We start from the raw sequence: 144179 nt of genomic DNA, 5'->3' as shown, positions 1-144179 counted from the left end.
TTTAACCCTATATGTTTTCACCCCTTTCACTTCTTCTCTCAACATCTTTCATAATCGATCCACCATTTCCCCTACCGCAGCAGTAGATAATGTTTCTTTACGATGCTCAAATTTTCAGGGGAGTTCTCTAACTTTTCCTACTATTTTATCGTTTTAGTTGAGCATCTATTTTTTGTCATTGAGGGCAATGTCAAGTTTAGGTGTGGGAGTTTGATTTGATTGCGAGAAGTTTGACTTGACTGTGGGATTTTTGAATTTTTTTATTGTATTTGATTTTTAGTGTTTTGATTTAATTTTTCAGCATTTTGGGTTAAAAAAAATAGTGACGTTGTTAGTTCCAAGCACCTAGTTCATTTGTTATCTCTTTCTTCTGAATCCTGATTGCCTCCAATGCGAAAAAAATGATTATGTTTTCTTTGCGTGAAATTTTTTTTGCATTCTCACGTTTGCATTATGAATAAGTTGCTCTTGATGATAGTTAGAGAGGACAAGTGTGTGGGATTTAACACAATTGCTATATTTTTTTCTTTGGTGAGCTTTGAGCCTATGAGCAATCATGATATCAGGCTCCATTTTCTTTGATTGTGTGTTGTCATTGTATTGTTAATTTTTCTAGAACTTGCATTGTTATACATGCCTTTGTCAACACTTTGTGGTGGATTAGGTGCATAGACAAAATGATAAGGGCATTAGGTTCAAACCATTTTCTTTCGCATCATCTGAGCCGTTCTTTAAGCCTACCCTGATTCATAGACCCCTAGTGAACCAAGTTTGAGCCTCAGCCTTTTTCTTTGAATAAAAATAACCACATTACAAGCCGTGATAAATCATTTTTGTTGGTTATCCCCCTTTTTGAACCTTGAATTGGAGAATCATATAAACTTTTCACAAATAGCAACACTCAATCCAAAATAGTGTGAATTGTTGGGATTTAGTCAATCTCGAATCCTTATAGTCACCGTCTACAAAAAAAAAAAAAACAAAAAACAAAAAAACAAAAAAAAAAGAAAGAGAGAAGAGAAGTAGACGAAGTGAGAAAGAAAAAAAGAGCCGAAAAAACAAAAAAAACATGCTCTTGATTGTTATAATGAGATATAAGAGTTTTTGGATATATTTTTATTTTTATGAGAAAAGTTTGATACGGTTTCTCCAATTCCATAGCTCATTGTTTTCTTTTATCCTACCTTACCCCTAGCCACGTTACAACCCATTTATAGCCCTTTTTGTTTGTGTATTTTAATTCATTCATTTAGTGGAAGGATGCGATATATTTGCAAGCCTATGGTAAAAATTTTCAATGCATTTGACATGAGAATTTGTTGATATATATCCTAGACACTAATGAGCGGAATGAGCGAATCTTGTGAGGAGTTGTTAAATCACAAGCATTTTAATTTCTACACATTTTGATTGCAGTGATTGTTCATGATGTTATTTTGGGATATGCTAAGAAATTAAAATGTCTTGTTGCATGAAAAATGTTTTGGATAAGTAGAGAAAGCGGAAGGAGGACGAAAAATTGAGATAATGAGTTGATCTATTTTATGCTTGAGGACAAGCATCGTTTAGGTATGGGAGATTTTGATAGACTCGTAATAGTTAGTTTTTTTATTTTCATATTTCCCATTACTCCAACCTCCGATATGTTTAATTGATACATTTTTGTGTAATTTTATTATAGGAGGAACTTTTACGGTCTTGGAGCAAATTTGAGTTAACAATGTAATGTTTATCACATTTGAAGTTTCCAAGATAGATTTTTGAAAGAGAATGGCCGAACCAGAAGAGGTCCTGGAACAAGGCGTGGCCACGCCTTGTGATTATGTTTCAGCTGCCTAAAATTGCAATAAGTGAAAAATCTGATTTTGTGAAGATTATGCAAGATTTGAAAGAATTAATTATGGTGTCTGGTTTAGTGGAAATTCTTGGAGGGAAACTCTAGATAAGATATTATCTATTATTTTATATTTTAAGATTTATGGTTAATTAAGAAATTAGTGGGCTTTTTAGCTTAATTTTAGACCCAACTTACCATCACGTGAAGAAGGAGGAGGCTGCACAATTTTACAACATAACTCACAACCTTCCACCAACATCTCACGTGAAGCACAAGAAAAAAGTGGCTTGAGGATTTTCTCTCCAATTTCCTAGTCTGGTTTAAGGGTTGTTTTTTACTGTTTAAATTATCACTGTGAGGTATTCGTTCTTAGATTTAATATTCTTGTTATTTCAAGTATTTGTCGATTTATGATTTAATTATATGAATATTGTATATCGATTATTCTGACAATTTAATTCGATATAGGATTTTTTACTGGTAACCATGAATTCAGTGATCCGTAATTGTCATGAATTATTGGTACACAAGTAGCATAGCTTAGATGTGTTGTGCTATCATAATATATTTAATCTAAATAAATAACAAATCCGGATTTATCAATTGCAGCTATCTCGGTTGTTAGATTCAGGATTAACTTTTTTCGCGATCTAAAAGCTATCGTTAATTAATATGGAACGCCATCGTGCCCAGTTGGTTATTGATAAGTTTTGACGGGATGCTAGGTTCGATCAATTAATTTAGAAAAACACAAGAATTTTAACGGCTATCCCTATAATTCTAAGGTTAATTGTTTGGAACAACTTGAATAAATTATTTGTTTTCCAATGAACTGTGATATAATTAAATAGTAGAACTCCCTTGAATCAGATCTTTCTCGTATTAAAATCTTCACTTTATTCTAGTTGACTAATTGTCATTTAAATTTATTGTTTTCCTTTCGTGGATAAATTTAGTTTAGTATTTTATTTAATTCATATACATAAACTCCTCCTTTTAATTGCACTTTGCTCGGAAGAAATCATCCCCCATTCCCTGTGGATTCGACCTTGCTCACCATTACACTAATTTTATTTAGAGAGTAGGAATTTAAGTTTGGTGGCAAAACGACAGCACATCACAATAATTGCTATTGAATGTTTCTACTTTCCTAGTCACTTTTAATCTATTATTACATATAGACTGCATATTATTATAACATTGTATCAATATATAAAAGTATCGACGTACTAATAAAAAAATTGATCAATGTTGACATTTATTTGCAATTTATGATAACAAAATTTTTGACAATAAATAATCTTTTATCGACTCTTATAACACATATTTTAATATTTTATATTACTCATATGCATAATGTGCACAGTTAAATTATTAATGTCCTTTTAGTATTATCTCCAGATAATAATATCTTTAATTTTCTTATTTGTTTGTATATCTTCACAGGATAATTTGTGTATCCTTATTTAGAAAAAAACTCAATGCATAAGTTTAAATAGTAAATATAACTTTATAGTATAACACATTTAATTTGAAAACAAAATTCATTGTACGAAAAACGACACTTCATCCTCCCTTTCTATTTTATGTGTAACCCAAATGAGTTAATATTTTTTCAAATTCTATTTATTCACATTGATTTTTCATAATAAACACAAACTAAAAATAATGAAAAATTGGATTAATAATTGTTTTAAATATGACATAAAAATATTAGGTGAAAAAATTTCTTGTCCTTCTTGTTGCAAAACTACAGTTGTAAATGCATGTAGATGCACTATTTCATTGTGACGCTTTTAACTTGATTTAAATATATCTTCTCACTCGAGGATAAATTTGTTATTTCTTATTTTGAAGATTGACAAATCCAGTATTTCATTTAAATGTTTTTGCAAATAATACTTACATGAGTTATACTGTGTATTTCTTCAATTTGAAAAGAATAAATTGTCATTCAATTTACAAAAATATCTGAAAACTGAATAATTCTTCCAAAATTTAAATCGAGCAACATGTAAGGGGCCAATTCAAAACTAAAAGTTTATGCAACTTGTCTCTTCTAGTTTTACAATCAGATAATGTAAGACCGAGCAATTGTCACTTTATCAAAAGTTATCGCTGGTGATAACGATACAAGACAAATATTTTAAACCATACAACATCTCAAGCGTCATGTTTCAATCATTTTGCCCAGCACAGAAAATTATTGTACCCAATAATCTTTCTCCTAATAATTGCACTTATTGCAATATATTAGAATCAAACCCGTGACCTTGGCTCTGATACCAATTGTAGGACATATTGTTTTACCAAAAGCTATAGATGTCGGTAACGTTGGAACTCAAATCTTTTGAATAGTACAACAACTCAAGTGTGACATTTCAATTGTTTTACCCACCAGAAACAATTATTGTACCCAACAAATAAGTTTATGCAAATGATCTTTCACTTTATCATACAAATTTATAAGACATTTTATTAGAGTATATACTTGATATTTCATATAATTAGTAGAGAAAAAATTCATTTTCGTCTATTTGATAATTATTATTTTAGAGAAAAAGAGCTAAAAACTATTTAATAAGAGTGGTTATCCACAGTTCCTTGCCGTTAAAGCAATAAAAACGGTTTATAGCAGGGGTTATTAAAAACCATCACTAAACTAATTTAATAATTAGAGTGGTTTTCAGGTCAATCTTAAAAGTTCAAGCAATAAAAGTTGTTTATAACAATGGTTAACAAAAACGGTTGTTAAAATTATTTAATAAGAGTGGTTTTTATAGCAATCTTAAAAGTTGAAGCAATAAAATCAATTTTAAATCAATTTTTAGAAGCGGTTATTATAAAGTGGGATTTGGATCCTCTACTGTGTTGAAAACACAGCACTAAGTGATGTGCACTTTTACATGAGATGATCACATGATCATCTCGTTTAATCTGATAATTTTTTAAATTTATCTCATATGATATGATGTCCATAAGATGATCACGTAATCATCCCGTGTAAAAAATGCACAGCACCAAATGTTGTGTTTTTACCACCATAGTAGAGGATCCAAATCCTATAAAGTGTTGCTAAAAATACTCGGTAGGAGTGCTGATACAACTATAGATAAATAGTAAAATAATAGAAACGGTTCAATGTCAGCTGCTTCTATTACTTTGCTTTTAGGAGCATTTAGTGCAACAACTTCTGAAAAAACTCTTCTAAAAAACTAAATTTTTTGTAGTGAATTATACCAAGTGAGATACTTATATGTATGAGTTTCATTCAGTTTAACTCATTATAATATTTTTATTAACTCCCTTTGTCATTCATTTTTCACTCCACTAATTTTACAGTGTGACAAATTAACTAGTGTGGCTCATTCAAACAATAGCTTTTGATTTTTTTACTAAATAGTAGCTTTCATTCCCACCAATTTCAATATTTAGAAGCCGAGATTAGTAATTTATAGGTAATAGAAAATTATTTAGTTTTATTTTATGTCTTTTTTTTAATTGTGTAATTTTTTATGTCCTACCTAATCATGTTTTAGAGTTTTTATTGAATCTTCATAAACATTATTAGAAGTCTTGCACACATACAATATACATATAAAATTAATATATTTTAAAAAATTAATATTGAAGTGTCAAATAAATGTATTGAATCATTATTTAAAAACTTTTAGAAAAAAAAATATATATCATGATTCAGATTTAAATATTCACATACTAATAAAAAATTGTGATGAGTATCTTAAGAAACGAATAATGTTAATCCAAAAGGATTAAATATGATTATTGGAAATGAATTTGTCTTATTTAATTAGAAAATTTTAAACATATGTGCTTAATTAATTAGAAAGTTTTCAATATAGTATGTTAATAATTTTTTTTCCGTATGAGTTAGTTCTCGAGTCTTTATGAGCATTTTTTTGAATTTTTTTCTTGTATTTGTTCTACTAATGGTGTTTTATAAGTTAAAATACTAAATGAAACAAATTATCAAGTTAAAAACTAATCAAAAAATTTAAGAACATGTGGTTTCTCAATTAATTTGACTGACATGTTCTTTAATTTTCTGATTTAACAGATTTTAAATCCACAATCGTTGGATTTGACAAGAATTTTTGTAGAATAAAACACAATTAAAATAATTATTTGATTGTATTTGTGATGAAATTTTGTATGTTTCATATATATTTGATTTATTTCATTTATAAAGTTGAAATTTATATATTATAATATAAAATTTGTTATACATTTTAACATCAATAAATTAACTAAAAATTTATTTATTTATATTGTATCTCCCACTACCACATAATCCTGGTTTTGCCCCTGACTTTTTGTATTTATTTGATTGAATTTATTATTTTTCATTTTCCAAAATCCATAACACATCAAACATGAAAGTGATCATACTAATTTAAAGGATGATAATACTTACATATCGCAGTAAACGTGTTCATCCCTCACGATACTAAAATAAATAACTTAAAAAGAATATGTTGACGAACATATTGTCAAGAATAAAAAAATAATTCAATTGTCAACGTTGACACTCTATTTTCAATGATTACCAAAATATCTCAACAACACACAATTTGTTAACAAAATAGTAACGTAAAATTTTAAAATCAAGAGATATTCTCCATTTCATACGAGGAATTCACGATTGAAAATCGATACTATCAGATATGTATAGATTTCCATTAGACAAATTTTTAAATTTATATTCAATTTATTTATTTAATTAATTACCCATTAACTCATTGATAAAGGTCTATATAACATATTGGAAGAAATTGTTGTATAGCTCCATTCCATAGATCGGCTGTAAAATTAATTTTAATTATTTTGTCACTTAATTATATTTATAAATTAATAATCATTTTGCTGCTTAAATATCTGTACATGTAAGACAAGCTTAAATATCTGCTCAGCTGCGGGTTCAACTCCGTTCTCTGAGGTTGGTTGACTTGATGTATCAGTAACCTTCTTCTTTATGGATGATGGAGTTTTTATCACTTTGACCTTCATCTACTTTATATATTCACATTAAGCTCGAGACTAGGCTAGGCTAAAGTCCGCCCTAACCCCGAGTGAAATTACGCCCCTGAGAGAGAAGGATGGCAGTTCATCATGTTGTTGTTGTGTGATGAATTAAACAACTTCATTCACATTTGCCAGAGATTTCTCTAAATGGTGGACATGCAACTGCTTCAGATTGTTGAGGAGGAGGATTCATCAAGGATTCAGGGGGTGCACTGCCTGAAGTCTCAACACTTGGGATCAGTGGAGCTGCATCGGCATGTTTTTAAATTAAAGAGGAGGGGTGTAGAGATGGTTCTTGAACTGGTTGTGAGACTAGTGAGCCTGACTGCTCAGCTGCGGCTTCAACTCGGCCGATGGAGTTTGTATGACCAACTCATGCTCATCTTCCCACACTTTGACCTTCATCTACTTGTATCAATTTCAAAATGAGGATTTAAATGTATATTTAAACCGAAAAATACGAGTAAAGTTTTTTTAGATTTTATTTGTGGTCTATAGCAAAATTTGCAAGGTATTTAATTTACAACACACCTTCAATAGGCTCGCGCTTTATCCAAGTAAGGTTCACTAGGCAATTCACATGTTTAAAGTGAGGTAAAATATTGCGTAAATAAAAAATATTTAGAAAAGATATCATATAAAAAATTAGTTATTAATTAAATCCCTCAACTGGAATTAGACTGCATTTAAATCAGAGAGAAAAAAAATTTCAACATATTGCACTGTTTTAGTGTAAAATTGACTTCAAAACAGCTACAAATTCATGGCGAAAATGAATATTTTCTATTATTTTGTTTTCAATAGTTATTTAATTCCAAAAATTATTAATTAAAATACCAATATATATAAGAAACTCTTACACTTCAATAGCTACAAAATTAATTTAAATAAATAATTAATTAAAACTCGATTAAATTTATTAAAATAACTAGTTCATATTTATAATTAATTCATACAATAATTTTTCCCCCGTTAAGTAACAAATACTTATTTTATTTCAATTAATAATAAATATAAAAATAAAAAATATTGATGATTTAATTTAACCATAAATATATTTACTACTCAATTAACAAAAGAAAATATAAAAAAGAAAAACCAAAATAAAAATGCCACGCCGTTTCTGATGCTATTCTACGTCAGTTCATTCTTCCTCGGACACATGTCCAAACAATGTATGTATCGCAGTTAAGCCATATTTCTTAGAGTCACACTGTTTTACAAAACCAGATTTGAAGAACGAGGATAGCAAGCAATTAGGGCTCTGACTGCTGTTATTCTACGATAGTTTGCCAGGTAAAAGTTTGAAAAACCTTCGCTTTATGTGTTGATTTTGTTTTTGTTTTTGTTTCTTTTATATATCTTTAAGTTCTTTTGTTATGAATTATTTGTTGAATTTTATCCGCTTTATGCCTTTCTTAGTTTTTGGAAGAAATTGATATCTTTATTCAACGATGCTCTAGGATCAGAATACAGAAATGGGCGTGTTGGTTGCCTCTTTTTGAGAAGAAATATGTTTATAAATTTTTATGAGTAATTTTGCTAAAAAAGCGTATTTGTCCAGGATGATGGATTGTGCAGCCGTGCGTGTACCATTTTTTTTTTTTGGATTCTTGGGCCTGTGCATGTTGGGATTTTGATCTCTTTTCCGTGTTATTTTGATTGGTAACTGAGTTCTAGATTTTCTATTATATCTAGGTTGGCTGTTAAAATAATGGAAGGAAGCATTCAGATTGATAGCAATGGAGATAAGAAACCTAGAGTGGATGCTGCGGACAAACACGGCGGCCAAGATTTTATTAGTAATATGCCGGAAAGTATTATTAGTCAAATTCTGTCCCTCCTGCCCACGAAGGATGCTCTACGAACTTGTGTTTTGTCCAAGGATTGGGAGTACAAGTGGACTGGAATTTACAATATATACATCAATGACGTGGACCGTTTTTCACTTAGATCGACTAGGAAGACAAGTGTTGTTAACTGTGTGGATAGAATTTTCATTCTTTCTCGGAATTCGAATATAAGGAGATTTTGCCTTTTGTGCCACCAGAAGTACGACACGCGTCGCATGATAACATGGATATCTGCTGCATTGATGAGGAACGTGGAAGAATTGGAAATAGTTAGTAAGTATGAAGGTGTTGTTGTACCCCGTTGCCTTTTCTATTGCACCAGATTGACAATCCTTAAGCTACAAATGCCTTGCTCTTTCAGGCCAATCCAGAATTGGTTTTCCAACCTCAAAGTTCTTTATCTTGCTCAAGTTGAAATTCTAAACGAACATGCTCCCAATACTAACCAACTAGTGTTCAATTTTCCGGTCTTGGAAACGTTTAAACTAGAGAGGTGTAGATGGTTGAAAGTGACTTTTGTAGAAATCCATGCTCCATCCCTGACTAATTTCTATGTGCAAAAAAACTCGGATCTTCCTGAAATAGATAGTTTCCAGATCAAGATTTCCAGAGCCAAGCTTGGGAAGTTTGAATTTCATGGCAGTTCTCTAGATAAGTTTGATCTAAGTGCATCTTCCGTCTTTTGTGCTTCAATTGATTTTCAAGGATATTATCAGGATCTTCAAAGAATTAGAAAAAATGGATTGAATGGTCAACTCATATTGCAAAAATGCTCAGGCTTAAATCATCTGCAACTATCAGGTGATATGGTGGAGGTCAGTTTGCCTAATCTTGCTACACTCATTATATTACATGAATAACAGATTTTTATTCGTAAAATTGTGTCTCTCACCCAATAAATGCAAAACCAATTGATATCGTGCCTATATCCTGCTTTCAATGCTCTTTGGCATTTGATGTTAAAAAGGTAGAATCAATACTTGAGAATTTTGAGACTTCAAGGTTGGTTGCATTTGGACTTGAGAGAAACATTTCCTGAGTTAATGAAAAACCAAGTTGGCTTACTATTGCTGAGATTATTATAACTGTGTAACAAACACACACACATATATGGTTGTCCGATGGTCTAAATATGTTTTCAATTTTCAAAGAATGGGACAGTTACGTTGGAGAATTTGAGGTTTATATTGTCTCAGTTACTTTAATATTTGTAACCTCATGTGGCAGCTAGCTCTGTTTTTTGGTTAATAAATGGAATCTGAAATTTAATGAAACTTTATATCCTCATCCACAATTATATTTCTTCGTCTGTGACAGGCAATCGTCCTATCAAAACAGGGGTCTGCACTCCCTAAATTGAATATGGTGAAACATCTAGAAATTTTTACATCATGCAGCAGCGAAGCTTTTCTGGAGTTTCTTCATTCAACGCCATCTCTTGAACGCATCAGGTTAAATGTGGTAAGCTTGTCAATGTCTTCCTGCTATCCACCTTGCCTTTGTCGTTCCCTTTATTTAAGTGCAAATGAAATTAGAACTTTCAGTGAAAATGATTGAATATGAGGCTCCTCCATGTTCTCAGTTCATTCATTTTTTTACCTGATAAAACTCTTGTTTAAGTTTATCATGCTTCCTTTGCAGTGGTTGTGGAACGATTACGATTGCAATTTAGTCGAGCTGATTCCTTCTTGTATTTTGTCACATCTTAAAGAAGTTCAGTTTAATGGGTTCAAGGGAGAGCAACGACATGTTCATATGGCGGATTTTTTTTTTTTTGAGAAACGCCGGAGGGCTGAAGAAAATGTCGGGGCTCTTGAGAAAGAAATCTGAAGAGAATCAAAGCTGAAAAGAATTTTTGGACTAGAATGAAGGTGGCAATTGGGAATTGTGATTTTATGGTTGCTTCTTCGAAAAAAAATATGGCAAAAATGCCAGAGTTTGAACGTTACTTTGGGTCTTGAAAGAAAATTCATTCAACTTTATTCATTTCAATTTCTCGATATCATTGTTTGTTACATCCGTTTTTCCTTTGTTATAAACAGCTAATCAAAGTTTTTTTTTTTTAATATATAAAAATTGTCGGAACATTCATTTAAGTTACACGATCAACATGAAGTCGTGCTTTGGTGTTAAGATAAACAAAAGAGTAAAATGAAAATCTGTCAATTAATGCAAAGATCTGGAACCGAGACCACATAGTTCAAGAACAGTGAAATATGGATTTGAAAATTTCACTATTCATAGATGAACACAATTCACAAACATTTAATCATTGTGAACACATAATGCAAATATGTGAAAAATATTTTTTTTCAAGGGGTTGTGGGACAATTATGATTATGATTTAATGGAACTAATACCTTCATGTATTGTGTCACATATTAATGAAGTTCGGTTTAACGTGTTCAAGAGGGAACAAAGGCATGTTCATATTGACTCTATAATGATAACCGCAAAACTTACCCTTTTCCAATACTAGAAATAATGCACGTCCATTGCACATGTGATGCATGTGGGAAACGTATGTTGGAGTAATTAAAATTCGAAACAAAATTAATTAAATCAACAAAAGATAATGACAATATTATTTTAAATTTTGACAATTCATGTTTATTATTCATATGAAACTAATTTGGATAAAAACAACTTTGTTTAATTTTTTTAAATAAAATTGGACAACTCAATTTTTTTCTCATATCTTTTTTTATCATATCTTTTTAATTTTTATTTATCATATTCTCTCAACAAGTGCATATATTTTATTATTGTATTCAATTATTACATTTTTTTGGACAATAAATGATCTGCAATTTTTTTTATTTACAATAATGTTAGTTGTTAGTCTCTTTTATGTAAAGTGACAATATGATAGGCTCGTAATAGTTAGTATTTTATTTTCATATTTCTCATTATTCCAACCTCCGATATGTTTAAATTGATACATTTTTGTGTAATTTTATTTTAGGAGGAACTTTTACGGTCTTGGAGCAAATTTGAGTTAACAATGTAATGTTTATCACATTTGAAGTTTCCAAGATAGATTTTTGAAAGAGAATGGCCGAACCAGAAGAGGTCCTGGAACAAGGCGTGGCCACGCCTTGTGATTATATTTCAGCTGCCTAAAATTGCAATAAGTGAAAAATCTGATTTTGTGAAGATTATGCAAGATTTGAAAGAATTAATTATGGTGTCTGGTTTAATGGAAATTCTTGGAGGGAAACTCTAGATAAGATATTATCTATTATTTTATATTTTAAGATTTATGGTTAATTAAGAAATTAGTGGGCTTTTTAGCTTAAATTTAGACCCAACTTACCATCACGTGAAGAAGGAGGAGGCTGCACAATTTTACAACATAACTCACAACCTTCCACCAACAACTCACGTGAAGCACAAGAAAAAAGTGGCTCGATGATTTTCTCTCCAATTTTCTAGTCTGGTTTAAGGGTTTGTTTTTTACTGTTTAATTTATCACTGTGAGGTATTTGTTCTTAGATTTAATATTCTTGTTATTGCAAGTATTTGTCGATTTATGATTTATTTATATGAAAGTTGTATGTTGGTTAATCTGACAATTTAATTCGATATATAATTTTCTACTGTTATCCATGAATTCAGTGATCCGTAATTGTCATGAATGATTGGTACAAAAAAAAAACAGAATTTACGTTCATTTTATTTAACCCTATATGTTTTCACCCCTTTCACTTCTTCTCTCAACATCTTTCATAATCGATCCACCATTTCCCCTACCGCAGCAGTAGATAATGTTTCTTTACGATGCTCAAATTTTCAGGGGAGTTCTCTAACTTTTCCTACTATTTTATCGTTTTAGTTGAGCATCTATTTTTTGTCATTGAGGGCAATGTCAAGTTTAGGTGTGGGAGTTTGATTTGATTGCGAGAAGTTTGACTTGACTGTGGGATTTTTGAATTTTTTTATTGTATTTGATTTTTAGTGTTTTGATTTAATTTTTCAGCATTTTGGGTTAAAAAAAATAGTGACGTTGTTAGTTCCAAGCACCTAGTTCATTTGTTATCTCTTTCTTCTGAATCCTGATTGCCTCCAATGCGAAAAAAATGATTATGTTTTCTTTGCGTGAAATTTTTTTTGCATTCTCACGTTTGCATTATGAATAAGTTGCTCTTGATGATAGTTAGAGAGGACAAGTGTGTGGGATTTAACACAATTGCTATATTTTTTTCTTTGGTGAGCTTTGAGCCTATGAGCAATCATGATATCAGGCTCCATTTTCTTTGATTGTGTGTTGTCATTGTATTGTTAATTTTTCTAGAACTTGCATTGTTATACATGCCTTTGTCAACACTTTGTGGTGGATTAGGTGCATAGACAAAATGATAAGGGCATTAGGTTCAAACCATTTTCTTTCGCATCATCTGAGCCGTTCTTTAAGCCTACCCTGATTCATAGACCCCTAGTGAACCAAGTTTGAGCCTCAGCCTTTTTCTTTGAATAAAAATAACCACATTACAAGCCGTGATAAATCATTTTTGTTGGTTATCCCCCTTTTTGAACCTTGAATTGGAGAATCATATAAACTTTTCACAAATAGCAACACTCAATCCAAAATAGTGTGAATTGTTGGGATTTAGTCAATCTCGAATCCTTATAGTCACCGTCTACAAAAAAAAAAAAACAAAAAACAAAAAAACAAAAAAAAAAGAAAGAGAGAAGAGAAGTAGACGAAGTGAGAAAGAAAAAAAGAGCCGAAAAAAACAAAAAAAAACATGCTCTTGATTGTTATAATGAGATATAAGAGTTTTTGGATATATTTTTATTTTTATGAGAAAAGTTTGATACGGTTTCTCCAATTCCATAGCTCATTGTTTTCTTTTATCCTACCTTACCCCTAGCCACGTTACAACCCATTTATAGCCCTTTTTGTTTGTGTATTTTAATTCATTCATTTAGTGGAAGGATGCGATATATTTGCAAGCCTATGGTAAAAATTTTCAATGCATTTGACATGAGAATTTGTTGATATATATCCTAGACACTAATGAGCGGAATGAGCGAATCTTGTGAGGAGTTGTTAAATCACAAGCATTTAATTTCTACACATTTTGATTGCAGTGATTGTTCATGATGTTATTTTGGGATATGCTAAGAAATTAAAATGTCTTGTTGCATGAAAAATGTTTTGGATAAGTAGAGAAAGCGGAAGGAGGACGAAAAATTGAGATAATGAGTTGATCTATTTTATGCTTGAGGACAAGCATCGTTTAGGTATGGGAGATTTTGATAGACTCGTAATAGTTAGTTTTTTTATTTTCATATTTCCCATTACTCCAACCTCCGATATGTTTAATTGATACATTTTTGTGTAATTTTATTATAGGAGGAACTTTTACGGTCTTGGAGCAAATTTGAGTTAACAATGTAATGTTTATCACATTTGAAGTTTCCAAGATAGATTTTTGAAAGAGAATGGCCGAACCAGAAGAGGTCCTGGAACAAGGCGTGGCCACGCCTTGTGATTATGTTTCAGCTGCCTAAAATTGCAATAAGTGAAAAATCTGATTTTGTGAAGATTATGCAAGATTTGAAAGAATTAATTATGGTGTCTGGTTTAGTGGAAATTCTTGGAGGGAAACTCTAGATAAGATATTATCTATTATTTTATATTTTAAGATTTATGGTTAATTAAGAAATTAGTGGGCTTTTTAGCTTAATTTTAGACCCAACTTACCATCACGTGAAGAAGGAGGAGGCTGCACAATTTTACAACATAACTCACAACCTTCCACCAACATCTCACGTGAAGCACAAGAAAAAAGTGGCTTGAGGATTTTCTCTCCAATTTCCTAGTCTGGTTTAAGGGTTGTTTTTTACTGTTTAAATTATCACTGTGAGGTATTCGTTCTTAGATTTAATATTCTTGTTATTTCAAGTATTTGTCGATTTATGATTTAATTATATGAATATTGTATATCGATTATTCTGACAATTTAATTCGATATAGGATTTTTTACTGGTAACCATGAATTCAGTGATCCGTAATTGTCATGAATTATTGGTACACAAGTAGCATAGCTTAGATGTGTTGTGCTATCATAATATATTTAATCTAAATAAATAACAAATCCGGATTTATCAATTGCAGCTATCTCGGTTGTTAGATTCAGGATTAACTTTTTTCGCGATCTAAAAGCTATCGTTAATTAATATGGAACGCCATCGTGCCCAGTTGGTTATTGATAAGTTTTGACGGGATGCTAGGTTCGATCAATTAATTTAGAAAAACACAAGAATTTTAACGGCTATCCCTATAATTCTAAGGTTAATTGTTTGGAACAACTTGAATAAATTATTTGTTTTCCAATGAACTGTGATATAATTAAATAGTAGAACTCCCTTGAATCAGATCTTTCTCGTATTAAAATCTTCACTTTATTCTAGTTGACTAATTGTCATTTAAATTTATTGTTTTCCTTTCGTGGATAAATTTAGTTTAGTATTTTATTTAATTCATATACATAAACTCCTCCTTTTAATTGCACTTTGCTCGGAAGAAATCATCCCCCATTCCCTGTGGATTCGACCTTGCTCACCATTACACTAATTTTATTTAGAGAGTAGGAATTTAAGTTTGGTGGCAAAACGACAGCACATCACAATAATTGCTATTGAATGTTTCTACTTTCCTAGTCACTTTTAATCTATTATTACATATAGACTGCATATTATTATAACATTGTATCAATATATAAAAGTATCGACGTACTAATAAAAAAATTGATCAATGTTGACATTTATTTGCAATTTATGATAACAAAATTTTTGACAATAAATAATCTTTTATCGACTCTTATAACACATATTTTAATATTTTATATTACTCATATGCATAATGTGCACAGTTAAATTATTAATGTCCTTTTAGTATTATCTCCAGATAATAATATCTTTAATTTTCTTATTTGTTTGTATATCTTCACAGGATAATTTGTGTATCCTTATTTAGAAAAAAACTCAATGCATAAGTTTAAATAGTAAATATAACTTTATAGTATAACACATTTAATTTGAAAACAAAATTCATTGTACGAAAAACGACACTTCATCCTCCCTTTCTATTTTATGTGTAACCCAAATGAGTTAATATTTTTTCAAATTCTATTTATTCACATTGATTTTTCATAATAAACACAAACTAAAAATAATGAAAAATTGGATTAATAATTGTTTTAAATATGACATAAAAATATTAGGTGAAAAAATTTCTTGTCCTTCTTGTTGCAAAACTACAGTTGTAAATGCATGTAGATGCACTATTTCATTGTGACGCTTTTAACTTGATTTAAATATATCTTCTCACTCGAGGATAAATTTGTTATTTCTTATTTTGAAGATTGACAAATCCAGTATTTCATTTAAATGTTTTTGCAAATAATACTTACATGAGTTATACTGTGTATTTCTTCAATTTGAAAAGAATAAATTGTCATTCAATTTACAAAAATATCTGAAAACTGAATAATTCTTCCAAAATTTAAATCGAGCAACATGTAAGGGGCCAATTCAAAACTAAAAGTTTATGCAACTTGTCTCTTCTAGTTTTACAATCAGATAATGTAAGACCGAGCAATTGTCACTTTATCAAAAGTTATCGCTGGTGATAACGATACAAGACAAATATTTTAAACCATACAACATCTCAAGCGTCATGTTTCAATCATTTTGCCCAGCACAGAAAATTATTGTACCCAATAATCTTTCTCCTAATAATTGCACTTATTGCAATATATTAGAATCAAACCCGTGACCTTGGCTCTGATACCAATTGTAGGACATATTGTTTTACCAAAAGCTATAGATGTCGGTAACGTTGGAACTCAAATCTTTTGAATAGTACAACAACTCAAGTGTGACATTTCAATTGTTTTACCCACCAGAAACAATTATTGTACCCAACAAATAAGTTTATGCAAATGATCTTTCACTTTATCATACAAATTTATAAGACATTTTATTAGAGTATATACTTGATATTTCATATAATTAGTAGAGAAAAAATTCATTTTCGTCTATTTGATAATTATTATTTTAGAGAAAAAGAGCTAAAAACTATTTAATAAGAGTGGTTATCCACAGTTCCTTGCCGTTAAAGCAATAAAAACGGTTTATAGCAGGGGTTATTAAAAACCATCACTAAACTAATTTAATAATTAGAGTGGTTTTCAGGTCAATCTTAAAAGTTCAAGCAATAAAAGTTGTTTATAACAATGGTTAACAAAAACGGTTGTTAAAATTATTTAATAAGAGTGGTTTTTATAGCAATCTTAAAAGTTGAAGCAATAAAATCAATTTTAAATCAATTTTTAGAAGCGGTTATTATAAAGTGGGATTTGGATCCTCTACTGTGTTGAAAACACAGCACTAAGTGATGTGCACTTTTACATGAGATGATCACATGATCATCTCGTTTAATCTGATAATTTTTTAAATTTATCTCATATGATATGATGTCCATAAGATGATCACGTAATCATCCCGTGTAAAAAATGCACAGCACCAAATGTTGTGTTTTTACCACCATAGTAGAGGATCCAAATCCTATAAAGTGTTGCTAAAAATACTCGGTAGGAGTGCTGATACAACTATAGATAAATAGTAAAATAATAGAAACGGTTCAATGTCAGCTGCTTCTATTACTTTGCTTTTAGGAGCATTTAGTGCAACAACTTCTGAAAAAACTCTTCTAAAAAACTAAATTTTTTGTAGTGAATTATACCAAGTGAGATACTTATATGTATGAGTTTCATTCAGTTTAACTCATTATAATATTTTTATTAACTCCCTTTGTCATTCATTTTTCACTCCACTAATTTTACAGTGTGACAAATTAACTAGTGTGGCTCATTCAAACAATAGCTTTTGATTTTTTTACTAAATAGTAGCTTTCATTCCCACCAATTTCAATATTTAGAAGCCGAGATTAGTAATTTATAGGTAATAGAAAATTATTTAGTTTTATTTTATGTCTTTTTTTTAATTGTGTAATTTTTTATGTCCTACCTAATCATGTTTTAGAGTTTTTATTGAATCTTCATAAACATTATTAGAAGTCTTGCACACATACAATATACATATAAAATTAATATATTTTAAAAAATTAATATTGAAGTGTCAAATAAATGTATTGAATCATTATTTAAAAACTTTTAGAAAAAAAAATATATATCATGATTCAGATTTAAATATTCACATACTAATAAAAAATTGTGATGAGTATCTTAAGAACGAATAATGTTAATCCAAAAGGATTAAATATGATTATTGGAAATGAATTTGTCTTATTTAATTAGAAAATTTTAAACATATGTGCTTAATTAATTAGAAAGTTTTCAATATAGTATGTTAATAATTTTTTTTCCGTATGAGTTAGTTCTCGAGTCTTTATGAGCATTTTTTTGAATTTTTTTCTTGTATTTGTTCTACTAATGGTGTTTTATAAGTTAAAATACTAAATGAAACAAATTATCAAGTTAAAAACTAATCAAAAAATTTAAGAACATGTGGTTTCTCAATTAATTTGACTGACATGTTCTTTAATTTTCTGATTTAACAGATTTTAAATCCACAATCGTTGGATTTGACAAGAATTTTTGTAGAATAAAACACAATTAAAATAATTATTTGATTGTATTTGTGATGAAATTTTGTATGTTTCATATATATTTGATTTATTTCATTTATAAAGTTGAAATTTATATATTATAATATAAAATTTGTTATACATTTTAACATCAATAAATTAACTAAAAATTTATTTATTTATATTGTATCTCCCACTACCACATAATCCTGGTTTTGCCCCTGACTTTTTGTATTTATTTGATTGAATTTATTATTTTTCATTTTCCAAAATCCATAACACATCAAACATGAAAGTGATCATACTAATTTAAAGGATGATAATACTTACATATCGCAGTAAACGTGTTCATCCCTCACGATACTAAAATAAATAACTTAAAAAGAATATGTTGACGAACATATTGTCAAGAATAAAAAAATAATTCAATTGTCAACGTTGACACTCTATTTTCAATGATTACCAAAATATCTCAACAACACACAATTTGTTAACAAAATAGTAACGTAAAATTTTAAAATCAAGAGATATTCTCCATTTCATACGAGGAATTCACGATTGAAAATCGATACTATCAGATATGTATAGATTTCCATTAGACAAATTTTTAAATTTATATTCAATTTATTTATTTAATTAATTACCCATTAACTCATTGATAAAGGTCTATATAACATATTGGAAGAAATTGTTGTATAGCTCCATTCCATAGATCGGCTGTAAAATTAATTTTAATTATTTTGTCACTTAATTATATTTATAAATTAATAATCATTTTGCTGCTTAAATATCTGTACATGTAAGACAAGCTTAAATATCTGCTCAGCTGCGGGTTCAACTCCGTTCTCTGAGGTTGGTTGACTTGATGTATCAGTAACCTTCTTCTTTATGGATGATGGAGTTTTTATCACTTTGACCTTCATCTACTTTATATATTCACATTAAGCTCGAGACTAGGCTAGGCTAAAGTCCGCCCTAACCCCGAGTGAAATTACGCCCCTGAGAGAGAAGGATGGCAGTTCATCATGTTGTTGTTGTGTGATGAATTAAACAACTTCATTCACATTTGCCAGAGATTTCTCTAAATGGTGGACATGCAACTGCTTCAGATTGTTGAGGAGGAGGATTCATCAAGGATTCAGGGGGTGCACTGCCTGAAGTCTCAACACTTGGGATCAGTGGAGCTGCATCGGCATGTTTTTAAATTAAAGAGGAGGGGTGTAGAGATGGTTCTTGAACTGGTTGTGAGACTAGTGAGCCTGACTGCTCAGCTGCGGCTTCAACTCGGCCGATGGAGTTTGTATGACCAACTCATGCTCATCTTCCCACACTTTGACCTTCATCTACTTGTATCAATTTCAAAATGAGGATTTAAATGTATATTTAAACCGAAAAATACGAGTAAAGTTTTTTTAGATTTTATTTGTGGTCTATAGCAAAATTTGCAAGGTATTTAATTTACAACACACCTTCAATAGGCTCGCGCTTTATCCAAGTAAGGTTCACTAGGCAATTCACATGTTTAAAGTGAGGTAAAATATTGCGTAAATAAAAAATATTTAGAAAAGATATCATATAAAAAATTAGTTATTAATTAAATCCCTCAACTGGAATTAGACTGCATTTAAATCAGAGAGAAAAAAAATTTCAACATATTGCACTGTTTTAGTGTAAAATTGACTTCAAAACAGCTACAAATTCATGGCGAAAATGAATATTTTCTATTATTTTGTTTTCAATAGTTATTTAATTCCAAAAATTATTAATTAAAATACCAATATATATAAGAAACTCTTACACTTCAATAGCTACAAAATTAATTTAAATAAATAATTAATTAAAACTCGATTAAATTTATTAAAATAACTAGTTCATATTTATAATTAATTCATACAATAATTTTTCCCCCGTTAAGTAACAAATACTTATTTTATTTCAATTAATAATAAATATAAAAATAAAAAATATTGATGATTTAATTTAACCATAAATATATTTACTACTCAATTAACAAAAGAAAATATAAAAAAGAAAAACCAAAATAAAAATGCCACGCCGTTTCTGATGCTATTCTACGTCAGTTCATTCTTCCTCGGACACATGTCCAAACAATGTATGTATCGCAGTTAAGCCATATTTCTTAGAGTCACACTGTTTTACAAAACCAGATTTGAAGAACGAGGATAGCAAGCAATTAGGGCTCTGACTGCTGTTATTCTACGATAGTTTGCCAGGTAAAAGTTTGAAAAACCTTCGCTTTATGTGTTGATTTTGTTTTTGTTTTTGTTTCTTTTATATATCTTTAAGTTCTTTTGTTATGAATTATTTGTTGAATTTTATCCGCTTTATGCCTTTCTTAGTTTTTGGAAGAAATTGATATCTTTATTCAACGATGCTCTAGGATCAGAATACAGAAATGGGCGTGTTGGTTGCCTCTTTTTGAGAAGAAATATGTTTATAAATTTTTATGAGTAATTTTGCTAAAAAAGCGTATTTGTCCAGGATGGATTGTGCAGCCGTGCGTGTACCATTTTTTTTTTTTGGATTCTTGGGCCTATGCATGTTGGGATTTTGATCTCTTTTCCGTGTTATTTTGATTGGTAACTGAGTTCTAGATTTTCTATTATATCTAGGTTGGCTGTTAAAATAATGGAAGGAAGCATTCAGATTGATAGCAATGGAGATAAGAAACCTAGAGTGGATGCTGCGGACAAACACGGCGGCCAAGATTTTATTAGTAATATGCCGGAAAGTATTATTAGTCAAATTCTGTCCCTCCTGCCCACGAAGGATGCTCTACGAACTTGTGTTTTGTCCAAGGATTGGGAGTACAAGTGGACTGGAATTTACAATATATACATCAATGACGTGGACCGTTTTTCACTTAGATCGACTAGGAAGACAAGTGTTGTTAACTGTGTGGATAGAATTTTCATTCTTTCTCGGAATTCGAATATAAGGAGATTTTGCCTTTTGTGCCACCAGAAGTACGACACGCGTCGCATGATAACATGGATATCTGCTGCATTGATGAGGAACGTGGAAGAATTGGAAATAGTTAGTAAGTATGAAGGTGTTGTTGTACCCCGTTGCCTTTTCTATTGCACCAGATTGACAATCCTTAAGCTACAAATGCCTTGCTCTTTCAGGCCAATCCAGAATTGGTTTTCCAACCTCAAAGTTCTTTATCTTGCTCAAGTTGAAATTCTAAACGAACATGCTCCCAATACTAACCAACTAGTGTTCAATTTTCCGGTCTTGGAAACGTTTAAACTAGAGAGGTGTAGATGGTTGAAAGTGACTTTTGTAGAAATCCATGCTCCATCCCTGACTAATTTCTATGTGCAAAAAAACTCGGATCTTCCTGAAATAGATAGTTTCCAGATCAAGATTTCCAGAGCCAAGCTTGGGAAGTTTGAATTTCATGGCAGTTCTCTAGATAAGTTTGATCTAAGTGCATCTTCCGTCTTTTGTGCTTCAATTGATTTTCAAGGATATTATCAGGATCTTCAAAGAATTAGAAAAAATGGATTGAATGGTCAACTCATATTGCAAAAATGCTCAGGCTTAAATCATCTGCAACTATCAGGTGATATGGTGGAGGTCAGTTTGCCTAATCTTGCTACACTCATTATATTACATGAATAACAGATTTTTATTCGTAAAATTGTGTCTCTCACCCAATAAATGCAAAACCAATTGATATCGTGCCTATATCCTGCTTTCAATGCTCTTTGGCATTTGATGTTAAAAAGGTAGAATCAATACTTGAGAATTTTGAGACTTCAAGGTTGGTTGCATTTGGACTTGAGAGAAACATTTCCTGAGTTAATGAAAAACCAAGTTGGCTTACTATTGCTGAGATTATTATAACTGTGTAACAAACACACACACATATATGGTTGTCCGATGGTCTAAATATGTTTTCAATTTTCAAAGAATGGGACAGTTACGTTGGAGAATTTGAGGTTTATATTGTCTCAGTTACTTTAATATTTGTAACCTCATGTGGCAGCTAGCTCTGTTTTTTGGTTAATAAATGGAATCTGAAATTTAATGAAACTTTATATCCTCATCCACAATTATATTTCTTCGTCTGTGACAGGCAATCGTCCTATCAAAACAGGGGTCTGCACTCCCTAAATTGAATATGGTGAAACATCTAGAAATTTTTACATCATGCAGCAGCGAAGCTTTTCTGGAGTTTCTTCATTCAACGCCATCTCTTGAACGCATCAGGTTAAATGTGGTAAGCTTGTCAATGTCTTCCTGCTATCCACCTTGCCTTTGTCGTTCCCTTTATTTAAGTGCAAATGAAATTAGAACTTTCAGTGAAAATGATTGAATATGAGGCTCCTCCATGTTCTCAGTTCATTCATTTTTTTACCTGATAAAACTCTTGTTTAAGTTTATCATGCTTCCTTTGCAGTGGTTGTGGAACGATTACGATTGCAATTTAGTCGAGCTGATTCCTTCTTGTATTTTGTCACATCTTAAAGAAGTTCAGTTTAATGGGTTCAAGGGAGAGCAACGACATGTTCATATGGCGGATTTTTTTTTTTTTTGAGAAACGCCGGAGGGCTGAAGAAAATGTCGGGGCTCTTGAGAAAGAAATCTGAAGAGAATCAAAGCTGAAAAGAATTTTTGGACTAGAATGAAGGTGGCAATTGGGAATTGTGATTTTATGGTTGCTTCTTCGAAAAAAAATATGGCAAAAATGCCAGAGTTTGAACGTTACTTTGGGTCTTGAAAGAAAATTCATTCAACTTTATTCATTTCAATTTCTCGATATCATTGTTTGTTACATCCGTTTTTCCTTTGTTATAAACAGCTAATCAAAGTTTTTTTTTTTTAATATATAAAAATTGTCGGAACATTCATTTAAGTTACACGATCAACATGAAGTCGTGCTTTGGTGTTAAGATAAACAAAAGAGTAAAATGAAAATCTGTCAATTAATGCAAAGATCTGGAACCGAGACCACATAGTTCAAGAACAGTGAAATATGGATTTGAAAATTTCACTATTCATAGATGAACACAATTCACAAACATTTAATCATTGTGAACACATAATGCAAATATGTGAAAAATATTTTTTTTCAAGGGGTTGTGGGACAATTATGATTATGATTTAATGGAACTAATACCTTCATGTATTGTGTCACATATTAATGAAGTTCGGTTTAACGTGTTCAAGAGGGAACAAAGGCATGTTCATATTGACTCTATAATGATAACCGCAAAACTTACCCTTTTCCAATACTAGAAATAATGCACGTCCATTGCACATGTGATGCATGTGGGAAACGTATGTTGGAGTAATTAAAATTCGAAACAAAATTAATTAAATCAACAAAAGATAATGACAATATTATTTTAAATTTTGACAATTCATGTTTATTATTCATATGAAACTAATTTGGATAAAAACAACTTTGTTTAATTTTTTTAAATAAAATTGGACAACTCAATTTTTTTCTCATATCTTTTTTTATCATATCTTTTTAATTTTTATTTATCATATTCTCTCAACAAGTGCATATATTTTATTATTGTATTCAATTATTACATTTTTTTGGACAATAAATGATCTGCAATTTTTTTTATTTACAATAATGTTAGTTGTTAGTCTCTTTTATGTAAAGTGACAATATGATAGGCTCGTAATAGTTAGTATTTTATTTTCATATTTCTCATTATTCCAACCTCCGATATGTTTAAATTGATACATTTTTGTGTAATTTTATTTTAGGAGGAACTTTTACGGTCTTGGAGCAAATTTGAGTTAACAATGTAATGTTTATCACATTTGAAGTTTCCAAGATAGATTTTTGAAAGAGAATGGCCGAACCAGAAGAGGTCCTGGAACAAGGCGTGGCCACGCCTTGTGATTATATTTCAGCTGCCTAAAATTGCAATAAGTGAAAAATCTGATTTTGTGAAGATTATGCAAGATTTGAAAGAATTAATTATGGTGTCTGGTTTAATGGAAATTCTTGGAGGGAAACTCTAGATAAGATATTATCTATTATTTTATATTTTAAGATTTATGGTTAATTAAGAAATTAGTGGGCTTTTTAGCTTAAATTTAGACCCAACTTACCATCACGTGAAGAAGGAGGAGGCTGCACAATTTTACAACATAACTCACAACCTTCCACCAACAACTCACGTGAAGCACAAGAAAAAAGTGGCTCGATGATTTTCTCTCCAATTTTCTAGTCTGGTTTAAGGGTTTGTTTTTTACTGTTTAATTTATCACTGTGAGGTATTTGTTCTTAGATTTAATATTCTTGTTATTGCAAGTATTTGTCGATTTATGATTTATTTATATGAAAGTTGTATGTTGGTTAATCTGACAATTTAATTCGATATATAATTTTCTACTGTTATCCATGAATTCAGTGATCCGTAATTGTCATGAATGATTGGTACAAAAAAAAAACAGAATTTACGTTCATTTTATTTAACCCTATATGTTTTCACCCCTTTCACTTCTTCTCTCAACATCTTTCATAATCGATCCACCATTTCCCCTACCGCAGCAGTAGATAATGTTTCTTTACGATGCTCAAATTTTCAGGGGAGTTCTCTAACTTTTCCTACTATTTTATCGTTTTAGTTGAGCATCTATTTTTTGTCATTGAGGGCAATGTCAAGTTTAGGTGTGGGAGTTTGATTTGATTGCGAGAAGTTTGACTTGACTGTGGGATTTTTGAATTTTTTATTGTATTTGATTTTTAGTGTTTTGATTTAATTTTTCAGCATTTTGGGTTAAAAAAAATAGTGACGTTGTTAGTTCCAAGCACCTAGTTCATTTGTTATCTCTTTCTTCTGAATCCTGATTGCCTCCAATGCGAAAAAAATGATTATGTTTTCTTTGCGTGAAATTTTTTTTGCATTCTCACGTTTGCATTATGAATAAGTTGCTCTTGATGATAGTTAGAGAGGACAAGTGTGTGGGATTTAACACAATTGCTATATTTTTTTCTTTGGTGAGCTTTGAGCCTATGAGCAATCATGATATCAGGCTCCATTTTCTTTGATTGTGTGTTGTCATTGTATTGTTAATTTTTCTAGAACTTGCATTGTTATACATGCCTTTGTCAACACTTTGTGGTGGATTAGGTGCATAGACAAAATGATAAGGGCATTAGGTTCAAACCATTTTCTTTCGCATCATCTGAGCCGTTCTTTAAGCCTACCCTGATTCATAGACCCCTAGTGAACCAAGTTTGAGCCTCAGCCTTTTTCTTTGAATAAAAATAACCACATTACAAGCCGTGATAAATCATTTTTGTTGGTTATCCCCCTTTTTGAACCTTGAATTGGAGAATCATATAAACTTTTCACAAATAGCAACACTCAATCCAAAATAGTGTGAATTGTTGGGATTTAGTCAATCTCGAATCCTTATAGTCACCGTCTACAAAAAAAAAAAAACAAAAAACAAAAAAACAAAAAAAAAAGAAAGAGAGAAGAGAAGTAGACGAAGTGAGAAAGAAAAAAAGAGCCGAAAAAACAAAAAAAAACATGCTCTTGATTGTTATAATGAGATATAAGAGTTTTTGGATATATTTTTATTTTTATGAGAAAAGTTTGATACGGTTTCTCCAATTCCATAGCTCATTGTTTTCTTTTATCCTACCTTACCCCTAGCCACGTTACAACCCATTTATAGCCCTTTTTGTTTGTGTATTTTAATTCATTCATTTAGTGGAAGGATGCGATATATTTGCAAGCCTATGGTAAAAATTTTCAATGCATTTGACATGAGAATTTGTTGATATATATCCTAGACACTAATGAGCGGAATGAGCGAATCTTGTGAGGAGTTGTTAAATCACAAGCATTTTAATTTCTACACATTTTGATTGCAGTGATTGTTCATGATGTTATTTTGGGATATGCTAAGAAATTAAAATGTCTTGTTGCATGAAAAATGTTTTGGATAAGTAGAGAAAGCGGAAGGAGGACGAAAAATTGAGATAATGAGTTGATCTATTTTATGCTTGAGGACAAGCATCGTTTAGGTATGGGAGATTTTGATAGACTCGTAATAGTTAGTTTTTTTATTTTCATATTTCCCATTACTCCAACCTCCGATATGTTTAATTGATACATTTTTGTGTAATTTTATTATAGGAGGAACTTTTACGGTCTTGGAGCAAATTTGAGTTAACAATGTAATGTTTATCACATTTGAAGTTTCCAAGATAGATTTTTGAAAGAGAATGGCCGAACCAGAAGAGGTCCTGGAACAAGGCGTGGCCACGCCTTGTGATTATGTTTCAGCTGCCTAAAATTGCAATAAGTGAAAAATCTGATTTTGTGAAGATTATGCAAGATTTGAAAGAATTAATTATGGTGTCTGGTTTAGTGGAAATTCTTGGAGGGAAACTCTAGATAAGATATTATCTATTATTTTATATTTTAAGATTTATGGTTAATTAAGAAATTAGTGGGCTTTTTAGCTTAATTTTAGACCCAACTTACCATCACGTGAAGAAGGAGGAGGCTGCACAATTTTACAACATAACTCACAACCTTCCACCAACATCTCACGTGAAGCACAAGAAAAAAGTGGCTTGAGGATTTTCTCTCCAATTTCCTAGTCTGGTTTAAGGGTTGTTTTTTACTGTTTAAATTATCACTGTGAGGTATTCGTTCTTAGATTTAATATTCTTGTTATTTCAAGTATTTGTCGATTTATGATTTAATTATATGAATATTGTATATCGATTATTCTGACAATTTAATTCGATATAGGATTTTTTACTGGTAACCATGAATTCAGTGATCCGTAATTGTCATGAATTATTGGTACACAAGTAGCATAGCTTAGATGTGTTGTGCTATCATAATATATTTAATCTAAATAAATAACAAATCCGGATTTATCAATTGCAGCTATCTCGGTTGTTAGATTCAGGATTAACTTTTTTCGCGATCTAAAAGCTATCGTTAATTAATATGGAACGCCATCGTGCCCAGTTGGTTATTGATAAGTTTTGACGGGATGCTAGGTTCGATCAATTAATTTAGAAAAACACAAGAATTTTAACGGCTATCCCTATAATTCTAAGGTTAATTGTTTGGAACAACTTGAATAAATTATTTGTTTTCCAATGAACTGTGATATAATTAAATAGTAGAACTCCCTTGAATCAGATCTTTCTCGTATTAAAATCTTCACTTTATTCTAGTTGACTAATTGTCATTTAAATTTATTGTTTTCCTTTCGTGGATAAATTTAGTTTAGTATTTTATTTAATTCATATACATAAACTCCTCCTTTTAATTGCACTTTGCTCGGAAGAAATCATCCCCCATTCCCTGTGGATTCGACCTTGCTCACCATTACACTAATTTTATTTAGAGAGTAGGAATTTAAGTTTGGTGGCAAAACGACAGCACATCACAATAATTGCTATTGAATGTTTCTACTTTCCTAGTCACTTTTAATCTATTATTACATATAGACTGCATATTATTATAACATTGTATCAATATATAAAAGTATCGACGTACTAATAAAAAAATTGATCAATGTTGACATTTATTTGCAATTTATGATAACAAAATTTTTGACAATAAATAATCTTTTATCGACTCTTATAACACATATTTTAATATTTTATATTACTCATATGCATAATGTGCACAGTTAAATTATTAATGTCCTTTTAGTATTATCTCCAGATAATAATATCTTTAATTTTCTTATTTGTTTGTATATCTTCACAGGATAATTTGTGTATCCTTATTTAGAAAAAAACTCAATGCATAAGTTTAAATAGTAAATATAACTTTATAGTATAACACATTTAATTTGAAAACAAAATTCATTGTACGAAAAACGACACTTCATCCTCCCTTTCTATTTTATGTGTAACCCAAATGAGTTAATATTTTTTCAAATTCTATTTATTCACATTGATTTTTCATAATAAACACAAACTAAAAATAATGAAAAATTGGATTAATAATTGTTTTAAATATGACATAAAAATATTAGGTGAAAAAATTTCTTGTCCTTCTTGTTGCAAAACTACAGTTGTAAATGCATGTAGATGCACTATTTCATTGTGACGCTTTTAACTTGATTTAAATATATCTTCTCACTCGAGGATAAATTTGTTATTTCTTATTTTGAAGATTGACAAATCCAGTATTTCATTTAAATGTTTTTGCAAATAATACTTACATGAGTTATACTGTGTATTTCTTCAATTTGAAAAGAATAAATTGTCATTCAATTTACAAAAATATCTGAAAACTGAATAATTCTTCCAAAATTTAAATCGAGCAACATGTAAGGGGCCAATTCAAAACTAAAAGTTTATGCAACTTGTCTCTTCTAGTTTTACAATCAGATAATGTAAGACCGAGCAATTGTCACTTTATCAAAAGTTATCGCTGGTGATAACGATACAAGACAAATATTTTAAACCATACAACATCTCAAGCGTCATGTTTCAATCATTTTGCCCAGCACAGAAAATTATTGTACCCAATAATCTTTCTCCTAATAATTGCACTTATTGCAATATATTAGAATCAAACCCGTGACCTTGGCTCTGATACCAATTGTAGGACATATTGTTTTACCAAAAGCTATAGATGTCGGTAACGTTGGAACTCAAATCTTTTGAATAGTACAACAACTCAAGTGTGACATTTCAATTGTTTTACCCACCAGAAACAATTATTGTACCCAACAAATAAGTTTATGCAAATGATCTTTCACTTTATCATACAAATTTATAAGACATTTTATTAGAGTATATACTTGATATTTCATATAATTAGTAGAGAAAAAATTCATTTTCGTCTATTTGATAATTATTATTTTAGAGAAAAAGAGCTAAAAACTATTTAATAAGAGTGGTTATCCACAGTTCCTTGCCGTTAAAGCAATAAAAACGGTTTATAGCAGGGGTTATTAAAAACCATCACTAAACTAATTTAATAATTAGAGTGGTTTTCAGGTCAATCTTAAAAGTTCAAGCAATAAAAGTTGTTTATAACAATGGTTAACAAAAACGGTTGTTAAAATTATTTAATAAGAGTGGTTTTTATAGCAATCTTAAAAGTTGAAGCAATAAAATCAATTTTAAATCAATTTTTAGAAGCGGTTATTATAAAGTGGGATTTGGATCCTCTACTGTGTTGAAAACACAGCACTAAGTGATGTGCACTTTTACATGAGATGATCACATGATCATCTCGTTTAATCTGATAATTTTTTAAATTTATCTCATATGATATGATGTCCATAAGATGATCACGTAATCATCCCGTGTAAAAAATGCACAGCACCAAATGTTGTGTTTTTACCACCATAGTAGAGGATCCAAATCCTATAAAGTGTTGCTAAAAATACTCGGTAGGAGTGCTGATACAACTATAGATAAATAGTAAAATAATAGAAACGGTTCAATGTCAGCTGCTTCTATTACTTTGCTTTTAGGAGCATTTAGTGCAACAACTTCTGAAAAAACTCTTCTAAAAAACTAAATTTTTTGTAGTGAATTATACCAAGTGAGATACTTATATGTATGAGTTTCATTCAGTTTAACTCATTATAATATTTTTATTAACTCCCTTTGTCATTCATTTTTCACTCCACTAATTTTACAGTGTGACAAATTAACTAGTGTGGCTCATTCAAACAATAGCTTTTGATTTTTTTACTAAATAGTAGCTTTCATTCCCACCAATTTCAATATTTAGAAGCCGAGATTAGTAATTTATAGGTAATAGAAAATTATTTAGTTTTATTTTATGTCTTTTTTTTAATTGTGTAATTTTTTATGTCCTACCTAATCATGTTTTAGAGTTTTTATTGAATCTTCATAAACATTATTAGAAGTCTTGCACACATACAATATACATATAAAATTAATATATTTTAAAAAATTAATATTGAAGTGTCAAATAAATGTATTGAATCATTATTTAAAAACTTTTAGAAAAAAAAATATATATCATGATTCAGATTTAAATATTCACATACTAATAAAAAATTGTGATGAGTATCTTAAGAAACGAATAATGTTAATCCAAAAGGATTAAATATGATTATTGGAAATGAATTTGTCTTATTTAATTAGAAAATTTTAAACATATGTGCTTAATTAATTAGAAAGTTTTCAATATAGTATGTTAATAATTTTTTTTCCGTATGAGTTAGTTCTCGAGTCTTTATGAGCATTTTTTTGAATTTTTTTCTTGTATTTGTTCTACTAATGGTGTTTTATAAGTTAAAATACTAAATGAAACAAATTATCAAGTTAAAAACTAATCAAAAAATTTAAGAACATGTGGTTTCTCAATTAATTTGACTGACATGTTCTTTAATTTTCTGATTTAACAGATTTTAAATCCACAATCGTTGGATTTGACAAGAATTTTTGTAGAATAAAACACAATTAAAATAATTATTTGATTGTATTTGTGATGAAATTTTGTATGTTTCATATATATTTGATTTATTTCATTTATAAAGTTGAAATTTATATATTATAATATAAAATTTGTTATACATTTTAACATCAATAAATTAACTAAAAATTTATTTATTTATATTGTATCTCCCACTACCACATAATCCTGGTTTTGCCCCTGACTTTTTGTATTTATTTGATTGAATTTATTATTTTTCATTTTCCAAAATCCATAACACATCAAACATGAAAGTGATCATACTAATTTAAAGGATGATAATACTTACATATCGCAGTAAACGTGTTCATCCCTCACGATACTAAAATAAATAACTTAAAAAGAATATGTTGACGAACATATTGTCAAGAATAAAAAAATAATTCAATTGTCAACGTTGACACTCTATTTTCAATGATTACCAAAATATCTCAACAACACACAATTTGTTAACAAAATAGTAACGTAAAATTTTAAAATCAAGAGATATTCTCCATTTCATACGAGGAATTCACGATTGAAAATCGATACTATCAGATATGTATAGATTTCCATTAGACAAATTTTTAAATTTATATTCAATTTATTTATTTAATTAATTACCCATTAACTCATTGATAAAGGTCTATATAACATATTGGAAGAAATTGTTGTATAGCTCCATTCCATAGATCGGCTGTAAAATTAATTTTAATTATTTTGTCACTTAATTATATTTATAAATTAATAATCATTTTGCTGCTTAAATATCTGTACATGTAAGACAAGCTTAAATATCTGCTCAGCTGCGGGTTCAACTCCGTTCTCTGAGGTTGGTTGACTTGATGTATCAGTAACCTTCTTCTTTATGGATGATGGAGTTTTTATCACTTTGACCTTCATCTACTTTATATATTCACATTAAGCTCGAGACTAGGCTAGGCTAAAGTCCACCCTAACCCCTAGTGAAATTACGCCCCTGAGAGAGAAGGATGGCAGTTCATCATGTTGTTGTTGTGTAATGAATTAAACAACTTCATTCACATTTGCCAGAGATTTCTCTAAATGGTGGACATGCAACTGCTTCAGATTGTTGAGGAGGAGGATTCATCAAGGATTCAGGGGGTGCACTGCCTGAAGTCTCAACACTTGGGATCAGTGGAGCTGCATCGGCATGTTATTAAATTAAAGAGGAGGGGTGTAGAGATGGTTCTTGAACTGGTTGTGAGACTAGTGAGCCTGACTGCTCAGCTGCGGCTTCAACTCGGCCGATGGAGTTTGTATGACCAACTCATGCTCATCTTCCCACACTTTGACCTTCATCTACTTGTATCAATTTCAAAATGAGGATTTAAATGTATATTTAAACCGAAAAATACGAGTAAAGTTTTTTTAGATTTTATTTGTGGTCTATAGCAAAATTTGCAAGGTATTTAATTTACAACACACCTTCAATAGGCTCGCGCTTTATCCAAGTAAGGTTCACTAGGCAATTCACATGTTTAAAGTGAGGTAAAATATTGCGTAAATAAAAAATATTTAGAAAAGATATCATATAAAATTTATATAAAAAATTAGTTATTAATTAAATCCCTCGACTGGAATTAGACTGCATTTAAAACAGAGAGAAAAAAAATTTCAACATATTGCACTGTTTTAGTGTAAAATTGACTTCAAAACAGCTACAAATTCATGGCGAAAATGAATATTTTCTATTATTTTGTTTTCAATAGTTATTTAATTCCAAAAATTATTAATTAAAATACCAATATATATAAGAAACTCTTACACTTCAATAGCTACAAAATTAATTTAAATAAATAATTAATTAAAACTCGATTAAATTTATTAAAATAACTAGTTCATATTTATAATTAATTCATACAATAATTTTTCCCCCGTTAAGTAACAAATACTTATTTTATTTCAATTAATAATAAATATAAAAATAAAAAATATTGATGATTTAATTTAACCATAAATATATTTACTACTCAATTAACAAAAGAAAATATAAAAAAGAAAAACCAAAATAAAAATGCCACGCCGTTTCTGATGCTATTCTACGTCAGTTCATTCTTCCTCGGACACATGTCCAAACAATGTATGTATCGCAGTTAAGCCATATTTCTTAGAGTCACACTGTTTTACAAAACCAGATTTGAAGAACGAGGATAGCAAGCAATTAGGGCTCTGACTGCTGTTATTCTACGATAGTTTGCCAGGTAAAAGTTTGAAAAACCTTCGCTTTATGTGTTGATTTTGTTTTTGTTTTTGTTTCTTTTATATATCTTTAAGTTCTTTTGTTATGAATTATTTGTTGAATTTTATCCGCTTTATGCCTTTCTTAGTTTTTGGAAGAAATTGATATCTTTATTCAACGATGCTCTAGGATCAGAATTCAGAAATGGGCGTGTTGGTTGCCTCTTTTTGAGAAGAAATATGTTTATAAATTTTTATGAGTAATTTTGCTAAAAAAGCGTATTTGTCCAGGATGGATTGTGCAGCCGTGCGTGTACCATTTTTTTTTTTTTGGATTCTTGGGCCTATGCATGTTGGGATTTTGATCTCTTTTCCGTGTTATTTTGATTGGTAACTGAGTTCTAGATTTTCTATTATATCTAGGTTGGCTGTTAAAATAATGGAAGGAAGCATTCAGATTGATAGCAATGGAGATAAGAAACCTAGAGTGGATGCTGCGGACAAACACGGCGGCCAAGATTTTATTAGTAATATGCCGGAAAGTATTATTAGTCAAATTCTGTCCCTCCTGCCCACGAAGGATGCTCTACGAACTTGTGTTTTGTCCAAGGATTGGGAGTACAAGTGGACTGGAATTTACAATATATACATCAATGACGTGGACCGTTTTTCACTTAGATCGACTAGGAAGACAAGTGTTGTTAACTGTGTGGATAGAATTTTCATTCTTTCTCGGAATTCGAATATAAGGAGATTTTGCCTTTTGTGCCACCAGAAGTACGACACGCGTCGCATGATAACATGGATATCTGCTGCATTGATGAGGAACGTGGAAGAATTGGAAATAGTTAGTAAGTATGAAGGTGTTGTTGTACCCCGTTGCCTTTTCTATTGCACCAGATTGACAATCCTTAAGCTACAAATGCCTTGCTCTTTCAGGCCAATCCAGAATTGGTTTTCCAACCTCAAAGTTCTTTATCTTGCTCAAGTTGAAATTCTAAACGAACATGCTCCCAATACTAACCAACTAGTGTTCAATTTTCCGGTCTTGGAAACGTTTAAACTAGAGAGGTGTAGATGGTTGAAAGTGACTTTTGTAGAAATCCATGCTCCATCCCTGACTAATTTCTATGTGCAAAAAAACTCGGATCTTCCTGAAATAGATAGTTTCCAGATCAAGATTTCCAGAGCCAAGCTTGGGAAGTTTGAATTTCATGGCAGTTCTCTAGATAAGTTTGATCTAAGTGCATCTTCCGTCTTTTGTGCTTCAATTGATTTTCAAGGATATTATCAGGATCTTCAAAGAATTAGAAAAAATGGATTGAATGGTCAACTCATATTGCAAAAATGCTCAGGCTTAAATCATCTGCAACTATCAGGTGATATGGTGGAGGTCAGTTTGCCTAATCTTGCTACACTCATTATATTACATGAATAACAGATTTTTATTCGTAAAATTGTGTCTCTCACCCAATAAATGCAAAACCAATTGATATCGTGCCTATATCCTGCTTTCAATGCTCTTTGGCATTTGATGTTAAAAAGGTAGAATCAATACTTGAGAATTTTGAGACTTCAAGGTTGGTTGCATTTGGACTTGAGAGAAACATTTCCTGAGTTAATGAAAAACCAAGTTGGCTTACTATTGCTGAGATTATTATAACTGTGTAACAAACACACACACATATATGGTTGTCCGATGGTCTAAATATGTTTTCAATTTTCAAAGAAAGGGACAGTTACGTTGGAGAATTTGAGGTTTATATTGTCTCAGTTACTTTAATATTTGTAACCTCATGTGGCAGCTAGCTCTGTTTTTTGGTTAATAAATGGAATCTGAAATTTAATGAAACTTTATATCCTCATCCACAATTATATTTCTTCGTCTGTGACAGGCAATCGTCCTATCAAAACAGGGGTCTGCACTCCCTAAATTGAATATGGTGAAACATCTAGAAATTTTTACATCATGCAGCAGCGAAGCTTTTCTGGAGTTTCTTCATTCAACGCCATCTCTTGAACGCATCAGGTTAAATGTGGTAAGCTTGTCAATGTCTTCCTGCTATCCACCTTGCCTTTGTCGTTCCCTTTATTTAAGTGCAAATGAAATTAGAACTTTCGGTGAAAATGATTATATATGAGGCTCCTCCATGTTCTCATGTTCATTCATTTTTTTTACCTGATAAGACTCTTGTTTAAGTTTATTATGCTTCCTTTGCAGTGGTTGTGGAACGATTACGATTACGATTTAGTTCGAGCTGATTCCTTCCTGTATTTTGTCACATCTTAAAGAAGTTCAGTTTAATGGGTTCAAGGGAGAGCAACGACATGTTCATATGGCAGATTTTTTGTTGAGAAACGCCGGAGGGCTGAAGAAAATGTTGGGGCTCTCCAGAAAGAAAATTGAAGAGAATCAAGCTGAAAATAATTTTTGGACTAGACTGAAGATGGCATTTGGGAATGGTGATGTCGAGGTTGCTTCTTCAAGAAAAAATATGGCAAATATGAGAGAGTTTGAACGTTACTTCAGGTCTTGAAAGAAAATTCATTCAACTTTATTCATTCCAATTTCTCGATATCATTGTTTGTTACATCCGTTTTTCCCTTGTTATAAACAACTAAACAAATTTTTATTTTTCTCTTTAATATATGACAATTGTCGGAACATTCATTTAAGTTACAGGATCGACATGAAGTCGGTCTTAGATGATACAAGATTAAATATCTCGCACACACACATGATCAACTTGATCCTGCAACAGATCGAGAGACGTAAAATATTGACAAATCCTCGACGTTTCTCGTTAATGCAGCAGATATCCATGCCATAATGTGATGTGCATCGCACCACCCCTGCTGACACGAAAGACGAAATCTTTTTAAGATTGAAGTCCGAGAAAAAAATGAAATCCTGTCCACAAAGTTAACAATGCTCGTTTTTCAATCGTCGATGTCTACATTGTGAATAGAAGTCCATTTGTCCTCCCAATCCTTGTACATAACACAAGTTCACAGAGCATCCTTTGTTGGTGGGAGGGACATAATTCGACTAATAATACTTTCAGACAAATCACTAATGAAGTCTTTGCTATTCTTATCTGTATCCGTCGTTCTTGGTTTTTTATTCCACTATTTCAACAGTAAATCTGAGATATATTAAAGAAAATGTAGAACTCAGCTATGCAAATCGTAGCATGAATCGCCCAAAGAATCTAATAAATTGGACAAGGAAGGCTGGTGGCACAACACATCTTCCACAAATTCACATTTTAAAGGAAAATTACTTATCAAAATTCGTGATCTTTTTTCTCTAATTAGAGATGCCCCAGTTCCTAACATGCCCATTTATGCAGCTCTGCTCCTAGAGCATGGTTGAACACAAATAGCAATTTCACCCCAAAAAAAAATGCAGAAAGTAAGAAAAAAGAAGGTAATTTTAATAGATAAAAGCAAAACAAAATATATGTGAAGACACCCTAAAATCACAAATAAAATTAATGGTTTTGTTGAAAAATGATGCATCTTTTAGAAAATTATATATGCGAGCAAATAATTAAAAACAAAACACAATAAAATTTTGACGTGGTTCGACAGTTTTCCTAAGTCGACATGAAAGAGAGCAGCAATATTTATACCATGGAGAAAGTTTACAAAAGAACTTTCACTCACTCTATATTTTTCTTATCCCAATTCTATAGAAAGAAACTCTCAATTTTTCTCAATACGCTTTCTCAATTGCTTATTTTGTTTCTCACTTGGGATGATCTTCAAGGCAAAGCATGAAGCCTATCTATATATATATATATATATATATATATATATATAAAAGTAGAGTTTTTGTCCAAAAATAGCAATTTTTCACCAAAAAGGAAAGACTTATCTTGAATATTGAATTATATGTACTGAAATAAATGATAATTTCAATTATTGTTTGCATTGATTATATCAATTCATTTAGTTCAAATTTGAATTTAATTCATTTTTATATTAGTTAAAATATCATTTATGTATTATAAATTTTTTATTATTTTTTATTCAAATTTAAATTAAACTCTATTGAAAACATAAACTACAATTAAATTTTTGCATTGATTATATCAATCAATTTAATTTATGATATGATTTGTGTTACTATGATATATTTAATTTTTATTACAAATCGTATAAATAAATTTTAAATTCAAATGATTGCAATGTTCAGCTTCACTCATATATATATATAAAAAAGCAGAGTTTTTGAAAAAATAGTAATTTTTCATCAAAATGTCATTTCTAAAAAAAGAAAGATATATCATGAATATTGACTACTGCAATAAATGATCACTTTAATTATTGTTTGCAATGATTATATCAATTCATTTAATTCAATTTTGAATTTGATTAATTTTTATATTAATTCAAATGTAATTTATGTATTATATGTTTTTATTTTTTACTCAAATTGAAACTAAACTCTATTGAAAACGTAAACTATATTAAATTTTTGCATTGATTATATCAATCAATTTAATTAAAACTGTATAAATAAATTTAAATACAAATGATTGAAATGTTCAGTATCACTCATGAGGTAGATCATTCAAAATACATTTTGCTATTCTAAGTAATTTTACTACCAAATTACTTACTAAAAAAAATAAAATATTTAATTAGTTTGACAAAGCAACAACTTTCTGCAAGGTTGCTTTCCAACTGATAGTACATCCACATAGTATGAACGCATTCCCAGTTTACAATCTCCTTCTATTAAGATCTCCGGAAAAATTTGAATCGAAAAATCCAACAATGCTTCCATTATTGTTCTTAGAATTCCAATAAGTTAAGTCGGCATAAAATTGTTCCTTTCAAGAAATGTATAATCCATTTCACTGTCTGCCAATGTCTTTTTCCAGGATTCGCTATGTACGTTCTTACAACACTGACAACTTGAGAAACATCCGATCTATTACATACCATGGGGCACATATCCTCTAGTGTGCAGAGGACAACAGCACTGCACACAGTGCCATCAAACGACGTAGTATTCTATTTTTTTTTTCAATTGGGCTTGAAAAAATATGGGCCCAAATTGCACTCATTTTTCTCTCCATTTCACTTTGTTTCCCTCTATTTCACATTGTTTCATTTGTCCCCTCCACAAATAGCCATCAAATTCCTCGATACATCTTGTAAGATTCTGCACTTGACACTACTGACAGGCTTCAAAATATTGTAAGAATTAGAAGGTTCTTTTTCTTCCAATGCAAATTCTGGTTTCGTCAAGGGTTAGTTTCCAATTTTTATTTTTGTTTGAGTTTCCAATTTTGTCTGAATGTTGTATCAGATTTTTAGGTCGAAGTAGTTAATGTAGGTTTTAAATTTTTTACGTTTTAATTTTGTGTTGTATCGGTTGCATTTGTTTTGGTAGTTCTTTTTTATGGATCATTTTACTGAGGAAAGGAATTATTGCGCCTAAAACTTGGATGATCTTGGATGTTTATGTTAATGGGAAAATTTGTGTTGCTTAACTTAATCTTTGTCAAAGTTACACGAATGTCATGTAACATTTGAAAAGAAAACCAGAGAAAGTGGAAGCAAGCAACATGAGTTGACCCGCACTAAATTTCTTCTAATTAACAGCTCTAGAATTTGTTGTTGAGTTCTAGTCCACTCGTGACTTGGTTGATCTTTTGATTATTCTCATGTAGTTATGGTTTTATTATGGTGCCCAAGAAATAATTTGAGGTGCTTTGTCCTCCTCCCTTTTTATCTCAAATTTTACAGATATTTTGTGATATGTGATATCACATTAAACTTCAAATCAGAAAATATTTTGTTTATATTCGAGTCTATAACTTTATCTGAAAGCAAGAAATGAAATTTTGTGCGTGTTCCGATTTATTTAGTAGTAGCTGTGAAGGGCATGGAACCTGCAAAGACACATTATCTTACTAAGCTGAAACTGATTTTGCAACCTTTTATGAATAATTAACTTAGAAAAACATGGAATGATCTTTATGTTCACTTTATTTATGTTTGAGCAGGTAGAGATTTGTGTCTTGCTGTGAGGTGGCAGCTTGGCAGTTTTATGCATTTTAATCATTATGCTAAAATATTATAAATACATGACACTACATTTTTGCATAGTTCTTATACATTCACGTTGTGGATTCAAGTTCTAATATTTAACTTACAACAAAATCAATTTTATATTTTTCAATTTATCAGTTTTGCTTAAGATGTTAAACATTATCTCGCACCATTTTTCATGCACATGTTAATTGGATTTGTTCGTGTCTGTAGAAGCGCTCAGCTCAACCAAGATTTGTTTTGTAATATTGTTCCTATATAAAGACAAAAATCTAATTGATCAGCAGAGTTTCTTGATGGGTTGTGGTTCAGATATTGAATTAAAGCCTAAGATTGGTATGGAATTTGAAGGCTTGGAAGTATTGGGTTGAATATGGCGGAGAAAACAAGATTTGGAGTTAGGAAGCATTATTTTAACAAGAACAAGAACACTGGCTTTGTAACTTCGTATAAATATGTTTGTTGCAAAGAAGGCGTTCGTAAACAAGACAAAAGAGATTCTTTGACACTCAATCCTCGGTTTGAGACTTGAACAAATTGTAAAGTAAGATTGGGAGTGACATTTGACGATGATAAGTATAAAATTACTAAATTTATCAAAGAGCATAATCACCCGCTTCATCTTCAAGAGACATTTCACATGTTGGCTTCCCAACGTAGTGTTACAGAAGTTTAGGCCTATGAGATTGATTTGACAGTCGATTTTGGGCTTAAATAGAAATCGACTTTTCAATTGATGAGTGGACGTGCAGGAGGAATGGATGGTCTCGGTTATACCATGTTGGATGCTAAAAACTATATTCGATCCAAAAGACAAAGAAATATGGTATATGGAGAAGTTGGTTGTCTGATGCGATATTTTCAACAACAATTATCTAAAAATCCATCATTTTACCATGCTAATCAGATGGACGTGGAAGAACAGATAACTAATGTTTTTTGGGCCGATGCAAGAATGCTAATTGACTATGAGTACTTTGGTGATGTTGTGTCACCAGATACCACGTATTGTACAAACCGTGCGCACCGACCACTTGCTATCTTCTAAGGTTTCAATCATCATAGAGGAGCGGTGATTTTTGGTTTAGCACTTTTGTATGATGAGACTGCAGCATCATTTAAATGGTTGTTTGAAACATTTTTAGAAGCACACAAGCAAAAAAGACCTCTCACTATCTTCACAGACCAAGATCAAGCTATGGCAAAGGCTTTGAAGGAGGTGATGCCTAAGATATTCCATGGATTGTGCACATGGCACTTAATGCAAAATGGCATCAAGCACTTGGGAAACTTGATGAAAGATGGTTCTCATTTCTTAACTGATTTTAAGAGGTGCATGTATGGTATTGATGATGAGACCAAGTTTGAGGAGGCATGGATTGTCCTACTAGCACAATATAATATTCATGAAAACACATGGCTACAATCCACTTACAATATAAAAAAGAAATGGGCAGCTTGTTACACGAAGAAGGCTTTTACGCTTGGTATGAGGAGCACACAACTTAGTGAGAACATTAATTCTGATATCAAGATTTGTATGAAGCCCGACTTAAACATAATGCAATTTTTTAAGCACTTCGAACAGGTCTTAAAGAACAAACAATACAATGAGCTAAGGTTTGAATTTGAGACACGCCAAAAATTACCAAGATTAAAGCTAGAGAGTTCTCCTATGTTGCGTTAACTTTCTGATATTTATACCCCCACGGCCTTTAATTTATTTCAAATGGAGTTTGTTTAGTTCGCAGCTGCTTACATAAAATATAAAAATGAAACCCATCCATTATTTGAATATGTTGTTGGTCTAATCGATAAGGATGGAGAATGGAGAGTGACATTTAATCCCAGCACCAAGATGATTTCATGTAGTTGCCGAAAATTTGAGTTGACTGGATTATTGTGTTGTCATGCTGTGAAAGTATATGATGTCACAGATGTCAAAATACTTCCAGAGCATTATATCTTGAATAGATGGACGAGAAAAGCTAGAAGTAGAGTGGTACATGATTATATGGGCAACGAATTCAAAGAAGATTCTAAATTAGAAAGTACGGAACGATATAGAAAACTTTGTATGATGCTCGTAAGGCTGGCGATCGAGGCATCCGTCCACCCTTCAACTTTTTCTCTAGTGCATAATTCGGTGTGTGATCTAACCAAGCAGGTCATGAAAATCCGTCTGACAGAAGTGAGCCAAGACAACGATGGTTGTGCCAGGACATCATCAATAGAACCTTCAATGGTACAAGCAAAAGGATTCAAGAAAAGAATTGGTGCGAAAAAGTCGAAACAATTGAAGAGTTGGGTAGAACTTCACTCAAAACGAAGAAAAACAAATCTGAAAGTCAAGGTAAATATATTTATTACTATTGACAGTTTATGGAAACCAAAATTGCCTAAATTAATTATTTTTTTTTTACAATCATTGTAGGACAATGGAAACCATGATGAATTTCCTATATCTTATTCAGTATCGTCGGTACCTCATGCATATGTTCAAGCAGCTGGGAGTCAATTCAATTTCACTGAATTATTGACGGTATGAACTTGAATGATATATAATTTTTTTGGTGTGTCAAAATTTTAAGCAAAAAAATTTCATTCTTATAAGGTGAAAATGTTTATTATGATATGTATTCTTGTTTAATGTAGGCACCACTTCACCATCCCCAATATTCTCTTAAAGCCATGGATTCCAATGGAGATATATCTAACACATATTCTTAAATTGTTGTCTTTCTTTTTAAAGGTATAATACCATTATTTTAATTTAATGCTCAAAATGAATTAATAATTTTCTTGTCTATAAACTATGCAAAGTTGTTTTATCAGAAATTCAGAATACTTTTTCATTTGTCAATCTAGTTGGTTTGCTTCAACCGTTTTTGTAGTTCTTTCCATTGTTGTGTAACTATCTTAAATAGTGTTTTGCTTAATGGGATCTCATTTAAGAAAATAGTAGATGATCATCATACTTTTTGTAGGTTTTATGTATTTCTCAAATAAATGACATCGTGATTTATGGTTAAGAATTTTATATGCTACTGAATAAAAATATTTTCCTTATACTTATTAAAATAATTTCACGAGGTTCATGAAAGTACATTTTCCAAATACAGCTCCTTATTGAAAATATTATCAGAACGACTCCTAATATCACACATTTATTGCTTGAATTTGATATTTAAAATTTTTTGGGTGTGTAAAAATTTTAAGTTAATAAGTATGAAATTTTTTTTAACAAGTACTAAACATTTTTTAAAGTCGGAGTAGAATTTTTTTCGTGATATGAAAAATTTGTTAACAAGTAAAAATATTATTACTAATATAATAATATCTAATTTTAAAATTGTGATGCCTATTTACTCTAATGACAATTTATTATCAAACAATAATTATTTAATTTAAATCTGCAGCGGAAAAAGTACGGACCTCATGGCCTAGAAAAATTTCGGCATGACCTCCTCGTAAGTAAGACATCTCGAAAACTCAAGCAGCAGTTTATATCAAAATATACTCCAACTAGAGTCATTAAAACCAAACCAAAGTTAAACAACTTATAGTCGCACTGGACAGGACTAAACAGAAATTAAAACTTACTAAATACTCACCAGATCATAAATATCACGGAGTCGACTTAGAACAGCAAAAACAACCAAATACCACTACAGATACACGGAGCATCTCCCCGGCAAATAAACTACAATACAAGACTGAAACAAACTCAAGACATACATATAGACTAACTGGGAGACTCCACTGAACAGAACCAGCAATCCAACCTCAATCCCGAGCTCCACTAGCGGAACCTCGGCCTGATGCTACAAAACGACTCGGGAGATCTACCATGGTCCCCAATAGCAACCACAGCAGCCCTCCCCCTAGAAAACAACTGAGGTTAGGATTCTGGTATGAAACAGTTCAACAATAACAAGAATAATCATAAATCACGCATAATCATATAATAAAATGTAATATGCAATGCATGAAGGGCTCAACGAAAAATCGGGATAACAGGAGCCAACAAACGGTACGATAACAACTGGAATAATGCTCGAGCAACAACACAGGGGAGCTACATCGTCATGCAGCTAAACCGTCCTGCCAAGTATGCGACTTATGCCAAGTTGTGCTGAATAACACCCCTGACTCGGCCTCCATACAGCTGATAAAATATAACGGATGGCACAACAGAACGAACAAGATGTCACAATCACAGCGCTCACCTCAAAAGGCTACAATAACCACGGGATTGTTCAATCACATATACGGTCTCATGTGTATAGGCCTATCAGCCACACTATGATCCCGAGATAAACAACAGTCAACAATGGACTAACAAAAATGATAGGGCTCAACATGAATGTCACAACAATATGCCCTATGCTAAATGCCAATAATATGCCACAATAATAACCATATATCACAACGAAGATATTTAACAAATTACAATAGTCAACAAATCATAAACACGATCAGTGCAACACAAAATGACAATTAAACATAATTTATGTTTTATCGTCGTATATTACCGAGCTGTAACATACCTACACCGACTGATAACGACAACAAGCTCAACTTTGATCTCCTCGGCCTAACAATGAGATAATATAACAAATCAAGTAAATTTCCAATTTAATAACAATATTTCCAAATTGCAGCTTGTACCTATGCTAAGTTTTAAGGTCAAAACTTAACCAAAACTTAACCAAAATATACTTATCATGCATGGTTGGAATCCTAACTCAAAAATCCCTATTTCATCAGAAGACGTCAACAAGAAATTCAATCATCTTGACATGGATAAACATCCACAACAAGAAATTTAGAAAAATGAATTCTGTTACAGTTTCAGATTCGGCACCTATGACTATAAAATTCACATCTAATTCATTTTTGCCCCAAATTAATATCCGACAATTGAAAATGAAAGACAACTCAAATATCTAAGTTTTTCTAGAAGAATCCATTTCCATAATCCTAATAGATAAATCCCAGAATTATCAAGAAGACGCTACTCCATACGCACTTCGCGGCAGAATTTTGTAATTGAGCAGTTTCGGAAAAATGAGCATAACTATCTCAATTCTTAATGGAATTTAACGAATCTTATATCATTACGAAGAAAACACATAGCTCTACAACTTTTGTTTGAATCATAAGTTCAGAATCCGACTGCATATATGCCATAATCCCGAATTACAGTAAGTTTATACACAGCACAATTGCAGAATTCGATTTTGGCACATTTTGGTAGAAAAATCATATCAAATCCGTTTTTAATCAAATTTCGATGATTTTAGTGGAAATAGAAATCTAAAAAACAGCGATACAAATTCTATTTGAACCACAAGTCGAGATTCTTAGTGCACAATACACATAAACTCGAAATTCAGAAGCACAAAAACTGAAACTCACCAACTACTGCACAGAAACAAGGCTCACGAAATGGAGCTTCGATCTGCTCGCGTCCTTGCTCAAAATTTGTGTTTTATGACTCAAAACGAAGCTATAGATGAAATTAAGACAACCCCTCAAACCAATCGAGATTTCGATGGCCGACGAAGGAGATATCGCGATTTTGCCGCGGTTGCTCCAAGGGTGACGGGAATGGGGTTGAGGGAAATGAGTTTTCTTCCTTCTCTCTCTTCTAGGTAAGTTGTGTGTGTCTATGTATATATACAAATATATTGTGTATTTGATTACTAAAATAGTAACTCAAACCCATTTATCCCGGTCTGTATTTATTTTTGCTCTCGTGTGTTATTTAAACTCCATATGTATTTTATATCGTTAAATTCTCCGATATTCTAAAATACATATTTTTAACACACTTCTTGAATTTATTTGGCATAAATAATTATTTTAATTTACAACTCAATAATTATTTTAATTATGTCAAATTACCAGATAATTAATTACAGAGCCTTACAAAATAATTAACTTAACTTAATAGAAATAAATTATATATATTATTTCTTATAACATAAATTTAATTATATTTTAATATATATATATAATTAAAAGTTTATACTTTAATTAAATTTTTCGTTTAGTTTAATTTTTTAAGTCAATTATTTATCATTGAATTATTTTTTGATTTTTTAATTTTAATAGTAATATAATTTAAGTCGTGTTTTTTGCAAGCTCAAGAAAAAAAAAAGTTAAAAACATTATAAAAGACAAAAAAAAAAAACAAATATAATAACACAACATAACACAGTACACAGTGTTGTTGTACTTTACACAGCAGAGGATCGGATCCCCAATACATGAGGTACCCAACTGCATTTTCACAAGGGACACGAGATATTAGCTCCACCTCTTCCTAGGTGTTGGATGACAATATTTCCGAGAGTTCAAAAAGATCTTCTAATGGAGTTGCCAGAGGATTCACATCTTGCATGCCAAAAGGTTCAAATACCTTTTCAATGTAATTATTTTGTGAAAGAATATGTGTGCATGCTTTTCTATCTCAATAGATCTTCATTCAAAAAATCTTCGTCGCAGCTCCCAAATCCTTCATCTCAAACTTTGTACTTAACTGTGCCTTCAATTTTTCAAATTCTGATATTTTTTTTGCAAGAAATCAATATATCATCAACATATAAGAGTAGATAGATTAATAGACCATCTTTGAGTTTCTTCATGTATACGCAATTGTCATACTTGCTCTTCGAGTAATAATTTGCATGGATAAAAGCGTCAAACCACTTGTATCATTTTCTAGGGAACTGTTTCAAGCCATACAAATATTTCTTCAACAGACAAACATTGTTTTTTTTTTTTGCCTGAAATCTCAAATCCTTCTGGTTTTTTCATGTATATTTCTCATTCAACACGCAGAAAAACTGTTTTGGCATCTAGTTTCTCAAGTTCCAAGTCAAAATGATAAACAATTGCAAGAATTTTACTGATTGAGTTGTGTTTTACCACTGGAGAGAATACTTAATTCATTCTAGTCAATCATTCAACTTCAAAGATTTTAGGAATTTATTTGATTATTTAAGTTATTTTGACAGATTATGAATTTATTCGTCTTGCAGAATATTTGTATCACTATAGGCTGAGGAATTTAAGTTGATCACTTATACCGTTATTGAGTTGTTATAGATATGTTACAGTTTGTTAACATATGACGATAACTAAAAAATTATGTTTTATGCATATTATGATATTTTACGAGTTATGTGATATTAAATGTCTCGTTATTTATATGTTCATTGTTTGACATATTATAAGGCATTTAGAATTAGGCATGACATTTATGACATACATCTTGAGCCTTGTTGTTCTTGTTAACCGTATATTGGTGTTCGTTGTATTCGGAACTTGTTATTTATCTTGAGATCATAGCGTGGCTCAGGGCCGATCCTAACAATATTTGGGCTTGAGTCTAACTTTTAAAAAGAGACCTCTGAATCATAATGTGTGTTCATATTTTTTTTAGTTCTATAGCAATTTTTCAAATTAAATCAATACGTTAAAGACAATATAAAAAATTAAATGAGTAAAAATATCAAACATGTCCAAAATAATCACTAAAAAACAACCCGCCTAACAGTTTTTGAGCTAAAAATTCTAATCAAGTCTGTATAATCAAGTTGTTCAGTAATTTCTTTCTCAATCGATAACATAGCCAATTCCATTCAATCTTTTTTGTGACATGGTTGATCGGAGAAAAGTTTTGATGAGCTTTAACTTTGAGAAACTTCGCTCTGCACTTGCTACTGTGACTGGGACAGTCAACAAGATTTTATAAGCAATATGAGCATTTGGGAAACACCGATCCATTTTCTTCAAGTAATTCACTACATCAATGGCCGATTTGCTTCTCTTGGTAATGAGCACCTCAAGAATGTCAACTCTGAAAATAGATCATCCCCATTAATATCAGAACAACCCTTATGAGTCAAAGAATTTTCAAGATTCTTGCAAGACCTCAAAAATGTTTCATCGTCTGCACTTTGTAACCTCTCTAGATTGAACAAAAAACCAAATGTTTCTTCATATTTTTGAAACTGTTCAAATCGAGCTTTCATAGAAGAACGAGCTTGATCGATTATAAAGAGAAAGTAGTTAATTCGAAAAGATTCTGCAGCTGACTGTATCACTTCTTCACTGTTACTTTCACCAAATTGTTTCTTTCTTCGAATAACACGTTTCTCTCGAACTACAGCTTCAATGCCCATCTCACATGCCATTTCTTTAGTTTCAACCATGGCCTTATCGTAACCATCTTCTCTAAATTCTTCAAGAAATAAAACAATTCCTTAGAAGTTTGATAGCAACATCAATATCCATATTTTCAGATTGAAGAAATTTGCTCACAGTGTTGATAGCATGCAACAACTTGTACCAAATTACCACACCAAGCAAGAATTCAAAATTCTCAAGTTCATATAACGCTAAAGACTCAGCTTCACTCTTCGTTTTTGGGATCTTCACTATCATTTGCCAAGTCATACAAAGCATCTCTTATTTGTGCAATTTGCTCCTTTATAGGTTTAACACTCTCAACATGACTTTCTCATCGTGTTTGTGACAATGGGTTAACTGTCAAACCCTTCACGTGATCTTTGAAAATCTTCCACCGCTTGGTAGAAGAGGAAAACAATGTATAGATCCGTTGTATTACTCCAAAAAATAACATAGCCATATCACACAAAGCTAAATTGACACTATGAAAACCACAAGGAGTATAAAAAGCTCTGGGATTCATTTCAAGTAACCTTTTTTGTACACCTTTATGCCTACCTTTCATATTAGATCCATTATCATATCCTTGACCTCTAATATCATCAATATCAAGCTCAAGATTGACTAAAACATTTTTAAGATGCATAAAAAGCCCAAGTCACGAAGTATCATCAACATCTAAAAATTGCACCCAATATTGTTCTACTTTTGTGAAACTTTTTAAATCATTTAAACATCGTATGACAATGGACATTTGCTCTTTGTGACTGATATCAGGAGTACAATCTAATATGATTGAAAAATATTTTGCTTGTCTTACCTTTGCAAATATTGTTTTTCTTACCTCGTTTGCCAACATCTGTATCAACTCATTTTGAATTCTGCAACCAAGATATGTAGTATAAGTCTCATGGTCTTTAATCCGTCGGAGGTGCTCTTTCATTACTGGATCAAACTCTGCAATCATTTCACATTTGTAGAAACAAACCATTGTTTTCAACATAAAGTTTTTCACAACTTCCTCGAAATGCTAAGTTATTTTTCGACAATCGTTGAACAACTGCGATTATCCTCTGTAACACTTGTTTACAATGCTCTCTTTTTTTATTAATTTGCACTTGTACTCCTGCATCAATCATTTTATTTGTCTTCAATCTTCTTTCCAATTCAAGCCAATTCGTCATACACTCCATATGCTCCTTATTCGCTTCATGATTTGCAAGACATCGACTCAAATTATGTCAATCATTGTATCCTTCATTAGCTAACTGACCATATCCAGTCTTGGTTACTTGCTTCTTGAATAACTTAAAGCAAAAACAAAAAATCTTGTTACAAAAAACTGAATATAATAGCCATCTTCTATCACTTTCCTCACCGTTTGGCAAAATTCTCTTATAATTTGACACATTGAAATGCCTGTTAGCGCTATCTTTAGGAAACACATTTATGAAATCTCTATTCGGACCTCTTTCTACTAAAAAGTTTCTAACTTTTTTATCAATGTTGTCCCACTTTGCCGGATCATCAGACCAAGTTTCCTGATTCAAGTTCTCATATTGAACAAACTCTTCATCTTTCTCATGATCATTGAATACATCCACATCGACAGACTCAAGGACTTTTTTAGTATCAATCTCATTCTCATCTAATTCGTTATCTTGTTCTCTGCTAATTGAATTATCAACCGTGTTTTCAACCTCTGGAACTATGTTTTTGTTTGAAACAAAGTACTTGTTGATATCTCCGGCTTGACTTTGAATCATTTCTTCAATAATTAGCTTTTTTTCTTTTTTGAGACACAAACGTGTACTTAGGAGGCATGATTAACCTAAGAATTCAAAAAAATAATTCAATGAACAATATGAGCAGGTCTATGTTTAAAGACAGTAGTGAATAGAAGTTTTTTTTTAAAGCTGCAGTTCCACTCTTTAAACCAGAAATTGTATGGGTATACTAGAAATACAAGGAAAAATACATTTTTTTATCAATCTTGTTCAAAGCACAGAATTCAAAAATAGAAAAGAAACAAAGAAAAAGCCACTCATACCATAGTCCATAAACATCCCATTTTCTTTTTCTCTTTCTTCAGACACATACAAATATTTGGGTGTGATTTCTCTTTTGTTTTGATTTATAATACCAATAGGATAAAGTAGTTAATTTTCGTACATTGGCAGCTTGATTAGCTTGACGTCGAAGAGTGAGATTAGGTATGAAGGCGTGCTGCACAACATCAACACAGAAGAATCCAGCATTGGTTTGCGAAATGGTGAGAAAATTACTTCTTATTGTTTATTTCTTTTCTTGTTTCTGTTTAAATTCTTGAGGCCTTGTCTCATATTTTGTCTTTTTTTGTCATTCTTTTGAAGAATTTTAGCAGTCTTCATTGTTTTACACTTGGTTTTGTTTATATATTTACTTTTCAATTATTAGGATTTGGATTATTCCTTCTCTTCTAGCTTTCGGTGTTTTTATCGGTACATTTAGGGATTTGGGGACTAACACCTTGAAATTTATGTGTCTGTAAATAATTTACAGAAGAAGAATGACGCGCAATGAAATTCAACTTGTAAAGAAATTCCATTTAAATCATAAAACTACAAACCTAAATCCAATATATCAATAGAAATCAAATTATTCAAGTAGCAATCTTCAGGGGGGAAAGCATTATAATACAAATTATTACCGTACATAACATTAATACACTTACAAGGGTGAGCAAGTGCAACCGATGCTAGAGTCGAAGATGGAGAAGACGAAAGATAGAAGAGTGGAGCGGTGAGAAGGAGAGCAATTTTACAGGCTTTTATTTGATATTTTATTGATTGTTTATATTTTAATATTTATAAATTTAACAGGCTTTTATTGATTCTTTTTATATATAACTAGGTATAGGGACCTCAAATTTTTGAGGTGTTTACCCAAGGTTTTATGCGATAAATGATAAATGTTGTTAGGTGTTTGTTCAATTTTGTATATAGTAAATGGTAAATTTTGTTTATAATTTAAAAACGATAAATATGTATTCATATTTGTATATATTTAATTGTATAAGCTTTTTTTAAAATGGGTGACAATTAAATAGACTTAAACTAAACTAAAAGTTTTTTTTTTTTTTTGGACTGTGAGTTTTTAAAGCAATAAACAAGTTTGATTTGTGTGTGTAAGAAAATTTATAAATGCTAAATATGGGGAGCAAAAATAATAGTATAACAGACACGAAATTAAAAGCATAGGAGTTTAGTTTATGTATATAAATTATAAATCAGTGTAAAATGATATATTAAATGTAGAAATATATATATTCGAAAATGTTTAAAAGGCATTATTTAATTTGGGTAAAGTTGTGTACGCATTTTTTAATGTTTAAAGGTTTGTTTAAGCTTGTTTAAAAAATTATGAAATTGACCAATCTAAATGCAGTTAAGTAATAAGAATGAACATGGAATTATTAGTTAAATATGCTGAGTAATATTGCTCTTTTCGTTGTTTTTTTTTTAGGGGAAAGGTGGCTGATAATAGATAAAAAAAATTTAATTTTTTATTATCTTGTGAATAGGAATTAAAAGCTAGAAATTGTTTTGTTTAAGGAGTAATGTTTTTTACTGTATTTATCTTAGATATTCTATCAATGGTGGTATTTTTAAGGTCTAATTAAAGAATATGTGATATTTTTGTCTAGCTTTTGGATAAGAATAAAAATATATATTTCATATGCAGTTTCAGGACGTTATTATTTTTGGAATATTAGCAATGAGTATGGTTTATACATCTATGCTATTTTCTTTTATATTTAAGTGTTTATTTTTTTTGAAATAATTTAAGGAGTATTTTGTTTGAATAATGGTATTTGTAGAAGTTAAAGTATAAAATATGTTTATCAAAATAAATATCACAGACAAAATTTATTTTAAAGGCTAGATGAAGTTAGGCTGTATGTGTCTATATATAAAAGATATGACTCAATATATTAATATAAAATAAGAAATGAGTGTGCTATATACATCTGTGTGAATAAATTATTTTTTAATCTTAAAAAATATTTACAGGGTTAGCAATAAGTAGATTTTACATACATATTCGATTTTTTAAAATTCATTTTAATACCTATTTTTTTCAAAAATAGAAGTTTTTAAGTTGGTTAGATAATGAAGTGTGTGAAAAAATTTGTGGGTACTTAAAGGATTTTTTATGTATTAATAAACCAAAAGTAGCATATTTTTAGTTTTTGTGAATATTGATATTTTTGGGAAAGCTAAGAAACAAGCTATACGATTACTGAATCTTGTTATCAAAATATTAATAAAATCTAAACATCATAATAGCATGTTAATTTACATAAATTCTATGTAATGTATTTAGGCAGCACATGCCTAGGAAAACACAAATAGCTTAGTGTAAACCTCATTTCGCAAACGATTTTGCATGTATGAAGTTATAAAAAATTCTAACCTTGCTGTTTCTATTTAATATACATGTCTACTATATATTGCTGTAGACGCCTACCGATATGCAATAAGAAGGTCCTATCATCATCTCTTACTTGCAACTTGTAACAATAGTACTCACGACACGATACTGTTGACCTTTGCCTCATTTTTTTCCCAAAACTACACAATGGAAAAAGTATTTCTAAGTATAAAACACCATAACAATCATATACTGGACTTAGAAATTTAAATGGAAAATACCTTGTGCCTCACTATCTATAAAAACTCCTGTGTCGGTTGCGTTTCCAATGCAATTGATTATTTGACCATCACAAATTGGCCTAGGCTGCATTTTTATTTGGTTTTTATCTAATCTTTTAATGTTTCAATGCCAACCAGATTCCCCATTCGGGAATATAAGAGGGTATTGCAAAGGGTCATAACAACCAAAGTAGAGCTTAATTATTTGAGGGCAATTGTTTTTTGGATACACTTGTATATGTTGGCCTGTGTATTGGTTTCCATTGTCAGATTCTAACCATATTCCGGCAACCTAAGATACAGTGGGTCGGTTAAAAACCCGTTGATCAGTATCGGGGTCAGCATCAGAGCAATCTTATAGTCGTTTAGATTATCAAGACTATTCAGGCTACGAAAAAATTTCCCATACGGATTTTTCGCTAAGATGCATATTAATTTTCTTGTAAGAGTTTCCTTAAATTTTGAACTAATACACACCCGATTAGACAATTCATGTTCAGTGTCCAAAAATATAGTTGTAAGTTTTTTGGATTTTCGTTTTCTGACGGTATTAATTGGCCTATGAAGTGGTAAAGCTGCCCTTGCACACGGAATGTATATTCCAGCATTTCTTCTAGCAAAAATTTCGTCGCAATGAACTCCCATTGAGGTGAAAGCAAACATGTTACTATAACTACGAACGCACATATTAAACTCCTTTACATCGTCATCATTGCCAGTATACAATTGCACCAAATCAGAAGGCATTTCTGAAGATAAAAGATTTATTTCACCCGAAGAAAAACAAAATGTCGGTGGCTCAGCATATATGCGCTTGGCACCACAATATTTACAATCTGGCACAGCCAGTAGCACATCTGGACCATTTGCTATACACAGTAATAGGTCGGCCATAGTATTTTCTACATCAACCTTATGCAAATCATGTGCTTCTTTTTTTTTTTCCATCGCCGAATTTTTTTCTAACCTACGATCATTTGGACAAACATATTTTCGTTTACGAGAGTTATTAGTCTTGTTTATATCTACTGAGGTTTTTTTTTTTTTGCCGCGTCATCATAGTTAATTCATAATATTAAGCAATTCAAAGTAGTCACATTTGATATTATTAGCCCACTGATATAAAAAAATGTAAAATAAAGTTGACTATGACAAGATAAAACCAAAAACAAATTGGGTTATAACTATGATTTAGCAACACAAAAGATAATAAATAAAAGCTTTCTACAACAAAACAATAATAACAAACATGAACAAAAAAACTAACATATATAGCAACAACGTAAGAGTGATAGAAGCTGAACTAATAACTCGGGAATAAAAGATCAAACATGTACGCAGTGCGAGTAGAAGAAATTGACATAGGTTTTATTTGGTTAAGCTTCTTAATGAAAACAAAGCTACTTCAATATAGCAAACTCAAATCGAACTACATATATCAACAAATAACAAATTAGTTAAGCTAAGCAATATAACAAGTCAGTAGTTGGCTAGCAAACAAAATAATTTATAACCAGAAATCATAAAACAAACTGAGCCTGGGTTTTTCAATTTTCCTAAAAGTACTGTATTTTTTCCTTCTAAAAACAAAAGGAGTTAACCTTTTTCTCTATAAGGAAAATAGAAATAAATAAAATATTTTAATGTTTTCGTTCGTCAAATATAATGAAATCGAATCTTGCAGATGAATAACAAATATACTAAAACCCTTTAACAAGCACAGCAGAAACTATAGTTCTTATATTAAATCAAAGCTATATGGTTTGGTTGCCAGAGCTAAGCGTTAAAACAACGGGAAAAACCCAAAAATCGCAAAGCATAAGCAAACAAGCATAAAAAACAACAACGCTACAGATAATTGAGAAATCGAATCTTGTTGGTCAATAACAAATCTACTAAATCCCTTTAATGAGCACAGCAAAATCGTATATCAAACCCAACCTAGATAATTTGGGTGTCGGGGCTAAGCGTTAGATCAGAAACAAAATACCCAAAAAAATCATAAAGCAATATTTAAAAACAGCTACACTACAGATAACCGGGGCAAAAAACAAGTTATCCCAAAAAAAACGAGCGAAGAACACCGTATTCAAACAAATCCAAGAAAAAAACGCACCTAAATGACACTGTTCAAAGCAAAAGCAAAGTAGGTCGCGCCGTGGGCAAAAACGCTAAACACAGAAAGCCGGAAGATGGACGGTGACCTAAGAAAAGGCTAATAAAATATTTACGAAATAAATGAGAACGACACACAAGCAGAATGAAGCACAAAAAAAAACCGAAAGGTAGCCGGCGGTAGAGAAGAAGACGAACAACGGAAAAGGCGGAGGAGGAAAGGAATGACACATAAGCATAACGATGCACAAAAAAAAAACGAAAGGTAACCGGAGGTAGAGAAGAAGACGTACAACGGACAAGGTGGAGCAGGGAAGAAGTTTGGTAAGAAAGGGGCGAAAGCAGATAGGAGCGAAAGAAGACGGAAAGAAAAGGGAAAACGGACTGCAACAACTGTGAGACAAACAACTCTCTCTTGACAGCAAATGCCTTTGGTTTCTTGGAAGACCCAGCATATAACACGTGTTTTTTTGGTTACCGGCAACCGTACAAAAACAGGCCCGTTCAAAAATTTTCGTGCTTTCATATATGTAGATATATTTTTTAAAAATTTTTGGGCCCCAATAAAGAAATGGGCATGAGTCATTGGACTCTTTTGACTCTGAATAAGCACGGCCCTGGTGTGGCTTATAGGCCTTTATTTATACACTTGAGACCGTAGATTTGATTGAGCGTCCTACCTTTTAGTGCAACCCTTCGAGGTGATCATTGGGATCGTGTCATCTGGTTTTGTTTCACTTGTGTCATTCCTATTGTAGCGTTGATAACGGTATGGATGTTGAGTCATGGTTGTTTGTTTTAGCACAATATGATATACCTCGCGTACCTAGACTGAGGCGGTTTAGCTGCATGACGATGAAGCTCCCTTGTATGTTAGCTTGGGCACTGTTCTGGGTTTATTGACTCCTGTTATACCATTTGTATTGAGCCCAATTAGATGCATTGCATATTTCATTTCATAAATATGTTATGTATGATTTATATTTATTGTTGTTGCTATTTAACTGTTTTATACCAAAATTCTAACCTGAGAGGGCCGTTGTGGCTGCTTTCAAACCTCGTAATGATGTTACGAGCTAAACTTTCTCCCTTAGTCCGCACTGTGTTTATGTATATAGTCACTGGTTTATGAATATAATACACGGAATCATATATATAATATACGGAACCATATATTCATTCATATAAGAATTTTCTGAAAAATTATTATTTTATTTGTTTATCGAAATTACTAATTTATCAAATTAACCTAAATCGAGAACAAAAAAAATATTATCTGAAAGAAATTATTAATATATCGAATGCCCTTTAAAACCATAACATCCCCGTAAGCTTGTCATAGTTTAAGTTTGAAAAAATCAAATTAAGAGTTTCAGATTTTTTTGGGAACTGAAATCATCCAATTACATCTAAAATATTCCGTCGAAAAATTAGATTTACATTGTCTCTCATCCAAACAAACTTTCAAAATCGGCCATATTTTTCACCGAAGAATCCACCTGAAGATCACCATTCGCAAACGCCCTCTTCAGTTTTGCCCAGAACAGACTTTCAACTTCTCTCTCTTCAGATCTCTTCCTCGAGAGCCCGACCATTTTCTTCAGCTCTGTGGCATTTTTCAACAAAAAACCCGCCAGATGAACATGCGTCTGCTCCCCATTAAACCCAGCAAACTCAACTTCCTTAACGTGAGACACAATACAAGATGGTATCGATTCCACTAAGTCATAATCATAGTCAGTCCATTGCAACTGTAGAAGGAATTAATAAACTTTGACAAGAGTTCTATAAAAAAACAATCGGGAGGAGGGTCATATCTTAAAAAGTATACATTAAAATCAATTTGGCTATGAATTTACATAAACGAAACAACAGTCGCCCATCGCAGAGGCTGGATCCATGCTAACATTTTCTCAAGAAGTAGAAAGGCAGTATAAACTTACCATACTTAACTTGATCCATTCAATAGATGGCGTCAAATGAAGAAACTCCAGAAATGCTCCACTGTCGTATTGTGAACAAATTTCTAGTCGTTTCAGCATATTAAATTCAGGAAGTGGATGCCCTTGTTTTGATTGGGCTATGATGGCCTATCATAGATAAAGAAATGCAATATTGAATGAAAACCAGATTTCAAAAAATTTCATATTTCATTGAATCAAGAAACTAGAGCTAGCTGCCACGTAAATTAACGATTAAAGAGGAAAGTTCTACAGATACAAATCAGATTCAAGTTATTGACAAAACATAAATCTCAAATTCTAAACCAGACCCTCAGTCTTGTTGATAACAAGCCAGCTGGTTCTTCATTAACAATGGAAATGTTATATAAGTTTCCAACACAAAATAACATTCCAATATCTATTTTTTAACATTATATTTTTTGCATAAGGATTCGGATGCCAAAGAGCTTAGCAAGAAGAAGGAAATATAATCAATTGATATTTTCATTTATTCTTGGGTAATTACGCAAACTAACCTCGACGGTATCACCTTGTGGGGACCCGGACGCTAATCATACTCTTAATCGTCATTGGGACAATTTAATCAATTATAATAAACAGGGTCTAAATTTTTTTTTAAAATGCGGAATGTAATGGAAATCATACTAGTATACATATCAGTATAAAATTCTAAATCAGACCCTTTGGGGGTGTATTGGTTATAGACTTTTAATGACTTTTATGGAGTTTAAAAGTCTAGAGGTATTCAAACTAGACTTTTATATACTCCATAAAAGTTTAGTGGTATTCAATATAAACTTTTGTAGAATTTTAAAAAGTCATGTGGTATTCAAACTTGACTTTTAAAAACTCTACAAAAGTCTATAGGTATTCAAAATGTCAATAGACTTTTAATAACTCTATGGAATTCTATTAAGTACAAGAATTATAGCCTAAGGTACAACAATAAAATGTCAACAAAAGTCTTTGATTTAACCTAAGGATTTGGATGTACATTTAATTGAGAAATCTCCAAAATTCAATACAAACTTTCATTCTTTTCTCAACTATTTATTTTTCCTTTTATTTGTACTTTTTAAAAACATAATTAAAATTTAATTTTTTTATTAATTATTATATAACATTTTATTTTTAATTATTTTCTTTAATTTTAGTTAATCTATATATTAAATTATTGTATAAGCAAATTCATACCAATACTATACCAAAATTTTCGGTATACCGAACCAAAAAAACCTTAAATTTTAAAAAAATTATAATTTATTGTTTTAAAATATTATATATTTTAAAATTTTTGTATGTTTTTCCGGTATTTCGATATACACCAAAATTTTAAAATTGGATATCGTTACCGTACCGAAAAAATTCGGTATTGTTACCGTACCGTATCGAGAAAACTTCGGTATACTTAAAATTCGGTAAATTCAATATTTTTTTGTTATGGTAATCTCGGTATACCGAAAATTCGGTATTTTTTCACACCCCTAACAGGGCTTGTATTGGCATGTGCTATATTACACAATTTTCTTTGAAAGAAGTGTCAATTTGATGAATTTCAAATTGAACTAGATAATGAAGCTCAATTGTCTTCATCAGCACAAGTTATAAACTACAAAATTCACATAATTCTATGAAAAAGTTTACAAAAGTCTACAAAATTGAAAAAAAATCTATAAGAGTCTATGAAATTTGTTTTACAATTCTATGAGATTCCATAAAAGTCAATAAAAATCTATCAACTCCACAAAAGTCTATCATTTAAAAAAAGTCATTAAAAATCTTTGAAAGTATAGAATGAATACACCCCCTTTAGTCTTGTTGATAACAAGCCAGCGGGTTCTTCATTAACAATGGAAATGTTATATAAGTTTCCAGCACAAAATAACATTTCAATATCTATTTTTATAATCACCAGATTTTATAATCTAAAAATTATCATTTTTAACATTATATTTTTTGCACAAGGATTCGGATGCCAAAGAGCTTAGGAAGAAGTAGGAAATATAATCAATTGATATTTTCATTTATTCTTGGGTAATTAGGCAAACTAACCTCGACGGTATCACCTGATAGTTGCAAATGATTTAAACCTGAGCATCCTTTCAATAAGAGACAAGCGAGTGATCCATTCTTTTGAAAGCCTTGAAGATTATGAACAAAATTTTGATAATCAACAGCTGCAGAAAAAACTGATGATGCACTTAGATCCAAATTATCTACAAAATAACCATGAAAACCAAATTTCAGATGTTTGGCTCCAGAAATCTTGATTTGGCAATTCTCTACTTCAGAAAGATCCCTGTAGTGTGCCACATTGAACTCTGTTAATGCTGGAGCCTTGATTTCCACAAAATTCACTTTCAACCATTTGCAATCTCTTAGTTCAAGCGTTCCCAAGACCGGAAAATTAAATATTAGTTGGCTAGTATTGGGAGCATGGTCATTTAGAATTTCAACTTGATCAAGATACAGAACTTCAAGGTTGGAGATCCAATTCTGGACTGGCCTAAAAGTGCAAGGCAAATGTAACCACAGTTTTTTCAATGGGATGCAATCAAAAAGGCAACGTGGTAAAACAACACCTTCATGACCATAAAATATTGTCAAATCCTCAACATCTCTCATTAATGCAGCAGATATCCATGTGATCATACGATGTGCATCATATTTCTCAACAAACCAAAGCCGAAATCTTTTTAAGGTCGAAGCCCGAGAAAGAATGAAAATCCTGTCCACAAAGTTAACAACGTTCTTCTTCATAGTCGTCCTACGCGAAAATCCCTCCGCATCGATGATGTCTATATTGTAAATACAAGCCCATTTGTATTCCCATTCCTTGGATAGAACACAAGTTTGAAGCACATGCTTTGTGGGCAGGAGGGATAGAATTCGACTGATAATACTCTCAGGCAATTTACTAATGATGTCTTCACCGGTGTCGTCTGTTTCAGTCATTCTTGGTTTCTTACCTACATTGCTTTCGATTTGAATGTTTTCCTCCATTATTTCAACAGTCAACCTGAGACATAATTTTTTTAACAAAAAGTAGAACTCAGTTACTGATTGAAAAAATGCAAACCCTAGGATGCATCGACCTAAGAATTTAATAAAATGGTACAAGGCAGACCAAGCGGCAAAATCGCAATTTTAGCAAAATTGCTCATAACATGACCATTTCTGCAGCTCTGCTCCTACAGCATCGGTGAACACACACAGCAAATTTTTACCCAATAAATTGCAGAAAGCAAGAAGAAAGCAGGGTAAAGTCTTAACACAAGAACATTAACAGACAAAATCAAAAGCATAACAAAATTTAAAGGAAACAAAACCCTAAAATCACATATAAAATTGAGAATTTCAACTTTTACCCGGTGAACTGATGCGACTAGGTAGGGTAAATTGGTGGGCTTATGGTCTATACTATAAGCGATGCTCGAAGTAATTAGAAATAAATGTCCATTAAATTAAGAGGTATATTCGTTTTACATATTTTTAAAGATTTTCACAAAATCTGGTAGATTTATTTTTCATGCTTTTATCGACACTTGTAAACTTTATTTTTTATAGAACTATATGAATTTTATAATTTATTATTATGATTTTTTAAAATTTATTTAAACGAATGCGGATGACTTTTATTTATTTTTTATCTCAAAAAAAAATTTATTTATTTCAAATATTTGTCTCTCTCAACATAATATTTTTTACATATTGATTTTACTAATTTATTGCAATTAAACTTTAATTATTCAAGTTAATTCAACATTTTTATTTAAATAATTAATATTTTTAAAAATACATAATAATAATTTTCAATATTAATAAATAATCAAAATTCTATAAAAAAATATATCAGTTATATTTTTGACAATATGTCAAATAAAAAAAACAAGATAATTATTTGTATCTGAAAATAAATAAAAAATATGTTAAAATATATGTAATTAGTGTAAATTTATAAAATTTTTAAATATTTAATTTATTATAGCTATTATATATATATATACATATATATATAAATGTTATATAATAATTAATAAAAAATTAAATTTTACGAATTAAAATAATTATTATTTTCAATTTATAGGTCAATAAAATATTAATTTTTTTTGTTATACAGTGTAATGATTTTTTTATTAATATAATATTAAATTTTATGAGGTTCTGTGACTGGAACTCTAAAAATAAAATGAACGGTGTTAATTTGATTTAAAACTATTGTTAGTAATAAAAAAATATGTTTTTAAAAAGTACATATAAAAAGAAAAATATATAGATAAAAAAAGAATGAAAATTTTAATATTTGTATTGAGTATGTGAGTTCGATAGATTTTCAAATTAAATGTACATTCAAATCTTTAGATTGAATCAAAGACATTTTTTGACATTTTATTGTGTTACCTTAGACTTTAATTATTGTACTTACTAGAATTTCATGGAGTCATTAAAAGTATATTGACATTTTGAATACCTATAGATTTTTGTAGAATTTTTAAAAGTAAAGTTTGAATATACTTTTTAAAATTCTACAAAAATTTACATTGAATACCACTAAAACTTTTTTTACAGAGTATATAAAAGTTTAGATTGAATATCGACTTTTAAACTCCATAAAAGTCATTAAAAGTTTAGAACTAATACACCCTAAGATTGATTTTTTATAAAGTAAGTTTTAATTTTGCGCCAAAAGTTTCCTTATTTTGATCTAGTTTGGGATAACGGTGATTTTGAGTGTCGAAAGGTCTCTAATTTTTGTGTTTGTGATGAGGTGAGGATCCATCATTTTTTTCTGAGGGTTCGTAAGAGTGATATTTACGCACAAGATCTGGACATCCTATGAATTTGTTTGGTTCAGGTAACAATTTTATTTGGCTACATCAAATATACAAACCTTGATTATACGAGTTGAACTAAGATTTTTTTTTTCGTATCACATAAGCTAATGGGGTAACTTGTAAGTTATTTCATTTTTTGGAGAAGGTTTTACAATATTTTTTTTTAGTTGGTGAAAAAATTTGTTATAATCGAATAACAAACTTGATATCTCGTGTCAAACTTAGACATTATTTAAAAATGTAATGAGCTATCACCCTTTCTTTGAGTCTTGGGTTTTGCCCAAAAGTTCTTAATTTGTCTTTCTCCAAACCTTCTTGACAAACCCCAGAATTTTCTCGTATATTATTATTATTATCTACACTGTTTATTATTTGTTAGGTTCCTCCAATAAATTTTTATAAAATTATCCACATCAAACTTTAGAAGTCCATAATAGTTCTAAAAATAACCAAAAAAAAAAAAACAAATGTTAAAAATACAGAAAAAAATAAAATAAACATAATTTTAAAAAGTAAAGATACAATAACCATTGAATCAAAATTAAAAATAAAATATTTAAAATTAGTATTTAATATAATTGTTTAGACTGTCTCATGTATCGTATTTTGTGAGACAGATCTCTTATTTGGATCATTCATAAAAAAAATATTACTTTTTATGTTAAGAGTATTACTTTTTATTGTGAATATCAGTAGAATTGACCCGTCTCACAGATAAAGATTCGTAAAACCGTCTCACAAGAGATTTACTCTTGTTTATTTTATAGGAAACATGTACTCTAGTTGCATGCACTATATTCTCCGGTGGTCTAGCTTAAGTTTTAAAAATCAAAACCACCAGTTCCAATTTTTTTGGAAATGAATTATCCAAACTAAACCGTATCTGAAATTTTCTCCACGAATTTCAAAAATGTGGTCTGAAGTATTTATAAGATGTTTTGTTTGTTTAAAACCAAACCAAACCAAACCAAACCAAATCATTTTTCTTTCAAGCCCTAAAAAATGAAGTGAAAATAATATGAAAAGGAATTTCTTGCACCATGGCTGAGATGCCAAGATTGTCTCAGTTAAATGCATTTATACTAGCATCAGCTGCAAGCTTGTTTATCATCCAAACAAACGCTCAAAATCGGCCATATTTTTTATCTCAGAATCCACCTCAAAATTGCCATCACCGAATACTTTTTTCAATCTAGCCCAGAAGTTTTTTTCAGCTCGTCTCTCTTCACATTTCTTTCTGAAAAGCCCTGATATTTTCTTCAATTCCACGGCGTTTTTTAAGAAAAAATCTGCTAGATGAACATGTGGCTTCATCCCCTTGAACCCATTAAACTCGACTTCACTAAGGTGAGACACAATACATGATGGTATCGGTTCAAACGAATCATAATCATAATCATCACAATCCCACTGCAAAAGGAAGATAATAAACTTTGGCAAGAGTTCTATCAAGAAACCAAAAAAAAGGATGAAAATAAAAATCGGGAGGAAAGCAAAATTTAAAAATCACACTTGCAAATGTAATTTGTGGATAAAGGTAGTGACAACTTACCATATTTAACCTGAGTCGTTCGAGATATGGTGTTGAATGAAGAAACTCCAGAAATGCTTCAATTTTGCATCTTGTAGAAATTTCTAGTCGTTTTAGCATATTAAACTTAGGGAGGGGAGGCCCTTGTTTTGATTGGTCGATAACCTATTACAGATAAACCAATGTCATTAAATTTCATATTTTACTGAACCAAGAAAGGCTAGCTGCACCGTAAGTTAATGAGTAAAGAAAGCTTTATAAATGTGAATCAGATCAAGTTATTGACATAATATAGACCAACTGACTGTTGCTCTTAAAATTGAAAAGATACTAGCAACGAGATCTTCAGGCAATCGCCGCAATCCTATGTATGTCACGCAGCTGTAGCCTTGTCAATAGCATGCCAACTTATTTTCATTAACTTTGGAAAAGTTATCAGTATTTTCAGATAAAGAAAATCATTTCAATATCTACTTTTCAGCATTCACTAGACTTTACAATATAAAAAATTTCAAGTAGCGAAGCCACCTTTATTGCTTTAAATTTATTGTGAGGGGATCAGGATGTCAAAGAGCTTAAATGCAACGAGTATTAACCAAATCATTAGGTTTAATTAATTCTTGGGTGAGACAATTCTGTGATTACTAGCAATGTATCCACCATGTAATATAATAAAACCAACATGGTTAGGCGAACTAACCTCCATGATATCAGTCAATAGTTGCAAATGATTTAAACCCGAGCATCCTTTCAATAAGAGCCGAGCGTGTAGCCCATTCTTTCTAATTCCTTGAAGATCACATGCGTAACTCATAAAATCAACTGAAGCACAAGAGACTGATGATGCACTTAGGTCAAAAATTCCTAGAGAAAGGCCAGAAACTGCAAACTTCACAAGCTTGGCTGCGGATATCTTCATCTGGAAGTTCTCTATTTCGGAGACATTGGAGCACACATTGAACTTAGTTAAGGACGGAGCATTGATTTCCACAAAATCCACTTTCAACCAATTGCAATCTCTTAGTTCAAGTGTTTCCAAGACTGGAAATTCAAACATCAGTTGGCTAGTACTGGGAGCATGCTCATTTAGAATTTCAACTTTACCAAGATACAGATCTTTAAGTTTGGAAAACCAATTTTGCAATGGTCTGAAAATGCAAGGCAACTGTAGCTTCAGGTTTGTCAGTGAGTTGCAATCAAAGAAACAACGAGGCAGAACGACACCTTCAAAATTATAAACTATTTCCAAATCCTCAACGTTCCTCATCAGTGCAGCAGATATCCACGTCACCATTCGACGTGCATCGTACTTCTGCTGACACAAAAGGCGAAATCTTTTCAAGCTCGCGTTTCGAGAAAGAATGAAGATCCTGTCCACAAAGTTAACAACACTTGTCTTCCTAGTCGTCTTAAGTGAAAACCGCTGAACATCATTGATGTCTATATTATAAATGCCTGTCCACTTGTATTCCCAATCCTTCGAGAGAACACAAGTTCGCAAAACATCCTTAGTGGGTAAAAGGGATAGAATCTGACAAATAATAGTTTCGGGCATATTACTAATAATGTCTTCACCTTCGTTCCCCTCCTTATCACCCGACAGTCTAGGCTTCTTACCTGCATCACGGTCAATTTGAATGCTTTCATCCACCATGTCAACAGTCAACCTGAAACGTCAAAGAAACCATAGAATTCAGCTACTGAATCAAATCCTATCGACCCAAGAATTCAATAAAATGGCACAAGGGAGGCAGCCAGCCAAATGCATCTTGGACAAATCAACATTTTTAAGGACACTAATATCTATATTGACTGCAAGAAGCAAACTTCTCGGAAGAAAATGCAGGAAGCAAGAAAAAACAGCAGGTAAAGTATAGCATTAGAGTCCTAAAACAAGAACAATGAAGAGATAAAACCAAAAGCATAACAAAATCCTTAGAGGTCTCAACTTTTACCCGAAGAAATAACGTAAATTGAAACCCTAATTGGCCTCTGAATCCGAGAACTGATCTGTTGCAAGAAACTTCCCCATGCTCGCAGGTGTTTGCCGGAAGCCAGGCTCAAGCAAATTCTAGCGTAATTTATATACTAGGCATGGTCACCTCAAGAATACCTAGGTTTGTAGCGCAATCTATTGTCGTTTCTATTTTTATTTTTAAAAAAAATTAAACGTGTGTTTATATTTGCATAGGTTTTATTTTATACTTTAATTTTTGCTAATGTATATCAAATAATTAAATCTAAACTAAAATAAAACAATATCGACACCTTCATAATTAATTGATATATTTAACAATAAATACTTCGAGTTTTTAAGGTATTAACATGAATAACATGTTCGAGTAAAAAGGTTGAAGAAATGAAAAATGTGAAATAACTTTTGTCAATTTTAAATATGAAAAAAAATGTCAGCATTGTAATCTAAAAAAAAAAAATTGAAGTAAATTACTCATGTTTACATGCTCGGGTGTAAGATGATATGTTAGATATAGAAATTTATAATTTAAGAATTTGTAAACTTTGAAAGTTTAATCTTGTCAGAGTTGAATAATGTGCAAAAGGCTTATCCTATTTAAAAATGATTTAGTTAACCAGATCGAATGACCTGAATTCTTATCTTTTGGTTGAAGCCATATGTATTTTGATTATAGTGGGTTTTTTTTTTTTTTGGTAGTTACATGATTATTTTTTCATGTTGGGATTGTGCTTAAAAAAATAAAAATTGCGAAAGTGAAAAAAGCTTATAGAAGTGGAAATAGCAAGAAAAAAAGTTGAGTAGGGTTAAAGTGGAAGAAGTTTAACTACTTGCCTTGAATTGGACAGAAACATACGTTCATCGTAAAACCTAATCAAATGACAACTCTATAAATAGGTTATTAGACATTTGAAAATATAATATCCATATTGAATGCATGACAACTACTATGAGGTCTTTATACTTGATAACATTATTGATGTTGACTGATTTATGAACTTGGTAACTTCAATTTATATATTAATTGTACTTTGATCCGTTGAACAATCGATAAAAATACCAAAGCTCGAGATTAATAAAATAAATTTGAAAATCTATTAATATGGAAAGGATAGTAACGACTATAAGGTTTTTGTATTTAAGAATCTAGTTGATAGATTTATGAACTTGGTAACTTTATTTTTTTAAGATATGAAACATGAACTTTAATTTAATTCGTAGAACAACCGATTATAGTACTACAATGAGGGACTAATAAAAGAAATTAAAGTATATGAACAAAATTTATTCGAACCTCATGGCGAGAACAATGTAAACTTCAATATGATACAAGTGGAAGAAACTAAAAGATAGATGGTTGATGTGCTATAAGGAGAAAGAAGTAAATACATAGAATTATGAAGTAAAAAGCAATTTTCATATATGTAGTTTTGATAGAGTACAATCTAAAGCTCTTAATAGGTTTATATATATGTTTTACACTAAGCATTTTTTATACTACAAGATACTAGTTTATTATTCATTTAATGTACATATTGGTTTTGATGGATATAATTGATATCTATTTCAGTTTCAATACAAGTTGCATAGTCTAGCAGGAGAGAAAGCTTGAATTCCATCTTAAGTATTGTTCGTAAGATGACACCTATACTGGGTTAGAATAAAATATTCATATTAATTATTAGACTTCTTTCTGAAACAGATAGTTTTAGTGACATTGTCTGCGGTCGATACATGTATAATAAATATTGTTTTCCATTGGATTTGATTTACAAACTGAACTTGTAGTTAGTAAAGGAAAAGTACTGAGAAATTCTATACCATGAGAACGTTAACCTTCAAGTGACTAATCATATAAGAATATATAAGGTAAAATAGAGGATGCTAAGTGAATTTTATATATTATGCGAAATAGGTTAAGCTAGGATAATTTTTGACAAATATTGTGATTGATTTTGTCCACTTCAACACAAGTAGGTTAGTCACGAGTGAATATTAACATATGTTAGGTTACAATTTATTATTTTAAATTAGAAATTTTAATTATCACGTTATTAATTTTTTGACTTTTTTTTTGAAATAGATAGTTATAGTGACATTGTCCACAACCAATATCGGGACAATAAGGGCTGTTTCATTCGATGAATCTAAAAATTATTTTAATTTTTTTTAGTTGAATATTTTAACATTTCGGAATAAATTATATTTTCTATATTTATAGAATTAGATTAGACCAAAATTTAAACTGGAAATTAAATAATAAATATACGAGTAATTAATAATAATTCAAAAAAATTTACTTTACTAATTTTTTTATTAAATTTGTAGAAACAAAAATAATAATGATGATAATAAGAACAACAATAACAATAATATATTTGTAGGTATAAAATTAGTTCATTATAAAAATTTACAAGAAAATAAAAAAACTTAAATATGTGGACATACAATCCATTTATTTCTTTTCTCGTCGTCTTAGTACGTCTACAATCCTATTCAACTTCTGTTATTTTTTTAAAAAACTTTTATTCAATCTTAAAAACGATTTTTCAGGATCATGCTTTTTAAACATACTTAAAACTGAGCGTCAACTATTGAATTTCATATTTAAAAAAGAATATAACAAAGAAGATTGTAGTTTGAAAGAAGAATAGTGAAAAGATATAGATGTATTGAATAAGAGGTATGTCGATTATTTATTTGTTTTCTACCTAGAGATTAGTAAGTTTTGGTATTGAAAAAGGTAATAAGAAGTGAAGAGTCAATATTAAAATTAGAAGAATTAATTGTGATTGTAGAATGGTAGAAGCATAAAATTATACTTTTTTTTTGCGTTTCTATCTATGAAAGTATGTAATATGAGTTTATATTTAATAAAATACATGTTTACCATTTTTATTTGAGTGAGCTAAGTTGTAAACTTTTAAAAATATGTGAAATGATATATAAAATATAGAATATTTTATAAAAAAAACTTTTATGTACAAGTTTTATAGAATATTTATGAGATCAAAATAAAATTTTAGAAATGAGATATTTTTTTTCAAATTTGAAATGTTTCAATCAAATTTCTAGCATGTATCATATATGTACGACCAAAGTTGATGATTTCGTTAAAATAAAAAATGGTTTTGACACCACAACAATAATCCCTATAATTTATCAAAAGAGAAACATAAATCAACTTTTTCAAAATAAACCCACAATTGCTCGATCATGATGACTTTAATATGAGAGCTGAAAATATAAAATTAATTTTTTTTAAAAATATCTTCTTTCAAAATAATAAAAGAGGGATGTTAACTTATACGTACATCTACATAAATTTTTATGTCACAAAAAATTCAATACAACATTCAATTTGTCAAAATCTCATCATACATGGAATACAAAATCTCACGATATAATAGACGTAAATAACAGTATAAAATATATTGAATGTATTTTTTAGTACCGTACAAGATGAAAAAACCTGGAAGTACCAAGATTAGAACACCAGAAACTAGGGAAGACGATCCCATGAATAGCCAAATAGTCCAAAAAATCCACAATATTGCAAATATCATTTAAACCCCAACAAGTCAATTAACCAAGAAAAGTCACATGAAAATGTGATTACGAAAAACACCAACAAAAGTTATCCGTTAACGTTTTCGACCAAACTCAAAGTTCAAACTCTACCATGTTTTTTATATTTAAATACACTTCTCAGTTTTGCCCAGAAATCCTCAATTTCCTTTTCTTCAGATTCCTCCCCTGACATTTTTTTCTTTTGCCTTTCTTCCCTACTGTCCCTGCGCAGCCCCGTCATTTTCTTTAGCTGTGTAGCATTCGACAACAAAAAATCTGCCATACGATAATCTGGTAGTCTCTTGCTGAACCGACTAAATCGAACTTCATTAAGATGGGACACGATACATGATGGCACATTTTGCACCGTGTCATAATCATAGTCATCCCAGTGGTCCTGTGGAAAAACAAAACCATGGATACAATAATTTTTGACGTCTAAGGATTAGACGGATCGGGCACTAAGTAAATTTTAGTTTTGATAAATACATGTAAAATTTAAACAAGGGACCAACAAAAAATGTTTGCTTGTGCTAGATATTTACCTATGGAGGCAACGGCTACGACCATTTTCTCTAGACGATGTATATCAGGAAGGTGGCAAAAAACTTACCATATGTAAGACGATGGATTCAAGAAATGGGGTCGCGTGAAGAAACTCTAGAAGTTCTCCACTGTCGCATTTTGTGAAAACTTCTAATCGTTTCAGCATATTAAATTGAGGAAGCGGATGCCCTTGTTTAGATTTGGCGATGGCCTAACACAAATAAAACAAATGTTACAACTAATGGAAATAAGGGTCCAATGATTTTTAAATTCATCGAACCTAGAAACCAGGGCGGGCTAGAGACAGAAAAAATCAAAGAGTAATGCTTCGGAAATACGAGTCAGATTCAAGTCTCCACATGAGGTTTTCTCTTTACATTGACAAAATTCTGATAAAAAAACATCAAGTCAATCATATAAACACATTAATCTTGTTCATAACAAGTAAACTTGTTCTCTGCCAACTCATTTTTCAGCAACTTTGAAAATGTTAATCAATGTTTCAGACAGAAAATTAATTCACCGTTATATTTCTCCACATTTACCATATTTTACAATCTCACAATTCTGAATTCATGAATTCCCCCTTTTTACCTTTAATCTTTTGCATCGGAGCAGAGATGTTAACATAATGAAAGTAGAATGGCTGGGGAAACTAACCTCAACAACCTCCCCGGATAATTTCAAATGATTTAGACCAGAGAATAATCCTTTCAATAAGGACCGAGCTTGTAATCCATTCTTTCTAACTACTTGGATATCTTTTGGAAAACAGCGAAAATAAACAGCTGCAGAAAAGACTGATGATGTACCGAGATCAAAATATTCAAGAAAATGACCATAATATTCGAACTTCGCAATCTTGGCTCCAGAAATCTTGATCCGATATTTATCTGCTTCAGGAAGACTCAAGTAATGTATCACACGGAGCATAGTCAAGGCTGGAGAATTGATTTCCACAAAATTTACTTTCAACCATTCGCAGTTCTGCAGTTCAAGAGTTTCCAGAACCGGAAAATCAAATATCAATCGGTCAGTACTGGGGACTTGGTCACTTAGAATTTTAGTTTTAGTAAGATACAAAATCTTAAGACTGAAAAAAAGATTCTGGGCTGAAACTCTGAAAATACAAGGCAATTGCAGTTTCAAACTAGTCAATGACTTGCAATCGAAAAGGCAACGGGGTAAAACAACTCCGTCATTATAAACTATATGCATATCCTCGACGTTTCTCATTAGTGCGGCAGATATCCATAATATTATGCGATGTGAATCGTACTTATGACGACAACAAAGATAAAATCTCTTTAAGGTCGAATGCCGAGAAAGAAAGAAGACCCTGTCCACAAAATTAACAAAGCTCGTCTTCCGGGTTTGCTTAAGCAAAAATCGCTCTCCATCACTTATGTGTATATTGTAAATGGAAGTCCATTTGTATTCCCAGTCTTTGGACAGAACACAAGTTCGCAGAGCGTCCTTTGTAGGCAGGAGGGACAGAATCCGACTAATAATACATTCAGGTAATTTAGTGATGATGTTTTCGCTGTCATCGTAAGTTATTCTTGGTTTCTTACCAGCATTGCTGTCAATCTGAATGTTTTCCCCCATAACTTTAAAAGTCCACCTGAAATACTAAAGAAAATTGAAGAACTTTAGTTACCAATGAAATCAGAGGGAAAATTCCAAAGGAATCTAATAAAATGGGACAAGGGAGGATGGCAGCATACTAAAATCTTGGAGAAATCCTCATTTCTAGCAAAAACGCTTATAAAATTTATATATATATATATATATATATATATATTCTCTTAAATAGAGTTATACTCCAGCGCACGCCCATTTCTGCAAATTTCGGGAGCATCATTGTATACCATACATCTACTAAACTTTTCCACAAAGAAAATGCGGAAAGCAAGAAAAGAGAAGGTAAAAGTTAACGAATCAGCCCAAAACAAAAAATCACTGATAAAACCAAAAAATCGAAACAAAATCTACGAGAATTAAAAAACCCAAAAATCACATATAAAAGTGATGATTTTAACTTTTACCCGGTGAACTGATGTGATTTAAGGATGGTTACAGCCCTGATTGCTCTCTCAGTCCGATGATTATTAATCTGTATGCGTCCGACCCTATCAGGAGAAATTTGTGTCTGCTCAAAGGCAAAAGGAAACAAAACAAAACAAAGAAACTTGTCTGAATCTTTGTTGATGTAATGGGCTGGGCAAATGGCAATGTGTGTGCCGTTGCTACCGGTATATATATAGGTGTTCTTTTTTTATAAAAAAAAATGGAAGGTTTCTTTTTTCAAAAACAATTGAAAAGTAAATAAAATTGTAAACATAATGTCAAAGGGTTGTGCACTTTTTCGAACTCAGCATATGTCATATCAAGGTTTGGAGTCATGAGGGCTCATGTCTGATTATATGAACTTCACATTCTCATGTTAATCGGGATAATCAGATCTTGCATTAGGTCGCTATATTTATATTAGGGTCGACTTTCCCCATGAAGGGTTATTCAATTTTAATGGCAGACCATGCAGTAAGGTAATTTTTATATTTTATATAAAAAAAATTTGAATCATAACGACTTACTTCAATTTTTACTTTATCGGCTGGCAATATCCGTATAAAACTACGTCGGATCTTTCCTGAAACATAACCTAGAATCAGATCTTCATTATCTAACCGGTTTGCAACGTCCGCCATATTCGATCTAATCCAGGATAACTCGTGTTTAAAAAATACATGTAAAAATCAAAGAACGTAAAAACAATGCTTGCATGTGCTAGATACTTACCTAAAAAATGAACACATGCAATATTTTTCGACGAATGGTGGATAATATCAGGGTGGTAAAAACCTTCTTGTATTTATTACGACCGATTCAAGAAATTGCATCGCCTGAAACAAATCTAGCAATTATTGTATTTTCTAAAACTCCGTATCTTTCCAAATTTTTCTAGGTTCATTAGATTGATTTATGTTGAGATGTCGATTTGGATTCGTACAATCATGTCGACCCAAACTACCTTAAGAAAAAGACTGGTTGAGTTATGTTTTTAACAACCTGTTTGAAAGCAGAATAATGGGTTAGTCGTTTCGGTTATGGTTTAGGACGGGTTGGGTTGGCCCACCATTTATTTTAAAAAAAATAAATTTTACATTAATTATTAAACATATATTTATCTCCTTTGATTTAATTGTTATGTGGTTGTGTGAAATTTGTAACAGTGTATTATGTATGTATAGTGATATTTATATTTATATGTGTGATTAAGCTAAGTAGAGATACGTTTCAATGTTTCCAAAATTGAAGTAGGGGTGTTAAAAAATCGAATTAAAGTAGTAGATTATTTGATAAACAAATAATATAATAAAAAATAGGAAAAAAATATAACCTTTTAAAAAAATTGAGCAATTATCCTCCCTCATGTTTTTTTAAAAAAATAGATGTGTGTGTGTTGAGTATCTTTTGATAATACTGCTTAATGTATCATTTGGTAGCTCAAATATATGCTCAATTTTTAGTGACATGAATTGTTAATTTCATCAAATATTTGAGATTTTTTAATAAGAATATTAAGATTAGAATTTAAGTGATTGTTAATTTTTTTTAAATGTTTAGTTTTGGCAGGTTGACTATTCTAACACACATCATGTGGTGAGTTGAGTTAGGTCGAGATTTTTCTAACCCTTTAAATTAGTAGAACACCCCTTCCCGCCCCATTTGATGGAAGGCTAAGGTAGGTCAAGCCGTCCCGTTTTGACATCTTTAGATTTATATGCACTCAACTAATTAGTTAGATTCAAATAATTTTCTAAATTGCTGATTTAGTTTCATGACATTTATTTAAGATTTATTATATTACTGTAGAAAAAAAATAGCTGAGAGATATTATCAATATGGATTTTAACGGGATAATGCTCATTTTCGTCCTTATTGTTGACCGCTTTTCCCATTTCAGTACCTCTTCATTATTGACTGCTTAATTAATCCTTCATGTATTTAAAATCTTCCCGAATTGGTCCATGTCGTTATGTTGACGTTAAGATTAACGTTGACTCACGTAATGTGCCTCTCACGTGATCTTTTATTTTTGAAGGCAATCGATTTCTCCCCAAATCAGTTTACTTGCCAGCCCCCACGACAACCCTAAATCCCCAAATCAAAGAATCCTCCCCAAATCAGTGTACTTGCCATTACCCCTACGCCAACCCTAACTCCTCAAATTAAACGATGGCAGGAAAGGGAAGTACGAATGCTTGGAGACGGTAATGGCAAGCTTTCAGCCCGTAAGAAGTAAGCTTTCAGCCCCTAAGACGGTCAAAGCTGAAAGGTGTGAAACGAAACAACAAATGTCGGACATGTGGTGGGTTTGGACACAATCAAAGGAGTTGCAACATATATAAAGCAAGTGGTTTAGATAGGGCAACACAAGAGAACAATGAAATGGACAGAGGTGAAACCGAAACACCACAAAATTACAACGAAATGGATATAGGTGATGTTGTGGAGTTACTTTTGTTTTATTTTAGATTATTATTTCAATATTATAGCATGATAATATTTAACATTTAATAGGTGACATAGAATCTGCACCACAAACATGCAATGAAGCCGAGCTTGGTGCGACTACACAGGGCGACGCACTGTTAGATGAAAGCGAAAGATTCATATCCAACAAAAGCGCAGAACGTGCTGAGGCAGCATTCAAAAGAAGGAAAAAACTGCAGGTTGCAAACTATATGTTGTGTATTTATGTTCGCTTAAAGTGACAGAAATTTTTTTACAAGTTTTGGTGTTAAATGATTATTTTCAGGTAATACGACAACGAGCAACTGGAGTATCAATTAGTGGCAGCTCCAACAAAATCTCATCTGTTAACGTAAGTGCAACTAAACTTGTTACATTTTTTTGCGCGTTGGATATGTGTCAATTTTTTGTATCTTCTTCTCAGGGTACATAAAGTACTCAACAAACAAACGCATGTCATTGTGAAAGGTGGAAGGAACTTCGTAACTGTGTCTAATTTGCGAGCTTCAGTGGATGATCAAAGGAAAAAAACACCGATAGAATAAAGTGGAACTGGTGGTTGACGAAGTAAATGTTGATGAAAGTAGTGGTTGTGGACTGTTATTGTTTAGTTGGATTTTAATGGTTGTGGACATGTTATTTATTTGTTGTTGGATTTTAATGGTTGTGGAAGTGAATGTTGTGATCATGAAATTAGTAGCTTTAAAGAATCATTGTGTTGTCTGTCTTTTTTTTTCCTGGAATTAGTGGTTGTGGACATCTTTTTTCCTTGCAATGGTATGCATCTTCCTTCTTTTTTATTCTTTGAATGGTTCTCTGCTTTTGTTTTGAATGGCCACCAGTAAATTGTGCCAAGCTTCCAAAGAATGGTTCTTGTCTTCTTGAAGGTTCCAGTAAATTATGATTCCAATATATTAAACATTGGACACAATTGTGCATTTGGACACAAGATGAAAATGAACAATTGGACACAGTTCCAAACACAAGATGAATATTAAACATCTTACTCAAGTCAATGTTAAAGACAGATTGTTGCATTCTTAATTCAAATCCCATAATCCAGAAAACACATTTGGTTTTAGCACAAGTGCAACATAATTGAAAATGATAGAAACACATCCATCATCACTCTCCTCCTCTTCTTTCCTTTCCTCACTTAGATGTGTCTCATTAGCTGCGCCACCAACAGAAGCAATAACTACTCTATTTATCTTCACCAAGGGGTAGAGACTCTATTATTTCTTTGAGCTCTGTAGATAACTCCTCCATTTTCAGTGCATTTTGTCGACTTTGACGTTCCAATTCCATTTGAGCTGCTACTAAGTGGGCTATTCTTTCATACTCTTTTGGTTTTTTTCCCGAACTTCCATCAGATGTTGAACTTGAACATTTTGCCTCGTTACAGTTATAAGTAGCAGCTCCAACTGATTGTTTCTTCATATAATCATCGAATGATTTCAATGCCTCTTTTCTAGTGCAATAGGATTTGTGAGAAGCTCCACTGTATTTACTCACTTGCACTTGAGCCTCCTCCCAATTGTCGTAAACACCGGGTTTTCGTCCAACAAATACAACATAAGTTTTTCCCTACAATAAATAAGAATTTTCAAATTTCGATAAAATATTCATACAAAAACGCAGGGGAAGTTACAAAATACACAATAAATTAGTAATCATGCTACTAATCTGTTGAAAAAGTTCGCCAAAATCAAAAAGTAAATATACATATGTAGGAGAATTACATAAAACTACACCAAAAAAAATAAATCCAAGTATTATAATTATGATACCATGTTGTGCCTGACAAATTAGAAAAACAGTGCTAACCCACCTTCGAAATTTATACTCCAACTGTTGAGATACAGTACATACATATACATTCCATTAACGATTTAGGATCAACTCATATCCACTTCAAAATGACATAAAAGATCACAAAATAAGAATGCTACAAACATACTAATCGCGAACCTACAGCAAAACCATGGAAAATAATGAAAAGCCTTCACCATTGCAGATGTTGTAGTAGATTGAATCTGGAATTGCTGAATTTTCTTCCACTTCGCCGTGGGTTTCGAATTAGGATTCTTTGATTTGGGGATTTAGGGTTGTCGTGGGGGCTGGCAAGTAAACTGATTTGGGGAGAAATCGACTGCCTTCAAAAATAAAAGATCACGTGAGAGGCACATTATGTGAGTCAACGTTAATCTTAACGTCAACATAACGACATGGACCAATTCGGGAAGATTTTAAATACATGAAGGATTACTTAAGCAGTCAATAATGAAGAGGTACTGAAATGGGAAAAGCGGTCAACAATGAGGACGAAAATGGGTATTATCCCGGATTTTAACAAATGATTGAGTTGAAAAAAAAAACAAAGCGTTTGGCCTAAAAATTAATTAATTTTGGAAGCCTTTTTATTAATTAATTGTATTCGAAAATGTTGAGATTGAGTGATGGATTTTGATGCTTATTTGCAAAGAAAATGCCAAAATAACTGCAGGGCAGTGGAGGAAAACTTCCATTCCCATGTGGAGCTGGAGCATGCTGGTCAAGGAACCAGCTCGAGGAATCGAGATTTAAAAGGGAGGAAATAATGAAGAAACAACTATCTCCAACAATCATTGTTTCATTTTCTAATACTAGATTCCTTCGTTTTCGACGTCTAATCGAGAAGATTTCCTTAGAAGTTGGATTTTTCTGCAGCTTTTTAACTTTCTAGCATGTACCCGTGCCTTGCAACAAATTTGTGCCAACATATTTTTCCACTACTTCCTTCAAACACGAATTTCTCGTTGATGGCGTGATTTGAATATGATAAATGAAGATTCTATACACAATCAACATGATATTTGAGATACATGGAATATTGATTGATACTAAGTGGTGAATGGTCATCCACAGGATATCACCAGACAGCCACAAAATAAAATGCTGTAAGAATTTGCAACTTTAACAGTGAAATGCTTCGTGTATCACTTTCCAAGCTAAAACAGATTACCATCTTCATCTGTCCGGAGTTGTTACCATTTATGTCGTGGTTGAATTTCGAGATTGATTTTATTCTCGAAGCATGCTGGAATGTTCTATCATATATATTTTGTCATAATGGAGATCCGTCGAACCAACTTGTAGTTTGGACTTTATTAGCTCTAATTATATCTATTTATGCCAAATTTGACAGAAATACGTTATACTTCTGTAAGTTAAAAATAAAATTTGAGAAATTATATGATATATAATTCTTTTTTTTTTTGGAATAAAAATCATTCATATTTGAGAGTGCAGGGTAAAAGGAAATGAATCCAAAGAAAATTATATGAAATGAGAACATATAAAGTTAAAAATGAAGCCCAACTTCTCACATTTGCTGCAATATTTTGTCTTCCAAAAACAGATATTCATAGTTTTTTCAACCAAACTCAAGTTAGCATTATCTTTTTTTCCTTTTGACAAATATGCCATGTTCTTTTTGTTTAAACACAGTCTTCAATTTTGCCCAAAAATTCTCAATTTCCTTTTTTTCAGATTCCTCCCTGATATGCCCAAATATTTTCTTCCTTTGCCTTTCTTCAGAACTCTCCCTGCACAACCCCACTATTTTCTTCAGCCGTAAAGCATTTGTCCACAGAAATTGTGCCATACGATAATCTGGTAAGCTCTTACTGAATGACCTAAACCGGACTTCTTTAAGATGAGATACAATACATGATGGCAAAGATTCCACCTCATCATAATCATAATCATCCCAGCACCACTGTAAAAAAAGATAACCATGAATACAATAATTTTTGACATACAAGGATCCAGACCAGTTGGGTACAAAATATATTTTTTAGGTTAATTTTGAGAAACACTTGTAAAATTTAATTAAGGGAACAAGAAATGATTATCTGTGCTAGATATTTACCTAAAGAGGAAACAGATGCAAACATTTTCTCCAGATGATGGATATTAGGAGGGTGGCAAAAAACTTACCATCTCTAAGACGATCGATTTAAGAAATGGCGTAGCATGAAGCAACTCTAAAAGTGCTCCACTGTTGCATTTTGTAAAAACTTCTAGTCGTTTCAGCATATTAAATTTAGGAAGTAGAGGCCTTTGATTAGATTGGACGACAGCCTAATACAGATAAAAAAAACATTAACTAATGAAAATAAGGGTCCTCTTGTGAATTTCATCGAGCCATGAAGTCACCGAATAAACCAAAGAGCAAAGAGGAATGCTATAAAAATAAGAGTCAGACTCAAGCTATGTGAACTGTAAACAAAAACCGCCTCAATTGCTCCACATGACCCAGGCTTTTTACTTTTAAAGAATACTAATCACAAGACATTCACTCAACCATATGTATTAGTCTTGTTCATAACAAGTCTTCAGTAACATCAGAAATGTAATCAATGTTTCAGATGCAAAAATACTTCAATATTATATTTCTTTGCATTTATCATATTTTACAATCTCGATATTGTGAAGTTGTGAAGCTACCTTTTCATCAGTAATCTTTTGGATTGGGATCAAGATGTCTCCAATGCGTTAATCAGGAAGTACATCGATTAGTTTTCCTTTATTCTTGGGTGAGATACAATTAGGTGATGACTAACAACGTACCATCTCAAATAACGAAAGAAACGTGGTTAGAGAAACTAACATCAACAACCTTCCCGGACATTTTCAAATGATTTAGACCACAGAATCCTTTAAATAAGAGCCCAGCTTGTAATCCCATCTTTCTAATTAAGTTAATATCATTGTAATAACTTCGAAAATCAATGGTTGCAGAAAAAACTGATGTCGCACTAAAATCAAAATCCTCAACAAATTGACCAACAAATTCACACTTTACAAGCTTGGCTTTAGAAAACTTGATCTGGCATTTATCTACTTCAAGAAGATCTGAGTAGCAATTGAACATACTCAAGGCTGGGGCATTGATTTCCACAAGATTCACTTTTAACCATTTGCAGTTTTCTAGTTCAAGCGTTTCCAGCGCTGGAAAATCAAACACCAATTTGCTGGTACTGGGAACACACTCCGCTGGAAAATCAAACACCAATTTGCTGGTACTGGGAACACACTCACCTAGAAATTTAGTTCTGTCAAGATACAAACTTTTAAGACTGGAAAACAAATTCTGGGCTGAAACTCTGAAAAACAAGGCCATTTTAGTTTCATTGTAGTCAATGACGTGCAATTAAAAAGGCGACCGGGTAAAACAACATCATCATCATAATAAACTATTTCCAAATCCTCAACGTTTCTCATTAATGCAGCAGATATCCATGATATCATTCGATGTGCTTTGTACTCAAGACGACACCGAAGACGAAATCTTTTTAAGGTAGAATTCCGAGAAAGAAAGAAGATCCTGTCCACAAAATTAATAAAGCTCGTCTTCCTAGTTTTCTTAAGCACGAACCGTATATCATCATTGATGTCTATATTGTAAATTCCAGTCCACTTGTGTTCAAATAGAAATATATTTTGAAACGCCAGGAAGCCAAAAAAAAACATGTAAAATTAAACAATTGAGTCCAAACACAAGAACGTGAAGAGATAAAAACAAAATCTACGGAGGAAAAACCCCAAAATGGCATATACACGTGATTGTTTTAGCTCTTACCTGATGAACTAGAATTACCCTCTGCAATGCGCAGCAAAGGAAGTATTATCTTTTTGTTAATTAATAGATGGAGTGGGCTTTTGGCTTCAAAATCGAATTTGCTGCGGTTTTGCGATCATTAAAAATTATTAGTATTGATTTTTTTAAAAAAAAATTAGTTTTTTTTTATATTTTTTAAACTCGTATTTTACTTTAGTTTAAGTGAGATGATAATTCTAATTTTGAACTTAATATGATAAGTTATATATTATTAAAAAAGTTATATTATATTGTTTAACGAAATTGTGTCATACGAGATTTTAAAGCATAAAATTCATCAATAATAGAATTTACATCTATATGTTTAGCTAAACCTCGTTCAATATAGAGTGTCAAACAATCGACAAGAAAGTCATCCTCCATTTTATTGCGAAGTGCCGTCTTCACATGCTTCATTGCTGAAAAAGCTCGCTCAGTAGTGGTGGTAGATACATGTAATGTCAAAACAAGATGAATCAATCTAATCAACATAACGTAAACATTTGACTGTCCATTCTCAATCAATTGCTGACACAACTCAACAAGTATAGAAACCTTTAAATTCTGCATCACATCAAGTTTATAATATATCAGTTCATACTCCAAAGCAACAATTTCTTGATCTATGAAATCTCCTGGATAAAACTTCGTGGCAAGCTTGCAAATATCATCAATGTTAAATGAGTCAAATGAATTTTTATGATCTAAAGTTGTACTAAGAGAAAGAAGTTCCACCGATGGCTCATTGAACCGAGTATTTAACTCCATCAAAATGAAATATATTGCTGCATTAAAAACATCAATGTGGTAATGATGCTCTATTGTAGTTTGCCGACAGGAACGTCCAATCTTATATAGACAATCAAGGTCAAGCATATCAATTTCATTTCTTGAGCAAAAAACTTTAACTTCCTGAAGAAATTCGTTCCACCCACATTCTCTAAATTCTTGAAGGCAAGTTTTGGTAGTAGTGACAAATGTAATAGCAGTCAAAATGTCTTGAGATTTTCTTTGAAAAATTTGACAAAGAGTATATGATGTTCTTATAATTTTATGCATTAAGTTCAAAATAAACACAAATTCAAAGCTTGCCATGTTTCTATAAATCTCCCGAACTTCAGCCTTAGCTCTTCCATTTGGAGAATGATCACCGAGAACTTCAAAAAGTTTGCAAGTTGCAGTGTACTTACCTATCAAGCTTTTTACCGAATCATAGTGAGAACTCCAACGAGTAGCTCCTGCTCATTGTAAATTACCAATCTAGTTTGCACCACTTCCAGAATCACATTCTCCAATTGACAACATATACTCAATTTCATTTCTTTGTGCAATATGTAATTCAGGAATGCGCTTAGTAGAAGAAATGACAATATTAACAATATTGTCCAAATGAGAAAATAATTTCCAAATAACATTAACACCCTTAGCTGCAGAAACCAACGTCAGTTGTAAACGATGTGCAAAACAGTGGACATAGTATGCATAGGGACAATCTTTGAGAAATAATGCTTGAAGTCCATTCCACGCTCCACGCATATTGCTAGCACCATCATATCCTTGGACTCTGATTTTCTTAACATGCAGATCATGATGAACAAGAACATTTGATATCTCATTTTTCAAATTCATTGAGGTAGTGTCACTAACACTTTTGATGGAAAAAAATCTTTCTGTCAAAATCCCATGATTGTTCACAAACCTCAATATAATAGCCATTTGCTCTCGTTTAGATATATCTCGGGCTTCATCAACAAGAATACAAAAGTATTTATCTCCAACTTCTTCACTAACCATCTGTCGGATTCTATTGGCCATAATATGTAAAATCTATTTCTGAATTTCTAGAGCAATATATTGGGCATTTTTTGGAGCATTCTCAAGTACAACTTCATCAATTTCTGTATTCATTTTTGAAAAGCCTTCACCAATTCAAGAAAATTTTCACGATTAGATGAAGAAAGAGATTCATCGTTACCTCTAAATGCACAACCTTGAAGTGCTAGCCAACGAACAGCTACAATTGAGGTGCTCAAACGCAGATGATTTTTCTCTTTTTCCTCTTTAGATTGTACATGCATCACTTTATCAATATATTGTGAGAGCCTTATCAAATTTTCAGCCCTTCTCTCATACATAGTATGAGGCGAAGATGCTGCAGAACCAATATGGGCAAGAAAAGCACATGTTTTTCGTTGGTTACCCTTTTCCAATTGTCAAATCCTTCATTGACCAACGCCGAGATATTAGATGAATTAACATCATTCAGGAAAAGAAAACAATATGCCTTATTTGTTGCAGGCGAATACTTCAACCAATAAAATTTTCGAAACCATTTTTTCTGAAAACGACGATTCTGGCTTCCAAATTTTGTACCTGGATACTCCAAAGTTTGTACCGGGATACTCCAACATATCTGGTTGATAAAGCCTCATATTTAGATATGAACGTCTTATCTCATCTCGTACATTAACATGATATTCACATATCTGTTTTCTTTTTCCCGGATCTCGTTCAATGCAAGTAGATGATGACTGATGATCGTCTCTAGGAGAGGAACATGAAGGAATTTGGATATTGGGAAATGGAAGACTTTCACTGGATTTATGTTGCATTATTAGGACCGTAGGAATTGAAGTATCTTCACTAGCTTGATGATCTCCCTTTTTAAAGAAAGGGGATATCAATGTTTTTCATTTCTTTGGAGCATATTGATGTTCCATTTTGAAATAGTTCAAGTTATAATCCTAAACAAGTAATAAAATAATTATCAAACAAATAAACAAGTAATAGTCAATCAAAAAATTAACAACAAACAATCATGACTCAAGAATCAATTGCTCATAAACAAATATTCAAGCAATAACCAATTAATGACTCATCAAATTGATTTGTGAGCCATTCTCACATAAGTTTTCGTGTTTGTAAAAAAAGTCCTTAATTTTTTATTTACCTCAAAAAATTTATTCCACGCAACAAATTTTACATATTACACTTGGACATAGAATACAGATACACAATTCAAAATAACAACCTTTACGTAATTGACATATTAATTAAGGATTAAAAAATTTCGAATAACAAGAAATCTGCTATCAAATGATAAAAGAGAAATGAAAATTCATGAATATTCACGCAATAATCTAACTTTTAATTGAAAATTTTAGGAGAAAACTCAACTTTTATTTATCATCATAAATAATAAAATAACCATAATAATTTCAAATTCTACATAATAATTCAAAATTATCTTTTTTCTCTAAGACTGAGAATTGTCGCTTTATCTTTCAAACTTTGCGCGAGAAGAATTTAATGGACAAATTTAGTAGTTTACTTAATTAAATGTCATGGTGAATTATTAAGAATGGAGCTAACGCACCTGCACCTGATGGACTGAATCTTAGGAAGAACAAGCAATTATGTATTTATGTGTTGTGCCATCAATTAATTACATACACCAACACGCAAGAACACACAGTGGTGAACAAAGCTGAAGCAAGAAGAACAATAGTTACGATTCGAGTCTCGAGACGACACATGTCTTGAATTATTCATCCCTCTTCTACCTGAAAAATCAACAAAGAAATTATCGCAACCTACTGCATGAAAAACCCATGGAATTAGAAATGGAAAACGATGAGAGATGAAGAAATCTTGCTACGATGAGGCAACAAAAAAGAATCCCAAGTTTCATGAAAATTGCGTGAAAATTAGGAGAAGCTATTGTAGGCTATCTTGGTTCATGCTAAATTTGGTCTCATCCATGTAAATGGGCTAGGCTAGACTAGGACATTGGTGGGTGGGCTGAAATTTTAACTCAAGTAAAAAAAATAAAAAAAATAAAAAAAAAGTGGGCTCGGCTACAGCCCAATACAGCCCTCAAATTCATCTGTCTCTGTATGTAGATATACACATGCTGTTTAATTTTATAAAGCAAATATGGTACATAGAGGCAAATTTTATTTTTCTAATATTGATTTTAAAAATTTTCAACATATTTCTAGAAAAAATGTCTCCATTAAAAAAAATAAAATTATATATATTAGAAATTTTATCGATTTCCCAATAATTTCGACTCCTCCATTTTATCTTTTTAATCCTTTTCTCTCTAATTTTTTTAATCAAATAATAAAAAGTATTTAATATTTAATATAGTTGTAGATATTTTAATATTCATACTATTTTCTTTTTATTCAAATGAAATTAATTTTATAATTTTTTTAAAAATTATTATTTTAGAGATAATATTTTATGCTAACGCAATGAATACGTATGTTCGTGGATAGCATATAAATATGTATGTGCATGTGTGTATATATCACACGCTATTGAATTCATATTTCAAAGTGCAGAACCAAAAAATGAATCCAAAGAAACTTAAATGAAATAGTAACATATAAAGTAAAAAAAAAAAAATGACATTCAACTTCTCGCGTATGCTTTTTCATTATTTACGCATAGGTTTTTCAAAGTTCAAAATTTGCCATGTTTTTTATGGTAGAAGTGGCGAAGCCAGAAACATGGCTCTGCCCGGACTAGAATTTTAAACTCTAAAAGCTTTTAATATTTTAAATTGATCTATTTGGGCTAATATCATATTATTTCAAAATTATACAAAATTTACATATAAATTTTTTTTAAAAAAATTGAGCCACTCGGACTAAAGCTCGAGTATATCTCTATGTAACTCCGCCCCTGGCCGTAGAACCCATACGGTGGAGTGGCGAAAAACTTACCATATCTAAGACGATTGACTCAAGAAATGGCACCACATGAAGTGCAACACTGTTGCATATTTTGGAATCTAATCGTTTCAGAAAATCAAATTTAGGAAGTGGAAGCCTTTGTTTAGATTGGGCAATGGCCGAACATAAATAAAACAAATGTTAATAAGTAATCAAAATGAGGTCCTCTTACTTTCAAATTTCTTTGACCAAGAAACCAGTGTTAGAGACCAAATAAATCAAAGAGTAAAGAGGGATGCTACACATATATGAGCCAGATTCAAAATATGTTGATGTGTAACGAAAAACCACCGCAATTTCGCCACCCGATCTTTGCTCTTTACGTTAAAAGAAAACCAATCGCAAAACATTCACTGATCAATCATATATATGTATACACATACACACAAAGTATTTCGGATGGATATAGAAAGTACATTGCTAAATAGATTGTACGTTGCAAGAGGATGTGTATGTTGAACAACATTCATGTTTCATTGATCATGCTCAGCTGAATCACATGTTTAACTTGCATAAAGTTTTATATGGTTTGAAGCAAGCACCAAGGACATGTTATGTGTAATGACCCTACTTCTAAATTCATTTAGTTTACACTATTTTTTTCCCTAAACCATCCATAATTATTTCATCATAAATAAATTAGCATAAAGAGTCAAATAACAAAACTCCATATTATTCATAATCATTCATGCGAAATAAGGAAAATAAGCAATAAAAGTCTAAAATTTAACTCAATAAATTCTATCATTCTAACGGTCTATAAATAAAAGCAATAATCCATAAAATCATCAAAAGTCTTTAGCATGTGCGGAATTCTAGGTCCTAGGGTATGCACTGCGCCTCCCGGATGACTCGGTTGTGAGAATCGAAAATCTTACACTCATGTAATTAATATTTGTAATGAAATTTAGCATAAGATTTTTTTTAATGAGATATGCTTATTGGAAAATAAGTATTGGAAAATCTTTGATGTCAAGAAAATAATATCTACCCCAAGGCATGATTATTTTCGAAATTTGGAAAGAGAATTTGTGAGATTGGAATACCATACAAGTTTAAAGGAATTAAGGCATAAATATTTCAAGCAATTTCGAAATTCTCCTAGAATAAATGTCAAGATTTTGTGATGGCTAGATACTTGATTAGTTGGAAGCAAATCATCCAAGATGGCTCAAAATCCTTCCACCTAGCAACCTAATTTTTGAAAATATTGAGGGGCAAGGGATTAATGAATGAATCTCACCAAATTGGTAGCTGAATTTTCGAAAAGCAGCAAAGGGAATTGGAGTCAATATTGAGAGATTTGAAGCATATTTTGGTAGGATTTGAGTGCCATAATTAACTCCCTTCTCCTCCCCTATAAATACCACATCAAGCCTAGCATTCCCTACACCCTAAAATTCAAAATTTCTTGCTGAAATCCACGAGATTCAGCAGCTTCTCCATAGCCAAACTCTGCAAAAAATCATCTCAAAGTCGTCCAAGAATTTAAGCCGAGGTGCCGCCCGATCGAAGAACAAGAAGTGATCCAAGTCTAGCATCGCGCACTCCACGTTTTTAGCAATTAAAAATACTGTAAGTGGGCTTGTTTGTAAAATTAAAAATTTTGGTTTTATGCATATGAAATTTTCGGTTTTTGGTTTTAAAATTCGGTCAAGCTCCGTCTGCCGTCTATACGTTTTTACGAAATTTTGGTACGTTTATGTGTTGACATTGTGAGGATTCTCTGAAAATGAGTAGAATTCCAACATATGACCCTTCACGGTGGGATAGAACCGTTTTATGGCCTCGCCCCCTTAAAGGATTAAAACTTAGGGACTGACGTCAGTAAACCGTTAAAGGTGAAAAATCGCAGTGTTGTTATGATACGGATATGATGTTACGATTATGAAAAGCATGCTGTATTTATATGTTATTATTCGAAAATGTTGTAAAATCTTTATGTTGTGTTCAAAACGCCCCCATTTACTGAGTATTCCCCAAAATACTCATCCCCCTTACTCTCCTCTCCCAGATAAGTCCGAAGAACAGGTTGAGGATGAAGAGTCTGAACAGTTTTGGGGCTGGTGATTCGCGAGATTAGTAATAGATTTTATGTCGAATTTTATGATTTAATGAATTGTAAGACGCTTCCGCATTGATCACTATTTCGTTTGGATTTCGTTCTCGTAAAGACAGTTGTTGTTATGTTTAAATTATGAATTATAAACTGGTTTGGTTTATACTGTGCTACAAATGCTTGTTGTTTCGATTGTGTGATTGTTAAACAACGTCGGTGCCAATCCCGAGTTTTGGGGCGTGACATTTAAGTGATATCAGAGCCTCCAGGTTCATAATCCGGTTGGGGAAAATGAGAAATTTTTTTTAAAAAAAATTTCGGTGGGATTTTTGAGAAAGCCCTATGCTACCCCCTCCGAAACGGTCCAAAAAGTGGAAATCACCACTTCGTCGTGTGGTAAGGGCTGAAATCGCGAAATTCCTCCGTTTAGGCCTCCGAAACGTCGTTTTGCCGTTTTAGGAAATATTCGTAGACCCTATAACTTCTCATAGGAAATTCTGAATTCGATTCCGTCGATTGTTCTGGAATCCTCTCGACATATGCTTCGAACCTATATGTCTAATTCCAAACTTTCCATTTTTGGAAAAAAATATATTTATATATTTTTCGAAAATTTCATATATATTGCATATTGTCCTTGTTATATATTGTCTCTTTCCGATTCTGAGCATTTCCATTTTGATTTCAGAAAATTGCTCCATCTACTCCCATGCGACCCCGCACTCGTGCCCAAGCTGCCATTCGCTTGAAAGAGCTTGCCTTTCACTATCAGTCACGCCAGATTCAGCGACTTAGAGCCAGATTGAGTGAGAGGAGGAGTGAGGTCGAGACTTTAGCCGCTAAGAAAGAGGAGATTCGTGACCGCCTTAACCAGTCTATCTATCAGGGTGAGCTAGTTAGAGGTGATAACATGGACCTAAGAGATGTCATAGAACAGTGCAAGTATCAGCATGGAAAGTTACGAGAGGATACAGAGCGTTATCGCAAGGAACTGGAGGAGGAGAAACAGCAGAATGCCAAAGGTAAAAGGAGGCTGGAGAATTCGTGTGAGGCCATGAACAGCCTCGCCGTATGTAAACCAACGTCTGACCCAACAGGTGGAAGCTCTAAAGGACCAAATCAAGCAAAAGAAACAGTACCATCTGCAGTATCAGCAGCATTGGAATGACGAGATGGACGTGGCTGAGGCAGAGATACAGGGACTTAAGGCACAGGTGGCACAGCTCACGGAAGAAAACGCCCAGCTCACCCATATGGTGGAGATACTGCAAGAGGAAGAGCCAGAGAAGGAACCGGAAGAGGAGTAGCCAATAGAGATAGATGAGCCTATAGCAGCAGTTGGCGACGGAGAGATAGATGACTAGGCTGCCTTAGTGACCTTCCCTTATTATTAGTAGTTATTTTATCATTGTTGCTATGTCATTCAGTACGATTTGTTTTCATTCAGTACTATTTGTTTTCATTCAGTTGTTCCTCGACATTCAAAAATTAATAAAGTTATGTTTATTTACTTATTTCAGTTGTTCCAGCATAACTTATTATTCAATCTTGTCGTTATGCACATCAAATTCTTAGAAGCGTTTAAAAATTGTAGGAAATGGCCGGTAGACCACCAAGACAAAACCGCAACCCTCGCTACGCTAACAACAACAATGCCAACGAAGACGATAACGGACCGCCACCTGGCTTCAGTCTTAACCAGGCCGACCTAATGGCCATAGCCACGATCGTGGCGACAACACTGCAAGGGTTAGTGAACCCGAATGCCAATCAACCACCACCACCTCGACCACAGGCATTGAAAGAGAAACGTTACATTCATAACATTCGGTTAAATAATCATTAAATCATGCCAATATTTAAACATGCTTCTAGACCACTCATTTAAATAAATTTTCATGCATACATATGGTTAGTGTGTTCGGGTTTTCGGACGTTAAAATTCCTCCCCCTTTAAAAGAATTTTGTCCTCGAAATCAGTACTCGCCGAAAAAATCAGGGTAGCGAATCCTTATGTCGGTCTCAGTCTCCCAAGTAGCTTCCTCATCTGAATGATTCATCAACTTGACCATTACCATCTTGATCACCTTATTGCGTAGTCTCCTCTCCTGCCTGCCTAATACCTGCATCGGTTTCTCTTAGTAGGTCAAATTTGGAGTAAGCTGCAGTGGGTCATAGATCAGTACATGTGATGGGTTTGACATGTACTTGCGGAGCATAGAAATGTGAAAGACATTGTGAACTCCCGCTAGATTAGGTGGTAAGGCCACCTTGTACGCCAATGCTCCCACCCTTTCCAAGATCTCAAAAGGTCCAATAAACCTTGAAATGAGCTTGCCTTTCTTTTCGAACCACATGACTCGCTTCATGGGTGCTATCTTGACAAAGACGTGATCACCAACGATAAACTCAAGATCTCTCCTCCTCTTGTCCGCATAGCTCTTCTGTCTACTCTGCACCGTCTTCATCCTATCTCGGATCTTGACTACCAATCCGCAGTCTGCTGAACAATATCCGGCCAATTTCGAATCTCTCTCCGACCTCATCCCAATGAATCGGTGACCACACTTCCTCCCGCATAGAGCCTCGTAGAGAGCCATGCATATAGATGACTGATAACTATTGTTATAGATAAACTCCACTAGCGGCAGCTTCGGCTCCCAACTACCTTGGAAGTCGATCACGCAAGCTCGTAGCAAGTCTTCTAAAATTTGAATCACCCTCTCTGATTGGCCGTATGTTTGCGGATGGAAGGCCTTACTAAACAACAGATTGGTCCCCATGGCGGAATGAAGATTTTTCCAGAACGATGAATTAAGTGCGGATCTCTGTCGGATACTATATACACTGGAATTCTCGGCATACTGTGTAACATCCCGTGCTAAAATAACTAATTCTACTTTAAAATTTGCAGAAAAATAAAAATTTTCTTATTTAAATAGTAAACCCTCGATTTCTAAATTAAACAAAATGTTTGATTAAATTCTTGAAATTAGTCCAAGTACAAAAATATATCCAGGGCATAAAAATATCATTCATAACAACTGAAAAATCATTATTTGAAACGAGCATAAGAAAATATTTAGTTGCCAACAAAACGTGAATTAATAAAATCATAGTAAAAATGTTTAACATGCATAATATCACAATAACGGTCATCGGGTTTGCATTTCACATAGTCCGAGCAAACTCACTGGTCAGTACCTCCTGCCTCCTCAAAAGCATCATCATCTACATCGATCAAGTCTAGTGACCCTAAAGCTCAACATGCATAAACCACAAATAGCAAGTAGTACTTAATAAAATTCATGCATTTGAAAGTAGCGTGTACGTAGTAAAAACTAAGCATATACGTGTCATAGCTGCATAAACATTTTCATAAAAGTGCTTCCATCATATAATACATAAGTATACGTAATTTTGTGCAGAAATATGTTTCAAAGCAAATGACCATAACATGAATCGTCTGATCAGACTAAACCACAGTACTGGGCAGACAGGGATCACCACGGCCTTTCAACCGGATGTCCACTCCCACATACATAAATCCCCGGTCATACTTTACTGGGTGGAGAGGTCTCCGATCATGCTTTACCGCTTTTCGCTCTCATAATCATAAATCCCCAGTCATGCTTTATCGGGTGACCACAAGACAAATCACATACCTTCAAAATAATATATTTTTGCACATCAATCATACTTACAAACGTTGTGGGCTTCGTTGGATCGCCTTTGGACACGCTGCTACGACATCTAAAATAAACATCTAAAACAACCCCTAAACTTATATATTACCCGTTGACATGCCGGTGTATCAAATAGATAGATCAAGTCCATTTTGGAGAAAACGGTAATCCCACAAGCAAATACTTGGGATTGGATTATGCTTTGTGGGCCTATAGAACTGCGTATAAGACATCAATTGATATGTCATTCTATAGGTTAGTTTTTGGGAAGCCATGTCGTCCTCCAAAATATTGGGAAGTAGTCGGTGATGTGCATCACCGCCGAGAGGTTTGGTAAAGATGTCCGCCAATTGAGAACGTAGGTAGACAAGAGCAATAAGACATGCCTGAATTTTTTCTCGTACAAAATGACAATCAATCTTAATATTTTTGTGCGCTCGTGAAATACAGGGTTCTCGACAATGTGAATAGCAACATGACTATCGTAGTGAACAAAAATTGGTTTTGGTTGATGGAAGCCAAGATCTGAAAAGAGATATCTTAAGCATTGTAATTCAGAAGTGAGTGCAGCTAAAGAACGATATTCATCTTCTGCAGAGGAACGAGAAACTATAGATTGTTTCTTTGTTTTCAATGAAATGATGCAAGAACCTAGCATGGTGAAATAACCAATGGTGGATCAATGAGTAGTTGGACAACCAGCCCAATCAGAATCAGCGTATCCCATCAAAGTAAGAGAACTAGATGCAGAAAGAAATAAACCCTTACTAACAGTTCCTTTTAGATAACAAAGAACCATGTATGCAGCATCGAGATGACTAGAATAAGGGCACTGCATGAATTGACTAAGTACATTTATGACAAATTGAATATCGGGACGAGTTACAATGAGGTATAAAAGTCTCCCCACGAGTCGACGATAAACTGTTGGATCGGAAAGAAGAGTGTCATCATTTGATCTCAAACAAAGGTGTTGTTCCATAGGAAAGTCAGATGGCCGAGATCCGATCATTCCAGAACCAGATAAGATATCAAGAGTATATTTTTGTTGACATAGAAAAATACCTTGTTTAGAATGGGAGACTTTAACACCTAAAAAATACTTAAGATTACCAAGACCTTTAATGGAGGAAGATTGAGCAAGAAAATTCTTGATATCGGAAATGGCATATCATTGTTTCCAGTGAAATAATGTCATCGACATATACGAGAATGATAATAGAAATCTGATCACATATATATGTAAAAAGACCATAATCTGAAGTAGATTGATGAAAACTGCGTTCAATAAACGTGCTTGAGAATTTAGAAAACCATTGACGAGAAGCTTGTTAAGATTATAGAGAGATTTGTTTAATTTACACACGCGAGTCTCACCTTTATGAGAGAATCCCGTAAGAAGTTTCATATAGACCTCTTCATTGAGATCACCTTGTAGGAACACATTGTTGACATCAAGTTTGTGTAAAGAACAACTTTTTATGGCAGCCATGGAAAAGAGAAAACAAACAGTGACTAATTTGGCTACTGGTGCGAAATTATCGTGATAATCGATACCTTCTACTTGAGTGTAGCCTTTGGCAACTAGACGAACTTTATATCTTTCAATAGAACCATATGATAGATATTTTATTTTGTAAACTTGTTTACAACCAATAGGTGATTTATTAATTTGACTACATAATAATTAGTTATTGATAGAATTTAATTTCTTAGTAGTAATTAATTTTGAAAATGTCTCATTACCTTATTATATTTTATTTATAGCACAATTAAATTCATACCTTATCGTGAGAATAATCTCTACTCACACTACTACATATTTTGTCAGGGCCCGTGCACTTAGTTAATATTTAATTACCACACAACAAGGATTAAATGGTGTAAATAGCGAAAACGAGTTGAAAATGTTCATTAGGGCCTACAGAAATTTCGGCATGACCTCCCCGTAAGTAGGACATCCCAAAAATTTCAAAACACAACAACAATATACGCTCGAAAATAATACCAAGTTCACAATCAACCACACCAACATCCTACAGCCGCACTGGCCAGGACTAGACACAACATACCACAAATAAAATCCAAACAACATTAAAACATAACCATACAGCTACACAGGGCATCTCCCTGGCAAATGTATCAAACCAGAATAATATATATAAATATCTGGGAACTCTGACACAAACCAACTGACTACTGGGTACCACTCCCTGACGCGTCAAAACCCCTGGAATGACCTGCTATGGCATCAAAAACAACCACAACATCAAAAGAAAATAGGGGTCGGACCCCAGTACGACAAACCAGTAAAATCACGACGTATATAAAAGACATATAATAATACCAAGTAAATGCAATGCTATGCGATGCATGAATGGTAACAATGGAATAACGGATACCAAATGGAGTCCAAACGAATAGCATCATCGACAGTAACAGTGGCCACCCGTGCCAGGAATGCAGCATCAAATCGCCGCTCGTCCATGCACGTAGCATCGGGAATGCGAGTAGCTAAGTCGCTCGTCCCTAGCTGTCATCTGGGAATGTGGCTAATCCTAACCCACTCGTCCCTCTGATGACTCAATATCTCAACAGAATCAACATAAATATCCGTCAAAGGAGTCAAGGCTCAATATGTTATGCCAACATAATTAATGCATGAATGCATCAAAATAAACATTCAATGCACATAATAGCAAACAACATTCACCGAATATTCTTACACGCCAATATAAGCGTCATAATAATATAGGTTTGAGCGTACCTCAATTATAGCTTACAATACCACAGAAAATCTTAAGGAATATCGACTGAACTCGCCCAACAATATAACCTACAATATAAATCCGCTATACACTTCAATATAATGCATTCTAACCGACTAAAACAAATTAAATCGGCTCGGTTAAAAATCGAATTCCGGACAGCCTATTAAACCCATACAAATTCTGAAATTCCAAGCTTAATACCTCAAGAAACGAAGCTTAAACACACAATGGTGATCTCGCGAAAATGGCTCGTCGGAAAAGTCGCCCGAAAATACTGTTCACGCCGGAAACCTAGCTGGAAATTAGGGGAAAAGCTCAATTCTTCACTTATATAAACTAATACACCAAGAACAACCAAAATTCGAAGCCAAAAGCTTACCTAAACCGAATCGAAGCTCACGCACCGTGCTGGAAAACAGGACCGATCGAGCATGCAACCTTCCGATACAAGGCAAGAAAGAAGCTAATAGAATGGAGGATGAAAAGTGATAACCTACTGCACAAAATTTCTGTCCGCTGGGACGCTGCACGATTGAAGCAGAAAGACGGAGAGAACGATGGGCAAGGCTGGGGAAGAACTTTTCTGGAAATGAGCGATCTGATCTTGTATCAAATGGGTTTGGGTTTTTATTAAATAAAAGGGAAATGGGCTGAGCTTACTTAATATTATTGGGCCTCACACTCTCCCCTACTAAAAAAAGATTTTATCCTCGAAATCTAACAAACACAACACTGATATCCACAACATTACATCTGATAATACATAGGAAATTCAGAATACATCGCATAATTCATTACATTCTCAAACAAATGAGGCCATTCTTGTCGCATCTTTGCCTCTAATTCCCATGTAGATTCCTCTCTTCCATGTCTACTCCATTGTACCAAAACCAATGGAATCGTCTTGCTCCTGAGTTGTCTTTCTTTGCGGTCCAAAATTTGCACTGGATGTTCAACATAGCTAAGGGAACTGTCCAACTCCACATCTTCGACATTCAAGATATGAGACGGATCTGGCTCATACTTCCGCAACATAGATACATGAAACACATTATGTATCAAAGACAAACTCTGCGGCAAATCCAAACGATAAGCCAATGTGCCAATCCTCTCAACAATCATATACGGACCAAAATAACGCGGAGCTAACTTCCCTTTATGTCCAAATCTCATAGTACCTCAGAATGGTGATACTTTCAAGAAAACATAATCGCTCACTTGGAACTCTAAAGGTCTACGCCTTTTATTAGCATAACTGGCTTGACGATCCTGGGCAGCTTTCATCCTTTTCCTGATCAATTCAACTTTATCTTTCACTTCTTGAATAAATTATGGTCTTGACATCTGTTTTTCTCCTACATCTTCCCAACATATCGGCGATCTACATTTTCTTCCATACAAAGCTTCAAATGGTGCCATACCGATTGTTGCCTGAAAACTATTATTGTAAGAGAATTCAACCAAAGACAATGATTCTTGCCAACCACCTTTGAAATCCATCACTACTGCTCGTAACATATCCTCTAGATTCTGGATGGTTCTTTCTGACTGACCATCTGTCTGCGGGTGATAGGCAGTGCTCATAGCCAACTTTGAACCCAAAGCTGATTGCAAACTTCCCCAAAACTTCGAAGCAAACCTTGGATCACGATCAGATACTATGGTTACTGGCACACCATGCAATCTCACTATATGATCAATGTACAATTTCGCCATTTTCATATAAGTGCAAGTACGATCATACGGGATAAAATGAGCTGATTTAGACAATCTATCAACAATCACCCAAATCGCATCACAACCACGATTAGAACGAGGCAAATGAGTCACGAAATCCATAGCAATGTGCTCCCAGTTCCACTCTGGCACTTCAAGACTATGTAACATTCCACCAGGTCTCATTCTCTCGGCTTTAACTTGCTGACACGTTAAACATTTAGCCACAAAATGAGAAATATCTTTCTTCATACCTTCCCACCAATAATGAGCTCTCAAGGTATGATACATCTTTCGAATTCCTGGGTGAATACTGTGTCGACTACAATGTGCTTCCCGTAGTATAGCTTCTTTCAGATCTATCAAATTAGGAACCACAAGTCTACCATTAAAGCGTAGACTACCATCTGAAGCAACACTAAACTTTTCTGTCTGACCTGTTCGAGACAATTCTTTCAATCTATGAATATGCGGATCGGTCTTCTGTGCTGCTTTGATTCTGGACAAAATCTGTGGCTCGACTTGAATAGATGACACTATAAAGTAGTCTCCACTGATCTGATAAGTCCATCCTGAAGTTCCCAAGTGCTCGTGAACTTTAGAGATAGTCAAAGATGTCAGCGTAGCATTATGAACCTTCCCGCTGAGAGCATCTGCAACAAGATTCATTCGCCCTGGTTGATACTGAATCTCACAATCAAAGTCTTTAAGTAACTCCATCCATCGACGTTGTCTCATGTTCAAGTCGGGCTGTGAGAAAAGATATTTAAGGCTCTTGTGATCCGAATAAATCACAAACTGCTCACCGTACAGATAATGACGACATAACTTCAATGAAAACACAATAGCAACCAACTCTAAGTCATGAACTGGATATCGGGTCTCATGCGGCTTCAACTGACGAGAAGCATATGCAATCACTCGCCCATTTTGCATTAGAACACATCCAAGTCCATTTAGAGATGCTCTGAACAAACAACATATCCACCTGAGCCTGATGGCAAAGCTAGCACTGGAGCTGTTGTTAACTTTTCCTTCAAAGTCTGAAAACTTGACTCACATTCATCAGTCCACACAAAACATCGATCTTTTTGCGTTAATTGAGTCATAGGCCTTGCTATAATAGAAAATCCTTCAATAAAACGCCTATAATATCCTGCCAATCCCAAGAAACTGCGAATATCGGAAATATTCGTCGGTGTTGGCCAATTGATAACAGCTTCCACTTTACTAGGATCCACTGATACTCCTTGAGCTGATATAACATGACCCAGAAATACAACTCTGTCCATCCAGAATTCACATTTAGAAAACTTTGCATACAATTGCGCTGTTCCGAGTGTCTGGAGGACCAACCTTAAATGTTCTCGATGCTCCTTCTTTGTTTTCGAATAAATCAGAATGTCATCTATGAAGACAATAACAAATCTGTCTATAAATTCTCGAAAAACACGATTCATCAAATCCATAAAAACCGCAGGAGCATTAGTCAATCCAAAAGGCATAACTAGAAATTCATAATGCCCATAATGTGTTCGAAATGCTGTCATCGGAACATCCTTCTCTCGAACTCTAAGCTGATGGTAGCCAGAACGGAGATCGATCTTTGAATACACTGATGTACCTTGCAACTGATCAAACAAGTCATCGATACGCGGCAGAGGATACTTATTCTTGACAGTAGCTTTGTTCAACTGTCTGTAATCAATGCACATTCTCATCGTTCCGTCTTTCTTCTTTACAAACAATACCGGAGCTCCCCAAGGTGACATACTTGGTCTATATAACCTTTTTTCAGCAAGTCCTGTAATTGCTCTTTGAGCTCTTTCAATTCCGCTGGAGCCAAACGGTATGGTGCTCTAGAAATAGGATTTGTCCCGGACACCAACTCAATGCTAAAATCAATTTCCCTCTAGGGTGGAAATCCTGGAATTTCATCAGGAAATACATCAGGGAATTCCTTGACAACAGGAATATCAGAAACTTCAAATCTTTTTCCCTGTGTCGCATCAACTGCATAGATCATGAATCCTTCATTTTCTGTCGACAAGATTCTAAACATTTCCATTGCTGACACTAATGGAATACGTGATTGTGAATCACTACCGTAAAAATTCCATTTACTGCCATAATACGGTCTGAATCTGACAACTCCATTGAAACAATCGACGGTAGCTCGATAATTAGACAGAGTATTCATTCCCAGAATACAGTCGAAGTCAGACATATCTAGCTTGATGAGATTAGTTATCATAATATTATCATCGAATCTAATCACACAATTCAGAATTATCTCATGAGACATCAAACATACACGGACAGGAGTAGAAACTGACACAGTATCTATCAACGGAGTAGTAGCAATCTCATGCTCATCAACAAATACAACAGATACAAATGAATGAGATGCTCCTGTGTCTATCAGTATACGAGCAGGATGATAAAAAATAAGACAGATACCTGCGATAACTCCGCCCGGTGCGTCTTGAACTTGATCCTGGGTTAAAGCATGAACTCGAGCCTGCTGTGGCCCTGGGAAACGCTGCTGTGCAAAACCTCTAGGATGAGGATAGCTAGACTGCTGAAAAGACTGAGTCGGAACAAAAGGTCTAGTTGCTTGTCCTCTAAAATCCTGACCAAACTGAGGTTGCTGAAATTGTTGTCTCGCTGCATTCGGACATACTCTAGCATAATGTCCAACTTGCCCACAGATATTACAAGATCCCTGAACTCCCGTACACTAAGTGCTGAAATGCTTACCACCACAACGATCACAAAATACTCCACCTGGTGACCCAACTGAACTTCCACGCTGACTGCCGGAACTAGAAGAACTGCTACGAGTCTGTTTCTTGAATTGTTTTCCTTTGGCCTTAAAATTTTGCTGCTTTGGTTGTTGATAAGACTGCGTAGGCTGGTACGGCAGTAAAGGACGGTATAGTGGTGCACCAACTGGCATCGGCACATTGCCCCCGAAACTCTGAGGAATACCTGGTTGAACCGACTGTGGTTCTGCCAAAAGTAGACTTGCCTCCACATTCTTGGCTTTCTCTACAGCATCGGCATAATTAACAGGTGCTCCAGCGACTACTAAAGTGCAAATGGTTCGATTCAATCCTTGCATAAAATGCGATAGCTTGTTTCGATCACTGCTAGCAACATGAGGAACATAGGCAAGAAGCGCTGAAAATTGAGAGGCATACTCCACTACAGTCATATTACCTTGAGTCAATCTATTGAATTCAGCTTCCTTGGCCGAATAGTACGAAGGCGGTGAATACTCTCGAGCAAACTGAGCGCAAAATACATCTCAAGTAACTCTTTCACCTGATTCTTTCAAAGCTTCCTCAGTAGTTTCCCACCATAACTGGGCTCGGTATTTTAATTGACAAATAGCCAACTTAAGCTGCAATTCAGGGGTGTACTCCAACATATTGAACAAATGCTTCATACTTTTTAGCCATGCTATAGCTTTCTCACCATCTTCAATCCCAAAGAATCGAGGAGGACGCATGTTCTGAAATCGGGATATCACTAGTTCCATTTCACCCATTCCTCTAGTCAATTGATCCACTTCATGCTCCATGTTAACATTTCGTGCTTCACCACGAGGACGACGACCTCGTCTTCCCCAATCAGTCTCGTTAAGTCCTCTCACATTAGGAGCTTCAGATTCCTGAACAACTTCCTTTCCTTTTCTACCCTTACGTCCCGGTGCCATCTACAAGACACAAGGATTTAATCCACAGGCAGAAAAATAATCGACTGAGTATAAGAGCATAAACTTAAACTAATACGCTCTAGTCATGCAGATACAATTAATTCAAAACATATAAACAAGTAAGAGCAAATAATCAAACACATGCACAATCATTTTATTTGTGTCTAAACTCGAGTGTCCTAGAATCTAATTCGAGCGTATCCCAGTTACGCTCTGATACCAAACTGTCAGGGCTCGTGCACTTAGTTAATATTTAATTACCACACAACAAGGATTAAATGGTGTAAACAGCGAAAACGAGTTGAAAATGTTCATTAGGGCCTACAGAAATTTCGGCATGACCTCCCCGTAAGTAGGACATCCCAAAAATTTCAAAACACAACAACAATATACGCTCGAAAATAATACCAAGTTCACAATCAACCACACCAACATCCTACAGCCGCACTGGCCAAGACTAGACACAACATACCACAAATAAAATCCAAACAACATTAAAACATAACCATACAGCTACACAGGGCATCTCCCTGGCAAATGTATCAAACCAGAATAATATATATAAATATCTGGGAACTCTGACACAAACCAACTGACTACTGGGTACCACTCCCTAACGCTCCACCAGACGCGTCAAAACCCTGGAATGACCTGCTATGGCATCAAAAACAACCACAACATCAAAAGAAAACAGGGGTCGGACCCCAGTACGACAAACCAGTAAAATCACGACGTATATAAAAGACATATAATAATACCAAGTAAATGCAATGCTATGCGATGCATGAATGGTAACAATGGAATAACGAATACCAAATGGAGTCCAAACGAATAGCATCAACGACAGTAACAGTGGCCACCCGTGCCAGGAATGCAGCATCAAATCGCCGCTCGTCCATGCACGTAGCATCGGGAATGCGAGTAGCTAAGTCGCTCGTCCCTAGCTGTCATCTGGGAATGTGGCTAATCCTAACCCACTCGTCCCTCTGATGACTCAATATCTCAACAGAATCAACATAAATATCCGTCAAAGGAGTCAAGGCTCAATATGTTATGCCAACATAATTAATGCATGAATGCATCAAAATAAACATTCAATGCACATAATAGCAAACAACATTCACCGAATATTCTTACACGCCAATATAAGCGTCATAATAATATAGGTTTGAGCGTACCTCAATTATAGCTTACAATACCACAGAAAATCTTAAGGAATATCGACTGAACTCGCCCAACAATATAACCTACAATATAAATCCGCTATACACTTCAATATAATGCATTCTAACCGACTAAAACAAATTAAATCGGCTCGGTTAAAAATCGAATTCCGGACAGCCTATTAAACCCATACAAATTCTGAAATTCCAAGCTTAATACCTCAAGAAACGAAGCTTAAACACACAATGGTGATCTCGCGAAAATGGCTCGTCGGAAAAGTCGCCCGAAAATACTGTTCACGCCGGAAACCTAGCTGGAAATTAGGGGAAAAGCTCAATTCTTCACTTATATAAACTAATACACCAAGAACAACCAAAATTCGAAGCCAAAAGCTTACCTAAACCGAATCGAAGCTCACGCACCGTGCTGGAAAACAGGACCGATCGAGCATGCAACCTTCCGATACAAGGCAAGAAAGAAGCTAATAGAATGGAGGATGAAAAGTGATAACCTACTGCACAAAATTTCTGGCCGCTGGGACGCTGCACGATTGAAGCAGAAAGACGGAGAGAACGATGGGCAAGGCTGGAGAAGAACTTTTCTGGAAATGAGCGATCTGATCTTGTATCAAATGGGTTTGGGTTTTTATTAAATAAAAGGGAAATGGGCTGGGCTTACTTAATATTATTGGGCCTCACATATTTATTTGAATTGATTTTGGTTAATTTGGATGTGACACGACGAATCGCTACCAAGGAACGTTAAATATAAGATAGGAGAAACTATGAAACAAAAAAGACAACTCAATTCCAAAAAAAAAACTTGCCGCAAAATTTCGATCATAGTCTCAAATCCTAGATCATCACATTTTGGCATGCTCAAATATTGTGCAAACGATATGATATATGATATACAATTGAAAATATATATTTTTGTTCTCGATTAGTCTTTTAAAGAAAAAAAATATCAAATGTAGCTTGCTCAAACAATAATCCAGTTATTATTCAAGAGATTCATGATCGAAGTGGGTGGCATATAAGTTCAAAGAATTGATTAACAATCACAATTTTTCTTTTAAAATTACATGATTTTTCAAAAAAAAATTCAAAAATACCAAGTTGAAAATTTCAAATAATTTTTAAAATAATTACTATGAGTGTTGCGTGAAATATTTTTTATTATCTAAACCTATTTTTTTCCTTAAAAAAAAGTATGTTAACCTAATTTTATGACACCTTTAAACATAATAAAGACGGCTCGTCCACCGCTTAGTCGTCCTTCGACGCCCAGTGTCTAAAGGAGTGTCTGATGAAGTTCCCAAACGGTGTTCAAGGTGGTGTTTTAGGGATGGACTCAATCTCCCAGGACTCGATATCTGCCTCAGAACGAGTTTCAGAGAAGCTCAATCCTCACTCTTCATATAGAGGATTGAAAAGGGGTGAAAAATAATTACAAAATAGATATTTTAAAAATTGCCATATAGTTCTTTTGAAAATTAATAAGCGAATTACATGTAGTTGTGCCATGTTTAGCGAATTAATTAAGTTTAGTTAAATAATATATTATGAAATTAATTAATTATATGTGTGTATGTGTTCGAAAATGAAATAAATTTAAAAAAATTATTTGGTAATATTTAGAGGATATGAGTTGAAAATGAAATAAATTAAAGAAATAGAGTATTTGGTAATATTTAGAGGATATGGATTGGAGAAGTTGTTTAAAAATAGAGATCATGGATCTCTATTTTGGAGGATAGACAATGAAAAATAGAGGATATGGATTGGAGATGCCTAAGTTATTGCTTGAGCTCTTTGAGAGGCAAGCCTCGTTGAGTGGAATCGCCAATGACCCGATGGTGGCTCGGGATTTAGGTGATCGTTCCATGTTTTTGGCCCATGTCACTCAATTTTACCCGAAACAGTTGTTCGGTTATCCAAACGAGTTGGCCCTGTTTTTAAATTCATCTGCACGATGCCTGCCGTCCGGACTTAGGGTGAATGTGACTCGAGCTCTGGTTCTGTTGGCTAATCGCAAGGTACAGTTTTTATTTTTTATTTTTTATTTTTGTATTGAAAATTTCATTTTTTTGTTTAACTTTATGGGAAATTTAAGCATCTAAGGTTTTGGACAAATCTTGATTACGTATTACTCAGCTTTTTAGTGTGGATTATTTTGTACATTGGTTGTATGGCCTTGGAAAGCATTCAATTTAGACGCGGTACGCTTTTTGTGGAACGGAGGAAACTAGATTTTTCTGTGCCTGCAGTGTTAGGATTAATTATTCGACTTAATTTATGTCAACTACATCTTGTAGTGGCACTATTTCAGAGTTTGTGTACCTTTAAATGAAGGTTGAACTGATTTCTCTTGTATCAGATGATTGATATCCCTGAGACCCTTGTGTTGTTCGTGGAGCTACAGACTTTGGGAGATCGGGCATTAAAAAAACTGGCATTCTCTCATGTTATTCGGAGTATTTGGGGTATGAACCGGAAGCATAAGAATGATCCAAAGAATCGGGCACTTCAGAATGTTTTATATAGGATGCTACAGGTATTTTATCTACTAGATAATCTGTGGTTTTCGTATCAGTTGATTTTCTCTCAGTTCATGCTGTCGTTTCTCATTGCACAGCAGCAAGAGGAAGAAGCCAAAGCAAAAGTGGCACTAGTTACTCTGTGCGATCTCCATCGAAGGAAAGTTTGGTTTGATGAGAGGACAGCAAATGCAATATGTATGGCATGTTTTCATTCATCATCAAGGATTGAATTGACGTGCGATGTAGTCTAATTCCTCTGTGTTTCAAAACTCCTATTGAGTCCTGAAAGCTGTGAGCATGTTTGGATTTCTCAGGATCATGACAGCTGCTTTGTCATTTCTTCTTGATTTTGAGAAGATTTTAGATGGTGATGATAGTAATGATTCTGGCGGCGAAGATGATGCAACAGCTCAACTGCCTCAAATAGCACTGACTAAAGAGGCTTTCTACAAGGTTGGTTGCTCATTATATTTACTTTTAATACGATTTATGTACATGACTTAGAGACTACCTTTATGCATTAGTGCATTACTACCAGCTGGAAAAAGTGTAAGGTCCCTAAGCACATCCTCCAGCATTGTTAACGTCTGCATCTCTCCTTATCTCACTCTTTTTTTAAGATACTAGATTGAAATATATGTGGCATTTCTTCTTGGTTTAGACAAATCTTAACACAGAATAGAAAAGTGCCTCATGTTGTTTGCAGATTCATTATTTCACTGCCAGTTTTCTGATCCTTGAATATGTAGGCAAGCCATAAAGGCACCGCATCTAGCAAAAAGAAAAAGAAAGCAAAACTGCTGCGAGTCGCCCGTAGCATGAAGAAGAAACAGAGGCTGTCTTTCGACGGTAGTATCACAAACAACTGTTCCCCACTGAATCATTTGAAAGATACGCAGGTTTGTTCAATATTTTATCCTATCAATTTCTTTAATATGCTCTGGTATAAAGGGTAAAATAAAAGTCTGTACAACATTCTATAAAGGGCTTTGCGGAAAAACTGTTGTCACGCCTGCAAAATTGCAACGAGAGGTTTGAGGTAATTGTTGTTCAGTACTTGATTAAGATATAATTCTTTTGATTTGTTTAATTGGATAAACTTATGCTGTTCAATTTTATTTGAGATTTTCCTTATCATCTTAGGTTAAGATGATGTTGCTCGAAGTAATTGCCCGAACTGTTGGCCTTCACCGTTTGATTTTATTAAACTTCTATCCATACCTTCAGAAATATGTCCAGGTGTATTGATGTACCACTCTCAGGTGGTAACTTACTATGATTTTCTCACCTAAGTCTGCTTATAGTGCATTTAAATTTGGTTTTTAGTCAAAGTATTGTTATTAATGCATTTGCAGCCTTATCAGCACCATATCGCAAGATTACTTTGTGCTGCTATTCAGGCATGTCATGACATGGTATAATCATTTTCGTTTTAGCTTAGCTATTATTCACCCAAGTTCTATCTCCTTGTACTTTCTTTACTCTTATCTCTTTATTTACCCCGAAGATTCATGTTCGATGCCAAATCGTCTTGCTTTACTAGGTCCCGCCAGATGCAGTTGAACCATTATTTAAGCAAATAGTCAACCAATTTGTGCATGATAGATCGCGTCCGGAGGTGCCAATTTGTTTTTCTTGATATATTTCTTCCATTTGATGATTCTTACTTGGTATCATTGTGTCTTGGCAGGCCATCGCTGTTGGGCTGCGCACAGTGCATGAGATATGTTTACGAATGCCCTTGGTATACTCCTTGACAGCTTCCTGCACTTCAACCGAGAATCATGTCCTGTACTTTTTCCCTCTTATCTTCAGTTGATGACCGAAGATTTGCTGCAAGACCTTGTGCTGTATGACCAGTCGAAGGAGCAAGGAGTTCGTTCAGCTGCTCGTGCCCTTCTCCGTTTGTTTCGAGTGGTGTGTTGCACTATCCCTTGGACACACACATGCGTACTATCTCTCACACTGACTTTCAGGAAATCTGACATTTTGTTTGCAGGTTTTCCCCTCACTGTTGAGAAAAAAGGATAGAGGGATGCCCATTAATCCAGAGGCCAGACCTAAGGCGTATGGTGAAGTGAATGTCGCTAGCGATATCCCAGACATTGAGTTGTTGGAGCAAGGGGTTGATAGTGATGAGGATGTAGATGAGGAGAGCGGTGCTAGCATGCTCGGTGAGGATTATGAGAGCAATGGTGGTGTTGGTCTTATCGAAAAGGATGGTGGTGGTGGTGAAAATGAGGGAGATCTTGAAAATAAATGTGATTGTTCCAGTGATAATGGTTTTGAGATGGATGATAATAGCACTGGTGACGAACCACTCCATAATGAAGTGTCCGATGAAGATGACTGTGACGCTGCCGGGGATGAAAACGATGATGCTGAAAACAGTGGATTACTTGAAAGGGATGCTAGTAGGAGGGATGATGGTGTTTTTGACGGTGGATCAAAAGCACAAAAGAGGAAGGCCTTTGATTTTGAAGAACAACTAAATGCTGCCGATAAAAGTTTACAAGCTTTGAAGAAATTAGCTAGGGTGAAATATGGAAATGCCCCCTCAGATGCAAAAGATGGCATTCTATCCAATGAGGTCTTCGAAAGGATAAAAGAGCTGAAGGTTCGGATCTTAATGCCGAACGAAGAATGTATTGAAAATTAAGAGATACTATTTGTGCTTTAGCGTTACTTTATGAAGTCCTGAATATCCATCAACTCGTTTTCTTCATTTCCGTTTATCGTCAGGCTAAGGAGGAGGCAAGGATTGCCTTGACCCATAATGGGTTTAAGCTTCCAAGCTCTGAGCAACTTAGGGTCAAAAGAGTTCATACTGCCAAACTTGACGTGAGTAATTCTTTTTCAATGTTCTTCTCTCGTAAGTTCTATTTGTCAAATTTCATTATCCTTTGTTCACGTTGATTATATTCTTGGTGCTAACTGTTGTTGTCTCGTATCAGGCTAAAATAAAGCAGAAACTAACCAAGGAACAAAAACTGGCGTTAATAAGAGCAGGGAGGGAGGAAAGAGGGGAATACCAGGCTCGGACTGCTATAAAACGGAGAAAGGTGCGTGTGTCGCATATGTTCTTTGGACTCAAGAGTCTGCCTTTTGAGAGTTGGGTTGCAATTTTGACAAAAAAAACGCGTCCAACTCTGGTTATTTTCTTCTTGTGTTTATTTTTCGAATATGTTTGTATGTTGCACAGACGGGTGGTCTGAGCAATGAGCAAAAGGTACACAAAAAAGCTATGCCCCTTGCAGCAAAGAGAGCTAAGGTGGCGAAGTCTATTCAGGAGAAGAAGAAACGAGCAGCGCGGCCGGGCAAACAATTCCGTGGGAGGAAAGCATGGAAATGAACTGCATTTCATTTTGTTATTTGTTCAATTGCCATCTTTTTCATTTCCTAGTACGTATTTTTATATAATTTTGTTATTTATTCAATTACCATCTATCAATATTTTTTCATTTCCTAGTTCGTATTTTTATATATATTTTCAAGTTGTGGTTTCTTTGTGAAGCTTTGATGTGCAATGACTTGGCTCACTACTCTTTTAAGTCTGACCGATATATCGATTGGAAAATTAAAAAATAAAAAAAGACTCGAATGGACTTGTGCCAAATTCAACATTGATCTTTGTTTTTTTTTTACCATGATTCTGCATTTGTCCCTCTTTAGTTTTGAAATAAATTTACATTGTAAATTTGTCGACAATCTAGTTTTCTAAATTCTTTAATTAATTGATTAGGTTGGACTAAAATGTAGACTGATTCCATGCTTATTGTCTTTCCTTTTGATCGATAATTATTCTTCAACTTATATATGTTTAGAATTGCAATTATATTTTTTAACTGTTTCCAAAGATCGTTTTAGCGTCTAACCCCCATAGAAAATAGCAATGCAAAATAACATTAAACACTTTTGAAAGCCAAAAAAGTAGCAATTATTATTTTTTATATTATATTATATTATATATATATATATATATTTTTTTTCTTTTTCCCTCCGAGGGGCGGAGGCACACTATTATTCACCCGGGCTTGTTCCAAAAAAATTTTAAAAAATTTATATGTAATTTTTTTTATAATTTTGGATAAATTTGATATTAGTTGGGATAGATCAATTTAAAATATTAAAAGATTTTAGAGTTTAAAATTTTAATCCGATTATAATCGGATTCCTGGCTCCGCCACTGTTCCCTCCCTTATAATAAATGTCGTATAGGGAACAATTTTATTATTTAGAATCCCATTTCTTTTTCTATTAATTTATTTATTCATTAAAATACATCAACCAAAATGTATATTTGTCTTTGGCGGACACATTCATAAATTAATTTTTTTATAAAAAAAATTTCTTTATCTTTCACCTTGGTAAAACAGTAATAAAATGCAAAAAAGCAAGAAAACCCCTCACCCTCCAAAAACTCACCGGGAAGAAAAATCCAAGAAAACCCTAGCCCTCTCCGAGAAGAACCACGCAAGATAATGCAACCGTGTTTTCTTTTAATGCTTTTCTTGTTATTTATTCCTCAACGAGTGTGCCTTGTGGAGTTGAACCCAAGTGATTGATTGTTTTTCATTTCTAGCTGCACCGATGTGGAATTTATTTATGTGGCTATTTTTTATTTTTATTTTTTTACTAGTTCTAAAGATGTTGGTTGCATGCATGATATGCATTTATACTATTTTTTAATTCTCGATTTTTAGAATCTAGCTCAGTGGTGGGTCCGGTCAACCTTTCCCCATCGATTTTTTCGTATTTAATTTTGTTTTCAGGTTTACCATTCGCAAATGGATAGCCATAACGGTAAAGATTTTCTCACAAAACTGCTGGAGGACATTATTACTCATATATTGTCCCTTCTGCCAGCCAAAGACGCATTCTGCACCTGTCTGCTCTCCAAAGACTGGGAATACATGTGGATTAAGATTCATAAAATAGACATCTGGGACAGTGAGCTATTAGCCGAGAAAGCTCCCAGGAAGAATGACGTGATCCAGTTTGTTGACAAATTTCTCTTTTTATCGAGGACTCCCATCATAACCAAGTTTCGGCTTTCCCTTTTCCATCTTAATGAATTCGAGTTTGTTGGTTTCGATAGGAGGCGACCACAAGTTAAGCTAGAAGATTTTTTATTAAAAAATGAGGTTGGCCTGAAAAAGATATTGGGGCTGTTCAGGGATAGATCCTCTGAGAGACACCTCTCCATGTGATCAGGATGACATAGATGCCTCCCCGCCGTGAGGCGGATCGAATTGGAGTTTGGGTTGACTTCCTGCTGATCGGGAGATGGAGCTCAAAGGGAGTTTTCGGATCGCCCGAGAAGAGCCACGAAAGGTAATGCAGCCTTGTTTTCTTTCAATGTTTTTCTTGTTATTTCTTGCTCAGCGAGTGTGCCTTATGGGGTTGAACTCAAGTGATTGATTTATTGATTTTTTATTTCTAGCTGCAGTGGTGTAGAATTTATTTTTGTGGCCATTTTTTTATTTTTTTTCTAGTTCTAAAGATGTTGGTTGCATGCATGATATGCATTTATAGAATTTTTTAATTCTCGATTTTTAGAATCTAGCTCAGTGGTGGGTCGGGTCAACCTTTCCCCATTGATTTTTTCGTATTTAATTTTGTTTTCAGGATTACCATTCGCAAATGGATAGCCATAACTGTGAAGATTTTCTTACAAAACTGTCAGAGGACATTATTACTCATATATTGTCCCTTATGCCAGCCAAATACGCATTCTGCACCTGTCTGCTCTCCAAAGACTTGGAATACATGTGGATTAAGAATCATAAAATAGACATCCGGGACGGTGAGCTATTAGCCGAAAGAGCTCGCAAGAAGAATGACGTGATCCAGTTTGTTGACAAATTTCTCTTTTTCTCGAGGACTCCAATCTTAACCAAGTTTCGGCTTTCCCTTTTCCATCTTAATGAATTCGAGTTTGTTGGTATCGATGGGAGGCGACCACAAGTTAAGCTAGCAGATTTTTTATTAAAAATGGGGTTGTCCTGAAAAAGATGTTGGGACGATTGAGGGATAGATCCTCTGAGAGACACATCTTCTTGTGATCGGGATGAGGTAGATACCTCCCCGCTGTGAGAGAGATCGAATCGGAGTTTGGGTTCGCCACGACCTCCCACGCAGATCTAGAGAAAGCTTTTTGACTTCCTGCTGATCGGGAGATGAAGCTCAAAGGGATTTTTCGGATTGCCTGAGAAGAGCATATCAGATGGGTGTTGGGGCTGTTGAAGTATAGATCTTCTGAGAGACGCCTCTCCTTGTAATCGGGATGAGGTAGATGCCTCCCCGCCGTGAGGTGGATCGAATCGGAGTTTGGGTTCGCCCCCTCACACCGCAGATCTAGAGAAAGCTTTTTGATTCCTACTGATCGGGAGATGGAGCTCAAATGGAGTTTTCGGATAGTCCGAGAAGAACCACGCAAGGTAATGCAGCCGTGTTTTCTTTCAATGTTTTTCTTGTTATTTCTTGCTTAGCGAGTGTGCCTTGTGGAGTTGAACCCAAGTGATTGATTGATTTTTATTTCTAGCTGCAGTGTTGTAGAATTTATTTCTGTGGCCATTTTTTTTTATTTTATTTACTAGTTCTAAAGATGTTGGTTGCATGCATGACATGCGTTTATACCATTTTTTAATTCTCGATTTTTAGAATCTAGCTCAGTGGTGGGTCCGGTCAACCTTTCCCCATCGACCTTTTCGTATTTAATTTTTTTTTCAGGTTTACCATTCGCAAATGGATAGCCATAACTGTGAAGATTTTCTCCCAAAACTGCCGAATGACATTATTACTCATATATTGTCCCTTCTGCCAGCCAAATACGCATTCCGCACCTGTCTGCTCTCCAAAGACTTGGAATACATGTGGATTAAGATTCATAAGATTGACATCCAGGACGGTGAGCTATTTATCGAAAGAGCTCCTAGGAAGAATGATGTGATCCAGTTTATTCACAAATTTCTCTTTTTCTCGAGGGCTCCCATCATAACCAATTTTCGGCTTTCCCTTTTCCATCTTAATGAATTTGAGTTTGTTGGTTTCGATGGGAGGCGACCACAAGTTAAGCTAGAAGATTTTTTATTAAAAAATGGTGTTTGCCTGAAAAAGGTGTTGGGGCTGTTGAGGTATAGATCCTCTGAGAGACACCTCTCCTTGTGATCGGGATGAGGTTGATGCCTCCCTGCCGTGGGGCGAATCGAATCGGGGTTTAGGTTCGCCCCCCACCCCATTCCCCCAACGCGGATCAAGAGAAAGTTTTTTTACCTCCTGCTGATCGGGAGATGGAGCTCAAAGGGAGTTTTCGGATCGCCTGAGAGTAGCATTTCAGATGGGTGTTTGGGCTGTTGAGGGATAGATCCTTTGAGAGACACCTCTCCTTGTGATCGAGATGAGGTAGATGCCTCCCTGCCGTGAGGCGCCCCGCAGATCTAGATAAAGCTTTTTGACTTCTTGCTGATCGGGAGATGGAGCTCAAAGGGAGTTTTCGGATCGCCCGAGAAGAACCACGCAAGGTAATGCACCCGTGTTTTCTTTCAATGTTTTCCTTGTTATTTCTTGCTCAGCGAGTGTGCCTTGTGGAGTTGAACCCAAGTGATTGATTGATTTTTATTTCTAGCTGCAGTGGTGTTGAATTTATTTTTGTGGCCATTTTTTTATTTTTTTTCTAGTTCTAAAGATGTTGGTTGCATGCATGATATGCATTTATACCATTTTTTAATTCTCGATTTTTAGAATCTAGCTCAGTGGTGGGTCCGTTCAACCTTTCCCCATAGAATTTTTTGTATTTGATTTTGTTTTAAGGCTTATCATTCGCAAATGGATAGCCATAACGGTGAAGATTTTCTCACAAAAAATCCGGATGACATTATTACTCATATATTGTCCCTTATGCCAGCCAAATACGCATTCCGCACCTGTCTACTCTCCAAAGACTTGGAATACATGTGGATTAAGATTCATAAAATAGACATCCGGGACGGTGAGCTTTTAGCCGAAAGAGCTCCCAGGAAGAATGACGTGATCCAGTTTGTTGACAAATTTCTCTTTTTCTCGAGGACTCCCATCATAACAAATTTTCGGCTTTCCCTTTTCCATCTTAATGAATTTGAGTTTGTTGGTTTCGATGGGAGGCGACCACAAGTTAAGCTTGAAGATTTTTTATTAAAAAAAGGGGTTGGCCCGAAAAAGATGTTGAGGCTGTTGAGGTATAGATCCTCTGAGAGACACCTCTCCTTGTGATCGGGATGAGGTTGATGCCTCCCTGCCGTGGGGCGAATCGAATCGGGGTTTAGATTCGTCCCCCACCCCCCTCCCCCAACGCGGATCTAGAGAAAGTTTTTTTACCTCCTGCTGATCGAGAGATGGAGCTCAAAGGGAGTTTTCGGATCGCCTGAGAGTAGCATATCAGATGGGTGTTTGGGCTGTTGAGGGATAGATCCTTTGAGAGACACCTCTCCTTCTGATCGGGATGAGGTTGATGCCTCCCTGCTTTGAGGCGAATCAAATCGGGGTTTGGGTTCGCCCCCCACCCGCCCCCCCCCCCCCCCCCCACGCAGATCTAGAGAAAGTTTGTTTACTTCCTGCTGATCGGGAGATGGAGCTCAAAGAGAGTTTTCGGATCGCCTGAGAGTAGCATATCAGATGGGTGTTGGGGCAGTTGAGGGATAGATCCTCTGAGAGACACCTCTCCTTGTGATCGGGATGAGGTAGATACCTCCCCGCCGTGAGGCGTCCTGCTGATCTAGAGAAAGCTTTTTGACTTCCTGCTGATCGGGAGATAGAGCTCAAAGGGAGTTTTCGGATCGCCCGAGAAGAACCACGCAAGGTAATGCAGCCGTGTTTTCTTTCAATATTTTTCTGGTTATTTCTTGCTCAGCGAGTGTGCCTTGTGGAGTTGAATCCAAGTGATTGATTGATTTTTATTTCTAGCTGCAGTGGTGTTGAATTTATTTCTTTGGCCATTTTTTTATTTTTTTTTTCTAGTTCTAAAGATATTGGTTGCATGCATGATATGCATTTATAGAATTTTTTAATTCTCGATTTTTAGAATCTAGCTCAGTGGTGGGTCGGGTCAACCTTTCCCCATTGATTTTTTCGTATTTAATTTTGTTTTCAGGATTACCATTCGCAAATGGATAGCCATAACTGTGAATATTTTCTTACAAAACTGTCAGAGGACATTATTACTCGTATATTGTCCCTTATGCCAGCCAAATACGCATTCTGCACCTGTCTGCTCTCCAAAGACTTGGAATACATGTGGATTAAGAATCATAAAATAGACATCCGGGACTGTGAGCTATTAGCCGAAAGAGCTCGCAAGAAGAATGACGTGATCCAGTTTGTTGACAGATTTCTCTTTTTCTCGAGGACTCCAATCTTAACCAAGTTTCGGCTTTCCCTTTTCCATCTTAATGAATTCGAGTTTGTTGGTATCGATGGGAGGCGACCACAAGTTAAGCTAGCAGATTTTTTATTAAAAATGGGGTTGTCCTGAAAAAGATGTTGGGACGATTGAGGGATAGATCCTCTGAGAGACACATCTTCTTGTGATCGGGATGAGATAGATACCTCCCCGCTGTGAGAGAGATCGAATCGGAGTTTGGGTTCGCCACGACCTCTCACGCAGATCTAGAGAAAGCTTTTTGACTTCCTGCTGATCGGGAGATGAAGCTCAAAGGGAGTTTTCGGATTGCCTGAGAGGAGCATATCGGATGGGTGTTGGGGCTGTTGAAGTATAGATCTTCTGAGAGACGCCTCTCCTTGTAATCGGGATGAGGTAGATGCCTCCCCGCCGTGAGGTGGATCGAATCGGAGTTTGGGTTCGCCCCCTCACACCGCAGATCTAGAGAAAGCTTTTTGATTCCTGCTGATCGGGAGATGGAGCTCAAATGGAGTTTTCGGATCGTCCAAGAAGAACCACGCAAGGTAATGCAGCCGTGTTTTCTTTCAATGTTTTTCTTGTTATTTCTTGCTTAGCGAGTGTGCCTTGTGGAGTTGAACCCAAGTGATTGATTGATTTTTATTTCTAGCTGCAGTGTTGTAGAATTTATTTCTGTGGCCATTTTTTTTTATTTTATTTACTAGTTCTAAAGATGTTGGTTGCATGCATGACATGCGTTTATACCATTTTTTAATTCTCGATTTTTAGAATCTAGCTCAGTGGTGGGTCCGATCAACCTTTCCCCATCGACCTTTTCGTATTTAATTTTTTTTTCAGGTTTACCATTCGCAAATGGATAGCCATAACTGTGAAGATTTTCTCCCAAAACTGCCGAAGGACATTATTACTCATATATTGTCCCTTCTGCCAGCCAAATACGCATTTCGCACCTGTCTGCTCTCCAAAGACTTGGAATACATGTGGATTAAGATTCATAAGATTGACATCCGGGACGGTGAGCTATTTATCGAAAGAGCTCCTAGGAAGAATGATGTGATCCAGTTTATTCACAAATTTCTCTTTTTCTCGAGGGCTCCCATCATAACCAATTTTCGGCTTTCCCTTTTCCATCTTAATGAATTTGAGTTTGTTGGTTTCGATGGGAGGCGACCACAAGTTAAGCTAGAAGATTTTTTATTAAAAAATGGTGTTTGCCTGAAAAAGGTGTTGGGGCTGTTGAGGTATAGATCCTCTGAGAGACACCTATCCTTGTGATCGGGATGAGGTCGATGCCTCCCTGCCGTGGGGCGAATCGAATCGGGGTTTAGGTTCGCCCCCCCACCCCCCTCCCCCAACGCGGATCAAGAGAAAGTTTTTTTACCTCCTGCTGATTGGGAGATGGAGCTCAAAGGGAGTTTTCGGATCGCCTGAGAGTAGCATTTCAGATGGGTGTTTGGGCTGTTGAGGGATAGATCCTTTGAGAGACACCTCTCCTTGTGATCGGGATGAGGTAGATGCCTCCCTGCCGTGAGGCGCCCCGCAGATCTAGATAAAGCTTTTTGACTTCTTGCTGATCGGGAGATGGAGCTCAAAGGGAGTTTTCGGATCGCCCGAGAAGAACCACGCAAGGTAATGCAGCCGTGTTTTCTTTCAATGTTTTTCTTGTTATTTCTTGCTCAGCGAGTGTGCCTTGTGGAGTTGAACCCAAGTGATTGATTGATTTTTATTTCTAGCTGCAGTGGTGTTGAATTTATTTCTGTGGCCATTTTTTTATTTTTTTTCTAGTTCTAAAGATGTTGGTTGCATGCATGATATGCATTTATACCATTTTTTAATTCTCGATTTTTAGAATCTAGCTCAGTGGTGGGTCCGTTCAACCTTTCCCCATTGAATTTTTTGTATTTGATTTTGTTTTCAGGCTTATCATTCGCAAATGGATAGCCATAACGGTGAAGATTTTCTCACAAAACTGCCGGATGACATTATTACTCATCGGGTCATGGAGTTAAAGGGAGTTTTCGGATAGCCTGAGAGGAGCATATCAAATGGGTGTTGGGGTTGTTGAGAGATAGATCCTCTGAGAGACACCTCTCCTTCTGATCGGAATAAAGTAGATGCCTCCCCACCGTGAGGCGGATCAAATCGGAGATCTAGAGAAAGCTTTTTGACTTCCTGCTGATCGGGAGATGGAGCTCAAAGTGAGTTTTCGGGTCGCCCGAGAAGAACCACGCAAGGTAATGCAGCCATGTTTTCTTTCAATGCTTTTCTTGTTATTTCTTGCTCAGCGAGTGTGTCTTGTGGAATTGAACCCAAGTGATTGATTGATTTTTATTTCATTTTTTAATTCTCGATTTTTAGAATCTAGCTCAGTGGTGGGTCCGTTCAACCTTTCCCCATAGAATTTTTTGTATTTTATTTTGTTTTCAGGCTTATCATTCGCAAATGGATAGCCATAACGGTGAAGATTTTCTCACAGAAGTGCCGGATGATATTATTACTCATATATTGTCCCTTATGCCAGCCAAATACGCTTTCCGCACCTGTCTACTCTCCAAAGACTTGGAATACATGTGGATTAAGATTCATAAAATAGACATCCGGGACGGTGAGCTATTAGCCGAAAGAGCTCCCAGGAAGAATGACGTGATCCAGTTTGTTGACAAATTTCTCTTTTTCTCGAGTACTCCCATCATAACAAATTTTCGGCTTTCCCTTTTCCATCTTAATGAATTTGAGTTTGTTGGTTTCGATGGGAGGCGACCACAAGTTAAGCTCGAAGATTTTTTATTAAAAAAAGGGGTTGGCCCGAAAAAGATGTTGGGGCTGTTGAGGTATAGATCCTCTGAGAGACAGCTCTCCTTGTGATCGGGATGAGGTTGATGCCTCCCTGCCGTGGGGCGAATCGAATCGGGGTTTAGGTTCGCCCCCCACCCCCCTCCCCCAACGCGGATCTAGAGAAAGTTTTTTTACCTCCTGCTGATCGGGAGATGGAGCTCAAAGGGAGTTTTCGGATCGCCTGAGAGTAGCATATCAGATGGGTGTTTGGGCTGTTGAGGGATAGATCCTCTGAGAGACACCTCTCCTTGTGATCGGGATGAGGTAGATACCTCCCCGCCGTGAGGCGTCCCGCTGATCTAGAGAAAGCTTTTTGACTTCTTGCTGATCGAGAGATGGAGCTCAAAGGGAGTTTTCGGATCGCCCGAGAAGAACCACGCAAGGTAATGCAGCCGTGTTTTCTTTCAATGTTTTTCTGGTTATTTCTTGCTCAGCGAGTGTGCCTTGTGGAGTTGAATCCAAGTGATTGATTGATTTTTATTTCTAGCTGCAGTGGTGTTGAATTTATTTCTGTGGCCATTTTTTTTATTTTTTTTCTAGTTCTAAAGATGTTGGTTGCATGCATGATATGCATTTATACCATTTTTTAATTCTCGATTTTTAGAATCTAGCTCAGTGGTGGGTCCGGTCAACCTTTCCCCATAGACTTTTTTGTATTTAATTTTGTTTCCAGGTTTATAATTCGCAAATGGATAGTCATAACGGTGAAGATTTTCTCACAAAACTGCCGTATGACATTATTACTCATATATTGTCCCTTGTGCCAGCCAAATACGCATTCCGCACCTGTTTGCTCTCCAGAGACTTGGAATACATGTGGATTAAGATTCATAAAATAGACATCCGGGACGGTGAGCTATTAGCCGAAAGAGCTCCCAAGAAGAATGACGTGATCCAGTTTGTTAACAAATTTCTCTTTTTCTCGAGGACTCCCATTATAACCAAGTTTCGGCTTTCCCTTTTCCATCTTAATGAATTCGAGTTTGTTGGTATCGATGGGAGGCGACCACAAATTAAGCTAGCAGATTTTTTATTAAAAAATGTGGTTGTCCTTAAAAAGATGTTGGGGCTGTTGAGGGATAGATCCTCTGAGAGACACATCTTCTTGTGATCGGAATGAGGTAGATACCTCCCCGCCGTGAGGCGAATCGAATCGAAGTTTGGGTTCGCCCCTCCCCCTCTCCCACGCAGATCTAGAGAAAGATTTTTGACTTTCTGCTGATTGGGAGATGGAGCTCAAAAGGAGTTTTCGGATAGCCTGAGAGAAGCATATCAGATGGGTGTTGGGGCTATTAAGGGATAGATTCTCTGAGAGACACCTATTTTTGTGATCAGGATGAGGTAGATGCCTCCCCGTCGTGAGGCAGATCGAAGTGACCCCCCCCCCCCCCCCCCCCCCCCCCCCCCTGACCTAGAGAAAGATTGTTGACTTCCTGCTGATCGGGTCATGGAGTTAAAGGGAGTTTTCGGATAGCCTGAGAGGAGCATATCAGATGGGTGTTGGGGTTGTTGAGAGATAGATCCTCTGAGAGACACCTCTCCTTCTGATCGGAATAAAGTAGATGCCTCCCCACCGTGAGGCGGATCAAATCGGAGATCTAGAGAAAGCTTTTTGACTTCCTGTTGATCGGGAGATGGAGCTCAAAGTGAGTTTTCGGGTCGCCCGAGAAGAACCACGCAAGGTAATGCAGCCGTGTTTTCTTTCAATGCTTTTCTTGTTATTTCTTGCTCAGCGAGTGTGTCTTGTGGAATTGAACCCAAGTGATTGATTGATTTTTATTTCTAGCTGCAGTAGTGTTGAATTTTTTTATGTGGCCGTTTTTTTATTCTTTTACTAGTTCTAAAGATGTAGGTTGCATGCATGATATACATTTATACCATTTCTTAATTCTCGATTTTTAGAATCTAATTCAGTGGTGGGTCCGGTCAACCTTTCCCCATCAACTTTTTCGTATTTAATTTTGTTTTCAGGTTTACCATGCGCAAATGGATAGCCATAACGGTGAAGATTTTCTCACAAAACTGCCAGAGGACATTATTACTCATATATTGTCCCTTCTGCCAGCCAAATACGCATTCCGCACATGTCTGCTCTCCAAATACTGGGAATACATGTGGATTAAGATTCATAAGATAAACATCCGGGAGGGTGAGCCATTAACCGAGAGAGCTCCCAGGAAGAATGACGTGATCCAGTTTGTTGACAAATTTCTCTTTTCCTCGAGAACTTCCATCATAACCAAGTTTCATCTTTCCCTTTTCCTTCTTAATGAATTCGAGTTTGTTGGTTTCGATGGGAGGCGACCACAAGTTAAGCTAGCAGAATTTTTATTAAAAAATGGGGTTGGCCTGAAAAAAGATGTTGGGGCTGTTGAGCGATAGATCCTCTAAGAGACACCTCTCCTTGTGATTGGGATGAGGTAGATGTCTCCCCGTCGTGAGGCAGATCGAATCGGAGTTTGGGATGCCCCCCCCACCCCACGAAGATCTAGAGAAAGCTTTTTGACTTCTTGCTGATCGGGAGATGGAGCTCAAAGGAAGTTTTCGGATTTCGTGAGAGGAGCATATCAGATGGTGTTTGGGCTGTTGAGGGATAGATCTTCTGAGAGACGCCTCTCCTTGTGATCGGGATGAGGTAGATGCCTCCCCGCCGTGAGGCGCCCCGCAGATCTAGAGAAAGCTTTTTGACTTCTTGCTGATCGGGAAATGGAGCTCAAAGGGAGTTTTCGGATCGCCCAAGAAGAACCACGCAAGGTAATGCAGCCGTGTTTTCTTTCAATGTTTTTCTGGTTATTTCTTGCTCAGCGAGTGTGCCTTGTGGAGCTGAACTCGAGTGAGTGATTGATTTTTATTTTTTGAAGCAGTGGTGTTGAATTTATTTTTATGGCCATTTTTTTAATTTTTTTACTATTTCTAAAGATGTTGGTAGAATGCATGATATTCATTTATACCATTTTTTAATTCTCGATTTTCAGTATCTCGCTCAGTAATGGGTCAGGTCAACCTTTTCCCATAGACTTTTTCGTATTTAATTTTGTTTTTAAGGTTTACCATTCACAAATGGATACCCATAACGGTGAAGATTTTCTCACAAAACCGCCGGAGGACATTATTACTCATATATTGTCCCTTTTGCCAGCCAAATATGCATTCCGCACCTGTCTGCTCTCCAAGGACTTTGAATACATGTGCATTAAGATTCATAAAATAGACATCCGGGTCGGTGAGTTATTAGCCGAAAGAGCTCCCAGGAAGAATTACGTGATCCAGCTTGTTGACAAATTTCTCTTTTTCTCGAGGACTCCCATCATAACCAAGTTTCGTATTTCCCATTTCCATCTTAATGAATTCGTTTTTGTTGTTTTCGATGGGAGGTGACCACAAGTTAAGCTAGCAGAATTTTTATTAAAAAATGATGTTGGCCTGAAAAAGATGTTGGGACTGTTGAGGGATAGATCCTCTGAGAGACACCTTTTCTTGTGATTGGGATGAGGTAGATGCTTCCCTTCCGTGAGACGGATCAAATCGGAGTTTGGGTTCACCCCCCCCCCCCCCCCCCACGCAGATCTAGAGAAAGCTTTTTGACTTCCTTCTGATCGGGAGATGGAGCTCGAAGAGAGTTTTCGGATCGCCTTAGAGGAGCATATCAGATGGGTGTTGGGGCTGTTGAGGGATAGATCATCTGAGAGACACCTCTCCTTGTGATCGGGATGAGGTAGATGCCTCCCCGCCATGAGGTGGATCGAATCGGAGTTTGGGTTCGCAGCCCCCCTCCACCCCCCCACCCCCAAGATCTAGAGAAAGCTTTTTGACTTCCTGCTGATCGGGAGATGGAGCTCAAAGGGAGTTTTCGGATCGCCCGAGAAGAACCACGCAAGGTAATGCAGCCATATTTTCTTTAAATGTTTTTCTTGTTATTTCTTTCTCAGTGAGTGTGCCTTGTGTAGTTGAACCCAAGTGATTGATTGATTGACTTTTATTGCTAGCTGCAGTGGTGTATAATTTATTTTATGTCCATTATTTTATTTTTTTACTAGTTCTAAAGATGTTGGTTGCATGCATGATATGCATTTATACCATTTTTTAATTCTCGATTTTTAGAATCTAGCACAGTGGTGGGTCTGGTCAACCTTTCCCCATAGACTTTTTCGTATTTACTTTTGTTTTCAGGTTTACTATTCGCAAATGGATAGCCATAACGATGAAGATTTTCTCACAAAACCGCCGGAGGACATTATTACTCATATACTGTCCCTTTTGCCAGCCAAATAAGCATTCCGCACATGTCTGCACTCCAAAGACTTGGAATACATGTGCATTAGGATTCATAAAATAGACATCCGGGTCGGTGATTTATTAGCCGAAAGAGCTCCCAGGAAGAATTACGTGATCCAGCTTGTTGACAAATTTCTCTTTTTCTCGAGGACTCCCATCATAACCAAGTTTCGTCTTTCTCTTTTCCATCTTAATGAATTCGAGTTTGTTGTTTTCGATGGGAGGTGACCACAAGTTAAGCTAGCAGAATTTTTATTAAAAAATGCGGTTGGCCTGAAAAAGATGTTGGGACTGTTAGAGGGATAGATCCTCTGAGAGACACATCTCCTTGTGATCGGGATGAGGTAGATGCCTCCCTGCCGTGAGGCGGATCAAATAGGAGTTTGGAGCTGGAAGAGAGTTTTTGGATCGCCTTAGAGGAGCATATCAGATGGGTGTTGGGGCTGTTGAGGGATAAATCCTCTAAGAGACACCTCTCCTTGTGATTGGGATGAGGTAGATGCCTCCTCGCCGTGAGGTGCATCGAATCGGAGTTTGGGTTCGCAGCCCCCCACCCCACCCCACCCCCAAGATCTAGAGAAAGCTTTTTGACTTCATGCTGATCGGGAGATGGAGCTCAAAGGGAGTTTTCGGATCGCTCGAGAAGAACCACGCAAGGTAATGCAGCCATGTTTTCTTTCAATGTTTTTCTTGTTATTTCTTTCCCAGTGAGTGTGTCTTGTGTAGTTGAACCCAAATGATTGATTGCTTGACTTTTATTGCTAGCTACAGTGGTGTATAATTTATTTTATGTCCATTATTTTATTTTTTTTTACTAGTTCTAATGATGTTGGTTGCATGCATGATATGCATTTATACCATTTTTTAATTCTCAATTTTTAGAATCTAGCACAGTGGTGGGTCTGGTCAACCTTTCCCCATAGACTTTTTCGTATTTAATTTTGTTTTCAGGTTTACTATTCGCAAATGGATAGCCATAACGGTGAAAATTTGCTCACAAAACCGCCGGAGGACATTATTACTCATATATTGTCCCTTTTGCCAGCCAAATACGCATTCCGCACCTGTCTGCTCTCCAAAGACTTGGAATACATGTGCATTAAGATTCATAAAATAGACATCCGGGTCGGTGAGTTATTAGCTGAAAGAGCTCCCAGGAAGAATTAAGTGATCCAATTTGTTGACAATGATAAGTTCGATTAGGGGGGTAATCGTTGAGCTACAATAGCTCGGTTCTTGAAATATTGAGCTCCGATGAATTAAATCGAGTTTGGTATTCAAACCAAGCGTAAAACACTCGAAATAATCCTTCGTAGAAACCAATTAAATATATTGTAAAGATTTTAAAAATATATGCAAGTTGAATGAGTAAAAATATTTTTGGTTGAAGCATTTTATCAAACACTTGATATGCAACATTTTGGTATTTGAATAACACATAAAATGCTTCAACAATGCTTATTTAAAACTATGAAAATGATGAGTAAATGCAATAAACAAATAGATACGAATTTGTTTATGGATGTTCGGAGACTTCAAATGCTCCTACGTTACCCCTTCTTCCCTTTGGGAAGGATTCACTAGAAGACTTTGATTTATACAACATCTTGTACAAACCCATTCAGCTAGGACTTACACCACTGCCTAAACTGATAGACACCTCTCCTTGTTCCTCTGATAGACACCTCTCCTTGTGATCGGGATGAGGTAGATGCCTCCCCGCCGTGAGGCGGATCGAATCGGAGTTCGGGTTCACCACCCGCCGCCCCCCGCCCACACGGATCTAGAGAAAGATTTTTGACTTCCTGCTGATCGGGAGATGGAGCTCAAAGAGAGTTTTCGGATCGCCTGAGAGGAGCATATCAGATGGGTGTTGGGGCTGTTGAGGGATAGATCCTCTGAGAGACTCCTCTCCTTGTGATCGGGATGAGGTAGATGCCTCCCAAGGCGGATCGATTCGGAGTTTGGGTTCCCCCCTCCCCCCCCCCCCCACCCCCCCCACGCAGATCTAGAGAAAGCTTTTTGATTTCCTGCTGATCGGGAGATGGATCTCAAAGAGAGTTTTCGGATCGCCTGAGAAGAGCATATCAGATGAACGTTGGGGCACCTCTCCTTGTGATCGGGATGAGGTAGATGCCTCCCTGCCGTGAGGTGGATCAAATCGGAGTTTGGGTTCACCCCCTCCCCCCCACGCAGATCTAGAGAAAGCTTTTTGACTTCCTGCTAATCGGGAGATGGAGCTCGAAGAGAGTTTTCGGATCGCCTTAGAGGAGCATATCAGATGGGTGTTGGGGCTGTTGAGGGATAGATCTTCTGAGAGACGCCTCTCCTTGTGATCAGGATGAGGTAGATGCCTCCCCGCCGTGAGGCGGATCGAATCGGAGTTTGGGTTCGCCCCCTCACCTCGCAGATCTAGAGAAAGCTTTTTGATTCCTGCTGATCGGGAGATGGAGCTCAAAGGGAGTTTTCGGATCGCCCGAGAAGAACCACGCAAGGTAATGCAGCCGTGTTTTCTTTCAATGTTTTTCTTGTTATTTCTTACTTAGCGAGTGTGCCTTGTGGAGTTGAACCCAAGTGATTGATTGATTGATTTTTATTTCTAGCTGCAGTGTTGTAGAATTTATTTCTGTGGCCATTCTTTTTATTTTTGTTACTAGTTCTAAAGATGTTGGTTGCATGCATGACATGCATTTATACCATTTTTTAATTCTCGATTTTTAGAATCTAGCTCGGTGGTGGGTCCGGTCAACCTTTTCCCATCGACCTTTCCGTATTTAATTTTGATTTTAGGTTTACCATTCGCAAATAGATAGCCATAACTGTGAAGATTTTCTCCCAAAACTGCCGTAGGACATTATTACTCATATATTGTCCCTTCTGCTAGCCAAATACGCATTCCGCACATGTCTGCTCTCCAAAGACTTGGAATACATGTGGATTAAGATTCATAAGATTGACATCCGGGACGGTGAGCTATTTATCGAAAGAGCTCCGAGGAAGAATGATGTGATCCAGTTTATTCACAAATTTCTCTTTTTCTCGAGGGCTCCCATCATAACCAATTTTCGGCTTTCCCTTTTCCATCTTAATGAATTTGAGTTTGTTGGTTTCGATGGGAGGCGACCACAAGTTAAGCTAGAAGATTTTTTATTAAAAAATGGTGTTTGCCTGAAAAAGGTGTTGGGGCTGTTGAGGTATAGATCCTCTGAGAGACACCTCTCCTTGTGATCGGGATGAGGTTGATGCCTCCCTGCCATGGGGCGAATCGAATCGGGGTTTAGGTTCGCCCCCCACCCCCCTCCCCCAACGCGGATCAAGAGAAAGTTTTTTTACCTCCTGCTGATCGGGAGATGGAGCTCAAAGGGAGTTTTCGGATCGCCTGAGAGTAGCATTTCAGATGGGTGTTTGGGCTGTTGAGGGATAGATCCTTTGAGAGACACCTCTCCTTGTGATCGGGATGAGGTAGATGCCTCCCTGCCGTGAGGCGCCCCGCAGATCTAGATAAAGCTTTTTGACTTCTTGCTGATCGGGAGATGGAGCTCAAAGGGAGTTTTCGGATCGCCCGAGAAGAACCACGCAAGGTAATGCAGCCGTGTTTTCTTTCAATGTTTTTCTTGTTATTTCTTGCTCAGCGAGTGTGCCTTGTGGAGTTGAACCCAAGTGATTGATTGATTTTTATTTCTAGCTGCAGTGGTGTTGAATTTATTTCTGTGGCCATTTTTTTATTTTTTTTTCTTGTTCTAAAGATGTTGGTTGCATGCATTATATGCATTTATACCATTTTTTAATTCTCAATTTTTTGAATCTAGCTCAGTGGTGGTTCCACTCAATCTTTCCCCATAGACTTTTTTGTATTTAATTTTGTTTTCAGGTTTACCATTCGCAAATGGATAGCCATAACAGTGAAGATTTTCTCACAAAACTGCCGGATGACATTATTACTCATCGGGTCATGGAGTTAAAGGGAGTTTTCGGATAGCCTGAGAGGAGCATATCAAATGGGTGTTGGGGTTGTTGAGAGATAGATCCTCTGAGAGACACCTCTCCTTCTGATCGGAATAAAGTAGATGCCTCCCCAACGTGAGGCGGATCAAATCGGAGATCTAGAGAAAGCTTTTTGACTTCCTGCTGATCGGGAGATGGAGCTCAAAGTGAGTTTTCGGGTCGCCCGAGAAGAACCACGCAAGGTAATGCAGCCGTGTTTTCTTTCAATGCTTTTCTTGTTATTTTTTGCTCAGCGAGTGTGTCTTGTGGAATTGAACCCAAGTGATTGATTGATTTTTATTTCTAGCTGCAGTAGTGTTGAATTTTTTTATGTGGCCGTTTTTTTATTCTTTTACTAGTTCTAAAGATGTAGGTTGCATGCATGATATACATTTATACCATTTCTTAATTCTCGATTTTTAGAATCTAATTCAGTGGTGGGTCCGGTCAACCTTTCCCCATCAACTTTTTCGTATTTAATTTTGTTTTCAGGTTTACCATGCGCAAATGGATAGCCATAACGGTGAAGATTTTCTCACAAAACCTGCCAGAGGACATTATTACTCATATATTGTCCCTTCTGCCAGCCAAATACGCATTCCGCACATGTCTGCTCTCCAAATACTGGGAATACATGTGGATTAAGATTCATAAGATAAACATCCGGGAGGGTGAGCCATTAACCGAGAGAGCTCCCAGGAAGAATGACGTGATCCAGTTTGTTGACAAATTTCTCTTTTCCTCGAGAACTTCCATCATAACCAAGTTTCGTCTTTCCCTTTTCCTTCTTAATGAATTCGAGTTTGTTGGTTTCGATGGTAGGCGACCACAAGTTAAGCTAGCATAATTTTTATTAAAAAATGGGGTTGGCCTGAAAAAAGATGTTGGGACTGTTGAGGGATAGATCCTCTAAGAGACACCTCTCCTTGTGATCGGGATGAGGTAGATGCCTCCCCGTTGTGAGGCGGATCGAATCGGAGTTTGGGATCGTCCCCCCTCCCCACCCACGCAGATCTAGAGAAAGCTTTTTGACTTCCTGCTGATCGGGAGATGGAGCTCAAAGGAAGTTTTCGGATTTCGTGAGAGGAGCATATCCGATGGGTGTTTGGGCTGTTGAGGGATAGATCCTCTGAGAGACACCTCTCCTTCTGATCGGGATGAGGTAGATGCCTCCCTGTCGTGAGGCGCCCCGCAGATCTAGGGAAGCTTTTTGACTTCTTGCAGATCGGGAGATGGAGCTCAAAGGGAGTTTTCGGATCGCCCGAGTAGAACCATGCAAGGTAATGCAGCCTGTTTTCTTTCAATGTTTTTCTTGATATTTCTTGCTCAGCGAGTGTGCCTTGTGGAGTTGAACTCAAGTGATTGATTGATTTTTATTTCTAGAAGCAGTGGTGTTGAATTTATTTCTGTGGTCATTTTTTAATTTTTTTACTAGTTCTAAAGATGTTGGTTGCATGCATGATATTCATTTATACCATTTTTTAATTCTCAATTTTTAGAATCTCGCTCACTGGTGGGTCTTGTCAACCTTTCCCCATAGAATTTTTCGTATTTATTTTTGTTTTCAGGTTTACCATTCTGAAATGGATAGCCGTAACGGTGAAGATTTTCTCACAAAACCGCCGGAGGACATTATTACTCATATATTGTCCCTTTTGCCAGCCAAATACGCATCCCGCACCTGTCTGTTCTCCAAAGACTTGGAATACATGTGAGGCCCGGGGCCGAAGAGGGCGGGGAGTGATCGTCGGTGCCATCAGTTGCACGGACAATGAGCGGCTCCTGGCAGGCTTCTAGGTGGAGGGAACATGAATGAACCGACCCACACGGGAATGAGAGGGATTCCGAGACTGTTCAATGTAATGGACTGCACAGTTGAAGAGGGCTTAAAAGATTTGATTTGTACTACTCATATCACGAAGGTGCATCTTCTTTTCGGTGGCTCATCACATAAGAACTCCAAAGTTAAGCGTGCTTGACTTGGGGCAATTTTGGGATGGGTGACCTCCTGGGAAGTTTTCCAGGATGCGTGTGAGTGAGGACATAAGCACGCTGGAAAGACTCGTCTTTATACAGTGAGGACAGTTGTCGAATCTGGGGCGTTACAGTTGGTATCAGAGCCGACCTCTCTTAGTACGGTGTGGTTCGGGGATGAACCAAGCGGAAGCTGGTGGGGTGGGCATGTGATACCCGGGGCCGAAGAGAGCGGGGGGTGATCGCCGGTGCCATCGGTTGCACGGATAATGAGCGGCTCCTGGCAGGCTTCTAGGTGGAGGGAACATGAATGAACCGACCCACACGGGAATGAGAGGGATTCCGAGACTGTTCAATGTAATGGATTGCACAGTTGAAGAGGGCTTAAAAGATTTGATTTGTATTACTCATATCATGAAAGTGCATCTTCTTTTCGGTAGCTCATCACATAAGAACTCCAAAGTTAAGCGTGCTTGACTTGGAGCAATTTTGGGATGGGTGACCTCCTGGGAAGTTTTCCAGGGTGCGTGTGAGTGAGGACATAAGCACGCTGGAAAGACTCGTCTTGATACAGTGAGGGCAGTCGTCGTATCTGGGGCGTTACAATACATGTGCATTAAGATTCATAAAATTGACATCCGGGTCGGTGAGTTATTAGCCGAAAGAGCTCCCAGGAATAATTACGTGATCCAGGTTGTTGACAAATTTCTCTTTTTCTCGAGGACTCCCATCATAACCAAGTTTCGGCTTTCCCTTTTCCATCTTAATGAATTCGAGTTTGTTGTTTTCGATGGGAGGTGACCACAAGTTAAGCTAGCATAATTTTTATTAAAAAACGCGGTTGGCCTGAAAAAGATGTCGGGGCTGTTGAGGGATAGATCCTCTGAGAGACACCTCTCCTTGTGATCGGGATGAGGTAGATGCCTCTCTGCCGTGAGGCGGATCAAATTGGAGTTTGGGTTCAACCCCCCCCCCCCCCCCCCCCCCACGCAGATCTAGAGAAAGCTTTTTGACTTCCTGCTGATCGGGAGATGAAGCTCGAAGAGAGTTTTCGGATCGCCTTAGAGGAGCATATCAGATGGGTGTTGGGGCTGTTGAGGGATAGATCCTCTTAGACACCTCTCCTTGTAATCGGGATGAGGTAGATGCCTCCCCGCCGTGAGGTGGATCGAATCGAAGTTTGGGTTCGCAGCCCCCCCCCCCCCCCTCCCCCCAAGATCTAGAGAAAGCTTTTTGACTTACTACTGATCGGGAGATGGAGCTCAAAGGGAGTTTTCGGATCGCCCGAGAAGAACCACGCAAGGTAATGCAGCCGTGTTTTCTTTCAATGTTTTTCTTGTTATTTCTTGCTCAGCGAGTGTGCCTTGTGGAGTTGAACCTAAGTGATTGATTGATTTTTATTTCTAGCTGAAGTGGTGTTGAATTTATTTCTGTGGCCATTTTTTTATTTTTTTTCTAGTTCTAAAGATGTTGGTTGCATGCATGATATGCATTTATACCATTTTTAAATTCTCGATTTTTAGAATCTAGCTCAGTGGTGGGTCCGGTCAACCTTTCCCCATCGAATTTTTCGTATTTAATTTTGTTTTCCGGTTTATCATTCGCAAATGGATAGCCATAACGGTGAAGATTTTCTCACAAAACTGCCGGAGGATATTATTACTCATATATTGTCCCTTCTGCCAGCCAAATACGCATTCCGCACCTGTCTGCTCTCCAAAGACTGGGAATACATGTGGATTAAGATTCATTAAATAGAAATCCGGGACGGTGAGCTATTAGCCGAGAAAGCTCCCAGAAAAAATGACGTGATCCAATTTGTTGACAAATTTCTCTCGTGTGATTTATTAATGAAACCAATATTAACTTTCTGAGATGTTGGTTCCCAAACTTTTGAGCTATCAATAGAGAACAGCACTAATAAATGGATCCAATGATTGAGGAGAGCTTTTGATTTGCATGCTTTTACACATATGTATGAAAGTCATACATAACTCATTCAAAAAAAAAAAAATATTTAAATAAATAGAAAAAGAAAGTCATACACGACACGTCTACGTCATATGTACATATATATATATATATATGGATTTAATTCTCTATGAAGTTTTAAAATATAAGGATTTGCTTTAAATATTTGCAAGGGTGTGAATTTTTAATTAGAATCTATTATCTATGTGTAATATATTACATTAATTATGCAGTCATTATACAATTTATTAATTTCAAATACTAGAAATCAATATGGAATATTATTTAATCAGATGAACGAAATGTTTAGAAAATAGGGAAAATACGAATTACAATATCAAAAAATTATTGATATATATTACAAACAAAAGAAATAATAACTGTGAGGCTAAGAAAATTTACTGATTAATTATAAATTGAAGAGCATGAAAATAATCACTCATGATTATATCACGTATACATGTATTTAACTATTTATAAAGACAAAATCCATTTATATGACATATATATATATATATATATATATATATATATATATATATATATAAAGTCAAAATCCCATTACATTCCAGCTGATATATATAAATATATACATATATATATATATAGACAAAATCCATTTATATGACAACAATACATTTGTACATATATTTATGTTTATATATATATACAAAGTCAAAATCCCATTACATTCCAGCTGATATATATAAATATATATATATATATATATATGTGTGTGTATATATAAATCGTTTTTAGTTTTGTGTTCATCAATGATGTGACATTTACCTATTGTGTATTGAAGGGAAATATTTATTCCTAATTTTAATTGATATATCTTATTGATTTATTTCTCTAATATTATCTTTTCCTTGTTGATTTGATTGAGTATAATATTTAATTATGGTTTTGTCTTTTTAGATAATTATGTTAAGATTTTATTGTGATACAATATCTTCTTTAAGTCTAATTTCATTCTTGATAAGATTATGTGGAATATTGGATTTGACTTTTCTAGATATTATATTTATGATAAAGATCTTGAAGATATTATATTATTGATTTAACTCTTGATTTCTTTATTTTGTAGATTTCCTTGTGAGATGATGTGAATTATAAATAAGAGAGATGAAGATTAAAAAGAGGTGAGAGAGTTTTAGTGGAGGAGTTCACGTGTAGGATTTTCGTGGAGGTGATTTTCTTGGGAGCTTAAAAGAAAGAATTTTCGTGGGAAAAATTCAGAGAGTTTGTGTGTAGAATTTTCGTGGAGTCGAAGTGTTTTTCGTGGGAAGTTTTCGTGAAGAGTTTTCACGTGAGAAGATTTTCTTGGAGTTTTTAATGAGAGTTTTTCTTGCGGCTTCTTCCTCTCGGTCAATATTCACTCACGTGTGCACGTTCAGGAATTCAGAGAAAACTTTATTCAAGAGACGTGCTATGAAGAGTGTGATAGAGTGTTGCTGTGAATGTTGAGAACATCTGCAGACAACATCTGAGAAGAAGTTGGCCGAAGATTGTTTCTCTTGGATCTGTTTTTTTAGCAACACGTTTTGCTTTCTTGTTTTAGTTTTATTCTGGTTATTTGTTTTAGAAAGCATTTGTTTTCTCAACGTGTTGAGGAAATTGATTTTAGTGAGAATCACTAGTGATAGATTTTTGTGTAAACGATTTGGTTTTTCTAGTGATTAATTTTTGCCATAAGGCAGTATTTATACTTGTGCATATTTAATCTTGTCCATCTATTTATTTCAAATCAATTTGTGTTATAAAAGTTAATTTTCCACTGCATATAGATGTTGTTCGAGATGTTGTAACATCTGGCACAACATTTAATTCTGATAAAACACAAATTTATTATTTGTTAATTCTATTCTGATATTTTTATTATTTTCGATATCTGCCGGACAAAATAAACCTTACATGTATATATATATATATCTATTATATAGTTTTGATATATTGTCCACTCATTTTGTCCACCTATGAGGAGATACTTACCTTCTTGATGTATAATCTGATCAGTGTGTTTCATGATATTCATTAGATGGGTGCAACATCATTTGCCGGTACGATGGGTGGACAACATATCAATATATATACATATATTAATTACATGTTGAAGTCTTGAAGAGCATGAAATTAACCACCTATCGACGTGTCATTAATTAGTAAATTAATCGTTAATGTGCTCCTATCCGACAGTCAACCATATTAGGATATGAAAAGCTGAAGAAATAATACTTGCATTAATAGCTTATATGATTCAGTTTATTTTACATAGTTTTAAACTTTTATATTCTACAAGTTGTTTTAGATATTTATAAACTGTAAAATATTATTTGAAATAAATTGTTAATAAATTTTAAGGATATTGATATATTTGATATTCTAAAATATTTTTAGTATCATAATTATAAAAAAAGAGGGTGATGCTATGAGCATATTGCAAACCATTGGGATAAGTAAAATATTTGGAGTTATTTTAGTCTCTTAAAATATTAAAGTAAGATTTTTAAATAATTATAGTGGCTCCAATTTTTTTAAGAAAGATTATAATTTTGGTCATATATGTTTTGATCAAGTTTGGTCTTATGTATTATCAAATTTTAATCGGAGTGACAATTTTCAATTGTAATGACGATACGACAATACACATACAATGTCAACGTCAATAAATTATATCATAACATGTGGATACTACTCACCTGCTAAATCTTACATGGACTAATCAACACTAATAGGTATATCAGGTTTTGGCCATGATCGATAATATTATGTTGATTGTCACGTCGAAAAAAGACTAAATTGTAAAAATTAAGCAAAACTAGTGGAGTGAAATAAATTTAACAATATAAAATATCAAAATCACAATTTTCTCTTTTTTAACCTTTTTTTTCAAATAAAATAAATTTTCCCGTTTAAAAAAATGACTTGTAAAATGTCAAACAACTTATTTTATTTCACAAGACTCGTGTGAGATGAATCTCTTATTTGGGTCATTCATGAAAAAGTATTATTTTTTATGCCAAGAGTATTACTTGTTTTTGTGAATATCGATAAGATTGACACGTCTCACAAATAAAAATTCGTGTGATAGTTTCACAAGAAACCTACTCGTGAGAGAATGTTCAAGTCTTCCCCTATCTCAAAAAATATATATATATGATAATATTCTTTATAAGTAATTTGAAATAAATGAATTGAAATTTTCTTAACGTTAGAAAGACCGAATTTAATCGGAGAAATAGTAATAAACTATTTTTTTTTTCAATTTGATAAATAATTTTGAATCAAATGCCCATAATTTTCAACGATATTAACATAAAATAAGTGAATTCTGATTATGGACTTGTATTATATTTGAGGGCATTCTTAAAATCTTATAAACTTTGAGAAACCGATTTTTTGGTGTGAAGATAGACATTAAAATTTATTCAAAATTTTAAATTTTCAGAGTTTTCATGGAAATATTTTTATTAGGATTTTAACCAAACATTTTATCGCAGATGGAAATATTAAAATTAAATCTCGTCCAAACAAAAGGACTATAACTAACTAGTCTTACATATAAGCTTTTGGCAAAATGTGTCTCTTGCCCACAAAAATTGAAGAAACACGAGTTCAGAATTATATGAAACGTATATGGAAGATCAGAGCAACAAGCCCGCGATGTCACCAAAATATATGGTTATCCCCTTCGATTTTCCCCGCACAAAATTTTCTTCAACCTGAAAGAAGATACAACAGATGTGACCATGATTCATGACATATACCTGAAATCAATTGCATGCTGGTAAATGTACCTCGACGTCCAAAGGAGGAGAAGACAACCACGAAAGCTCAATTGCTTGGGGCATATCAACATTGCGAGGCAAGTACATTATGATGTTAGGCGTAATCACCTGAGCAACTTGAAACAAGGAATGCCTGCAAATAAATGCAAGGTACCCCGCAACTTAAAATCACAATCTATCTTTTCCATTTAACGAACAGGAATATGAACAGAGAAGAAAGGATCAGATTCACAAGGAGAAAGCATAAACTCCACAAAATAACAATAGAATCGCAGTGGAGTGACGGGAACTTAATTTGTAAATAGATGGCGCATCTTCATTCACTCAGTGCAACATAGATATTTGAGTTAATATTGACTTCTTTGTTTGAGTCTTTTCAAATAATCCTTTAGACATTTAGTGAATATATCAAAACATGGGGAAGAAATAGGAATTGCAAGGTGATTCGAAAAAATTGTGCATATCCCAATTCCAACAAATTTCTTCCATCATCTACGGCAGTCAATTCGAGAGCATTGAATGTCTGAATATTAGTCACATATTTGGAAAATTTTAATGAAGCAGAAGCATTGAAAATTGGTGGACCTTCAAAACTGGTATAAGAAACTTTTGACGTACCCGTCCCTTGGCTTCAATAAATCAAGAGTGAATTTTTCTTTAGCTTTGTACGATGGACCCCCCCAGGGAGGTGAAAGAAACACCACGTCCCCCTAACAAGTAACAAAAGATTTATAATTAGAAAGCTAGTTAATCTGAACCACTAGCAAGTCAATCATTAGGAAAGTTTATGAAGACGACAGAATGTCAACAAGCCATGTTTTTGGTGTCAAAAAATGAATCGGTTTACTTTGTAGATTAGGCGATCAGACAAAGAATTGAGCTTTCAGCTTCTTTCATCAATCATTTTTACCATGCATGTTTCTTAAGTCCATGATCAAGGTTTTTCTGGCTAATATTCTGCCGCATACCAGTGTCGTACAAAGAAGAGCAACATGAACACTAATTAACAATTTTGAAATTGAATGGGAACATGAAGAAAATTAAGGAGAGGAAAAGAATGTCCCAAATAACCCATTAAACTGAAGCAGTGACCATTTGGAGAAGAGCTCCCTAAACCTCACAGTAACAACCATTCTATGCATGTTAGATGTTGTAACAAAGTATTCAGTGCCATGAGTTCTCCAATTGTAGATTTGCCTAGAAACACAACACTTAGGGGAGCAAAACGAAAAAAATCTTGAACATTAAACAATGCAATTTAGCTGTAGCCTTACTTCATTTAAGCTTCAACACATATTTCAGTACAAAAAAGAATGGCCTAAAAGGGAATCTATACCTTCAAGAAAGGAGCAAGTTGGAAAAAGTCTGCTACAATGAAATCAATACGATCTTCTACACCATAGATCTTAGCATTATGTAATGCCAACGCCACCTTGTTTGGATCAATTTCGATGGCAACAACATGATGGCACCTAACAGAATGAACACGTGGATTGATCAAAGCCCTCCAAGTCAGCAGCTACTCTTCTCATAATCCAACAAATTTGTAACGCCTGATCTCTAAAACATAATTATGAACTCTATAATATGTGAAACTCACTCCATGTGTCTCTCCCAACTCAAATTGCATTACGAACAAATAAAATGAATTCCATATCCTGTACATACTCCATCGAGGCCATGGCTTGATGGAACACTCGTGAAACTGACCAATTATGGGTTAGTAATGACTGCTTTCGTTATAATATTTTAGTCTTTTAGCGCAGCAATATATAGAATAGCCATGACCATTCTGTGAAATTGTGATGGAACTTGGACGAAGGTAAATGCAACGAGCACCGCTGCCGCTCTTGCAAAGTTGATCACCATTTGTTGGTCAATCAAGCCAACACAATCTTACTGATGAACAATAACTACAATCACAAATGCATCTTTTTTTGTAAGGTACACAACCTAAAATTCAATTATTCACCACTTCTCGCTGGTTTCTGCTCAAATATAGAAGCCAAACATGGATTGATAAATAAACTAACACCACACCAGAAGCATTCGTGAGTTGGAAAAAAAAACAAATCAATCAAGTAAACTAAATGAGCGCATTACGTTTGTTCTACACATGATCAATGAATTATACACAAGGAATAGTATAATTGCACCAGTTTTACAGAGTTCCCAGTAAAACTCACAGTCCAGCAAATTGAATAGCGTTGCCACCAACACCGGCGAAGGCATCAATAACAACGCCGGCACCGGCGCACCTCTGCGCGTGCCAGGCGGCGATCTCCTCCGGCGTCACGGAGAACCACCCTTCTTCATCCATTTTAATGCCCATATCATATTTGGAGAAAAGATCGTATCTTTGACGCCAGTACTTCCTCACCAGTGGAGTAACATTTTGTTTCTCGTTCAGCTCTTCTGCCTTCTGAGTTCTCCTCTTCACTTTGATTTTCACTGTTAAACACCAAGAAAATGTGAATTAGGCAATGAATCCTGATTAACCCACAAAATTGTGGACAAAACAAAACAAATTTGTTTCGGAATTTTTTTTTATCTAGAGTTGAAAACGATCGAACCTTTTCGTTTGAAATGCTTCCTTTTTCCTTCGGTTAGTCGGAAAATGCTTGAATAATCTTTGGGTGGAAGCATTTCTGTTCCATTTAGAAGATTTGTTTACATGTTCGGTTTTTGGGCTCAATTAGGCTAATCGGAGAAGAAAATCAGGGAACACAGCGGCGAACTCCGAATTTTTTGTCTATAAATTTCGGAAAATATTTTTTTCACACATTTCTTTATTTTGAATTTTATTCCATTCAATTTCAAAAATTTAGGTTTAATATACTAATTTCTTAATTTAAGTTATTTTGATCTAATGATTGATGTGCCAAAAAAAATATTGATGTTATCACGTCGAAAATTATTAACTCGTTAAATATCATATTTGTAATTGGATCAAAATAACCAAAAACTTAATTTATCAAAATCAAACTTTGAAATCTAAATAAATTAACTCAAAATTAAATAAATAATAAACCAAAAACATCATTTTCTCATAAATTTCGAATATAGTAGTATATTTTAAGTTCATTTTGTTTGGACCAAGAACAATTTTGATCTTTAAGAATCTTGAGGTAATTTCGATGGACCCAAAGATCAAATTGAAATTACCCATAAAATTGGGTAAATCTATATTTTTCACCCAAAACTTTTGACGAGCTTCATCCATTAAATAATTTTGCCTAATTTATTAGGATTTTTACTTTATCATATGTGATACATCACGATATACACATTAAACTAAAATTTATGTGAGATGGTGTCACAGGTCGCATTTTGTGAGACATATATCTTATTTGGGTCATCCATGAAAAATACTACTTTTTATATTAAAAGTTTTACTTTTTATTGTGAATATCGTTAGGGTTGACTCATCTCACGTATAAAGAGTCGTGAGACCATCTCATAAGAGACCGTCTCTGCACATTATCATGTAGTATGAAAATTCAATCTTTTCCCCAACACAACTTGTTCTACTATTTTTGGAGAGCCAATTAATCAAGATAGGACATAGACACTGCTCATGTTTCGCCGAGCTTTCGAGTCTCGACCTGAACCTCAACCCTTCTACCAAAACAAAGAGTCAGGAGCTTCAATTTCAAGGGAGATCACCAATGATTTCTCAATCTGATATGAATTTTTAGTTGAGAGTTACAAGTATAAAATTATATTTTTTCAAAAATTCTTCATTTAGACAAACAAAAAGTACTTGAAAACTATCAAATCATAACATAGTTACGAGTTGAGTCAAAAAATTTCTCGTGATCACTATATATAAATACAGTAGGAGATTGTCATCTTCGTAGAATAATATTATATATATCCCCTTACTTCTCATTACTCAAGTATCCAAATAAATTATTCTGTTGATAAAAAAAAGTCATGGAATGTTTATATTGCATGCTACAATCAATGACTCCCTCTTTTTCTAGTTGAATCCATCGTTTCAATCTTAACTACATATTAGTTCCGAGATTACACTAAGAAGAGCATCATAATCGATTTTGTAAAAACATGATAATGAGGATTCGGTCATCTGCTTCTTTGGCGAACATTTTCAGCTCGAACCAAAATTACTCTCGATACCACTTAGCAGGTATGATTTCAAGTTGGTGATCAAGTTTCTGACTGTCATTTTAAGTACAGGAGAGGTGTGTGGGGATGAGACTCGAGTCTCTACAAAAATTTTTAAGGGTAAGACCAATGGGCTAGAAGCCCAGTCCAATGGCAAGGCCCAAGTCCAATTCATTACATTTTATAAAATATAAGTTAAGGGCCTTAAAAAAAAGAGCCTAAATAGGTTCAACCGGTTTTCGAAATTAATAAACCAAAACCAAACAAGTTTTTTTCAAGGAAAATATAACTTTTGAAACAACCGAACCAAATACTCCTCTCACTTGGAGTTACCCATGAAACCGACCTTTAGACTTACTCATAGTCGGTATCATCTAGCCAAAAATGAAACGAAACGAAAACGAAAACGAAAACGAAAACGAGTAGGATTAATTTTGAATTAAAGTAAAATTTTTGTGAAACGGTCCCACAGATTTTTATATGTCAGACGGATTGAGCCGATCCGAAATTATATGAAAAATGATAATTTTGATATAAAAAATGATATTTTTTCATAAGTTGTATTGAATCGGAGATCCGTCTCACAAAATTAACGTGTGCAATCGATTTCATCATATTTTTTGTGTGTATTTGAAAAAGTAGATCTCTCAACAGAAAAACTTCACCACGACTTTTTTTTTTTTTTAAAAAAGAAGATATAGTAACACGAAAAAGCAAAGTTAGATAAATAAAATTTAATTTGAAAAACGTGTATGTCACCTCTGTTAAAAAGTCAATTTAATCGGATAAAGTGAATGAATCATGCTTGGTTGGATGTTCTCGAAGAATGCTTATCGTTCATTACGTGTTGCACTAAATTATTGCCAAATTTCAATTAGTTGCATTATTTTTATCCATTATTGCCCTATAAATTAATAAAACCCAAATATTGCTATTTATAAATAAATCACGCCACATGTGGATTTAAGAAAATTAAAAAAAAAAAACGAACTGGATAACTTTAATTATATATATAAATATGTGTAATTAAATCTAAAATACTAAAATAACTTTAAATAGAAAATTAAAAATATAAGTAAAAAAATTATAAAAAATTTTATCGATTCATCAGTACTTTCAAATATTCTAAGTCAAAAAATATTAATATTCCAAATTCACCAAATAAGAAATTTTAATTATTATTTTTTATTTTAGATGTGATCCTTATTTTCTGCCTCTTGATGTTAGACTACCAAACGTTAATTTTATAAAAATTATCTTCTAATCATGAGTATAATAATCGTCTCTATCGGGTAGAATAATCGAAACATAGTGCTTCAGTTGCTATAAGGTTTAAAAGATTTGAGTTGTATTGTTAACACCAACTATAACTTTTGTTAAAGAAACAAATGTTCAATCCTAAAATTGGTATCAAAGTCAATATCATGTGATCAATTTACATTGATTGTAAGGAGTGCAATATTGATAAAGAGATTGTTGAGTTGAATAATTATTCATGCTGAGTATAACAATCGAAACGTAGTGTTCGAACTGCTATATGGTTTCAAATATTTGAGTTGTAATGTTACCAGCTATTACTCTTGATAAAACGACAAATGCTCGATTCTACATTTTATATATATATATATATATATATATATATATGAGCAATTCATATGGAATACTAATTCAAGAGTTGAAAGCTGTCTAAATACATATCTTTTTCCATCAATTTATTTATTCTAACCAAAGTCATTTTTAAAATATTATATACTAAACAAGTATTTAAAACGTCATTATCCAAATATAACTAAAATTCTCTCCCTTATCCTTTTGTCCTAATTCATGTGCTTGAAAATAGCACCACATTACAACACAACAAAATAATACTTTATCCTATTTCCACTTTCTAGAATGAATGTTTGATCAAAATTTGAACTTGCCTTGATTTGTTTACTATAATTTTAATATTATTTACATAATATAATTTCTAAATGGAAATATATTATATAGAATATTAGAATTACTTACTGAGTAGATCTCTTGTGAGACGGTCTCACGAATCTTTATCTGTGAGACGGGTCAATCATATCGATATTCACAATAAAAAGTAATGCTCTTAGCATAAAAAGTAATATTTTTTCATAGATGACCCAAATAAAAGATCCGTCTCATAAAATACGACCCGTAAGACCGTCTCACATAAATTTTTACGTTACTTATAAGCCAAATCATTATTTTATTTCACAAAATAATCAAGTTGACTGATTGATCACAATAATATATAATCTCGTAGGGACGCAGAGGATACGGACTAGTTCTAAAATACATGAACTTAAATTTTATATGTAATTTTTTTTAAAAGGGAAAAAATACATCCGTGTGTAAATAATAGTTAATAGGATTATATTAAAAGATCATTGATTTTTTATACAAGGGATTTGATAATCTTTTGGGTTTTCACGGGGTACTAAATGTTATTCTTCGTATCTTACACCTATTGATAATTGAATATGTGATTTTAACTCTTAACACTGATTATAACATCATGCAGTTGCTACTTGAACAAAAAATATTCAAAAAAAATTATAAATTAAAATTATGAATAATTGATAATGTGGGGACCTGGATGCTAATTCATTTCTTAATCATTTTTGGGATTAAATAGATCAATTAAATAAACTGGGTCAAATTTTTTTTTTTAAAAAAAAATATACACAAGTATACCGAATGTGACAACATGTCATAAACAATCTTATTTCATTTACCAGATCAAATGCAATATCTACAACCTGATCAGGAGTACAAACTTGTTCAAAATGAAATCATACAAACCAAGGTTCAACAACTACATATCAAGTGCTGAAAACCAATTCTAATTCTGGGCCCGGATCTCCACTCTAATCTCCATCTCTCATCATCTTCTCGACCCTGATCATGTCCCACCTGTTGTCATGCACACATACAAACACAACAACAGCCGGATAACTCCGGTGAGAATATAATTCTCAGTAAAAACAACGTATACATGTATTTCATATAAACATATATAAAAGCATAGAACAGTTATCAATAGCATGTATCATAATCTGAAAAACATGAATCGATATAAAACTGTGAATCAAACTCTTTGACTCTTAATCTCTGACTCGACTCTTATATAGGGATCCCGGTCGAATAAGAACGGAACAGTCTCCCACCTACTCTCCCAGCTAGATGATCGTACGTTCTTATTCTTAGACTTTGGCCTTCTATATCGAATCTCTACAATAGGAGTCGATCTACTCCTAAGCAACATCGATATAAACCAAATGTCCAGTGACTTGGCACCTCTGCCAAAGACTTGGCATCTCTGCCAAAGACTCAATACATGCTTTGCTATAAATCAATAGACTAAGCATATCAATCTCAGGAATTGCAATCATCAAAGCAATTACAATAAAGTATGTGGTTTTTGGGAAACTCAAGTTGAATCTAACTCGAGTCGTATCTTCCCGGTTTAACATTGATTTATACCTTTCTTTTGTCGATCTGACGAAGTCGAAGTCTTGAATTCGAAGTTGTCAATACTCAATCTGCCAATGACATTCGAAATATGCAATATCATTATAAACTCAAATCAATACTGGATATGATCATAACTCAATCTAATTCTGTTTCGACGGCATAACGACACAATCTCGATATACCCAGCAATACAATATCAACAGATACAAATCATAACTCATAATCGATAACAAACACAATATGATATTCTCAAATCGGTATAATCTCAATCAAATTCAATCTGAAATTGATAACAATTTCATACGGTATCCGTTCTTCGATCCGGTTTCGATTATACGATTACCAAAATCTCAGGAACACATAATATAGATCAAATTATGATTTCCCCAACATCAAGTTTTCAAATCATGCTGAAAGATAATCAAACTTACTTTCTTTCGAAGCCGTTGACAAGAGAAGCACACAACTCAACTCGGATTGAAAATCAGACGGCCAGATCTTGCACAGATCAAATTATAAGAAATGAAGAATTTGATAATCACCATGGAGGGTCTCGGTTCTTTCCTGCTGAAAGTCTGAAGGAAATTGAAGGTTCTTACATGTATTTATGCATGGCTAGGACAAGTGGCTAATTTCTTTGTGCTGCACGTCTCGCGCATATACGCGACCATCATCGACGCATATGCGAGACCTACTGTCTCGTCGCATAACAGTTCAACTGCTCGCGCATATGCACGCCCTGTCTTCGCGCATATGCGCGAGACCTACTGTTTCGGCGCTTCTTCTCTTCACATGCTCGCGCATATGCGCGCCTCTTTTCGCGCATATTCGCGAGGTCTTCTGCCTCGGCACTTGGTATTCGCGCATGTGCGCAATACCTACTGTACTTCACACATGCAATCTACATGCTTTCCCAAATATGGTATCGGAGTGGTCCTTCTATAATCACATCAATTCATAATCAATAATATCGGATTAACAAAATAAAATCTATGGCATACAATTCTCCCCCTCTAAGATCTGATTTCGTCCCTGAAATCACAGGCAATCAAATCATATACAAGAAGGAGATATACAGAAGCTAAATCAGAAAACTCACATCAATGAAATAACTTCCGAAATTTCTGTCTCATGTCTAATTCAGTTTCCCAAGTAGCTTCTTCCATGCCATGACGATTCCACTGCACTTTCACAAACAGAATAGTCTTCGTTCTGAGTTGCTTTTCTTTACGATCTAGAATCTGGATCGGTTTTTCAAAATAACTCAGATTTTCATCAAGTTCTGCCTCGTCTGGCTGAAGAACATGAGAAGCATCAGGAAGATATTTCCTCAGCATAGATACATGAAAGACGTCATGTATCCCAGATAAAGAAGGAGGAATAGCGAGTCGATAGGCACGATCTCCTATCTTCTCGAGAATCTCATATGGCCCAATATAACGAGGAGATAATTTTCATTTCTTGCCAAATCTGAAAATGCCTCTGAAAGGAGAAATTTTCAGAAATACTCTGTCTCCTTGCTCAAACTCTAAAGGTCGACGTCTAATATCTGCATATTTGGCCTGTCTATCCTGAGCTGTCTTCATTCTCTGCTGAATCAGCTTCACTTTCTCAGTCATATCTCGAATCATATCAGGTCCAAGTTCAGGCACCTCAGATATCTCATCCCAATAGAGAGGGGATCTGCACTTCCTGCCATACAACGCTTCAAACGGAGCCATCTCTATACTCGTCTGATAGCTGTTGTTGTACGAAAATTCACAAAGTGGCAATGAATCTTGCCAACTAGTGCCAAAGTCTAGCACTACAGCTCTAAGTATATCCTCCAATGTCTGGATAGTCCGTTCTGACTGTCCGTCTGTCTGAGGATGATATGCAGTACTCAAATGTAATTTCGTACCTAGAGCTTGTTGCAGACTGTGCCAAAAGTGTGAAGTGAATCGAGGATCACGACCTGATATTGTATCTTCGGCACACCATGCAATCTGACCACTTCTCTGACATAAATCTCTGTCATCTGGTCTTGTCTGTATGTCATTCTGTACGGAATAAAACATGCTGATTTTGTCAATCTGTCAATAACGACCCAAATCGCATCACAACCTCGGGAGGATCGTGGTAGCTTCGTCACAAAATCCATAGATATATGATCCCATTTCCACTCTGGAATGGATAAGCTCTGTAACAAACCCCCTGGTCTCTTTCTTTCCGCTTTCACCTGTTGGCAATTTAAACATCTGGAAATAAAATCTGCAACATCTGATTTCATCTGTTTCCACCAAAACTGTTTCTTCAGATCATTGTACATTTTTCTGCCACAAGGATGAATACTCAAACGACTATAGTGCGCTTCTGTCAAAATCTGATGTTTCAAGTCTGAAACATCTGGCACAATAAGTCGATTATTCACATACAATACATCATCACGAACCTGATATTCTGATTGATGCCCTGATCTGACCATCAATATCGAGTTCTGAACATTCTGATCAACTTTCTGTGCTTCTTTAATTCGAAAAATCAACTCTGGTTCAACTTGAATAGCATAAAGTCTCAGAGGTTGATAATCTGTCTCAAATACCAATCCAGAAAGACAGCAATCTTCAATCAAATTCGAAACATCAATCGTCGATAAGGATCAAGAACTACCTTTCGACTCAGTGCATCAACTGCTGCATTTGATTTTCCCGGATAATATTTGATTTCACAATCAAAATCTTTCAATAAATCAAGCCATCTACGTTGTCTCATATTCAGTTCTGACTGTGAAAATAGATATTTCAAACTCTTATGATCAGAATAAATCTCAAATTTCTCACCATATAGGTAGTTTCGCCAAATCTTCAATGCAAATACGATGGCAGCCAATTCAAGATCATGAATCAGGTAGCGAGTCTCATGTGGTTTCAATTGTCTCGAACCATAAGCAATAACATGTCCTCGCTGCATCAAAACACAACCCAATCCTCTGTGAGAAGCATCGCAATAAACAACAAAATCACCAGTACCTGACGGAATAGTCAACACAGGAGCACTGGTCAATCTCTTCTTCAACTCTAGAAAACTGGATTCACACTCCTCTGACCAAATAAATAGGGCATTCTTCTGAGTCAATTGAGTAATTGGCTTAGCAATACTGGAAAAATCTTTAATAAATCGACGATAGTATCCCGCTAAACCCATAAAACTGCGTATTTCTGGCACTGATGTCGGTCTAGGACAACTGATCACAGCCTCAACTTTGTTAGGATCAACAGAAATACCATCTCCAGATATAATGTGTCCCAAAAATATCACTTGCTTCAGCCAAAACTCACATTTAGACAGCTTTGCATATAATTTCTCAGTTATCAGAATTCTCAATATTGTTCTCAAATGTTCAGCATGATCAATCATATTCTTTGAATAAATCAGAATATCATCAATAAAGATAATCACAAAATTATCAAGATATTTCTGAAATATATGGTTCATCAAACCCATAAATACAGCTGGAGCATTTGTTAAACCAAACGGCATGACTATAAACTCATAGTGGCCATACCTGGTTCTGAAAGCTGTCTTCGATATAACAGAATCTCTGACTCTCAACTGATGATATCCAGATCTCAGATCGATCTTGGAATAAACAGAAGAAACCTGCAACTGATCAAATAAATCATCGATACGAGGCAAAGGATATTTGTTCTTTATCGTAGCCTTGTTTAGTTGCTGATAGTCAATGCAGAGTCTCTTTGAACCGTTCTTCTTTCTGACAAACAGTACTGGAGCACCCCAAGGAGAAACACTCGGTCTGATGTAACCCTTGGCCAGTAAATCTTCTAGTTGCTCTTTCAATTCAATCGGTGCCATTCTGTATGGAGTTTTAGAAATAGAAACAGTACCTGGTATCAATTCACGATTCACACCCTGTCTTTTGAGCAGTAATAATACTGAAATCTATTTCTTGGATTGGAGGCAAACACGGAATTTCATCTGGAAAGACATCAGCAAACTCACATACCACTGACAAATCTGCCAATGACGGGCTCGATTTCAGTACATCTACTGAATACACAAGGAATCTCTCTTCTCTTTTCTGTAATAATCGAGTCATAGACAAAACAGATATTAAAGAAATTCTAGCTCTAGAACTCTTACCGTAAAATTTCCATTCATCAGCCATCTCAGGTCTGAATCTCACAATTTTCTGGAAACAATCTACGGTAGCTCTGTACTTTGTCAGCATATCAATACCAATAATGCAGTCAAAATCAGACAAACCGAGTACAATACAATCTAACTCAATCTCATTCCCATCATACTGTAGTATAAAACGTTTAACAGACTTCACTGATATAAGACATCTCCCCAAAGGTGAAGAGATAGATACTACAACAGATAATGACTCAAAGGCAAATCATGTATCGATGTAAATCGCTCAGATATAAAAGTATGAGATGCACCCGTATCAATCAATACATAAGTAGAGTAACCACAAAGAGAACAGTTACCTGCAACAACATCATCAGGTGCTTCCTGGGCATGTTCTTCAGTCAATGCAAATACTCTGGCCTGCTGTCTTGGAGGCTGGCTAACAGTCTGGCTTCTTCCTCGCCTTGGCTGTGACTGAGTAGTAGGTGGCTGGAAAGAGTGAACAACAGATGATCGTCTATGAGTCTGAGCCACTGATCCAGATGATTCTGCTCCCTGGGATTGTTGAGAACCTCGCTGTGGACAGACTCTGGCAAAATGTTCCTGCTGTCTACAGATGTTGCAAATACCAAACAATCCTTGGGATTGCTCTGTGAGATTTCTCCCTCCACAAGTTCTGCAATAGACCCCGGTATAACTCTGGCTATGTAGTGAACCACTGGAGCTAGATGAACTACTACCAGATTTCTTAAACTGTTTTCCTCGAGCTTTCAAATGATCTTTCTTCCCACTGCTGCTACCACCACTATCAAATCTGGGAGGGTTTTGGTGGAATGGAACTGAGGGTTGTTGCTGTTTTGGTGCTGGAGCAACATACGAAGCTCCTTTCTGCCTAATCAGGCTCGTTTCTGCTCCTTTTGCTCTGTTCAAGGCATCAGCAAAGTTATTCGGTTGTCCTGCATTTATCAATGTAAAGATCTTGGGATTGAGTCCATTGATGAACTGATTAGCCACTGCTTCATCATTCTCAGCGACATGAGGAGTAAATCATAGCAAGGTAGAGAACTTGGCCACATATTCTTCAATGTTCAGATGACCCTGTCTCAGATTAGAAAACTCTGCACCCTTGTATTTTCTTTACGATACTGGGAAAAATCTTCGATAAAATTCAGTCTTAAAGATCTTCCAAGTAATAACTGTACATCGATGCTCCAACGCTCTCTTAGTCGTAAGCCACCAATTCTTTGCAATGTCATGCAACTGGTGCCCAATCAATCTAACTCTTCGTTCATCTGTATAGTCAAGGGAATCAAACAACATCTCAATGTCATCAAGCCAACTTTCATAGTCAATAGAATTCTCAGTGCCCTTCAAAGTCGGCAGTTTGAACGACTGAAATCTCTTCAGCAGTGTTTCCATGGGTGTCGATGTAACATCCATTGGATTAGTAGAAGTACTAACATGTTCTGCGATTCTTCGAGGAGGCATATCTGATTATCAAAATGGTTCGTCACCAAATATAACAAATCTATTTCAGTCCTCCTCCGATCATCTTACTGCTGATCAAATATCGGTTCTGATTCATTCTCAAGTCATACATGTTTCCAATCAACTCAGATATTCAGGTAAACATGTATTTTATAAAGCAGTAAAACATGCTAACATTGCAAAAGCAGGAAAGAAAACTCAATCTACCCCGCTCACTCGTTTCTATCACAGTCTAAAGGACAAACTGCTCTGATACCACCTGTTGTGGGGACCCGGAGGCTAATTCATTTCTTAATCATCTTTGGGATTAAATGGATCAATTAAATAAACTGGGTCAAAATTTTTTTTTAAAAAAAAAATATACACAAGTATACCGAATGTGACAACATGTCATAAACAATCTTATTTCATTTACCAGATCAAATGCAATATCTACAACCTGATCAGGAGTACAAACTTGTTCAAAATGAAATCATACAAACTAAGGTTCAACAACTACATATCAAGTGCTGAAAACCAATTCTACTTCTGGGCCCGGATCTCCACTCTAATCTCCATCTCTCATCATCTTCTCGACCCTGATCATGTCCCACCTGTTGTCATGCACACATACAAACACAACAACAGCCAGATAACTCCGGTGAGAATATAATTCTCAGTAAAAACAACGTATACATGTATTTCATATAAACATATATAAAAGTATAGAACAGTTATCAATAGCATGTATCATAATCTGAAAAACATGAATCGATATAAAACTGTGAATCAAACTCTTTGACTCTTAATCTCTGACTCGACTCTTATATAGGGATCCCGGTCGAATAAGAACGCAACAATCTCCCACCTACTCTCCCAGCTAGATGGTCGTACGTTCTTATTCTAAGACTTTGGCCTTCTATATCGAATCTCTACAATAGGAGTCGATCTACTCCTAATCAACATCGATATAAACCAAATGTCCAGTGACTTGGCACCTCTGTCAAAGACTTGGCACCTCTGCCAAAAACTCAATACATGCTTTGCTATAAATCAATAGACTAAGCATATCAATCTCAGGAATTGCAATCATCAAAGCAATTACAATAAAGTATGTGGTTTTTGGGAAACTCAAGTTGAATCTAACTCGAGTCGTATCTTCCCGGTTTAACATTGATTTATACCTTTCTTTTGTCGATCTGACGAAGTCGAAGTCTTGAATTCGAAGCTATCAATACTCAATCTGCCAATGACATTCGAAATATACAATATCATTATAAACTCAAATCAATACTGGATATGATCAGAACTCAATCTAATTTTGTTTCGACGGCATAACGGCACAATCTCGATATACCCAGCAATACAATATCAACAGATACAAATCATAACTCATAATCGATAACAAACACAATATGATATTCTCAAATCGGTATAATCTCAATCAAATTCAATATGAAATTGATAACAATTTCATACGGTATCCGTTCTTCGATCCGGTTTTGATTATACGATTACCACAATCTCAGGAACACATAATATAGATCAAATTATGATTCCCCCAACATCAAGTTTTCAAATCATGCTGAAAGATAATCAAACTTACTTCCTTTCGAAGCCGTTGACGAGAGAAGCACACAACTCAACTCGGATTGAAAATCAGACGGCTAGAT

The 144179-nt window shown here is 34.4% G+C and overlaps 12 protein-coding genes, 2 long non-coding RNA genes and 1 pseudogene across 23 annotated transcripts; 5 read left to right on the top strand and 10 right to left on the bottom strand.

Annotated features, from left to right (window-relative positions):
* Positions 1 to 8594: 8594 nt before the first annotated feature.
* On the top strand, positions 8595 to 9593 carry LOC142554733 (F-box/LRR-repeat protein At4g14103-like). The gene has a single exon (XM_075665406.1). The coding sequence runs from the start codon at positions 8595 to 8597 to the stop codon at positions 9591 to 9593; it is 999 nt and encodes a 332-aa protein (XP_075521521.1).
* Positions 9594 to 33421: 23828 nt separating this feature from the next.
* LOC142554732 (F-box/LRR-repeat protein At4g14103-like) lies at positions 33422 to 34420 on the top strand. Its single transcript, XM_075665405.1, has one exon. The coding sequence runs from the start codon at positions 33422 to 33424 to the stop codon at positions 34418 to 34420; it is 999 nt and encodes a 332-aa protein (XP_075521520.1).
* A 5367-nt stretch (positions 34421 to 39787) lies between these two features.
* LOC142554731 (protein FAR1-RELATED SEQUENCE 5-like) lies at positions 39788 to 40738 on the top strand. The gene is made up of 2 exons (XM_075665404.1): positions 39788 to 40061; positions 40164 to 40738. Exons 1-2 carry the CDS (start codon positions 39788 to 39790, stop codon positions 40736 to 40738), a joined length of 849 nt encoding a protein of 282 aa, XP_075521519.1.
* Positions 40739 to 40810: 72 nt separating this feature from the next.
* Positions 40811 to 41842, top strand: LOC142552514 (protein FAR-RED IMPAIRED RESPONSE 1-like). Its single transcript, XM_075662209.1, has 3 exons — positions 40811 to 41404; positions 41486 to 41593; positions 41707 to 41842. The coding sequence occupies exons 1-3, from the start codon at positions 40910 to 40912 to the stop codon at positions 41779 to 41781; spliced, it is 678 nt and encodes a 225-aa protein (XP_075518324.1). The 5' UTR covers positions 40811 to 40909; the 3' UTR covers positions 41782 to 41842.
* Positions 41843 to 42667: 825 nt separating this feature from the next.
* On the bottom strand, positions 42668 to 44673 carry LOC142554020 (uncharacterized). Of its 2 annotated transcripts, none has more exons than XR_012822072.1 (3): positions 44473 to 44673; positions 43602 to 43648; positions 42668 to 42935 (listed from the first exon to the last, which is right to left on the bottom strand). It is a non-coding gene; the product is annotated as an uncharacterized LOC142554020 (long non-coding RNA). The 2 variants fall into 2 exon arrangements; XR_012822073.1 differs by having other exon boundaries at positions 42668 to 42896.
* A 1956-nt stretch (positions 44674 to 46629) lies between these two features.
* Positions 46630 to 49758, bottom strand: LOC142554246 (uncharacterized; annotated as a pseudogene).
* A 1783-nt stretch (positions 49759 to 51541) lies between these two features.
* Positions 51542 to 55093, bottom strand: LOC142554019 (uncharacterized). Its single transcript, XR_012822071.1, has 2 exons — positions 51948 to 55093; positions 51542 to 51866 (listed from the first exon to the last, which is right to left on the bottom strand). It is a non-coding gene; the product is annotated as an uncharacterized LOC142554019 (long non-coding RNA).
* Positions 55094 to 55421: 328 nt separating this feature from the next.
* On the bottom strand, positions 55422 to 59478 carry LOC142554018 (F-box/LRR-repeat protein At4g14103-like). Of its 3 annotated transcripts, none has more exons than XM_075664627.1 (4): positions 59395 to 59478; positions 58079 to 59045; positions 56006 to 56152; positions 55428 to 55813 (listed from the first exon to the last, which is right to left on the bottom strand). In XM_075664627.1, exons 2-4 carry the CDS (start codon positions 59027 to 59029, stop codon positions 55511 to 55513), a joined length of 1401 nt encoding a protein of 466 aa, XP_075520742.1. In that variant the 5' UTR covers positions 59030 to 59045; positions 59395 to 59478; the 3' UTR covers positions 55428 to 55510. The 3 variants fall into 3 exon arrangements, with proteins under 3 accessions (XP_075520744.1, XP_075520742.1, XP_075520743.1); XM_075664628.1 differs by lacking the exon at positions 59395 to 59478 and adding an exon at positions 59145 to 59388; XM_075664629.1 differs by lacking the exon at positions 59395 to 59478 and having other exon boundaries at positions 55422 to 55782; positions 56002 to 56152; positions 58079 to 59388.
* A 2287-nt stretch (positions 59479 to 61765) lies between these two features.
* LOC142554017 (F-box/FBD/LRR-repeat protein At2g26030-like) lies at positions 61766 to 64506 on the bottom strand. 2 transcript variants are annotated; one of them, XM_075664626.1, is made up of 4 exons: positions 63968 to 64059; positions 63093 to 63869; positions 62414 to 62557; positions 61766 to 62271 (listed from the first exon to the last, which is right to left on the bottom strand). In XM_075664626.1, exons 1-4 carry the CDS (start codon positions 64037 to 64039, stop codon positions 61969 to 61971), a joined length of 1296 nt encoding a protein of 431 aa, XP_075520741.1. In that variant the 5' UTR covers positions 64040 to 64059; the 3' UTR covers positions 61766 to 61968. The 2 variants fall into 2 exon arrangements, with proteins under 2 accessions (XP_075520741.1, XP_075520740.1); XM_075664625.1 differs by adding an exon at positions 64348 to 64506 and having other exon boundaries at positions 61767 to 62271; positions 63093 to 64059.
* Positions 64507 to 67844: 3338 nt separating this feature from the next.
* On the bottom strand, positions 67845 to 70711 carry LOC142552513 (F-box/FBD/LRR-repeat protein At3g14710-like). 2 transcript variants are annotated; one of them, XM_075662207.1, is made up of 4 exons: positions 70532 to 70711; positions 69144 to 70115; positions 68551 to 68694; positions 67845 to 68334 (listed from the first exon to the last, which is right to left on the bottom strand). In XM_075662207.1, exons 2-4 carry the CDS (start codon positions 70089 to 70091, stop codon positions 68038 to 68040), a joined length of 1389 nt encoding a protein of 462 aa, XP_075518322.1. In that variant the 5' UTR covers positions 70092 to 70115; positions 70532 to 70711; the 3' UTR covers positions 67845 to 68037. The 2 variants fall into 2 exon arrangements, with proteins under 2 accessions (XP_075518322.1, XP_075518323.1); XM_075662208.1 differs by having other exon boundaries at positions 69144 to 70107.
* A 5654-nt stretch (positions 70712 to 76365) lies between these two features.
* LOC142554016 (uncharacterized) lies at positions 76366 to 78489 on the bottom strand. 3 transcript variants are annotated; one of them, XM_075664622.1, is made up of 4 exons: positions 78108 to 78489; positions 77677 to 78062; positions 77004 to 77147; positions 76366 to 76782 (listed from the first exon to the last, which is right to left on the bottom strand). In XM_075664622.1, the coding sequence occupies exons 1-4, from the start codon at positions 78187 to 78189 to the stop codon at positions 76459 to 76461; spliced, it is 936 nt and encodes a 311-aa protein (XP_075520737.1). In that variant the 5' UTR covers positions 78190 to 78489; the 3' UTR covers positions 76366 to 76458. The 3 variants fall into 3 exon arrangements, with proteins under 3 accessions (XP_075520737.1, XP_075520736.1, XP_075520738.1); XM_075664621.1 differs by having other exon boundaries at positions 77677 to 78489; XM_075664623.1 differs by lacking the exon at positions 77004 to 77147 and having other exon boundaries at positions 77677 to 78489.
* A 432-nt stretch (positions 78490 to 78921) lies between these two features.
* LOC142554730 (uncharacterized) lies at positions 78922 to 80460 on the bottom strand. The gene is made up of 2 exons (XM_075665403.1): positions 79938 to 80460; positions 78922 to 79823 (listed from the first exon to the last, which is right to left on the bottom strand). The coding sequence occupies exons 1-2, from the start codon at positions 80458 to 80460 to the stop codon at positions 78922 to 78924; spliced, it is 1425 nt and encodes a 474-aa protein (XP_075521518.1).
* Positions 80461 to 95472: 15012 nt separating this feature from the next.
* On the bottom strand, positions 95473 to 99122 carry LOC142554015 (uncharacterized). The gene is made up of 3 exons (XM_075664620.1): positions 98745 to 99122; positions 98222 to 98608; positions 95473 to 97361 (listed from the first exon to the last, which is right to left on the bottom strand). Exons 2-3 carry the CDS (start codon positions 98258 to 98260, stop codon positions 96951 to 96953), a joined length of 450 nt encoding a protein of 149 aa, XP_075520735.1. The 5' UTR covers positions 98261 to 98608; positions 98745 to 99122; the 3' UTR covers positions 95473 to 96950.
* A 1203-nt stretch (positions 99123 to 100325) lies between these two features.
* LOC142554013 (uncharacterized) lies at positions 100326 to 104591 on the top strand. 3 transcript variants are annotated; one of them, XM_075664617.1, is made up of 15 exons: positions 100326 to 100563; positions 100905 to 101081; positions 101163 to 101293; positions 101385 to 101520; positions 101817 to 101966; positions 102053 to 102106; positions 102211 to 102306; positions 102423 to 102482; positions 102611 to 102685; positions 102758 to 102811; positions 102883 to 102984; positions 103067 to 103684; positions 103810 to 103908; positions 104022 to 104129; positions 104270 to 104591. In XM_075664617.1, exons 1-15 carry the CDS (start codon positions 100381 to 100383, stop codon positions 104417 to 104419), a joined length of 2193 nt encoding a protein of 730 aa, XP_075520732.1. In that variant the 5' UTR covers positions 100326 to 100380; the 3' UTR covers positions 104420 to 104591. The 3 variants fall into 3 exon arrangements, with proteins under 3 accessions (XP_075520732.1, XP_075520733.1, XP_075520734.1); XM_075664618.1 differs by lacking the exon at positions 101163 to 101293 and having other exon boundaries at positions 100400 to 100563; positions 101382 to 101520; XM_075664619.1 differs by lacking the exons at positions 100326 to 100563; positions 100905 to 101081 and having other exon boundaries at positions 101163 to 101262; positions 101382 to 101520.
* A 24388-nt stretch (positions 104592 to 128979) lies between these two features.
* Positions 128980 to 132067, bottom strand: LOC142554012 (uncharacterized). The gene is made up of 6 exons (XM_075664616.1): positions 131865 to 132067; positions 131478 to 131742; positions 130628 to 130763; positions 129910 to 130001; positions 129301 to 129424; positions 128980 to 129225 (listed from the first exon to the last, which is right to left on the bottom strand). The coding sequence occupies exons 1-6, from the start codon at positions 131935 to 131937 to the stop codon at positions 129148 to 129150; spliced, it is 768 nt and encodes a 255-aa protein (XP_075520731.1). The 5' UTR covers positions 131938 to 132067; the 3' UTR covers positions 128980 to 129147.
* Positions 132068 to 144179: the final 12112 nt, after the last annotated feature.

Source organism: Primulina tabacum, chromosome 8 (assembly GCF_025594145.1).
Source record: "Primulina tabacum isolate GXHZ01 chromosome 8, ASM2559414v2, whole genome shotgun sequence".
Taxonomy (NCBI): Eukaryota; Viridiplantae; Streptophyta; class Magnoliopsida; order Lamiales; family Gesneriaceae; genus Primulina; species Primulina tabacum.
This window is presented reverse-complemented; position numbering and strand designations above follow the sequence as displayed.

Excerpts from the sequence above, each read along its gene's own strand:
- LOC142554016 (XM_075664621.1), bottom strand. The coding sequence starts at position 78,189 with ATGGCCTTGTTTTTCAGAGTTTCAGCCCAGAATTTGTTTTCCAGTCTT. Across the intron at positions 77,148-77,676 it reads TGTCCGGGAAGGTTGTTGAT|GCTGTCGTCCAATCTAATCA; the intron begins GTTAGTTTCTCT and ends TATCTGTATTAG. Across the intron at positions 76,783-77,003 it reads AATCGATCGTCTTAGAGATG|TGGTGCTGGGATGATTATGA; the intron begins GTAAGTTTTTTG and ends CTTTTTTTACAG.
- LOC142554017 (XM_075664625.1), bottom strand. The coding sequence starts at position 64,046 with ATGGTGGATGAAAGCATTCAAATTGACCGTGATGCAGGTAAGAAGCCT. Across the intron at positions 62,558-63,092 it reads TATTGACTGATATCATGGAG|GTTATCGACCAATCAAAACA; the intron begins GTTAGTTCGCCT and ends TATCTGTAATAG. Across the intron at positions 62,272-62,413 it reads AACGACTCAGGTTAAATATG|TGGGATTGTGATGATTATGA; the intron begins GTAAGTTGTCAC and ends TTCCTTTTGCAG.
- LOC142554018 (XM_075664627.1), bottom strand. The coding sequence starts at position 59,029 with ATGGAGGAAAACATTCAAATCGAAAGCAATGTAGGTAAGAAACCAAGA. Across the intron at positions 56,153-58,078 it reads TATCAGGTGATACCGTCGAG|GCCATCATAGCCCAATCAAA; the intron begins GTTAGTTTGCCT and ends TATCTATGATAG. Across the intron at positions 55,814-56,005 it reads AATGGATCAAGTTAAGTATG|TTGCAATGGACTGACTATGA; the intron begins GTAAGTTTATAC and ends TTCCTTCTACAG.
- LOC142552514 (XM_075662209.1), top strand. The coding sequence starts at position 40,910 with ATGATTTCATGTAGTTGCCGAAAATTTGAGTTGACTGGATTATTGTGT. Across the intron at positions 41,405-41,485 it reads AAACAAATCTGAAAGTCAAG|GACAATGGAAACCATGATGA; the intron begins GTAAATATATTT and ends CAATCATTGTAG. Across the intron at positions 41,594-41,706 it reads ATTTCACTGAATTATTGACG|GCACCACTTCACCATCCCCA; the intron begins GTATGAACTTGA and ends TGTTTAATGTAG.
- LOC142552513 (XM_075662207.1), bottom strand. The coding sequence starts at position 70,091 with ATGGGGGAAAACATTCAGATTGACAGCAATGCTGGTAAGAAACCAAGA. Across the intron at positions 68,695-69,143 it reads TATCCGGGGAGGTTGTTGAG|GCCATCGCCAAATCTAAACA; the intron begins GTTAGTTTCCCC and ends TATTTGTGTTAG. Across the intron at positions 68,335-68,550 it reads AATCCATCGTCTTACATATG|GACCACTGGGATGACTATGA; the intron begins GTAAGTTTTTTG and ends GTTTTTCCACAG.
- LOC142554731 (XM_075665404.1), top strand. The coding sequence starts at position 39,788 with ATGAGTGGACGTGCAGGAGGAATGGATGGTCTCGGTTATACCATGTTG. Across the intron at positions 40,062-40,163 it reads GTCACCAGATACCACGTATT|CATCATTTAAATGGTTGTTT; the intron begins GTACAAACCGTG and ends ATGAGACTGCAG.
- LOC142554012 (XM_075664616.1), bottom strand. The coding sequence starts at position 131,937 with ATGCTTCCACCCAAAGATTATTCAAGCATTTTCCGACTAACCGAAGGA. Across the intron at positions 130,002-130,627 it reads AACTTGCTCCTTTCTTGAAG|GGGGACGTGGTGTTTCTTTC; the intron begins GTATAGATTCCC and ends GTTACTTGTTAG. Across the intron at positions 129,425-129,909 it reads TTATTGAAGCCAAGGGACGG|GCATTCCTTGTTTCAAGTTG; the intron begins GTACGTCAAAAG and ends ATTTATTTGCAG.
- LOC142554730 (XM_075665403.1), bottom strand. The coding sequence starts at position 80,460 with ATGGTTAGTGAAGAAGTTGGAGATAAATACTTTTGTATTCTTGTTGAT. Across the intron at positions 79,824-79,937 it reads AGAATGTGATTCTGGAAGTG|TTCTCGGTGATCATTCTCCA; the intron begins GTGCAAACTAGA and ends AACTTTTTGAAG.
- LOC142554013 (XM_075664617.1), top strand. The coding sequence starts at position 100,381 with ATGGTGGCTCGGGATTTAGGTGATCGTTCCATGTTTTTGGCCCATGTC. Across the intron at positions 102,483-102,610 it reads TTCAGGCATGTCATGACATG|GTCCCGCCAGATGCAGTTGA; the intron begins GTATAATCATTT and ends TTGCTTTACTAG. Across the intron at positions 102,812-102,882 it reads TATGTTTACGAATGCCCTTG|TTGATGACCGAAGATTTGCT; the intron begins GTATACTCCTTG and ends TCTTATCTTCAG.
- LOC142554015 (XM_075664620.1), bottom strand. The coding sequence starts at position 98,260 with ATGGACGAGCGGCGATTTGATGCTGCATTCCTGGCACGG. Across the intron at positions 97,362-98,221 it reads ATGCTGCATTCCTGGCACGG|ATGGCACCGGGACGTAAGGG; the intron begins GTGGCCACTGTT and ends TGTGTCTTGTAG.
- LOC142554733 (XM_075665406.1), top strand. The coding sequence starts at position 8,595 with ATGGAAGGAAGCATTCAGATTGATAGCAATGGAGATAAGAAACCTAGA.
- LOC142554732 (XM_075665405.1), top strand. The coding sequence starts at position 33,422 with ATGGAAGGAAGCATTCAGATTGATAGCAATGGAGATAAGAAACCTAGA.